Genomic DNA, 144,179 nt, shown 5'->3' on the forward strand with positions numbered 1-144,179 from the left:
CATTAGAGTTGGCTGCCATTTTGCAAAGTATTTTTTTGTGTTACCATAATCATAGTTTCACACAGATGCCAACGGGAGTATAAAATCATCAGTCTAAAAATTTAGCTTTCAAAACTATGCCATAGCTTAAAAAGAACACCACATACCTGCACTCTCATGGGTCAGATCCATGCTCTAGTAGAGTTCTACAGTGGTCTGTAACAGATCAGTGGCCTTCCATGTGTCAGTTGGATGGTGTGTTAGTGTAGGTGTAAAGCTGGAGATGAAAAGAGACAAGTAGACCAAGCAGAACTCCATTGGCCCACATCTGTGGGAAAATGTCAGAGGTCTGTTTTAGAGAATTGCTCAAAAGTTTGAAATTCAAGGGGGAATTGGGAAAAAGTGGCTAAAGTTTTCCTCCCATTATTCCAAAATTCACTCTAAAAAGCACATTAACCTGGCAATAAAACCAGCTAGGCAGTAGTGAGAGGAGACTATGTATTTACTAAACTTTGTTCAATTTGTTACTTCATCCTCCCATCTATCCCCCACCCCATCTGTCTGTTTTGTCCACATGTTGCATCCTCCCTGAGGTGCAGATTGTGAGCTCTCTGGAGCAGAGAACATGTTTGGGTACATCTGCACTGAAAGAAAAAAAAAAACCAAAACCCTCACATGGTGGCAGCAAGTCTCAGAGCCCAGGTCAACTGACTTGGACTCACAGGGTTCATATTATGGGGCTAAAAATAGCAATGTAGATATTCCCACTCAAGTGGAAGCTCAGGCTCTGACACTCGGTGACCAGGGAGGGTCTCAGAGCTGGGTATAAAGCCCAAGGAGAAATGTCTTTTTAGCCCCATAATGTGAGCCTGAATCAACTGACCCGTGCTCTGAGACTCACTGCCACTGGGATTTTTTTGCAGTGTAGACAAACCCTTTCTGATGTGTCTATCCAGGAGGGCCTGTACAGGAGTTCCTAGGCACTCCTCTAAAACTACTACTAATAAAATGATCTGTCAAAATTGTGTTGAGTTAAATGTTTCACAAAGTTCTACTGAATTCAAAGAGGCAATGATAGTTTACACTAGCTGAGGGTCTGGCCTAATGCAGAGTGCCATGAAGTCTACAACTGATAACAAGCCTTCAGCTCAAATTGTTTATTGTGCTCATCAATTAGTAATTCTGGCTCTGACCTGGTAACTTAATTTAAACATGGTCGTAACAAACATCTCCTGGTGTCCAAAGGAAATTTAAGGCCCGCCACCCCTGTTTTAGCTGTGACATAATCTCACCATTTGGATGGAGTGTACTGTTTATTGGACTTGAGCATCTTTCACTCAGTGGAGAAGAGTCTTCAGTACAGCTGGTGGGGAGTGAGGGGAATTGGCCACCAAAACTGTTCTTGAATTCATGTTGAATAGTTTCAGCTGAATAAAACCCGAAAGAAATCTGAAAACAAAAATTTGGAAAATAAAACCGTTTGTTTTGAAAATTTTATTTCAAACTGACATTTCATTGTCATTTCAAACTGAGACTTGAACAATTTTTGTTCAATTTTTTCTTTTGTCATGAAAGAGAGAAAACATTCCATTTTGGTTCAAAACTAATTGAATTTTTCTTGATTTGTTTCAGTTAAGTCACCGAAGCAAAAATCAATGATTGGCTTGGGTCTAGCCTTCAGAAAGGAGGATATAATTTAAAAATGAATATATACTCAAGCAAAAACATATATAGTCTCATCTAGACAGCTGTGATAGAAATCTTCTTATTCATCCTCTTACACGTATCCTGCCATTGCAAATTTTGTTGCTCCAAGGTAACACATCTGCCCCTTATAATATTTTCCTCTGTTTGTTGATGCACATCATAAATGTAAAATTCAGGGGAGGATTTCAGTGATTTATTTGTGTGTCTTTACAAATAATCCATAATGGTGAAAATGACTCCCAAGCAGGACAGAGCAAGGCCTATGCAACACTTGAGTACCACACAGCCTTCTGTTGGCCCCCTTCTGTGCAGAGGAAGGAGGATTGTCCAGTGGTTAGGGTGCTAACCTAGGATTCAAAAGATAAAAGTGTTCCATTCCTTTTGTGACCTTGGGCAAGTCGCTTAGTCTCTCTGTGCTTCAGTTCCCCATCTGCAAAATGGGGATAACATTATAACAGGATGAAAAAAATGAAAGCTTGTGAGGCTCTCAGATTTAACAGTAATGGAGGCCATAGAAGCATCCTTGCTAGATAGGGAGTGAATTTTATCCAAAAGCCTATGCACAGATTTCCATTGACTTCAGTGGGACTCGATCTGTGGTTCTATGCTTTGTGGATGTCTAGGGAAGTTGTCCCCATAGAACAGGACTGGTGTTTGTCCACCTGCAAAAATATCCTCTGTGTCCTCTGTGTGCATGCATTATGTAAACTGAGCTATTCAAGTGACACACACCACACAGCAGCTGATTTGAAAACAATGCTTGGCTATGTCATGCTACTTCTTTAACAATTAATAGGCTTTTGTCTAATATATGGACCAAATACCAGCAATGTGTGTTTGAATGAGTCTTTGTAAACAAAGGTTGTAGATGCTCCTCTACCCACTTGCATTTTAAAGAACTGGCTCTAGTGAAGAGCAGCCAAACTAAGTCTGGATCCTGCTCCCATTGGAGTCAATGGCAAAACTATTACTGATGACTATAATGAGAGGTGGATCAGGCCCTCAGTTTTGTTTGAAAACAATGGTCACAGCTTGTTTTAGTCTGTGCAGTGCTAATATCGACACGAAGGGCCATTTTAACAGCCATATTGTACATCCTCAGCAAGAGAGCTCATAAAGGAAAAACTAATAGACCTTTAACTATAGCATAGTAGTTGGGTGCCACTCTAATATCTTTTTGAGGGGATACTGAATTTAATTTATACATAGGTAGTAGGTAAATTGATCACAAATGCCTCCCTACAGCTCCTTATTGCACCACTTGGTTTTTTAATTTTGGCATTTTAATGTTGCCAGTGTTTCCTGCTCTAATCTCATTCTTGCCTCTGCAAGAACTCCAGCCTTCTGTGCACCCTGATTTGCATCTTGAAATTCCAGTAATCTCCCTTTCTACTTCCTTCTGTGGGTACCCATAAAACCTCCATCTGTGTTAAAAAATTAATATAGATGGGCAGATTGAGTATTAAAAAAAAGTTCTTAGTCCAGCTTCAAATAAATCTCGGTGATTTCATTAAAATCTTTTTAATGGCCACTGTCAAAGAGGACCCTGTGTTCTCAGAAAGAATTAGCTGCTGTATTTCTTCCAAATAAGCATTTGATTTTGTTTGAAAGGAAAACAGCCCGGAGCTAAAACAATAGACAAACTAATTGTCTAAAACCAAATTAGTTAAAACTCATCAGATCATCTTATTTATGGAATATGCCATACATGTGGCATGTTTTACCTCAAAACAAGAAATCTAACTTTGTAGCTTGTTTTACTGATCATCCTACCACAAGAGGCTCATACATTAACTGGTTCAGCCATTGCTTTAGCAGTTTTATCTCAGAGAAAAAAAGGATTATATTGGTCTAGGGACTTTTATGGCTGGTTTTTTTTGGGGGCGGGGGGGATTATAAGCAATATGGATTATAGGCAATACTAACTGAAGTGTGATTACTATAATCACACATTACAAATACAGTAGCTGGGCCAACATAAAATGTAATCTGGAGAACTCTCATGATTTATTCATCACTTTCCCCATGATCTGTGCATCTGATCTGGAGATAAATTCAAATTGCCTTCTCTCCGTTTCAAAGTAGGAAATATTTTTAATAGATTCCGGTAGTGAAGTGAATTAATAATGTGCCAGACTGCAGGTCAGGTAACAAATACACAACCAGAGTTTGTTCAGAAGTTCTTGGACTAACTTCAGCATACAAATGTAGTCGTTTTCTCATCTTTAATGGGCAAGCTCTATCTAAGTCAGCAGTTAGAAACACTAGGTCTGATTCTCCACTCCCTCACATCAGTTTTATGCCAGTGCAACAACTCTAGAGTTACTGGTGAGTTACACCTGAGTAAATGAAAGGACAATCAGGCTCTCTCTTTTTACTTATTAAGACCCTGATGGAGGAAACCACTTAAGCACGTGCTTAACGTTAAGCACATCTTTAAGTCCTATTATGCATGTACTTAAGTGGACAGGGGTGTAAATCAGGAAACTAGTAAAGATGTGTAAAGCATAGGTTTATTGGGTTTTCTTCCCAGGTCTGCCTCCAACTTACTCTTGTACCTTGGAAAGTCATTGACTTTCTTCAATCCCTCAGTTTATCTACCTGCAAAGGGCTAGTTTCTTACTCTATGTACAGCAACTCGTACAGTGGCATCCCAATCTAGTTTGAGGCCTCCAGGCACTATAGCATTGCAAACAATAATAATAAAATATAAAGTGCCCATGATGCTAACCACCACCAAGGGTACTGTGAGGTGTAATTAATTTAGATTGTAAACTACTGTAAGACTATCAGACAGACAATGCTATGTGAAGTGAGCATGTCTTTTGGTTGTGATGTCAAACGCCAGTTTGACTTGGCCCCCTGAAAGAGCAGACCCTATGAAAACTAAGGGATACTCCTTTATCATAAGTGGCAGAACACTGTTTTTATGAAATATATGGATGTTAAAACCAGAAGGGACTATTATGATCATGTAGCCTGACCTCCTGCATAACACAGGCTAGAGAACTGCACCATGTGCTTCCTGCTCAGTGTTCACTCATACAAAGAGAGCCATTGTAATGTTACATTCAGGCTTTGCTGCCACCTAAGCTCTCTCATCATGCCCTTCCTGAAAGTGGAGTTCTCTAAGTTCCTGTTCATAATCACACCATAATGCCCCCTACTGGAAAGCAATTTGTCATAACATTTCCAGCCTTGAGCCCATAACTTCTTGTTGAGCTGCAGCATACATTTTAGAAAACTATGCAATATGCTTTTAAGGACTCCAAGTGATGGAGGAACTGCTATATCCCTAGTAAATGGAGCCAATGGTTAATTACTTTCACGGTAAAAAAAAATGCGTTGCCTATCTTCAGCTTCCAGCCATTGCAACTGGTTATGCTTCTTTCTGCTAGACGCTACACGGCTTCTATCAGAAATCTTCTCCCCCTGCTGGTACTTATAGACCGTGATCGGGTCACTGTGTAACCATCTCTTTGTAAACTATATAGATTGAGCTTCTTTAGTCTCTCATTATAAGGCATGGTTCCCAAACCTTGAATCACTCTTCTACTGTAACTCTTTTCTGAACCCTTCCCAATAATCTCCTCTCTTCTTTCTGGGGTCTATGCTAGATGCAATAGGTGGATGGTATAGGTGATGACGGTTATGGATGGAATGCTGAGTAATTCCTTTGAACGCAATGGAGCGACTATGGATTTACACTCCTGTAAGAGCGCATAATTTGGCCCAGTGTTGATATGTAGGCAGACCACAGAACCATCACATCACATAATTCTGCACTTTCACTTGTGTTAATGAGGAGTAATTGCACTGAAGCTAGACAGATGTAAAATCAGTGTTGGTGAGAGCAAAGATGCCACCATGTGCTAACAATGCCCCTCTGCCATGTACATTGGCCAAACTGGACAGTCTCTATGTAAAAGAATCAATGGACACAAATCAAACGTCAAGAATTATAACATTCAAAAACCAGTCGGAGAACACTTCAATCTCTTTGGTCACTGGATTACAGACCTAAAAGTGGCAATTCTTCAACAAAAAAACTTCAAAAACAGACTCCAATGAGAGACTGCTGAATTGGAATTAATTTGCAAACTGGATACAATTAACTTAGGCTTGAATAAAGACTGGGAATGGATGGGTCATTACACAAAGTAAAACTATTTCCCCATGTTTATTCTCCCCCCCCCCTTATTATTAAGGTGATAATAGCTCACCTTACCTGATCGCTCTCCTTACAGTGTGTATGGTAACACCCATTGTTTCATGTTCTCTGTGTATATAAATCTCCCCACTGTATTTTCCACTGAATGCATCCGATGAAGTGAGCTGTAGCTCACGAAAGCTTATGCTCAAATAAATTTGTTAGTCTCTAAGGTGCCACAAATACTCCTTTTCTTTTTGCGGATACAGACTAACACGGCTGCTACTCTGAATCCTCCTATACTGTATTCCCTCTATCTCAGTATAAGAAATCAAATTTCTGTTACTGGACTAGTTTACACAGAGTTAGTTGGATGATGATAGACTAGAAAAAGCAGAGAGAGAGAGAGAGGGAAGAATGTCTCAGGAATACTAAGCTAAATTCTGTTCTCATATCCACTGGTTTTAATCTGGGGTAACAGTGTTGAAGGTATAGGGGATTACTCTGAATTTGTTATGCACATGAGAGCAGAATCTGGTCCATTAACACCAACAAACAGGAAAGGAACATGAATGAGATGAAGCTAAAAGTGAAATTAGGTTTTTTTAAATGTAATTTGAGGAACCGGTTATTTCAAGTGATTCACTAATGGGATAGTCAGTTGATTCAGGTCAAGTCAAGAGGAATCAAAAGTCATTGTTCTTGGCTAGCTTCTCAGTGGTCCTCATGAAACGAGCTGGTGATCTCAGTCCAGTTCCTTTCCACATGTCAACCCACAATTACCACTGCTTGGCAGTCTCAGCAGAGAGGCCAAGAATCAGTTGAGAATGGGAAATGAAATACCATCTGACCCCTTGAAGTGGTCCATCCAGATCAAGACTGAGGTACATTGCTGGGCCGTAGGAGGATACTGGCACTGCCATTCCTACTGATTAAGCTGACTGAAAGGTTACATATATCACCAAGAGTGTTCATCTACTGTATCATGCTGTGTTGTGTCACTAGAAAAAGTCAGAGCCCTGTAGGTAACAATGACATGCTAGTGGTTAAAATTAGTGGAGCCCCTGTCCAGCCAGGAACTTAAGTGAATGCCTAACTTTAAGTTTAAACACAAGGGTAATCCCAATGACTCATATACTTAAAGTTAGACTTGTGCTTAAATACCTTGCTGACCTGGGTGCTAGGCAATGGGATAGTGAATGGTAATGATAATGGAAACCCATGTTATAAAACCAGGATTCCCTGCCCCCTACGCTTTTTGATTACTTTATCCCATTGACACTTCAGTTCTTTATTACCACCAAGAAATTAATTTATGGGTCTGATCCAAAGCCCATTGAAAATGGAGTCCTGCTATTGGGAACAGACTTTGGATGAGGCCCTGTATGAACTAGGACATTCATAAAAGCATTATGTTCTCATGATAACTTCTGCATTTACTGCAACCTCACAGCTGAGCACTTTCAAATATTTTTGAGTGTCATTTTTTCAGATCAGTGTTCGCAGACAGTGAATCTAGAAGCACGCATAGCATACAAATGGTGTGACAATCTGTTATTGTTTATGAGACCGTCGGCATGAATTGCTAAAGTAATTCAGCATAGTCTGATTAAAAATCTGACACGAGGCTCCAAAGCTAGTCCAAATGGACATCTGGCAGGCTGGTGTTTGAGTATCTGTGCTGGTTTTATTTACTTTTGCAGGAAAAGAAACATTCAAACTCATCTTTGCTAAAACACAGCAGGGAATTTCCCCTTCCATGGGCAATTTTCTTTGCTTAGAGTTAGCTAAGAATGGCCTTTACAGGCTCACATGAAAGACCCAATTGTGAACTGCCTTACACTTGTACCACAGGAGTCCTATGTATGTGGGCAGGGATTGGGCAAACACACAAAAAAAGTCACCTGCACCATTAGCACCCCGAAAACAAGGAAACCAGGAACCAGATTTTGAGACTTGGAATCACATGGTCCATTTCCTGGTCTGGTCCCGGAGCAATGCACCTACGTGTTGCCCCTTGCTCAGGGCTTGTGGCAAAGTCACAAGTGAATCGTTAAGGAGTTGTATTGAAAGGGGTATACGATGGCTGCCTTCTTGGCCCAATGCACTAGGAACTGGATGATATTTTTTGGACAAATAGTTTATTCACCAAAAAAGTACAGTTTCAGTCTACCTGAAGCTATTTGCAATGTTGATCCAACAGTTCAACCTAAAATTTTCAGGGTCAGCTTAGAAAACCATGTGTCTGTCTATTCATCCCCTTCCCCTGCAATCTTTATCCCAGGTATGTGAGAGACCCAGCTATGGAGCCCCACTCTGGAGTAAGGACGCCGGAGGCATCTACTGTCAAAAACAGATGTAGCACTTCAGCAAACTCTGGTTCCAGGTGCTTAGCCAGTCTCTTCCACCAGTTCAGTAATTTGACCATCTTTAAAACTTGGCAGCAAACATGTACTGCTTAATATTACTTTTTGTACTTATGTTAAATGATTAATAGATTATAATACATTTAGACCAAATTATCAAGGTCAAATTTAATATTAAATAGATTTTTAAAAAAACACCTGTACTTAATTTAAATATAAAAAATCCGATTTTTAAATAATTAATTTGTAACCATCCTGCTGCTAATTAAGGTACTTATCTGGGAGGTAGTAGATGTGGATTCTAATCCTTCCTTTGAATCAGAGGCATCTGAGTTCAAGTCCTTGGCCACATCAAAAAAATTAATTTGCCCAGGGACCTGCAGATCTGAAAGCATTAGCTGCTACAGTTTGAGCTAAAGAGGCAGGTTCTGTAGTTGGGGGGGTGCTGTAACAACTCATTTCCTCTGCAGATCTCAACACAGAGGAGGACCTCTGACACACACTCACCAGTGGGTTATAAATGCATGGGAAGGTAAGTGCAAGACACACCTGTTTATTCATAGATTCCGGAGTCATAAGAGATCATTGTGAACATCTAATCTGACCTACTGCATAACATAAGCCATAGAACTTCCCCAAAATAATTCCTGTCGGACCTTGCCTTCTCTAATAAACCTATAAGTATGAATGTATGTGTAAGAGAATAAAAGTGTTAAAAATGTACGTGTTGTTTTTCCATTAGGGAGAGGAAGAAGAAAGGAAAGAAAGAAACACGTGTGACAGATGGTATTCATACTGATGAATTCACCGTCAGAACAGCCTCTAATACCACCATGATAGGAGCAGTATAAGAACGAAACAGAATAAAATGGTAGGAGGAAGTAGGTAGTCACAGTGATAGACTGGATTGGAGGGACTATTCTGAATGGAAAAAAAGAAGAAAAGCAGAAAAATGTTAATTATTAATCCTACAGTCATTGAGAGGTCCCAGCCGAGATTGCAGTCCCACTGCGTGAGGCACTCTCAACATGGTGAGAGAGCCCCGACCAGATCAATTTACGATCTAAATAGATAGAGAAAGGGTGGGAAAGAAAGAGACTTGCCCAAGGTCACACAACAGCAGAGCCAGCAATAGACCGCAGCTCTCCTGGCTCACAAGCCTGTGCTCAGTCCACTAGGCCACACTCTCTCCAAGTTGAATAGCTCTACTCCACGTCCTCAAAAGCTTTTTCTTCATCTAATGAGAGGTTAATTGTTTGACATAAGTGGAGGAAATTTAGAACCAAACTAATGTTATCAGAGGATTTTTAAAAAAAAAGATGCTGACAGTACATGGTCTCCATGTATCAAATCAAGAAAAAAAAAAGTCTTCCAGCTTCCAAACAGGAATCTTAGATGATATTTTTATGTTCGAATTAAGGTGAGGTATAGGAATACTTAACTACAGTCCTCTCCATCCTAATCTCTTCTCTTTGTATATTAGAAAGGTGTTATTGTAACCCCTACGGCTGAATCATGAGCCCTGAGAAAAGTGGAGAGCACAGTAGCACTGGACCAAGAACTTTGCACAAAGGTGCATCTAACCTATGCCAGCTCTATACTTCTTTCAGATTACTTCCATCTTCACAAGCCTCTACCCACGTGCCTGGTTGCAGGGAACAAACCTGGAATCCAAAACAGCTTTAGTAAAAGGATCTGCTACTTATCTTTTTATAGAAGTCTATAGATGAGCCATTTGGGCTGGGAGATTTATCAGAAGGTGGTAAATGAATGGCATTTAGTATTTACCGGATTATCTAACTGGGTCTATATATGAGAGTCTAGTTTAAGTATTTGTCTAAAACTTTTCCTCCCAGTTTTAGTTGCTGAGATCACAAAGGATTTGGGAACAAGTTTCAATCCTAATAGCAACATCTTTGGTATTAGTTTTTTTCCTAGTCCCATACTTGTCTTTTAGGGAATCCCAAGTAATTTGTCTACTTTTCATAACTGGACTTTTTAGCCATCTCATCTACATAATTCTATTTTCCAGAGAGGAAAATATTTAATCACAATTTAATTTCATATAAATCCTTGAGGATCTGGTCCTTTTAAGAATCTTATCTAAAGAAGATATATCTATCAGTACTGAATCTTTAACTAGAATGCAATTTAAAAATAAAAAACACTAACAGTCAGGAAAATTAAATGACCTCTATCATTTTGAGGGCATCCCATCTTTCTCAGTTTGAACTATCATTAGGTTTATTAAATGATTTCTCCAAGCTTTTGACATGAAGAATATCCTTAATTAAGATAGGGGTATAATCCCCTTTCTCAGTGAAAGAAGAGTCGTGCAGACAATAGGATAAAAATGCATATGATCTGACCATGCATAATGAGCAAAACTACTACTAGAAAAAATAACAATGGTTCTTAGAAACTAGTTCTTGCATAACCAGCATGCAATTGAGTCACCATTGCCTCAGTGGAGTTACATCAGCATAAAACTAGAGTAAGGCAACAGTGATTCAGGGCCTATGAAGTATAGAATAAACGGTGTAGGGTACAATTTTAGCCCAGCATATATTTGTCAATAATAAGCACACTCTCTACTCCATTATACAAGTAATTAATGACAATATTGACTAGTACTAGACCCAGGACTGACCCCTGTGGGACCCCACTAGATTTGCCCTCCTAGTTTCACAGTGAACCACTGATAACTGAGTACTCAACCAGTTGTGTAGAAAGAAAATGTTGGTGAGGTAATATCTTTTATTGGACAAACTTCTGTTGAAGACAACAAGCTCTGTGTGGCTCAAAAGCTTGTCTCTCTCACTCACAGAAGTTGGCCCAATAAAAGGTATTACCTCACCCACCTAGTCTCTCTAATTTCCTGGGACCATCATCCAGACCACATTTCCCTAGTTTGCTTATGAGAATAGCACGTGGAACTGTGTCTATAGCCTTACTAAAACCAAGATATATCATGTCTACTGCTTCCCCCCATCCACTTAGGCCAGTAAATCTGTCAAAGAATGAAAATAAATTGGTTTTGCATGATTTGATCTTAACAAATCATGCTGGTTATTCCTTAAACTCCTACTACCCTGTAGGTGCTTACAAATTGATTGTTTAGTCATTTGTTCCAGTATCTTTCCAAGTTAGGCTGACTGGTCTATAATTTCCTGCATCCTCTTTGTTCTTGCCTTTCTCCACTCCTGTGGGACCTCATTTATCCTTCATGATAATTGGGAATGGTTCTGAGATTGTTTCAAATAGTTCCTTAAATACCATAGGATATATTTCATCAGGCCCTGTGTAATTACCCTAACAACAACTCTGCAAGGTAGGCAAGTGCTATTATCATCACCATTTTACTAATGGAGAATTGAGGGACAGAGACACCAAGGACCAGATTTTTAAAAGGGATAATGGATACCTAGTTAGATTTTCAAACGCATGTTGATTGCTACCTCCATGGAAAGTGGGTGCCTAGGTGCTTTTGAAAATCCCATTAGACACCTATCTGCAATTTTAGGCACCTAAGTATTAGCAGCTGAGAAAATAAATAAATTTTCTATGGCTGAACCAGTAAGTATGATGATAAAAACTCATTTAGTTTGGAATGGAAATTTTTTTCCAATATTTCTTCATTAAATGAAAACCCAACCAAAAATTCATTTGGGTCGATCGAAATGTACCCAATGGTAACTGGAAACAACATTTTCAAAACAAAATATCAATCTGAAAAAAAAAGTCAATACTATTCATTTTGAAAATGTCAGAACATTTGTTTCAACATTTCCAATTATTTTTCCGTTTTTTTTCCAGTCCATAATATTTGCCAAATTTAATCTAAATTCACAGATAGATTTGGCATGTTGAAAAATGCATTTTTCAGCAAACTTTTTATGTGCTGAAAAAATTTCACCCAGCTCGACTAAATATCTTTTAAAATCGGCCTTTTATGGACTTGTCTAACATCACAGAAGACTTCAAGTTGTAGGCTAGCACTCTAGCTACTGGACCATCCTTCTTCTCTTGAAAAAATCAGGCTTCTTGAGGCATAATCAGAAACAATTTAGCTTTCTGAGAACTGAACTGATGTCTACAGTTATGTCTCAATAATCCTTCATTTTCCCGCTAGGACAGAGGTGGGCAAACTACGGCCCACTTGCCACATCCGGTGGTGCCATCCTGCCGGGCCCCTGAGCTCCTGGCCCGGAAGGCTAGCCCCCAGCCCCTCCCCTGCTGTCCCCCCGCCCCCGCAGCCATGCTGCAGCATGGGCAGTGCTCTGGGCAGCGGGGCTGTGTGCTCCTGCAGGGCAGCGCAGTGGCGGGGTTGGCTCCAACTGGGCAGTGCAGCTGCCAGACATGCCACTCTAAGTAGCATGTTAAAGGGGCCAGGGGGGTTGGATAAAGGGCAGGGAGTCCCACGGTGCAGTTGGGTGGGGCAGAGGTTTGGGGTGGGGGTGGTCAGGGAGCGGTTGGATAGGTGTGGGAGTCCCGGGGGTCCTGTCAGGGGGCAGAGGTGTGGATAGGGGCCGGGGCAGTCAGGGGACAGGGGGGTTGGATGGGGCTGGGGTCAGGGTCGGGGCGGGGTCTTGAGAGGGGGCGGTCGGGGGACAAGGAGTGGGGGGGTTGGATGGGTCAGGGGTTCTGAGGGGGGCAGTCAGGGGTGCAGGAAGTGGAGGGGCGGATAGAGGTCAGGCTCTTTGCCAGCCTTCCCTACCCAGGCCTCCATACAGTTTTGCAACCCCGATGTGGCCCTTGGGCCAAAAAGTTTGCCCACCCATGCTCTAGGATGTACACATCTGTAGCTTGTCTATTTCTTTTCCTCAGATACTCTTTGGTTTTGTGGCTGTCTGCCATGAGGTGTATATACCTTTAATGTAGCGCACCCACCTTTTGTGAATGCCCCCTGGTCAAATGCATGCATCCCTACAGTTTGTCTCAACTTCTTCCACACCTGTCAGCCTCTGCACTTGTCAGGCAGGTCTTCAGTGGCTCAGCCCTCTGGCCGAGTCACACTCTGTCATGTGTGAAACAAACAAACCCATTCCAGGTTACACAATCCAAAATGTCCTGCAGCCCTTCCTGGGCTCAGTCTGTCAACAGTCCAACAGGGCCTGTCGTGGTACCCTCCGTTGGCATGTCCTTCTCTGCAGCCTTCCCTAGGCTTAGTCTTTAACGTGTCGAACAGGGCACATCACAGTACCCTTGCTTGGTCCAGCTAAGTTGTAAGGCTCCTACTCTGAGATTGAGCACGTCCCAAGGACTTCTTCCCTGGGGACTCCTTGCCTCTACCTGAGTCCTCAGTGACCCACAGCCTTCCTGCTGAGGCACCCCTCTTGGATTTAATTTCTGGGACAGGTTAAGGCAGGACCATGAGGACTCCAGCAGGGGACTTCCAGACCTAGTCCACCCCATCACAATATCCCATGCTGGCCAAGCAACCAAGATGTTAATGCAGGTACTGCTAACCAATGCCAATTGGCAGCCTCACAAAAGCTGGGAGAATAAAAGATCTGTGAAGCGGGGGGTGAGGCAGCTGGAAGAAGGCTGGAGAAGGGAAATCCTGCCAGAAAAAAATGCTGAAAAAACACCCAAAGACTGCACCCTGAGAAGGGATGACTGGACCAACACGCTGAAAGGTCTACAGGAACCAGGGGAGATAGGAAGGAGCTCAGGGCTCTGTTTGGCCAAAGGCAATGCTGTTGCACTGAAACACCAGCCCACACTGCCCAAAAGAATAAACGGGCATATGCTGCCTCCTCTTTAAACATTTGTCCCAGTTCTTCACCTGCATGTTGGCAGTGTATACCTCTGGAAATTATTGGCAGAATCAGACAGAACAGAGTTGACTGGTGGTCCCATTCAGCTTCTAATGGGAGCTGCACCACAGCAGATACTAAGTATTTCTTCAAGAACTGCTTCTACAGTCAGATAAACAGAACATATAATCTCCTCTGTAATTACACCTTCTGTACACGCCCAGTAATGTTACAAAAGGGGATGGAGAACAGCAACAAGCAGAGTGCTAAAACATTGTGATTCATACCTATTAAAATAGGCCTTTGACTTAGCGATACAAAAAGGCCAACACAATAGGAGTTAAGGGTACATACCACCTGGCAGAGGGGGAGCTGCAGCAAGCAGCAACTATTTAATGGCTACAGTTGTTTGACTCTGCCAAAATTAAAGGGCCAGCCCCAAAATTGCATGCTGGGGGGAAAAGTTCTCATAAGGGAGCAGCGCTGCTCTGGGAATAACTGGTGGACATCTCTGCTGCTCTTCATTATTGACACATGTAAGAAACAATTAAACTCCTTTATGGAGACAGATAGCTGAAACAACAACAGCCTCCACCCAAAATACAGGTATGTATCACCACCCAAAACAAACGTACATGAAAGGCATATGTGGAGGAAGAGGTTTCACTGGGTATTTTTTGGTGTCTCTGTGGAAGAAAAGCAGGAAAAACAACAGAACTGCTCAGAGAAAATTATTTATTATTTGTATTACTGTAGCAGCTAGGAGCCCAGTCAAGGACCAGGATTCTGTTCTAAGCAGCACAAAGCTAGAACAAACTCTGGGAGGAAGCTCCTGAGAAAAAAGCATAGAAACAGAGATTTTGGGGCTGAGTGCTGGCTGAAAGAGGCTTGGAACTGTGAGCAAAGAAATTTCTGTTTTATGATTCCTGCTCTGTTCCAGGAAAAAGGATTTTGTACATTCTTTGAAAATAAAAGGATTGCATCAAAGAAATACCTGAGTCCAACATCAGTTTCTCCTCCTAACCAAAACAACCGTCAGGAAACCAAATTTTGGCTAACTGCTTGGGTTTTCGGTTGAATGCTGTCTCCTATAGAATTTGGAATTTTAGGTGTTTTCTTACAAAATACAGAGCTTGCAATTCTACTTCTGGTTGACGGAGTTAGCTTTAGAACAGTTGTACAACAAAGCAAGGCTATAATAAAGCAGCACCTTAAATGAAAGGTTTTGCAATAAGGGTTAACTGATAATGAAAATGAAAAGAGATGCTGTACGTGATTAAGAGCTGAGAGCATTTGGGAAGAAAGCAAATTAAGATTCTCGAATTAACAGACATTATCTTTAGAGCTGAAAATACGATTTCTCCCTTCTCATTCCCTGACTAAAGAGAAAGACAGGACATGATATCTTACTGTACTTTTCATGACTATTTTTGCTTCTCGTTCTCTTGAGCTATGGATGTTGCTGAATTGGATTATGTTGTTGATTTCTCAGGTCTTGTCCAAAGTAAGACCAGTCCATTCCATATGTGTACTCAAACACCTTTGAGATGAATGGAAGTGAAAGTTCATCTGTGTCCATTACAGGGGCTTTGTTCATCCCCTACAGTTAACTGAAAGTCAGCATTGCAGTGATTAATTCCTACAGTCCAGGTTTGTAATTCAACCACATATATTTGAACTAGTTGAAAATTCAACAAAATAATCAGATAGTTATTAGTTTTGAATTGTGGATGCAAGTCCTCCAAAAGTTTGTCTTGAGAAGGCATGTAAAGGAGGAATGAACAATAGATTTGCAGATCCGTTCAGGGAGGTCACTTTGTAGTGAGTGGAACTGAAGAAAAAGGGTCAGGTTTTAGGAGGGACCTAGTTTCTTGTGGCACCAGGGGCTCAGCAGTGCAAGCGGGAACCAGGCTGTTACCAGACAAACACAGGCCTCAAAACAGGTAAGCCTGGCCTCTCAGCATGCTCAGTAAAGATCTCTTTCCTACGAGTCTACCTGCATGCTGCATCACCTATTGCTGACAAATCATATACCAACCATTACCAATGCTTTTTTTTTTTTGTTATTTGGAGCTTAGCAAAACATTTCTGGATTTCAGTATTACAGGCCTTTAACTCATAATGCCATGAGCACTTTGGCTTTTACATATTTGCAAGTAGAGAAGAAATGAATATGAAATCTGTGAAAGGTTCTAAAAAATAAAGACATTACAATCACATATATTCAGTAAAACAGTTATTGAAATCATGTTTCAATCATGCAAAACAGTCTCAGCTAAATATCGTCACTGGATAAATGCACAATATGCCATTGTTATAGCATGACCCCAAGTTTCCACCCTCCCCTTATTCAAGTCTCCTCAATCCACATTTTTTCCATGTTGCCATCAAAATGCAAGTCAATTTACCATTAAAAATGACTTTAGTGGAACCATTAAGATATGCACATACCCTAACCGACTAACTGTGTAAACTTATGGCTGTAAATCTCCTGTGTTCAACTCACTGCCCTTATTGAATGTTTTTTGTCAGTTGTTGCATCCCATTCCTGCTTAACATTGTGAACATGGGTATTCTAAATGATTGAATAGGACTACTCGTGTGCTTAAGAACCAGGGTGTTTGCAAGATCAAGGTCTAAAATGCTTATCCAAACCAACCCTCACCTGGGAGCTGATCCACAGCTGGTGTAAATTGGCAAACCTACAATCTGGCTTTGAATATTTTGAGTGTAAACCATCATTATTTAAAGGCACTTTTTCTTCAAGTTTGCCACTCTGTGAAACTTTCTGTTTACATTCCATTATTCAGATATTAGAAAAGGTCACATGGCAATATCATCAGTTTATATAAAATGGTATATAAGTGATTTCTCTTGAAACCACTTGTTTGAGAATTTATGGAAGAGTGGAGTACTGCTAGATGAATACCAGATAAAACATTTTGATTCTTTATGTAGAAAGTTGTGTGGAATCCAGCCATAAAGACTTGTGTGCTTTTGATTTTTTCCCCCAATATATCACACTGAAGAATCCTCTTTTGTTTCAGATTCCCAGGAGGTCAGAAAAGAGACACACACTCTTTATGAAGAGACAATAAAACATGTCTAAGAAGCTTTAAATTTTACCCTATTTTTGGCAGCTTTTCTTTTCTCTGTCTTCCATTACAACCAACTCAATACATCACTTCTGAAGAGGACATTTTTCTCCCACCACAAAAAGCCCTCCAGAAAAATCCAAACACTCAGGTCATAAATTTATTCTTCTCTTCTTCTCAAAGTACACTTGAAACTTTGTTGTCTGACAGTTGCTTTCCCCTCATTACCAGTGATTCTGAGGTATCACTTTACAGCTGACTTTGTTCTGACATAAGATCAGAAAAGCCGAAGCTTAAACGTCTAAGTCATAAATTTTAACCATTCTTCAGTTCAAATGCTTCCTGAAGACTATTCCCCATTCCATGCTTTGTAGATGTCATTTTTTCCTGCTATTCATTACTTAAGAACATAAGAATGGCCATACTGGGTCAGACCAAAGGTCCATCTAGCCAGTATCCTGTCTTCCAACAATGGCCAATGTCAGGTACCCCAGAGGGAATGACCAGAACAGGTAAACATCAAGTGATCCATCCCCTGTTGCCCATTCCCAGCTTCTGGCAAACAGAGGCTAGGGACACCTTCCCTGCCCATCCTGACTAATAGCCATTGATGGACCCATGCTCCATGAACTTATCTAGTTCTTTTTTTCATCCTGTGACAGTGGTGACCTTCACAACATCCTCTGGCAAGGAGTTTCACAGGTTGACTGTACTTTGTATGAAAAAATACCTCCTTTTGATTGTTTTAAACCTGCTATTACAATGCCCTCTAGAACTGCTGACAATGACTGGCTGAGTTTGGCTTTTTAGATAGCTCCACGTCTGAATTTTTCTATCATCATTACTAAGATTCACCTCATCTTTCTTTTAATTACATATCCTACACGCAGGTATGCTTCCAGCAACCAAATCACCTTATCATGTGATGCTTTCACTTACCCAGCAGGACTGGACTGAGTCAGCATTTTTGTGTGAGATCCCTTTACCAAGAACCAAATATGCACTTCAGGAAGTGTTACTGGTTACTGGTGTTTCAGTAGATGATAGTCCACACTTTAACTCAGTAGAGAATCACATGCATCAGTATGATAGGAGGAACTGTGTTGCTCATCTTTTCAATAAGATCTACAACCAAGGGCCAGAGCATTTGTGGTTATTGAAGATCCATTGTCACATTTTGCAAGAATAGAGTATTGATCCTGGTTTCCTGGCCAAATTCCAGTTTATGTAGTTAATTGATTTACTGAGATTTCAACATCCAATCTTGATTTTAAAATTATCAGTGATGGAGAATCCACCAGGACCCTTGGTAAATAGTTCCAACAGTTAATTACCCTCACTGTAAAAAAATGTACCCCTTATTTCCAGTGTGAACGTTATTTAGCTTCAACTTCCAGCCATTGGAATATATTATCTTTTGACTGCTAGACTGAAGAGCCCATTATCAAATATTTGTTCTCCATGCAGATTCTTATTATTTACTGTAAACAAGTCACCCATTAACCTTCTCTTTGCTAAACTAAATAGATTGAGCTTGAGTTGAGAGGCATGTTTTCTAATCCTTTAATCATTCTCATGGCTCTTTTCTGAGCTCTCTCCAATTTATCAGCATCCTTTTTGAATTGTGGGCACCAGAACGAGGCACAGTATTTCAGCAGTGGTCAGACCAGTGCCAAGTGCAGGGGAAAAACAACTTCTCTGTTCCTGCTCAAAATTCCTCCTGTTAGATATCCTAGGATCGCATTAGCTCTTTTGGTCACAGTGTCACACTGGGAGCTCATGTTCTCCACCATGACCCTCAAGTCTTTTTCAGAGTCACTGCTTCCTAGGATAGAGCCCCCCGATCCTGGAAGTAGGGCCTACATTCTTTTCCCTAGATGTATATATTTACATTTAGCCATTTTAAAATGCATATTGTTTGCTTGCACCCAGCTTACTAAGTGATCCAGATCACTCTGTATCAGTGATCTGTCCTCTTCACTGTTTATGATTCCCCCAATTTTTTGTGTCAGCTGCAACCTTTATCAGTGAGGATTTTATGTGTTTTTTCCAGGTCATTGATAAAAATGTTAAAAGCCAAGAACCAATCCCAGTGGGACCCCACTAGAAGCACACTCTTTTGATGATGAGTCCCCATTAACAATTACATTTTGTTACCTATTAGCCAACTTTCAATCCATTTAATATCTGCTATTTTATATCATTCTAGTTTTTAATCAAAATGTTGTGCAATACTAACTCAATCAAGCACCTCACAGAAGTCTAAATACATTATATCAACATTATTACCGTTATCAACCAACTTGTAATCTCATCAAAAAAGGTATTAAGTTCATTTGACAGAATTTATTTTCCATCAATCCATGCTCATTGGCATTAAATATATTACTCTCCTTTAATTATCTCTTAATTGAGTTCCATATCAGCTGCTCCATTATCTAGCCATAATATTAGTTTTCTTCCAGTCTTCTGGAACTTCCCCAATGCTCAAGACTTATTGAAAATAAACATTACCACTCTTGGAATCTCCTCCCCAGCTCTTTTAAAACTCTTAGATGCAAGTTACCTGGACCTGCTGATTTAAAAATGTCTGCCTTGAGTAGCTGCTGTTTAACATCTTTCAGAGATACTAGTGGAATGAAAAGAGTGTTATCATCAATATATGATATAAGTACATCATCTGTTTTTCCCCAAAACACAGAACAAAGTATTTATTGAACTTATTGAATGCCTTTTCTGCATTATTATTGAGAATTCTACCATTTCCATTGAGTAATGGACCAATACAATTGTTAGGATACTTTTTGTTTCCAATCTACTTTAAAAGCTCCTTCTATTTGTGTGACATTACTCCAGGTACAATCTGGACTGATGAACAGCTGTGTCCCCTCAGTTCTCCAGCCTGGGGTGCCTTTTACACTGCTTTGCTATGAGAGCTACCACTCCTGGTCTGCTTCCAGACAGCTGCCAGCATATAAGTTTCTCCCAGTTATACTGTTTGAGTGCTATAGCCGGCCACTCTTTAATTACTCTGCAGAGTAACACCAGCAAATTCCTAGTCCCAGACTTTCCCCAGAAATGTTCATCTTCTACTGCCCACTCTCTCCTGGACAAGATAAGCTCATATAATGTCTGTCGTTATATTAATAGAAAATGATATACCCAAATCCTGCTATCCCAAATGGAGTTTCCCAAACACTTCAGTCCAAACACACTGGTTTAGATAAAAACAATAAAACAAGTTTATTACCTACAGAAAGATACATGACAAGTAATGCAACATAAAAGTCAGAATTGGTTACAAGAAAATACAAGTAAAAAGCAACTAATGCCTAACTTAACAAGCTAAGTGCATTAAAAGCAGAGGTCTCTCTCACCACATGTTACAGCAGTATTACTAGCTGAATCTCTTTCAGTCAAGATCCCTCACCCAGTCCAATGCTGCTTCGTTGTTCTTCAAGTGTCGTTGATGCCGTGGATAGAGGGAAAGGGAGAGATAATTTGGGGCATCTGTCCTCCTTTCTTATAGCTCTTTCTCTTCTTTAAGAATCATCTCCAGCTGAGGTTCAGGAGACGGAAAGTCTGTGTGGGTGGGAATCCCCAGCTGTTTCCTTGTCAAAATATAGATTTTCGCCCATATCCACTTTCCTACCAAAGAATGGCCACTTAACCAGATGGTGGTCTATTTGATTTTGTTGACACCTGGATGAGGGGTGGGCTAGCCTTTTGCCTCTGGGGAACTGATATGTGACTGCTCTCCAGACTTGGCACATGTCTTAGTAATATCATACAGTAGAATCCTATAACTTTACATACAATGTTGCCACACATATTTTACCAGAACAATAATGATCAGCAAATTATGAGTTTTCAAATTATACCTCACAAGGCATAGTTTGTACAAAATCTATCAGAGACTTGTAAAAGGGGTGAACATAGGGGTACAGACTGTCACAATTTATCCTTCACTTGCTGGTCATATATTTCTCTTGTGTCCCTTTGCTTCACTTACTAATTTTCTACAATTCCTGGCTTTGATTTATATTCACTACTATCAAGTTCCCCTTTCTTCCATTTTGTTATATATATAATATATTTTTTCTAGCTGCCTTCACTTCCTCTCTAAACCAGGTCAGTTTTTTAACCACGACAGATTTCTTCCTTCATTGTGGCTTTCTGGGCATCTAGTAAAGGGTTCTTAAACAATTCCCAATTACTGTTCATATTTTTCTTATTAAATTCTTCCACCCAGCTGATTTTGTTCATATGTGTTTTAAGCTTTGTGACATTGAACTTTTGGAACCACCAAGTATATATCTTACTGGTCTGGACTTTACTTTGCTTGCACATTATACATCTGATCAAGTCATGATCACTTGTACCTAAGCTACCACTAATTTTTAGTTCTGATCAGGTTTCAGAGTAGCAGCCGTGTTAGTCTGTATCCGCAAAAAGAAATGGAGGACTTGTGGCACCTTAGAGACTAACAAATTTATTTGAGCATAAGCTTTCGTGAGCTACAGCTCCTGCTCTCCTGCTGGTAATAGCTCACCTTACCTGATCACTCTCATTACAGTGTGTATGGTAACACCCACTGTTTCATGTTCTCTGTGTATATAAATCTCCCCACTGCATTTTCCACTGAATGCATCCGATGAAGTGAGCTGTAGCTCACAAAAGCTTATGCTCAAATAAATGTGTTAGTGTCTAAGGTGCCACAAGTCCTCCTTTTCTTTTTTCTTTAGTTCTAATCAGTTCCTCTTTATCTGTTAAGGCAAGGTCTAATATAGAACACCCCCATGTTGGATGCAACACTTTTTGAGTTAGCAAATTGTGATCTATAATATTTAGAAATTCTACGAATGTGTTAGTACTGGCACCACAAGATCTCTTAGACATTCTTCTTCTTCAGCGCACTTCCAAATTCCCTGAAGTCATCTATTATCTGTGAGATATCCGCAACAGTGTTGTTAGTGTTGATGTGAATTGTCACCAGTAGATCCTTGCCTGTTGACTTGATAAGCCTAACCAATCTTAGAGTGACATCTTGTGTCTTAGCTAGGGGATGACAGCACTCTGGTCTTTTTTCCATTTGTCCCATATAGAATGTTCTTTTGATTCTTCTGAGAACTGAATCCCTAATAAATATCATTTGTCTCCCTTGGGCAGTTGGAGGATCCCTTTGTGGGCAAGCCTGATTTTCTTACAGGTTGTGCTGGGCTACCACCTGTAGGTATATCCTGCGCACATCTCCATTCCCTTGGACCAGCTGAACCTTGAGAGATATCTTCTACAGTTGCCCCGTTGAGGTTCTGGAATCAACTAGAAACTTTTAACTGTGTGGAAATCCTCCTGGTCCTCTTCTCTCTGGTGGTCATTGCCTACCCATCCTCATCCATCTCCAGCTGTGTAATACAACCCTGACCTCTTGCCTCTGGTTGTTATGAGCTGCCAGGCCTCCTCTCTCACTTTCTCTCTCTCCAGCTCCTTGGTGCCATCTCCTTCCTTTCTTGAACTGATGTTTCCCAAACCGGGCAGCCTAGGAACTCCTCATCTTCTGTGATTCTCCAGAGCATCCCTACTTCCCTCTCCAATCCAAGAATCTTTTCTTCCAGCACAGCCACCAACTTGCACTTCCTACACATTCTGGCTTCAGGAAAGAAAAAAAATGGTATATCCATTGAAATTCACCACCACTGTTCCATCACTGGCCACTGTGGAATTGCACATAGAGGTGGACCTGGAAGGAAAGCCTCTCGTGCTGCCTTCAAAACTCTCCTGTTAGGTGCCTCTGTTTTCATGGCTCTTGAGTTCACCCAGAAAGTGACTTCTTATACCAAGTTTCCCTGCTTACCTCAGCTCAGCTGCATCCCTCAAACAGTGGGACTTACCAAAGTTCCAAGGGTCAGAGCCACGTGGCCCTGACCAGGGCACCAACAAACAGATCTGTCAGCTGCCTCCTCAGGGGCTGACAGCCCAGCTACACAGACCATACACAGAGAATAAATAAATGAACAGTCAAACAACCCACAGGTGGCCAAACATACTGCTCACTAAGTCCCAATACCTCCAACCACAGAGTCCACTTCTACACCCTCTGCAACTCTCCTGTTAGCTACCTCTGTTCACAGCTGTGAATATAGCTAGTGATCTCCCATTCTATAGCCTTGGTGAACATTTTTCACAACGTTAAGGAAATGGATGTAGCAGACTGAGGAAATGGTGTTCCCCTTGACTCTTTAATTATTATTATTATAGTAGTGACTCGGTATCCTGCTCAAAGATGAGAGCTTCATTGTGCTAGGCACCGTGCAGGTAAAGCAACAAAGTCAACATACCCTGCCCCAGAGATCCTACCAGTCAGACCAGATGCAAAAGGTGGGCAACACAAATAGGGCAGGAGGATCAGGTAAAGTTAACAGAATCATAGAATCATAGAATATCAGGGTTGGAAGGGACCCCAGAAGGTCATCTAGTCCAACCCCCTGCTCGAAGCAGGACCAATTCCCAGTTAAATCATCCCAGCCAGGGCTTTGTCAAGCCTGACCTTAAAAACCTCGAAGGAAGGAGATTCTACCACCTCCCTAGGTAACGCATTCCAGTGTTTCACCACGCTCTTAGTGAAAAAGTTTTTCCTAATATCCAATCTAAACCTCCCCCATTGCAACTTGAGACCATTACTCCTCGTTCTGTCATCTGCTACCATTGAGAACAGTCTAGAGCCATCCTCTTTGGAACCCCCTTTCAGGTAGTTGAAAGCAGCTATCAAATCCCCCCTCATTCTTCTCTTCTGCAGACTAAACAATCCCAGCTCCCTCAGCCTCTCCTCATAAGTCATGTGCTCTAGACCCCTAATCATTTTTGTTGCCCTTCGCTGGACTCTCTCCAATTTATCCACATCCTTCTTGTAGTGTGGGGCCCAAAACTGGACACAGTACTCCAGATGAGGCCTCACCAGTGTCGAATAGAGGGGAACGATCACATCCCTCGATCTGCTGGCTATGCCCCTACTTATACATCCCAAAATGCCATTGGCCTTCTTGGCAACAAGGGCACACTGTTGACTCATATCCAGCTTCTCGTCCACTGTCACCCCTAGGTCCTTTTCCGCAGAACTGCTGCCTAGCCATTCGGTCCCTAGTCTGTAGCGGTGCATTGGATTCTTCCATCCTAAGTGCAGGACCCTGCACTTATCCTTATTGAACCTCATCAGATTTCTTTTGGCCCAATCCTCCAATTTGTCTAGGTCCTTCTGTATCCTATCCCTCCCCTCCAGCGTATCTACCACTCCTCCCAGTTTAGTATCATCTGCAAATTTGCTGAGAGTGCAATCCACACCATCCTCCAGATCATTTATGAAGATATTGAACAAAACCGGCCCCAGGACCGACCCCTGGGGCACTCCACTTGACACCGGCTGCCAACTAGACATGGAGCCATTTATCACTACCCGTTGAGCCCGACAATCTAGCCAGCTTTCTACCCACCTTATAGTGCATTCATCCAGCCCATACTTCTTTAACTTGCTGACAAGAATACTGTGGGAGACCGTGTCAAAAGCTTTGCTAAAGTCAAGAAACAATACATCCACTGCTTTCCCTTCATCCACAGAACCAGTAATCTCATCATAAAAGGCGATTAGATTAGTCAGGCATGACCTTCCCTTGGTGAATCCATGCTGACTGTTCCTGATCACTTTCCTCTCATGTAAGTGCTTCAGGATTGATTCTTTGAGGACCTGCTCCATGATTTTTCCAGGGACTGAGGTGAGGCTGACTGGCCTGTAGTTCCCAGGATCCTCCTTCTTCCCTTTTTTAAAGATTGGCACTACATTAGCCATTGAGCAGCAAAGCTGCAGTCACAGTGTAATTAACTGAGTACAATGAATCAAAATGTACTATCCTGTTAACAAGGGTCAAGCTTTCCAGGAGATATGGGTGAACTGACCATAAGGTTCCTTACAACTGTAATAACATGTAGAGTGTCTTCTGCATGGACTCCTGTCTCCTCTTCTTATGAGCTCTACAATCAAGGGAGTTCATGCCAGCAGAGACTTTAGCCCAGCAACTTCATATAACGCATTAATTTCCCACCCACAGCAAAGAACATTTCTAGCACATTCGCCATCTCAAATAGGCCCAAATGACTTTCCAAGCAATTTCTGTCCTGCCATTTTTAAAAGATGGATTTTTCTGCTCATTCAAGCTCTCATTACACTTCTAGCTCCATTTAGCTTAGGGCCCTGTAATGAGTCAGGAAACATGAAAATTTAAACAAAAAAATGTTTCCCAAACCCCAGTGGGGATGTAAGGGCCGGGAACATTAGAAGTTTTCAGCCCCATTATAAAAAGCCCTAGGTCTGCAAAGATCTAAGCTAGTACAATACTTATTTGCATAAGTCTAATTCTTTGAAAAAATAGCAAAAATGGCAATTTTTCATGGCATGCCACTTTTAATTCTGGAAAGGGCCAATTTTGCATTTTATATCCAACAACTGAAACACAGAAAGAAAATGACCTTATCTGGCCACCAGAGTAAAAATAAACCAAAAAACCCCCAGCTCGCCCACCTCCATTTAAGTAGCTATTAAATGCATAAATAAAAACCAACCCTAAAATGAATGCACTACTTTCTAAGGGGAAAACACTGCTTCCTTCACCACCTTGCATGAAGAAAACCTGGGATAATGGCTCACTTTACAACAGATAATCCTGAGTGAGTGCATAACTTCACAACCTACACCACGAACATCAGGTTACCTCTGAGCAGCCCAACCTCATGTATGGAACTACATTCGGGCACATTAGCTTCAGACCTCCCATTACCTCAGAGAAACTCAACCTGGTTCACTACAACTGGAAATGTGGAAACCTGGACTCCTAGTATAAATTTACATCAGAAAGCCTGGCTCATGGGAACTGCTTTTACTAGGGGGCATTTGACTTATTCTTTGGTGTTTGGAAAGCCTACATTTGCATCCTGTAAAACTCATCCAAATCACTGACTTTCCTTCAGGTCAGTACAGTGAGCTAGATCCTCAGCATGTGTTAACAACCATAGTTCTCCTTGATTTGAATGGAACTTGTACCAGTTTATATTAGCTGAAGATTAATGGATTCTCCCATTGCTTCGACAGATAAGAATTTTGACTTGAATTCTGGGTTTATTTGTTTTTATGGCTTCTCACATGGGAAGCGAGTCCAATCCTGGATTTGCAAATGTGGTTGCTTGTTTTGCAAGTGTAGTCACTTCTTTGTTGTGGGGAGGCTTTGAAGTGTTAGCCTTATGATGTGGTCTCTTCTCCTGCAGAGACTTCACACACCATTCCTCAAAAATGGACATGGCCTCAGGGCACAGCTCTCTCCTTCTGGGTGTGCCCAGTGCAATGAGTTCCCAGGTTTTAATGTCCATCTTGCATGATCTGAGGATGGGTCAACCCTTAGAGGGGGTTCCTGTGCCCACCTGGCTGTAGAACACTGCTTTCGGTATACAGAAAACCTCCATGTACACCATGTGTCCAACCCAGGAAAGTTGAGCCCTGATGAGTATGCGTTTGGTGCCAATGATTTGGCATCTCTCAAGGACTGGTAGAGCTCTCCAGCTGATTGGCGTGGCATTGATAGAGCATCCATGTCTTAAAGCTGTAGAGGAGTGGGGTGAGTAACCCAACGTGGTAGATTTTTATCTTTGTTCTGAGGCAGACTTCATGCTCCCTCCAGAGGCTATGGGTGAGCCACCTAAATGCCAAGCTGGCCGTTGCCAGGCACTGAATGATCTCACCCTTTAACATGGCATTGGTGGAAAGTGTTCTATCCAGGTAGCAGAATTTCCTGACCGAGTTGAGGGGTATGTCATCAGTTATAAAGCTGGAATCAAGGTGCTCATGAGGTTGGTGGTCTGGTGTTAGCTGGTACGTGGCCTCCCTCTTTTTCAGGCTGATTGTGAAGCCAAAGCATTTTGAACTGTAGGCAAAGCATTCCACAGTAAGCTGAATGTCCTTGAGTGTTTGTGCAGCGAGGGCATGTTTGGAGCTCTCTTAATAGCTGTCTGATTAAACTGAGCTGTGCTCTGAGCTGCTGTAGATTAATTAGATGCCCGTCCAATCTAAAGTGGACATGTATGCCTCTGTCAAAGTCCTGGAATACGAACAAGAGCATGTCAGAAAAGACAACGGCAAAGGGTACTAGAGCTATTACACATTCTTCTCTGATGCTGTTGGTGACAGGGGAGGCGTCTGATGAGTCACCACATGCCATAACCCTGGCCATCATGCCATTATGAAACGAGTGGATGGCAGCAATCATTTTCTCTGGGCAACCAACTTTATAAAAGTGTTTCCATAGGCCTTTACAATTCATTGTGTTGAAGGCTTTGGTCAGGTCAACAAACACTGTGTACAGGTCTTTGTTCTGTTCAGCAGCCTCCTCTTCTATTTGTCAGACTGCAACAGTCATGTCCATGGTGACACAGCCAGCACGAAAGCCGCACTATGGCTCCGGATACATCAAGTTCACTAGGTGAGAGACAAACCTGTAGAGGACAACCCATGCAAGGAACTTCCCTGCTATAGAGAGCAGTGAGATTCTTTGATGGTTGTCACAGCTAGATATGTTTCCCTTCCTTATGTATAGATGGACTATGTAAGCATCCTTATACTCCTGGGGCATGGCACCCTGTTCCCATATAGTCTTAGAAAGGCTGGTGAGTTTCCTGACCAAGTAGTGCACATTTGTAAACGTTAGCTGAAATGTTGTCAGGTCCTGGAGATTTGCTCATGGACAGCTGCTTGATGGCCTTAGAAACCTCATCTAAAGAAGGGTCCATGGGCATCTCCTCCAGGACAGGATGCTGCGGGAGTGAGTTGATAGCTTCATCAGACATAGTGAATTGAAACTTCCGGAGACTATCAAAGTGCTCTGCCCAGCAAGAGAGAGTATTGCCTTTGTCTGTGAGCAGTCAGTTACCATCTGCTGTGAGGACAGGGGCTGTGACACTGGATTCTGGCTCATCCACAGTACGAAGACCTTTGTAGAAGGCTTCCACGTCATACTGGGCAGCCACTTCCTGCAGTTCTGCAGATTTCTGCCACCACCAGTAGTTCTTCATTAGTCTTAATCAGGTTTGTAGTGTATGTTTGGCCTGATGCTACCTAGTCTTCATTGCTGACTTCTTGTTCAAGATGTAGGACTTGTTTATACTGTGCATGATCTGCAGTGCCTGGTCTATCTCAAGGTCATTCTTATCAAACCAGTCTTCATTACATTTCTGCATTACAAAGTCAAGAACGTTGGATGCTGTATCATATGTGACATCTCTGAGCTTCTACCAGGTTGCCTCAATGCCTGTGGAGTGGTGTGGGACCTCAGCTAATGCAGTCTCCAGTGTCTGTTCCAACTTTGCTTGTTCATGTGAAAGAAGTATTTCAATCAAGAATTGGCAAATCAGCCCTACTTCTCTTTGTTTGCAGTGTTGTAGCTGTGTTGTTCCCAAGATGTTAGAGAGAGACAACCCAGACCTGAAGAAGAGTTCTGTGCAAGCTTGAAAGCTTGTCTCTTTCACCAACAGAAGCCATTCCAATAAAAGATATTACTGCACCCACTTTATGTCTCTATCTTGGCATTTATAATGTGCTCATTGCCATGGCCTCTGGACTCCTTACAGAGGCCTAATGCCCAGTTTCCACATTTGGAAGCATGAGTTTGTTTCCCTGATATAGAATGATTCATGAGACCAAGTTTGCTGCTTTAGACTGGGTATAGTTCATCCTCATTAGGGCTGAGCAAATAACTGACTTTTTGGTGTGGTCGCTGAACTGAAAAATCCAAAAATGAATTTCATTCATTTGAACTGAAATGGATTTTTCCCTCCGTAAAATGAAAAACTAAAAAAAAAAAAAAGTTCAAGTTGAACAAAACATTTTGAAACAAAATGCCATCATGGTTTATTTCAAAAATGTCAAAATGAACTGTTTTGACATTTCTGTTTTTTTTATTGGTTTGTTTTTGGTTTTGGCTGAAACTATTCACCAAATTCGTAAATTATAATTTATAAATTGTTTCCATGATCTGAAACATGCATTGTTTCGTGAATTTACATTTCCCTGAAAGAAATTCATCCAGCTCTGCAAAGCTAAGAATGGGGCAAGTTTTCGTCGATGTCAATCAAAGCAAAATGCTAAGTTTTCATGATACATTGCGAAGCAAGAAGCAAGGGTCAACGATCTCCCACAATGCAGAGCCTGAAGCAGTAACCTGGATCTGTAGGTTGTATATATGAAGCCACGTGATGTAAAGTATCAAGCAATGAACGGAACTGTAATCTCTCTCATGCAAACTTATGTGACACTATTGCAGAATGACACATTTGGATCTCTTCTAGAAAATTATACATAAGCGTACTTTTTGGTGATGAAATGTTATATAACTAGAAGTGGGTTTCTGTCGTCAGTTTAAAGAAGGCTGATTTTGCCCCTTATATAAAGTGATGCAGGAGCCTTTGTTTCCCCAAACGAAAGTAATGAGTGAGTTGGGGCTGCCTTGCACAGGTAGAAAGCTATTCATAATGTTAGTTTTCAAAATATAGAAAGTATCAGTTGGCTCCTTTGTTATGCAGGGTGTGATGCTAGATTCTCCTAGCCTGAAGGGTGAAGTTCCATGCTAGAAAATGAAGGTGGGACCTCAGTTTTCCCAACAAAATGGTGCACAATGCCAGATTTTTTGAAACTGAACATTTTTAAAAATAGTTCATAATCCTCAAACACTTAACTCAAGAGGCAGGGCCTTTTGGAGTGAGAAGATCTGACTTAGGTCCACACTATAATACCATGGCCATGACATATGTCATGGTAACAACCACTAAGTCCTAGGGGGGTGGATTTGTTCTAACCCTTTCACTCCGAACACAAGTAGTGATTTTTGGTTTTGTTTGCAGGTCTAGCTTCTTGATAACTCTCAAAGCATTTCAGGTAAATGGGGTCTGCAATATGTTTCTTTTATCAGTCCCGGAAACCATGCACTTAAGTGTGGAGATTCCCCACACACTTAAAGAAATAAGATGAATCACCATTTAGAAAAGGCTCTAGGGTCAAATCCTGCCATCTTTAATAAGGGAAAATTCCCATGGAATGCAAAGGAAGCTCTGCCAGATTAAGGGCTGAATAAAAAGTGCAAGATCTGAACCCTACAGCTAATCAATCTCAAGTTAAAAAAAAGATTGTTTTCGATTCTTCTTTTCCTTAGGTACGATCCATTCTGCTAACTAGTCACTTATGCTCTATTTTTACCAACTGATGAATTTCATGGATGCTTGCCCTGTTTGATTCAATGCTGTGGGTCATATTATTTCAGTTACTTTAAGAAGTGATCAGCATCAGGAGGACATGATGAACCTAAATTGCAAAAATGCTGGCTGCCTGCCAAGAATTTGAAGTGGGGAGCACTTATATTCTGCTGCACTTGAGAACAGACAGCTTCACCGTATAAAGAACCTGCGAAGGGGCATGTATGCTCTTGCTTAGAGGATGGCACAGAAGGAGCTGAGACAGGGCTGAAGGGAAGATGGAAATTCTCCTGCTAGTCTCAATATAAAGCTGCCCGTACAAAAAGAAATACGGACAAAATTCTCAGACATGCCTGAATGACTTAGGAACCTACATCCGTTTGGTTTTAGGTTCCTAAGCCACTTAGACACATTTGAAAAATGTCTCCTTATATCTCAGCAGCAAAGTGATCTAATTAAAGGTCCATGGCTTCCCCCAAGACCTTGACCAGAGTGAGTCAATCCAGCAGAAACCAAAATAACTTACAATGGTTTGTTTGTACCAAAAGAGGCTGTTAGATTCAGCAGAGGTCTTTTGTTAAGGATTAAGTTGAATGCAGTAAGTTGTGGCTGGAGTAAGCCATTTACTGACCTTTATTGTCTGACCAGGCCTCAGATTTTGCATATTTGGATGACTAGCTTGAGACACCATGGACCTCGTGTGCAAGGTGCCTAACACCCACAGCTCCCACTGGGTGTTATGCTGCCCACAGGAGAATGGTGGCCACTCAGCATTTTTGCAGATCAGGTCAAGATACTTCAAGATAATGATACTTTCCCTGTAGATAGGTTATTCCATATCTGCCTGCTTCCGGTGTTCTTGCACCTTCCTCTGGAGCATCTTGTGCAGGCTGCTGTCAGAGACAGGATACTGACCTAAAGGGACGATGGGTCTGATCCACTGTGGCCATTCCTATGTTCCTAGCTGGAGGCAGACATTTAAAAATGTGCCCCACTTTTGTTCTTCTCTTGTCAAACTGTCCGCCCTTCAAGTGGAACTGAGTTTTACAGGAGTCTCTCTCAGCACAGCAGTGACCAGAGTGGAGGTTGCGGGTTGCTGACACGCAACTTGACGTTTTCACTTTTAAATGAAATATAAAAGTTTAGCTGTCTTCAGCATTCAGCGGGTCTGATTTTTATGAAAGAGGGGAAAAAAGTTTCTATTGCTGCATTAGAACCTAAATGTAAGCGGGGGAATAGTCCCGCTCTTGTGGGGAACTTTCCTGGCTTCTGCACTACCCCGGTGAAGTGGGCTAGCGAAAGGATCTGAGTCCTCGCTCCCACTTCCTGGGCCCAGGATTCCTGGGGGGCTCGACCCCCAACCCTGCTGTGGTCACCTAGGACGGGGCTAGGGTGTCCCCACTCCAGGGTACTGTCTCTGCACTGGGCACTTCTCTGACCCACTGACCATTACATACAAGTTAAAGCAAATGCAAGTTATTTAATCAACAATTAATTTTAAAAAGAATAAGGAATAATGGGAAAGGTTAAAGGAAACTCATCACCCCGTTCTGTGGCAGGGAACATCACAAACAGTGTCTCTGGAATGTCAGGGCAGTTCACAGTCTGTTCCTTGTAAGTCCCAGGCCTTCCTCTCAGGCCCTGGCTTTGCTGCAGGGATGCTGTGGGTTGGACACTTGCTCTGGTGGTGGCCACACGCTCTCAGGCTCTAAGTGGTAGGACCCTTCTTCCCAGTGTCGCCCCCGCCCCCTGTCAGGGTTACGATCCAAGCCTGGCCTGCAGAGCCTCTTGGCTGAGTCATCTCCCTGTGCTGGGCCTGCTGCCCAGGGTCCTCCTCGCTCTCCCCAGCTGCTCACCACACCCAGCTCCGGACTGCTCCAGCCCCAGCTCCACCACTCTGTCTCAGCACTGCTGCTGCTGCTGCTCTGCCTCCAGCTCCCTGGGCTGCTTCTCTGGCCCCTCTGGCTCTGGTTGCTGCAGCTCTGCTCCCAGGACAGGTCTGCTCTCTCTGGGCTGTGCCTCTGGCTTTGGGGCTGCGGCTCTGCTCCCAGGACAGGGTCTGCTCTCTCTGGGCTGCTTTTCTGGTACCTCTGGATCTGGCACAGCTCTGCTCCCCAGCTTAGCTTGGACCTCTGCTTTCTCCTTAGCTCGGCCCCACTCTGTCTGACCCAGGCAATTCCAGCTCACATGGAGGACGGGACCTCCCTGGCCTCCTGACTCCCGATTAGCCTGCCCGCCCTGTCATCAGGCTGACCTGGAGCATTGGCCTCTCCCCATTGTTCCTGGGGACTGTCGGTCTCAGGGTCCTGATTTCCCATAGACCCTTCACCCTTTTAGTACTGGGAGCTAGCCAACCAAAACGCCCCCACTGAATCTTAGTAAGGGAGCAACCGTCCCCTTACATAAAGTTCCACCTTTTGAGAAATTAAGAATGCTAACAATGGAGCTCTCTTGAAAGCCTTGCAAAAAAGACTTCATGAAATAGAATTGTAAGGAATTTATATATAGTACACACACACACATTCATATATCAGGTGATCTATCTGGGCAGAACATTTTTACACTGAGGATGTGGCAAAGGGCATGTTCAGGTTTAATATTTGTGTCAAGAGTGAATCTTATTATTCTAACCCAGCACAGTTATAGATTTAACATCCACATTCCCTTTGCTTATTAAAATCTGGACACTATGTAGAATTATGTAGGACGATCTGAAAATTCAGCTACATACAGTAAGTAATTGTTTTTTACTTTTGTTTTTAAAATAAAGGGCCAGCTCCTCAATGGGTTTAAACTTAATTTAACGATTCCTGTGTTTAAAGCTAAGCATAAGGGGCTTAAATTTCTATCCCATTTATTTTGATAAAATAATTTGATAATTTTGGTAGTAAATTAAATCCTTTTATGTCTCTTTGTTATATAATTTTTCTATTTGATTTATCATTATCTGCATTGCATTAGCTCTTAGGGGCTCCAATCACAGACCAGGGTCCCACTGTGCCAGGTGCCGTACAAAGAACAAAAAGATGGTCCTTACTTCATAGACTTCATATGAAATAGAACTGGTCAATTTTTTGAAAAAAAGATTTCATAAAAAATGGACTCCTGAATTTTTTGTTTGTTTCTCAAAACACAAAATTTATCCAAAAAAACCCCATTAGGGTTACCAAAATATTCTGATTACCAAAGCTAGTTTTTAGTGAACAAAATATGTCACTAACCATTTAGGTTATGGTTTTGATAACATTTTTATCATTTGGAATTAAAAATGTCACAACATCTTTACCAAAACTGAAAATTTGTAAACATCAAAAGTTTTTTTCCCAAAAATGTTTTCACTTTTGAAAAAAGGCCATATTTTGACCAAAAAGCATTTCATTTGAAAAATGTCAATGAGCTATAATATGGAGGAACATTACCTAGATAGAAATAACATCTTTTTTGCACAGGGAGCAGTGAGACCTAGTATGTAAGGTAGTTGACTAGGCTTCAGGAACCCTGGGTTCAATTCTTGACTCTTCCATTGGCCTGTTGGGTGACTTTGGGCAAGTCACTTACAGATAACAATGTTGTCATCCTTTGTAAAGCACTTTGAGATCTATGTATGAAAAGTGCTTTATCAGATCTGTGTTTTTAGGACCAGATTCTCATGACATTTCTTCTGTTGAATAGTATATAACCCCACAAATAGTCCTATTCAAATCAAGTCAACTAGCCCTGTGGATAGTGGAGAAGCGGTAGATGTGGTATATCTTGACTTTAGTAAAGCTTTTGATACTGTCTCGCATGACCTTCTTATAAACAAACTAGGAACTAGATGGAGCTACTATAAGGTGGGTGCAAAACTGGTTGGAAAACTGTTCCCAGAGAATAGTTATCAATGGTTCACAGTCATGCTGGAAGAGCATAATGAGTGGGGTCCCACAGGGATCCATTCTGGGTCTGGTTCTATTCAATATCTTCATCAATGATTTAGATAATGACATAGAGAGTACACTTATAAAGCTTGCAGACGATACCAAGCTAGGTGGGGTTGCAAGTGCTTTGGAGGATAGGATTAAAATTGAAAATGATCTGAACAAACTGGAAAAATGGTCTGATGAAATTCAATAAGGACAAATAGAAAAGGAGTACTTGTGGCACCTTAGAGACTAACAAATTTATTTGAGCATAAGCTTTCGTGAGCTACAGCTGAATGCTTCCGATGAAGTGAGCTGTAGCTCACGAAAGCTTATGATCAAATACATTTGTTAGTCTCTAAGGTGCCACAAGTACGCCTTTTCTTTTTGTGAATATAGACTAACACGGCTGTTACTCTGAAACCTGTCAATAAGGACAAATGTTACTCCATTTAGGAAGGAACAATCAGTTACACATAGACAAAATGGAAATGACTGCCGAGGAAGGAGTTCTGTGGAACAGGATCTGGGGGTCATAGTGGACCATAAGCTAAATATGAGTCAACAGTGTAACACTGTTGCAAAAAAACCAAACATCATTCTGGGATGTATTAGCAGGAGTATTGTAAGCAAGACACGAGAAGTAATTCTTCCACTCTACTCCGCACTGATTAGGCCTCAGCTGGAGTAGTGTGTCCAGTTCTGGGTGCCATATTTCAGGAACGATGTGGACAAATTTGAGAAAGTCCAGAGAAGAGCAACAAAAATGATTAAAGGTCTAGAAAACATGACCTATGAGGGAAGATTGAAAAATTGGGTTTGTTTAGTCTGGAGAAGAGAAGACAGAGGGGACATGATAACTGTATTTAAGTACATAAAAGGTTGTTACAAGAAGGAGGGAGAAGAACTGTTCTGAGGATAGGACAAGAAGCAATGGGCTTAAATTGCAGCAAAGGTGGTTTAGGTTGGACATTAGGAAAAACTTCCTGTCAGGGTGGTTAAGCACTGGAATAAATTGCCTGGGGAGGTTGTGAAATCTCCGTCATTGGAAATTTTTAAGAGTGGTTTAGACAAACACACCTGTCAGGAATGGTCTAGATAATACTTAGTCTTGCCATGCGTGCAGGGGACTGGACTAGATAACCTCTTGAGGTCCCTTCCAGTCCTATGATTCTATGATTCTGTGTGGAATAAGGTACTTCTAAGTGGAAGGATATCAGAATTTGCCTCATAGCAATACGAGGAAACAAATTACATCAATAAAAAACTAACTGCCTATAATGTTATTTCCATGCCACCATATTAAAACCCCTCATCTTTAGAACTCAGCACTGACTAAAAGGAGAGCCCATTAATACTCTTCTCCTTCTACCTCTGTGAGTTTTACCCATCTTTATCTATTATATCTTCATGAGAAGATTTAAAGAAAATGGCTGACTGGAATAATGACTCTCTCTGCAAACATTGACCTTTCATGAGTGTGACCTATGTTAAAATCAAGGCAATGGCCAGAGAACTGAGATGACATTAAAAATTGTTGACGCTGTTCTATAAATAAAGAGATGTAAGATATGTCAAAAACTGCTTTTAATTAAAACCAGGTAAAGATCAACCTTTCTTAAGCCTGTTGACATTAAACAAAGATTTTCGTTTGGTCTTCTTATGTGGCCAAAAGAAAATAGTATTATCTGGCATTATGGAGCATCAATAAGTAACATTCAGTCTAGGGACCCAATCTTGCAAACCCATGTTCATAGGTGTAATCCTTATGTATACAAATTCAATGGAATCCTGCACAGGAGTGTCATTGGCCTGCTTTCACTTCCACTGATGTCAATGGGAGTCTTGACATTGACTTTAGCAGATGCAGGATCAGCCCATATGATTTGTGGGCCATTAGCCTGGTCTTGCAAAATAGAGTTTGTCATGTAGTTTTACTCTTTCCCGTGTTTGATCATTACAACAAAGCTAATATTTAAAATTAACATTATATTTGAGAGCAGAGTTTGTCAAAGGACTAGCTAGGGGTAGGTGAGAGACAGCAGACCTCTCAAACTTCCTTCCAAGTCTCAACTTTCAGGTAAAAATAAAAGTTAAACTCTATCTGTTATGGTTGAAAGGAAAATCTTCAAAATATGACCCAACTGACTGATGTAATGGTGTCTGCTTGAATTTGAAGAGAGCCTGAAACAATAACTTGGAGGCTGTGCACTGTCCATTCTATTCAGTGGGGGCTAACTCAGGTGATACTTTACATGTTAATTATCTCTCTGATCATCAAAGCATGTAAGCAAGGAGAGGACATGTATTATGAAAATCAACATCAGCATTTTTCAGCAATATTGGATTTACTCCTTTGTGGGGTGAGGGAAGAGAGACAAAGGACTAGCCTTTGGGAAGAACATGTAATAATTAAGATCGGCAGGATTTTAACACTTCATGGTAAGACTGAAGAACAACACAACTGGGTTAATTTGCCCAAATCAGGGCTTAGTTCTCAGATTGCTACATTCACGTTGTGAGGGTGTTTATACTGAAACTGACCACAATCAACTATCTGGTAAATTTTCCTTGTAGCTTTCTTTGATGAAATGCAATCACATCTGTGGTGAAGCTACTCAAGTACCACAATACAGCTTAATAGAACTTTTGTTTTAAAAAGGAAAGTGAAGAGTAAGTTTTCTACCTGAAATTATGGGGCACGGTTTAAGTAGGCAGAATGTAACTTCCCAAGTATGAATTTAGTTAAGACACTGCAGTTCATGCATCTGAAAAGCACCTTGCCATTTTAAATGATGCCTGCCATAACAATAACCTCTATCTTCTGTATCTGTATAATTATTTATTATTGGCATTATGTGCGTGCACACACACACACACACATATATATATCCTTTGAGGTGTTCGAAATTAGCTTTTGAATTGAGTGTCTTAATCCCATTTTTACTTCCTGTAGCGCTGTATGTTTCCACTGGAGGTCTATGAAAATACCAATCAGACCAGACTCTAAGGATGACACCTGATGAGAGCACAGGTTGCGGTGATATAGCTGTGTGCTATTGCAATAAACCTATGGTGCTAGCTATGTTTCTCCAAGAGTTTTGCTTGGAAACAGGTCTGTGAAACATTTATTCAGGAGTTATTAATTAGTAGAATATGAGGATGCCTTTGAAACATTTTCTATGCGAACTAAGACCTTGAATAGCCAATGTGTTATGTAATGAAGTCTAAGACTTTTCTTTGAATCATATGACTTGCCTGTAACAACAGAAACTGTGCTATTACCCAGAACCACCGTCATGTATTTTTATCCTACAGTGATATTAAAGAAAATGAACAGAGAACTCCTTTTTAATGCTGGGGACAGAAATAATAAGTGCTGGGAATCATTTAAAAACATTGAATCTTAATAAACAAAACCTTTTATTTTCAGTTTCAGAAAGCTAGATAAATGCAACACAAACAGAAGAGGTACTGTATGTAGATCAGAGCTGACACATCAAAGCAAACATGACAAGTAAAAATCTTTCTGAGGGCTTAGGAAAGCCAACTTGGTGGAGACAAATAGTTTAAATATAAAAGGCTTTCCTTAGATATAAAGCAGCACAGCAGCTGAAGCAGCTGGGAGTGAACTGACATATCAGATGAAATTCAAAGCCACAATTGCGTGTTGAAAGAATAAGCAGCCCAAGTACAAACATTAAAGAGCCCATAGCAAAGCAGAGGAGAAAAAGCAGGTTTAAAAAGAAGGCAGCAAAGCCCAAAATTGCTACAGCTGCCTAGCGAGAGAAAAGACAATGCCCTTGGGGTCATAGGGCCTGATTCTGACATCCTTTACAGTCTGATCCTGAGATATGCTGAGCATCTGCCACTCTCATTACTCTGTTCTTCTCAGGACCACACCTCACTACTAGGACAATTCAGAAGTAAGTCCATTTAGGTTAGTGGATTCCTGTCAGTGTAAACCCAGTTTTAATGTAAGTTGTGTAACTTACGTCGACATAGTTTACATCGACTTAATGTGGTGCCTACACTGCGCTATGTCGGCGGGAGACGCTCTCCCATCAACAGAGCTTCTGCCTCTTGTTGAGATGGAGCACTGAAGTCAATGGCAGAGCCCTCTCCCATCAACTTATCATGTCTTCACTAGACCCTCTAAATTGACACTGCTGCATCAATCGCACCAGTGCCGATTTAGCCCGTAGTAAAGACAAGCCCTAAGACTGAACAGCTACTGATGCTTGTAATCCCCCCTTTTTTTGGGGGGGGGGGCTAGAGTCTGACATCTTCACTCACACTGAACGTCACTTTACTCCACACTCACTCCATCGAGTTCACAGGCACACCTCATGCTCGTCACGGAGAGCAATATTGGAGAAGCTTGGACAAGAATAATTTTCTGTGCTCATCTAAGGCAGAAGTGAATGGCACTTGTTTTATACCTCTGAAGGAGATTACCTTTCTTCCTATATGTACATTCAGATCAAAATTTTCAAACTTGGGTGCCTGAAGCTAGGCACCTACTTCAAAATTTAGTTATCTACCTAAGCACTCTGGTTTTCAGAGGTGCTGAACATCCACAGCACCCATTGAGGTCAATGGTCCTACTCCAAGGAGGAAGCCTTTTGTCTGTACTGGACTTGGCAATAAATTTTCTGTTTTAGACCTCAGTGTCAAGGCCAGGTCGTGGGCAGCCAGGCCTAGTGGTCAGAGCTGGAGTTCAGTCAGGAGTCAAGAGACAGCTGGGTAAGGAGATCAGAAGCAGGAGGGAAACTTGGATCAGAACCACGAGTTGGTATCCAGAATCAGGAAAAGTCAGGATACCAGGGGCTCAGATGCAGAAGACAAACTGGAGATCAGAACCAAAAGTCAGAGGTCAGGATCCAAGCCAGATCAGGATGCTGGCAAGTCTAGCCAGGGGAGCAGGAACCAGAAGGTATGCAGTCTAGAGCAGGGTGGATCCCATTTGTTCAAAGAGCTTCCTGTTCCTATTGTTGGATTAAGTAGGGTCAGTGGGACACCACCAATAGGATGTAAGGGGCGGAGCCTCAAACTGGGGCTGGGCTTCCTGGGTCAGCAGTTGTTAGCAGGATGCCAAGTGGAGGGTTGAAGCATGGCTGCTCCTGTGGACCCGGGTTTGAGGCCGATGGGTCATGACACTCGGCTCTATTTGTTCCAGCTACTGTATATATAATTCTGCTTAGAATTCAGGTTGATATATGGAATGCTTTTCTGAAATTCACTGGCTAGGTGTTTGGCCTGTTGATTAGGCACCAAGAATGTAAGATCTCAACAGCTCTGTCTCACACCAAGTGTTTCTATCCAGATGCTGCATGACTTCCAAAATCCGACAGCAGCAGCCGCCACCTCTAAATGCACAATGGTATCCGTTAGTCACCCCTTCTCTCCACCTTCCGCTAAATGGTCCACTTGGAGTTCAGGTACCAGGCATAAGTTGGATGAAACAAAGGCACCGTTGCCACTTATCTATATAACATAATATATAGATATTTGGAGCAATCCAAAATGTTTTCTTCTGTATTGTACTGTTGAGCATTTACAGGCCCATCAGCAAACTCCATTAAAATACATTGACTCTGGAGCCACCTCTATCTGTAGATAGAGCATATTGGTTGGTTTGGCATATGGAAAGGAGGTGCTAAACAGAAGGGGGCTGGGGCCTCTGTGCGCTACTGTAAAATAATAAGGGTGATATTATCCCACGCTTCTCTGTATATTTCTAAAGGTTGCATGTTTTTCATAGAAGATACTTTATAGCCCCAAAAGTAGATGCTGTATTATTCTGGATAGGAAAGCTGGTTTTGTGGTCAAGTCATAGAACTTGGGAGAGCTGACACAGACTTCCTGTGTGACCTTGTGTCATAACTATAAATGGAAGGGTAAACCCCTTTAAAATCCCTCCTGGCCAGAGGAAAAATCCTCTCACCTGTAAAGGGTTAAGAAGCTAAAGGTAACCTCGCTGGCACCTGACCAAAATGACCAATGAGGAGACAAGATACTTTCAAAAGCTGGGAGGAGGGAGAGAAACAAAGGGTCTGGGTCTGTCTGTATGCTGCTTTTGCTGGGGATAGAACAGGAATGGAGTCTTAGAACTTTTAGTAAGTAATCTAGCTAGGTATGTGTTAGATTATGATTTCTTTAAATGGCTGAGAAAAAAACTGTGCTGAATAGAATGACTATTCCTGTTTGTGTGTCTTTTTTGTAACTTAAGGTTTTGCCTAGAGGGATTCTCTATGTTTTGAATCTAATTACCCTGTAAGGTATCTACCATCCTGATTTTACAGAGGTGATTCCTTTACTTCTATAAAAAGTTTTCTTGTAAGAAAACTGAATGCTTTTTCATTGTTCTCAGATCCAAGGGTTTGGGTCTGTCGTCACCTATGCAAATTGGTGAGGATTTTTACCAAACCTTCCCCAGGAAGTGGGGTGCAAGGGTTGGGAGGATTTTGGGGGGAAAGACGTGTCCAAACTACGTTTCCCAGTAAACCCAGTTAGAGTTTGGTGGTGGCAGTGGAGATCCAGGGTCAAAGGATATAATTAATTTGTACCTTGGGGAAGTTTTAACCTAAGCTGGTGAAAGTAAGCTTAGGAGGTTTTCATGCAGGTCCCCACATCTGTACCCTAGAGTTCAGAGTCGGGGAGGACCTTGACACCTTGGCAAAGCACTTAACTGCCTCTCAGCTTTGCAGCTGTAACACAATAGCGTTTTCTCTGTCCTGGCTACTTAGAGTGTAAATTCTTTGTTTCTTAGTACATTTATGTAAAGTGCTTAGCACAATGGGGCCCCTATATTGATTGGGGCCACTATGTGCTGTCATAATACAAAATGAGAGCTAGTTAAGAAAGGAAGAGCAAGTTTTGCTATAATTTCTAAAAATCAAAATAACTATCATGTTTTTTTCAAACATTTTAATGCCTTCAGTATTTTTTTTTAAACTGTAAAATCAAGACAATTGTTGTGGGGGAATAATTTCAACAGTTTAAGAAAAAGAAAATTTTACAGAGGCTGTATTTCAAAAAACAAACAAAGCAACCAGCCAACCAACCTACCTCTGAAAAAGTTCAATTATCCCCAGTACAAATAATAAGTAAGAATAAAATACTCTTATGGAATTTGCTGGCTCTATGTCATGGAAATGCAAAAGAAAAGCAGTCACCCACCTTTAAGTATTACAAAATATTTGCATGGGTGCACAAGAACTAAGAGGAGAATACTGAACACATCAGAACACAAAGTCTCATTCCCTTAGAGAAAGAGTTGCAATTGCCAATGATGGTCCTTATGTTTGAAGAGTTACGGCAGAACTGCAGAAAGTTGAAGGCTAGCCAGCCTGTCAATAGACATATGCCTTTGTCTTACTTGACTAAGCAGAGATATACTGGGGAGTAAGGTCTCTCCCTAACCCTCTTGCTTAGCCTGGCTGGATCTTGGGGTTGGTTGTGGCATGCAGCCCCTCTTCTGCTGCTAATCCCTCCTGCAACCAAGTGGGCAGGTAGCGGGTGACTGGCCATTATAGCTGTCCAGGCATGAAGAAAGAAGTAAATTTCACTCTTTCAGTGGCTGCAATAACTTAATCTTCCCTAACCCCCTGCAAAAAAAAAAGGAGGAATCAGGACTCTTTTACCTCACTGTCACTTGCTAACCTACACTACTGCACAGTCCAAAAAGACAACAGAGCCTTTGATCTATCTATAACACCCATTATCACCAGAGTCTGTCTGCCGGGTACTAAGGTGCAGATGTTTATAGAATCACAGAAATGTAGGGCTGGAAGGATCTCCAGAAGTCATCAAATCCAGTCACCTGCGCTGAGGCAGGACCAAGTAAACATAGACCATCCCTGACAAGTGTTTGTCTACCCTATTCTTAAAAACCTCCAATGATGATGTCATAAATATAAAGGGAAGGGTAATCACCTTTCTGTATACAGTGCTATAAAATCCCTCCTGGCCAGAGGCAAAGTCCTTTTACTTGTAAAGGGTTAAGAAGCTCAGGTAACCTGGCTGGCACCTGACCCAAAATAACCAATGAGGGAACAAGATACTTTCAAATCTGGAGGGGGGGAAAGGCTTTTGTCTGTCTGTGTGATACCTTTGCCAGGAACAGATCAAGGATGCAAGCCCTCCAACTCCTGAAGAGTTAGTAAGTAATCTATCGAGAAAATGTGTTAGGTTTTCTTTGTTTTGGCTTGTGAAATTTGCTGTGCTGGAGGAAATGTGTATTCCTGTTTTTGTGTTTTTTTGTAACTTAAGGTTTTGCCTAGAGGGATTCTCTACATTTTGAATCTGACTGCCTGTAAGATTATCTTCCATTCTGATCTTACAGAGTTGTTCTCTTATCTTTTTTTGTTCTTCTAATAAAGTTCTGTTTTTTAAGATTCTGATTGGGTTTTTTGGGTGTTAAAAATCCAAGGCTGGTCTGTGCTCATTTTGGTTATTCTCAGGCCTCCCCAGGAAAGGGGGTGTAAGGGCTTGGGAGGATATTTTGGGGAAATGGGAACTCCAAGTGGTCCTTTCCCTGTTCTTTGTCTAAATCACTTGGTGGTGGCAGTATACTGTTCAAAGGCAAGGCGAAGTTTGTGCCTTTGGAAAGTTTTTAACCTAAACTGGTAAAAATAAGCTTAGGGGGTCTTTCATGCGGGTCCCCATATCTGTACCCTAGAGTTCAGAGTGGGGAAGGAACCCTGACAGATGGGGATTCCACAACCTCCTTGGAAAGCCTGTTCCAGTACTTAACTATCCTTTATAATTAGAAAGTTTGACAGCAAACCATTGATAACTACTTCTTGAATATAGTCTTTCAACCAGTTGTGCACCCATCTTACAGCGATATCATCTAGACCACATTTCTATAGTTTGTTTATGAGAATGTCATGTGGGACTACGTCAAAAAACTTATTAAAATCAAGACATAGCACCTCTACTGATTCCCTATATGCATTAGTGCAGTACCTCTGTCAAAGAAGGAAATTAAGTTGTTTTGGCTTGATTTGATCTGGACAAATCCATGCTGGCCATCCCTTATAACCCTGTTGTCCTCTAGGTGCTTGCAAAATGATTGTTTAATAATTTGTTCCAGTATCTTTCCAGGTGTTGAAGTTAGGCTGACTGGTCCATGATTCCCTGGGTCTATTTTGTTCCCCTTTTTAAAGATAGGTACTATATTTGCCCTTCTCCAGTCCTCTGGGACCTAACCTGTCCTCCATTAAAAACTGTACCTGCCCTACCTTACAAATAATGAAAGCATAGGGGTATATTCCACCTTGCGGCTGAGCTCAGCTTTGTACATGGAAGGAGGATGGGGAGGCTTCAGGAAAAGGTTACAGCTCCGTCGTCTTGCACCACTCGCCCCCAGAATATATCAGAACAGCTGAAGAGCTGCTCTCATTTATGCCCCTGGCATAATGCCCATAAATGACTGTCTCCTGATTGGCCTGCAATCACTCCACACCCCAAATATGCAGTGCAAGTTACTGAAGACTGTCTATCCTAACTTGCATTGCTCTCCCTCTGCAGTTTGGAACCCTGGTGAGAGAAGTTCCAGGGAGAACAAATCGAGAGAACCCCTGGCAGTACGTGTCCTTCAGGCGCAATGCTGTCCAGGGGCGGCAGCAAGGCAGGAGATCCAGGAAGCAGTGTGAAGGCAAAGGGCCACCATACAGAAGCTTCTTGCTTCCAGTGCAACAACACAGATTTTCAAGATAGCCTTTTCTATAGGTACTTCCACTAATTACTCTCGCATGAGGCAGAACGAGGCCCTTAGGTATGAAATCCCCAGCCTCCTCTATAAGCCCCTACATATGTTACTGCAGCACAGAGGAGAATGGAGCCTTTAGGATGTGCAGCTTTTTATTTTTCATTGTTGTGAAAGTTGCTCGAAACCAGATGGGATCATAAAGATTAAAGTTGTCCCATTAAGTGCTAGCAGAGATGCCATTAGTATGCTAATGGACAGATGTTTTCTTAAAGAAGAGATAAAATATATAAAAGGTGTCAGGAGAATAAATAGCCCCTTTTTTCATGTGGAATCCAGCACGGAAATGACCAACGGGATAAAACTATTTCAGCAGAGGAAGAAGTTTCTGAAAGTCGTTTGAGAAGTCTTGGCAATGTTGACATATGGATTATAACAAAGTTACTATTTCAGGCCTCTTTAACAGCCCCCACGTATTGGTACCCCTGTGAGAAGAAGAGCTATTAGCCATATCATGTTTTTTTCACAATGTAACTGCACTCAAAATTACACCCAGAAAGGTAGTTTCTAAAAAATTTAAACATCACTGTTCTTAGTGCCTGCTCTTCAGTAGAAAACAAGTCTGACAATGAAACTTAAAGACCTGTAGCTTCTAATCACAATCAAATAGCCCATTTATCAGGGGAGCTATATATATTTTTAAAGTCTAGTCATATATCAAAAAGCCATGATCACACCAATAACACACGCAGGCCTTGAAATGTTGATTCATTTTTTTAAATTAAAAGTATCGAGGTTTGAACAGAATAAAAACAAGTTATGGTCACACAAAGGTGCTTCTGGTCTACGAGGTGCTAACAGTACTAGGGCTGAAGTCATTCCAAGGGTTTACAAGATTTTTAAACTGCAGTGGTTATAACATTATATTAAAAATGGTGGGTGTTTACTTCTCCTGGAGCATAAGGAGAAAAGTGGTATTTGGCCTAGTACAACATAGTCTGTTGTGCAATGTTGTAATGTGCTAATTTTGGGCCCAGCTTAGTAAATACTGGGGCACAAGAGTTGTTTTAATCATCTGAGTAGGCCATAGTTAGAGACTGCTCATGTGAGTAAAATAACCTTGTTGCCTCAGTTATTGTCAAGATCTTCTGCATGCAGGAGTGAGCAATGATGCATTCTATTGACCAGCTGACAGAGCTGGTACATGATCTACCATGACCACACAGGGACCTCCTTTTGATAAAGCAGTGGAGGCTTGTGTTTCGGGAGCTGATGGACAAAGTTTCTTGTCCCCCAGGTATGTGACTTACAAAGCAAATGTGTCCATTGTCTGCAGACATGGCCTTTACAATATGTTATGATAACCGTGATGCGTAATTAATGTGCTATACTTCACCCCTTAAAGCCACCCCTAGTTCTCATGTAACTTCAAAGGCATTTAAATGAAATATGTTTTAATTTTTCATTGGTTTATAGGCACTTGCATTAACTTATGACAATGGCACAGCCATTTAGATAAAGAAAATGTGTGGGTGGTTTTGTTTCAGATGTTCTGAAAGGAACAAGACTAGGGCTGGGAGAACTAGTTATGATAAAATAAAAACAAAACCAGTGTTGCCCAGAACTCAAATTGAATGTGCACAAAAACTGTAAGAAAAACCCAAATATATTTGTTCCTCCTAAATATACATAAGATAAAATATTCATACAAAAGCAGCGATGCAAATAATATCCATGGATGATAAATACAATGATTTAAGAAACAAACAGTCTTCTTCAGATGTCCCTCTCTCTTGTTACAAAAATGAAATAAACAGGTTAATTGAAGATGGGCTGGACAGACTGGAGGTAAAATTTTCAAAAGCATGTAAGTAACTTAAGAGACTAAGTTGCATTTTCAAACAAGATTTAGGCACTTAAGACCCATTTTCTAGTGTCTCTTACCATGGTATCTGGGTGCATTTGACATATACATTTTTTTTTGCAATAAAACTGCTATTTTTTTTGCAATATTATGTATGTAAAATATAGGTGGCAAATTTTTCCATTAAAAGTGTCACAATCAAGCATCCCCTGTTTCTCACAGTGCAACACAAAATGGAAGGGAGGCAGTCTGGGGATGGAGTTTGCATTTGGCAGTGGAGGGGGGAGATTCAGAAAAAATCTATGAAGAAATGTGGGGAAATGCCGTTTCTGCTGAATTTGCTACTTACTGTTTGGGTCTGGCTTTAACTTACAGACTGCAATGGAATCTCTGGTCTGTCGAGTTCACTTTGCACTGAAAAACTTAACTTAACTTTAATGGAGATTCCCCCAGTAGAAATACCTGTGCAGGGGGACTCTTTGCCAGTGTAGAGCCAGCAGGGGTAGAACAGCTAACTCATATGCTAGCTGCCACCAGTCCCGGCATAAGGGCAAGGAAGGGTCCAGCTATGGGCATAGTAGGGACGGAAGGGTGCATGGGAGAGGCTAGCTCCACTACATTTGAAACACTGATAGAGGAAGCTCAGTTATGGAACTTGCTCCAGAGAGGAAGCCTGAGTAGACCTCCTGCAGCTCTAACTTCCACCAGGGCTGGGTGGCTGAGGATCAGGGAGCCACACCCAGCTCCCTGCAGTGTCCACTCTCCCCTCTGTCCAAGTGCAGCTCAGATGCAGTGGAGAAGCAGGGCCTGTGGAATTAGATAATCATGGTAAGATAAAGCAGAACTTGATCGATCCAAGTTGTTATATAGATGGTACGTAACGGACAGGAGAAAGAAATTTCTGGAGGGGAATTGTTCTCACCGCATTCAACTGGGAGAAGGCTCAGGAAACAGTCAAAACTGAGGGGGAAAGGAGGAAAGAAGAGCCTGGGGATCAAAGACAGAAAGGATTAAAATTACAAAAGAGACAAGAGGTATCAGCACAGCCTCAGTGTCTCCCTCTGCACTGGCTCCACTCCTGAGTAGGGATAGGGAAAAGCTAGCTCTGCCCAGAATTAGTAGCAGTAGATGTTGGTACCAAAGTACAATCACTCAAAAGAGCCCCTCCACAAACCACACTTTATGGACTGGGCCAGTACATGCCAGTGACACTCACAATACACCGCAAAGGAGCCACAGGCAGATGCAGGAATGGCACTCAGACACAGCCAAATCCCTCTGCGTTGTGACACCACTCATAAAAGCCAGGTCCTTGGGAAGAGGGGGAGTATATTTTATACTGGCATTAGAAAAGGTTCAGAAAAGGGCAACTAAAATGATTCGGGGTTTGGAACGGGTCCCATATGAGGAGAGATTAAAGAGGCTAGGACTTTTCAGCTTGGAAAAGAGGAGACTAAGGGGGGATATGAGAGAGGTACATAAAATCATGAGTGGTGTGGAGAAAGTGAATAAGGAAAAGTTATTTACTTTTGTTCCCATAATATAAGAACTAGGGGCCACCAAATGAAATTAATGGGCAGCAGGTTTAAAACAAATAAAAGGAAGTTCTTCTTCACACAGCGCACAGTCAACCTCTGGAACTCCTTGCCTGAGGAGGTTGTGAAGGCTAGGACTATAACAGGGCTTAAAAGAGAACTGGATAAATTCATGAAGGTTAAGTCCATTAATGGCTATTAGCCAGGATGGGTAAAGAATGGTGTCCCTAGCCTCCGTTTGTCAGAGGGTGGAGATGGATGGCAGGAGAGAGATCACTAAATCATTACCTGTTAGGTTCACTCCCTCTGGGGTACCTGTCATTGGCCACTGTCAGAAGACAGGATACTGGGCTGGATGGACCTTTGGTCTGACCCAATATGGCCATTCTTATGTCCTTATATTTCCATCACCTTGCCCCATACAAATTCAGAGTCTGTGCCATGTCAGGGTGAGGATGTTTCTGATTTGACTTATTAATGTATTTGGTGGGCTGGGATTAATGACCAGGCTTGGTGTGATGTTAAACATTGTCTCATTCTTTGAGTTGCCGTAGCAAAATCAAATCAAAGCAAGTCCACCCTGCTCCAAGAGCATCTCTGATGACTTCTTTCAGCAACCCACTGGTGAGAGCCTCTTACAGGTCCCGCTCCGTGCCTGATCCACAGGGGATACAAGCCCAAGTCTCTTACAGCCCCAGCCAAAAAGCTTTGGGCACTTGCATAGTGAATTACTGTATCAAATATCATGTCGGCATTAGTTATGGGGCTAAAGTCCGACCAGTATAACTCAAGGAGCAGGCAGAGCGGAGCCATGGGTGGATATGGAACTCTCTCCTCGGCCTGGGTTGGGCAGGGAGGCCCAAGACAGAAGCTGAGCTGCCTGAGCAGATTATTAAAGCTACTGCTCACCGTGTAGGGAGAACCAAAGAAGTAGGGAGAACCAAACTGTTTGGCCCTGTGCTGGTGCAGGCAGCAGCAAGGAGTGCAGAGGCTGTATGTGGTTACAAGGGAGGTGACCCTTTATTAATGACCACCTGAAAGTTATACAAAGGAGTTTGCACTACATCTGGTTGCCAAGACCAACAACATACTTCTTCCCTAGGAGAGAGCCAGCATAAGGCCTGGATGCTGCTTCTGCCCCACTTCAGCGTAGAGAGGGCCAACGTGTGAAGTACACGTGCATTGACCCTGTGCTGTTCTCCTCCACAGGGACACACTGCACCTCACCTGCTTCCAGCACAACTCCCTTCTTTCCCCAGGTCTCTTTCCCCATTCTCCTTTTCTGGGTCCTTTCCACCTTGTATTGCTTCTACCTGAGTTGAGGGTCGGCACCATGCTAGAGTCTCACCTTGCTGAAGTTTATGGTATTCAATTTCTTGGGCTGGGCACATTAACTGGTAATTTGAGGGTATGATGCCACAGGAGCACAGGAAATGACATTCCCCTTAACCCCTAACAGTTAGAGATTGGCTTAGGCCTTGAAGAATCAGGTTCTATCTTCCGTCTCAAACTCTTTTTAGTATGATCATTCTGGAAGTTCTTGCTAATCATACAAACATCCAGTCCCTCTTTAAATCTTGCTAACTTCTGGGCCTAAAACATCCTTTGGTAATGAGTTCCACAGTTTAATTATGTGCAATGTGAAAAAAATGGCCTTTTATCAAGTTTGAATTTGCCTCTTTTCAAGTTCATTGAATGTCCCCTTGTTCTTGTACAACCAGACAGGAAAAACAGAAGCGCCAGGGCTACCTTCTCAATGCACCATTCATTATCTTGTCCCCTCTTATTTGTCTCTACTTGAAGGTAAACAAACCCAGTTGTTTTTTTCTCTCTCTCTCTCTCTCATCCATCCCTTGAATCATTCTCACGACTTACCTCTGAACTCCCTCTAACTCTGCAATATACATTTGGGTATGGGATAACCAAACCTGCACACAGTATTGCAGATTAGGGTAAATCATAGATGTATATAATGGCATTATGCTACTTTTCATATTCTCATTTCATTCTTTATGCATCCTAGCATTTTGTTGACTTTTTTGACCACAGCACCACACTGAGCAGAGGTCTTTCTTGAACTATCCATTTCTTTCTCATAACTTCATACAATTAATTTAGAACCCATGAGTGGTGCAAATGTCTCCCTCCAATGTGTATTACCTTGCTGGAAATCATCAGTAATTTACACCAGTCATTACTGTAACATGCTTACATCTATTAATCATGTATTAACCCTTTATAAAGGAAACCTTAATTAAAAGTGTGACCATTATTTTTGTTACATGAGCACAACTGAGATCAGTGCCTCTTTGTACTGAGCACTGTAGTAAGAAACAGTTGCTGACGCCAAAAGCTTCATAGACCAGCTCGACAAAGAGTAGGAAAAATAAGGTTTTTTTATCCTCAACTTTACCGACGGGGAACTGAGGCACAGAAATTAAGTGCCTCATCTAGCATCACACAGGACATCAGTGGAAGAGCCAGTACTAGAACCCACATCTCCTGTGTCCCAGCTCAGAGCCTTAACCACGAGACAGCCCTTCATTACAATCTGTGCAGCCTTCGGTGACTGCAGTTATTTTACCACTGTATTTATTTGCTAAATACGGCACACTGGGGAAAACCGTTGAGAAATCTGGAAATGTTTGAAAACATGTTAGTTTAGGTTTTGACTTTGAGAAACTCTGATGTGGCTGAACTGATCGTCCAATTCATTCCACTTTCATGGAACATACCTGTTATTTTCTATTACAGCTATTTGTTGCCTCTGTTTTTATACAAACAAGGAAGTATGGTTAAGGGGTGTACAGGTGTGCAGGATCAGGCCCTAAAACTGAGTTCCATGATAAACAGACCATATCTCACCTGGTGTAAATCAGCACAGTCCAATTGACACTAATGAAGCAGCTTTACTCCGGCTGGGAAGTGGCTCTTAACATGTTCAGTTCTGTGTACTAACTCCTCAAAGGCTGTAAAAAGGCCCCATTCAGCACTGACATTTTTTCTTAATATTTTTCAAGGCACAAAGACAACCCTCAGGAAGATCAGAGGAGGTAATATTCATTTATTGCTTATACTCACCCCAATAATATTTTATTTGCTGACAAATTTATTTGCAAGACTGTCTGATGCAAATAATTCCACCTCTTGAGATGGTCATAATTCCATGGCAAAAAAGAATGTAACTTTGTTCCCCATTTTGTCTGATACCAAGATTACATCTTGTCCGCTTGTATTCTAGATTTCACAGGGCTATAAATTGGTACCAGAGAAAAATAAATCAATTTTAGCTGTGCTTTCTTGATGCAATTCAGAAAAGCTTTTGATAGTGTTTGTAGAGTCAGCTGCTGTTTGTTCTTTCTTGAACGGATTGTTCAGATGTTACAAGTTCAGTGATGCCATTGAAATGGCTGTGATTTCTAAGAAGTTTATCGTTCTCTTTCTTTTTCCCATTTTGACCATTTGCAGGGTAGTGCACCACATATTAGCTGTGTTTTGGAGTCCTCAGTAAGCTATATGGCTTTCAGTAGGACATCTGTTCTGGAGAATGTTGGGGGCTTACGTCTACCATTGCATTTGATTAATATGACATGTATTGATTAATTGATTTTTGCTTGTTTTTAGAATGAGATCTTTGTAGCACCAAGAGACTGTGAGCTAGTGTTTGAAAAGGAAAGCTTGGAAAGACTTATTTTTTAAGCACTCAACAATGGTGCAGAAACCAATGTATTCATTAGAGACGTGATAGATGCTCTAGAACTTGCAGTCTTTAAATTCAGATTTCTAAAAGATACGCTATAGCTCAAACAGAAGTTATGGGCTTGATGCAGAAATCATTGTCCTGGAAAATGAAGTTATTGAAGTTCTTTGGCCTGTGTTATACAGGAGGTCAGACTAGCTGATCACAATGGTCCATTTTTGGCCTTAAAAGCTACGAAACTCAGCATTAATTTAAAAATAATTTTCTAGCCCTCACGATTGCAAAGCAAACCTCAAAAAAGGTGAACTGAGTGTAAACTGATGCAGTGTTATCTGCTGAGTTTGTGGACAGCCTAAAACAAGAGGCAGTATTAACTACCTCATTCATCTTAATTGGCTGTTGACACTGAAATGTAAGAGATGACAATCTGCATCATACTGTAATATGAAAATATGGAAGCCACATAAACAAATGCAGTTTCAAAACCACACAAATAAACTGTGGCTATTGTACTTACTGTGAATCATTTCATATGGAACTGAATGAAAACTACATTATCTGAAGTTGCAAGAAAATTTCTACCAGAATCCACAGTCCAGATTGCCAAAGAGCACACAGCACCCGAAATGTGAATGGATTGAATAAATGCATTTAACACTGGACAAGGCACAAATATTGAGAACCTATGTCCTGCATAGCTTACAGTCTACAACATAAAAACAAGAAAACAAGGTGCACTATAAGAGACCCACGCAAATGAATCACTTTAGATTTATTCTATAATCAGACCTTAGTTGACTAATATGGTCAGGAAACTAATTTGACCCCGGGATGTTATATGCGTTTTCATCTATAAGACATTCCGCTCATTAAGGCCCCAGTTCAGCAACACAATTTAACTTATGTCCATCCCTATTAAGCAAAACACTTAAGCATGTGTTTAAGCCTGTGCCTATGTCCCATTGAAGTCAATGGGATTTAGGTATGTGTTGAAGTGCTATGCTAAATAGATTTAAGGGACTAGCAGTTTTATCTAAAGTCCACTGAAGTCAATGGAAAGACTGCTATGGACTTCGAAGGGCTTTGGATCAGGCCCTAAGATCTTGTTTGTTTCTCCAGCCATGCTCTTATTAGACAGTCCAGTACCTTTTCATTTTGCTAAATGCACTTTGCCTTCTTGCATGTTGAAGATGTACTTTAGTTCCAAAACAGCTTGAATCTCAAAGGGCTATGACTTTGAACTGAAAATGTTAATCTCTAGCAAAACCTAAATATTATTGGTATCTTAGACAGATTGGTACACATAAAAGTCTCCTACCATCAAGAAGCCTCCAGGAATTACTGCTCCAATTATTGATTGAAGTTTGTTCTTCTTGAATATTTTATTCCACTGCTTTGATTAATTAACCAGATTAACATCATTTAAAGACATACATAACACTTTGCCATTCTAATAAATATTGGTTTTGTTCTCTTTTTTTTTATATCAAATCTTTGTGGTCTTCTTTCATTTCTGTGAATTGTACTGCTGTTTGCTTGGCTAACCCAGTTTTTAGTGTATTTTTAGACAGATCTTGCTACCATTTAGCTGAATGTTTTTGTTCCCTGAAAGAAACCTCAACTTTCCTATCTGCTAGGTCAGCTGATCATGATGATGTTCTTCTTTACTAGCTTGCTGCATGGATAGAGATAAACTAACTTAATTTCCTTTTGTGACCATCTCCAACAAATCAGTGTCCGATTGCAAGAGTGGATGGAACCAGTAGTCTGTAATATGCTTGCTATTTGAAAAAGACTACAGAAGATTATGAAGTATCCTCTATTGTACTACTGAAATCTATAAAAATATAGGGCAAAATTATTCTCTCTCCTCTACAATCCACAGTACTAAAACATCCTTGGAATTTCTAAGCATTGTAGATAACAATTTCCTAACTCAAAAAGTACTGCAGCTGACATGGGGGAATTCTTTATTAGACCTTATATTAATAAATAAAGAGAAACTGCCCACAGAACTAAAAATTAATGGTAGCTTAAGTACAAGAGATCATGACTTGATCACGTTGCTAATGTGCAATCAGAATAAAGTCCAGATCAGCAATATATATACTTGGTGCTTTAATAGACCCAATTTCACAGAGCTGAAAACAATTGTGAGCCAAAGCAGCTAAGAGAAAAAATTGAATCAGAAATCGTGAATAATTGGGACTCATTTAAGAACATCTTCCTAGATGCTCAAAAAACCCCACAGTCCAGGAATGAGGTTGTACTGGTTAAAAAAACAACCTAGTTTGGAGGACAAGTGAAGGCAGCTATAAAAAAATTAAAAAATAATATATAACAAATGGAATAAAGGAGAAGCTGATAATAATGAATATAAATCAGAAGTTAGGAAATGTAGAAAACTGATAAGGAAAGCAAAGGGACAGAAGGATTCCTTTACTAGATGGAAATTGTAGAATTGGCTATAATAATGCAGAAAAGGCAGAAGTTTTCAATAAATATTTCTGTTCTATATTTGGGGGGGGGGAGAAAACCATAACACTCTTTTCATTCCACTAGTATCTTTGGAGGATGATAAACGGACGCTACTAAAGTTGACATTTTAAATTAGCAGGTCCAGATAACATGCATCCAAGAGTTTGAAAAGAGCTTGCTGGACCATAAATGTTGATTTTTCCAAAGTCTTAGAGCACTGGAGAAGTTCCAGAAGAGTGAAAGAAAGCTAATGTTGTGCTAGTGTTTAAAAAGCGTAAACAGGATGATACAGGTAATTATAGCTTGGCAGCAATACTGGGCAAGATAATGGAGTGGCTGGCACAGGACTTAATTAATAAAGAATTAAATGAGGGCAATGTAATTAATGCAAATCAACATGGATTGTGAAAAATAGATCCTGTCTAACTAACTTGATATCTTTTTTTGATGAGATTACAAGTTTGGTGGATAAAGATAACATAAGTGTTGACATAATATATTTAGACTTCTGTAAGGCATTAGACCTCGTACCACATGAATTTTCTTTAAAATCTACAACAATATCAAATGACCATAGCACTCATTAAATGGATTAAAAACTGACTGATAGGTCTCAAAATGTAATTGTAAATGGGGAATTGTCATCGGGTGGGTGTGTTTCCAGTAGGGTCCCACAGAGATCAGTTCTTGGCCCTATGTTATTAACATTTTTATCAATGACTTGGAACAAAACATAAAATTATCACTGATAAAATTTGCAGATGACACAAAAATTGGAGCTGTGGTAAATATTAAATAGGACAGATATGATATGGATCATTTGGTAAACTTGGCACAAGTAAACAATATGTATTATAAATGTATACATCTAGGAATGAAAAATGTAGGCCATACTTACAGGATGGAGGACTCTATTCTGGGAGGCAGTGACTATAAAACAAGATTTGTGGGAGTGAGGTGAATAATCAGCTGAACATTAGCGCCCAGTGCAACCCTGTGGCCAAAAGAGCTAATTTCAAAACACAAATAAACTAATGAGGACAAAAGAGCTATTGTGATCCTAGGGAATGCAAAAACAGGGGAATCTTGACTAGGACTACAGCAGTGATGTTACCTCTGTATTTGGCACTGGTGTGACTGCTGCTGGTATACTGTGTCCAATTCTGGTGCCCACAAATCAAAAAGAATGTTGATAAATTGGAGAGGGTTCAGAGAAGAGGCACAAGAATGATTAAAGGACTAGAAAACCTGCCTTATGATAAGAGAGCTCAAAGAGCTCAATCTATTTGTTTAACAAAGAGAAGTTAGGGTGTGACTTGATTATAGTCTATAAGTATCTACATGTGGGGAAATTATTTAATAATTGTCTCTTCAAGGTATAGCCTGACCCAATGGCTGGAATTTGAAGCTAGAGAAATTGAGACTGGAAATACATTTTTAACATTGAGGCTAATTAACCACTGGAACCATTTACCAAGGGTCATGGTGGATTCCCCATCTCCGACACATTTTAAAATCAAGATTGGATGTTTTTTTTCTAAAAGATCTGCTCTAGGAATTATTTTGGGGAAGTTCTAAGGCCTGCGTGCGTTACAGAAGGTCAGACTACGTGATCACAATGGTCCCTTCTAGGCTTGGAGTCTACGAATCTATGAAACCTTCCATGTGAAGAACAGCCCGTGTAATCGACAGAAGTTCCATGTGTAGTCAGCCACGTAGCCAGGTGGAGGGAAGAGAGGGAGCGATCCAAACAAAGGCGCCATCCACTGCGGCGCTTTTACTCACCCGGCGGCGCTCCCTCACTTGCTCCGGGTGTCTTCGGCGGTACTGAAGTTCCCGCCGCTGAGGTGCCGCCAAAGACCCGGAGCGAGTGAAGGTCCCGCCGCTGAGGTGCCACCGGGTGAGTAAAAGCGCTGCAGCGGGTGGCACCTTTTTTCTGGATTGTTCCCCCTGTTCCCTCAGTGTAGTGTCAGAGCCCGACCCAAAGGGGTTTTGAAATCGGTGGAAAGGCTCCCCATTGACTTCAGTGGGCTTTACATCTGGCTCTCAGTGCCGAATGTGGACTAGAGCTCTACACTGCAGGTAAGAGATCTGCATCCACAGACAGATTGAAGGAGAATGTTTTGACATTGGTTTCTAATTAGGTCTCCATGAGCCAAATATTCTGTCAGTTACACTTGTCATGAGTTGTGTTATTCTAGAGTTACATGAGTGTAATTGAGGGGACAGTCTGCCCTCCTAATCCCACAATCCATCGTCACATTTTGCAAACCAAGAACCTCTAAGACTATATGCTGTTGATCATAATCATCATCATCTCTCCATGAATTCCTGAGTTTTATTTGCAGGATTTTGCAGGAATATATTTGGTTTCTTTAAATATGAGCCCATAAACTCTCAGATTTGAGGAGGGGGGGAAACCACACTTTAGAAAGCTTTAGTTCTCTGTCTGTCGCATTAACTTCCTGTGGTGATTAGAGATCATATTTTCATTTTAGCTTTGCAGCTCTGCAAATATAGGGCTTGAAAATATAGCACGCTTCCATTGCACCTCTGCAGCACTGGAACTCACAGGGTGATTTAAGAACAGCTTTAATTTCAGGCCTGCAGCTGTAGGGCGCTCAGGATTTGAAAATATGGGAGGCTTAGCTGTATAAGCTGGAGATCTAATTCCCTGGGCGTTTCAGCAGCAGCTTTTCATTTCTAGTCTTTGCAGCGGTTAGGAGCTCCAGTTTAAAGAAAAATGCATCAAGCTCCAGGTGAACCTCAGCATCCCACAGTGATTTAAGCAGAGATTTAATATTGACTCTGGAGATTTGAGACTTGTGAGGTGTAGAAGAGTAAAAACATCTTTGGAAAAATAACATAGTGAATGGAGCAGTAGATTCACAGGGAAAAAGGAAAAGGGAGAGACTGCCATATAGATCAGAACATTTCTTCAACTCCAGAGGAAAGAAATAACTTTAGCCAGAGCTCAACTCTTGGAAGAGCAAAAGAACCTGAAGAAATGAGCATGGTATTGCTAAGGGTTTCTTATGGCTGCCCATCATGGTAACATCTAAGCATGGTATTTCTAGTAGTGGAGGGCAAAAGCTCCATGTGATCATGAAAGGTTTAAACTCCTTCCCTGGGTCGAGACAAAATGCACAGCCCATAAGGTAGAGAAGTGTGGGAAGCTGTGGCTTCTTCCACTCTACTCTGCGCTCAATAGGCCTCAGCTAGAATATTGTGTCCAGTTCTGGGTGCCACATTTCAGGAAAGACGTGGACAAATTGAAGAGAGTCCAGAGGAGAGCAACAAAAATGATTAATGTCTATAAAACATGACCCATGCAGAAACATTGAAAAAATGGGTTTGTTTAGTCTGGAAAAGAGAAGACTGAGGGAGGACATAATAACAGTCTTAAAGTATATTAAAGGTTGTTACAAGTAGGAGGGAGGAAAATTGTTCTCCTTAACCACTGAGGATAGGAGAAGAAGCAATGGGCTTAAATTGCGGCATTAGGTTGGACATTTAGAAAAACTATCTAACTGTCAGGGTGGTTAAGCACTGGAATAAATTGCCTAGGGCGGCTGTGGAATCTCCATCATCGGAGGTTTTTAAGAATAGGTTATAGAAATACCTGTCAGGGATGGTCTAGTTATTATATAGTCCTGCCAGGAGTGCAGGGGACTGGACTAGATGACCTCTCAAGGTCCCTCCCAGTCCTACATTTCTATGATTCTGTGATGATGATAATAATAATACCAGGCTCCTATCTGGCACTTTTGACAAGTAGATCTCAATGCGCTTCAGTCTTTGCAACATGTATATTAAAAAAAAAAACTTACTAAAATAAGACTCTCCACGGCACATGCGTCTTCCCATAGGGAGGAGATGATATCAGACACGTGACAGATGTGTGGTCACACTGTTTAATGTCCTCCTGGAAGGCACTCAGATACTAGGATGGTGAGGATGGTACAAAAACCTATACAGAATAGAGTACTCTCTAAAAACTAGAGATTGGCGAAAACCCTTAATCACCATGTTTAGTATCCCTTCCAAATTTGTCGTTATTACTTAGAAACAACTCTGGATAGTCTTGATGTCCATGTAATTATCCTATCCCTTTTTAAATCTTGTTAAATTCTTGGCCTCAACAACTTCCTGCAGCAGTGAATTCCACAGTTCAATTACACATTGTGTGAAAAAGTATTTCCTTATATTGTTTTTGAATTTCCTACCTTTTCATTTAATTGATAGTCCCCTTTTCTTGTACTGCAAGTCAGAGAAACCAAAAGTTCCCTATCTACCTTCTCTAGATCAGTCATTATGTTATATACTTTTATCATGGCCCCTTTTATTTGACAACTTTCTAAAAGGTAAACAATCCCAAATCTTTCTGATTGAAATAGACAAGACAAAAAGGGTAAGAAAAAAGAGCATTAACCACCAGAAAAAAAGTTCATTTTGATGGGCAGGAAAAGTTTCAGGTCCTTTCTGCTCATAACCCTATCTCTTCATCCAATCTTAATGCAAAATGTGACACTTCTAATATATTTTTATCTTCTCAGTTTCTTCAGAATTTGTTTCCATTATCTGCTTAATATGTATTTGTGAACCAGAATTGGATAGGAACGAAATATGCTCTAGAAATTAGACATGTTAAAATTCCATTCACAATCCCACCTGGCCAGTCTGCCGTTCTATTCGAATGTTTATTCCCATTCGGTTTGCAGTCATGAATTGCTTTTGGAGGAGTTTATTGTGGAAGATAATAAGACCATAAATCTGCAAGCTGTTTGCTTAGGTTCCTGGATAGTGAGAACACAAGCAATTGCCACTGAATTTGCCACTGAAAAATACAAAATCTTTTGGATTATATTTCTTATATATTTAATAGCTGCTTACAAGCCTGACCCTATTTATTAGAAAGTTACCTTTTTGATGGAGATTTTTTAAATGGGAAATTAAATCATTGTAGTCTTTAATTCATTCTCCCTTTAGAGAACATGCCCCAAAATGCCTTTGATGGTACCATTAGCTTCTTGCCGACCCCAGACTGAACATGGTATAGCTTTGCCACCATTTAAAATTTGGCATATACATAGCTTGCTCAAGATTCTTGCAAGATGGAGACTTTCAAGGCCCCGAATGCAAATTCCTCAATGGCTGCTGTCTTTTATTGCTATTTAGAAGGCTTCAGGGCTTTGTTTTTGATATATTAAGCACCAGCAATACTCAAGCTCACACTTTAGGCCTAAAGGAAGAGAGGAGAAATGTAAAGAACCTCTTGGGCATTGCAATTTCATGCATTTTTCCCCCACAGGATGACTATCAGCGGACTCCATTGCATTGTACTCACAACTGTTCCATCAGTTCAACATTTACCTTGGCTCTTTCTTTCTGGTCTTCCATTCTAGCCTTCAGACCAAGCTGCTAGGTAACTCACAGCCATTTGATTTGATAAACTAAGAAGCACACACTGTATAGTGGATGCTGCTGTTTTCTCTCCCCAAATTGGCAGCTTCTATCAACTGCAGAGTTTTATTTCTAGGGAATTGCCTAGACTAGTGGTATATCTGTCGACTGCAATCACGGAGTGTGGCAACAGCTCAAGGAGACAAACCTGAGCTAGCTTTAATCTAGCTAACTTGGGTCCCAGAGCAGTGAAGCCACAGCAGGATTCTGGCCAGGCTTATACAACCTGCACTGAAGCCCATAGTGCCATGACTTCACTGCTCAGGTACCCAAAATAGCCAATTTAAAGCTAGCTCAGGTATGTTTACTGCAGCTGCAATCAGACTCCAGGATTGCAGTCTGAAGACATACCACTCAAGCCCCTAGAAATCAAACCCAGCAGTAGACAGTAGCTGCCAATTTGAGAGAGCAAATAGCAGCATCTGCTATGGGGGGTGGCGAGCTGTCAGCCTCCACCCCAAACCCTGCTTTTCCTCCAGCATTTATAATGGTGTTAATATGTTTTTAATTTATAAGGGGGGGGTCACACTCAGAGGTGTTAGGGGGCTTATTCCTTCACCCACTTACTCACCCACTTACTTCCCTGGTCCTTCTCGCATGAACAGAGAGCAACAATACCCAAAGTCCAAAGGTGCAAACAATTCGATGTTTATTGGGGTGAACTTCCAGGAAGCATGATTCCAGTTTCCTTCCTTAGTGTCCCCCTTCCCAGCTCTGACACCACAGAGCCTTACACCTGTGTCCCTGTTCCCATTCCTGCCCTTAGCCAAACATGATTCCAGTTTCCCCACCCCCATTCCCTGTTCCCATTTCCCCCACACACACCCACTCACTTCCTGATTGACTGCAGACTATATAGTAAAAACTTGAATTCTGCTTAGCTATACCTTAACCAATCATTTTACTGAAATTTAACTAACCAATCCTAACATATTGTAACATGATTATTTAACCAATTATATCCCATTATATAATTATATAATATTAATTAGTTTACACCCAGCAAAATTAATTATACAGCAGACAGAAACAATCACAGAACCAGACAGAGATTATACAGACAAACAATGGCAAAATGGGAACTATAATGACAAAACAATACAGAAGTGAGGATTTCACATCCCAGCTATTGATAAGTGAGTTCTTGCCAGACAGGATGCTATCAAACTAAGTTTTCTTTTACATCTTCTAGGCACTTCCCTTTCTCTGGAGGTGATAGGCACTATCAGGGCAGGATTGTATTCCTAACAGCCCAATAGCACCTTATTTCAGCCAGGCCTGGGGTGGAGGCGGGGGGCCCAGAACATGCCCCTCCAAAAGAGGTCAAATTTGAAATCCTTCTCTTGCCCTGGGGCATCTATGTCCTTTTGTGAATCTGGTCCTAAGTGAGTTGCCCAAGTCACATAGAGACTCTATAGCAAAGCAGGGAATTGAGCCGGAAGGGGTCTGAAACAGCTTCCTGCCGTTCAGACACATTCCTATAAGGTGGGTAAGAGTCAAAGTTCAGCAATGAAATTCAACTTCTGCAAAATTCCAGTATGTGCACACCTGCTGTTTCAATCCAGGACTCTCTCTGGTATACACTAGGGCACCCATATCCCCTGTTTGACTAGTTCCATACCACTGGGACAAGACTGGATGGAATTAAAAGGCAACACATTTAAAGTTGATCAGAGTATTGACGGTGATGTACGTTTGCCCTGTGGAACTCTCAATGACCGGGTATCACTGAAGTCAACTGTGTAGGACTGTAAAGTTCTTTAAAAAGGGAATGGACACCCATATAATAGCATCACATGGCCTGTGTTTGTTGTCTGACTCTCTGACTATTCAACAATAGAGCCAAATATTATAGTATTATGTATAAATAGTGGCTATAGACTTGTGTGTTTCTTCCGTTTACTCAAAATAAACAAAAAGAAAAGGAGGAGTACTTGTGGCACCTTAGAGACTAACAAATTTAATTGAGCATAAGCTTTCATGAGCTACAGCTCACTTCATCCGATGAAGCTCACAAAAGCTTATGCTCAAATAAATTTGTTAGTCTCTAAGGTGCCACAAGTGCTCCTTTTCTTTTTGCAAATACAGACTAACACAGCTGCTACTCTGAAACCTGTCAAAATAAACAGTGCAAAATAATATAAATTGAAGAATATACGGGCAAGATCCCCTCTGCTGGTTAAAATCAGCATAGCTCCCTTTAGGTCAGAGCTATATTATTTACACCAGCTGGGGATCTGACCCCACAGATTGAGAATATAGATGGCTAGCCCCATTATGTGATGATTAATATGGTACTTCTCAGGATCTCAGCATGCCTTACAAACATTCACCAGTTTAATCCTCTCAGCCCCCCGTGAAATAGATAAGTATTAGTATCCCTCTGTACAGAGAAGGAAATAGAGAGTCAAATTTACGGGCCTCTTTTCTGCACGCCCGCCATGAATGGATCTCCCATCAAAGTCAATAGATGTTCTGCCTATAGGGTACTGGCCCTGCATGGAAGCCAGCTCTCCTGGTTTCCTAGTTCTGTGGCCACAAAACCATTCTTCCCCTCCTCAGCACCAATAGGGTAGGATTCATCCGGCACCTGAAATGGTTAATGTTGCCATTTAATAGATTCAGCATTCCCATTTTATAACCAAAGAAACAGATTAAATTGAAGATAATATCAGTTGAATTGTACACGATGCAGTGGCTTGCGGAAATGTAAAGTTTGTTTAAAGCAATTAAACTGATACATATTAATCTATTGATAATGTCCTAAGTCTAAGAAAACTTACGAGATTGGACTTTTGCATTAATTATACAATATATGACTCTTCTAGAGAAATAATATGAAACTGGCACATGACTGCCATTTTTTATTCAGCATCAGGATACTTGGCTGGTACTTGATAGAGAAAATTCAAATCCAAAAACGTGTAAACAGGAAAATGTTTTCAGAAAATAATCCATATATGCAATGATAACAATGGACAAGCATAATATTATACAATAAGGCACCTTTATACTGAGAGTAATGATACTTCATTTCTTACAGTCTTACTGACATCAGCAGAACACCAAGGTTCAGAAATATTCTCTTTGTTAATTTCTTCAAGGCTAAAATGATTTACTTACATCCCCATCAACTTGCAGTTTACTCATTCAGTGTCAGATTTTGAACAGTACTTTACCCCATCAGTGGTCTAAATGAAATCAACGGGAGGATATATGGAGTAGGGTACTCTGTATTATGGGCATAATTATGGCAATATGGCCCTTAATTGTTTACTCTAGAATTATGCTCTTTGAAAGTACTAACCACCCCAGAAAGTACTGTCCTCCCTTTGTATGAAACTCACTCCTGTGCAGTGTAGCAGCACAAGAACTATGAACTACGTAAATCCCTATTTTGAGGACAAGTGTCCACTGGCAGCTGGATTTCAGATGAGGCAACAACAACAATAAAAACAATCACCAGCCATCAGCTGGTAAATACCTCCAGTAGCTTTTGATCTTGTTTGGATTTGGATCAATTACCAAGAAATAGAAGACTCTATATCCCATGTTCAATTTCCACCCCCATCCCCTTTATTAAGGCCTTATTTTTTTCCTTTCACACAAATCTGGCACATATAGAGAATTTGTGTCCTGATACTTACATAGGCAGAGAATATGATTTTTGGAACTGAGTTGTGTAATATAAGATCAGTGCAACTCTGACAATGGAGATGATAGTTTTTCAGGAAAGCTTTAAATGTCCATTTAAAAGCCTATCAAATAGTCTCTCTATACATCAGTTCATTTAGGAGCCAAAGAAAGCCATCTTCACACTACAGTCAGGAACACACTGTATGCAGGGATTGAAATGTATTTGATTGTCTCTTCATTGTGCAATTTCATCGCAAGCAGCAATGCTATATCATGGACAATTGGTGCTCTGTAGCAGTCCCTACTGAAAATCAATTGAATTTCCAAAATATGTCAATAGTCTTGCAATACGAAAGCCACTGGTACTGGTAATCATGCACTTTTAAATCTTTGCACAGCAGAATAAAGGTTTTTAATGCCTTTTGTTTATTCCCCCTAAGTAACCAACAAGAAACACGGGAACATAAGAATGGCCATACTGGGTCAGACCAAAGGTCCATCTAGCCCAGTATCCTGTCTTCCAACAATGGCCAATGCCAGGTGCCCCAGGGGGAATGGACAGGTAATCATCAAGTGATCCATCCTGTCACTCATTCCCACCTTCTGGCAAACAGAGGAGAGGGACACCATCCCTGCCCATCTTGGCTAATAGCCATTGATTGACCTATCCTCCATGTACTTATCTAGTTCTTTTTTGAACCCTGTTATATTCTTGGCCTTCACAACATCCTCTGGCAAAGAGTTCCACAAGTTGACTGTGCATTGTGTGAAGAAATACTTCCTTTTGTTTGTTTTAAACCTGCTACCTATTAATTTCATTTGGTGACCCCTTAGTCTTGTGTTATGAGAAGGAGTAAATAACACGTCCTTATTTACTTTCTCTACACCAGTCACGATTGTATAGGCCTCTGTCATATCGTCACTTAGACATTTCTTTTCCAAGCTGCAAAGTCCCCATTTTAGTAATCTCTCCTCAGATGGCATTTGTTCCATACCCCTAATCATTTTTGTTGCCTTTTTCTGAACCTTTTCCGAGTCCAATATACCTTTTTTGAGATGGGGCGCTCGCATCTGCACACAGTATTCAAGATGTGGGCATACATGGATTTATATAGAGGCAATATGATATTTTCTGTCTTATTAGCTATCCCTTTCTTAATGACTCAAAACATTCTGTTTGCTTTTTTGACTGCCGCTGCACACTGAGTGGATGTTTTCAAAGAACTATCCAAGATTTGTTCTTTGAGTGGTAACTGCTAATTTAGACCCCATCATTTTATATGTATAGTTGGGATTATGTTTTCCAGTGTGCATTACTTTGCATTTATCAACATTGAATTTCATCTGCCATTTTGTTGCCCCGTCACGCAGTTTTGAGAGAACCTTTTGTAGCTCTTTGCAGTCTGCCTGGGACTTAACTATCTTGAGTAGTTTTGTATCATCTGCAAGTTTTGTCACCTCACCATTTACTCCTTTTTCCAGATCATTTATGAATATGTTGAATAGGACTGGACCCAGTACAGACCCCTGGGGGACACCACTATTTACCTCTCTCCATTCTGAAAACTGACCATTTATTCCTACCCTTTGTTTCCTGTCTTTTAACCAGTTACCGATCCATGACAGCACCTTCCCTTTTATCCTATCAACTCAACAATCTACTGTCCACGAAAGTAACTGACTTCCTGAAAGCATAGGGGCCCCCTCCTTGTATATTCTGCTGTCTTTCCCCCATCTCCCTTCCCTGCCCCTTGCCATGATGGTCTGTGGCTATTTTTGTGATGTGGTCATTTAGGGCCCAGTCCTGGAAACATTTTCTACCCAGGGTGATGTTCTCTACCATGACCTTAATGGGACTGCTCACACTATTATTAAGCACGACAACCAGTAGCTACATGTTTGCAGAACTGTGCAGTACATTACATTGTAAGTCCTAAAGGACAAAGACAATAAGCCGTGTAAGAAAAAGCACCATCTCTCAGCTTTCCCATGGCCTACCCCAGTGGTTTTCAAACTGTGGTTTCGGGACGCCAAAGTGGGTCACGAGCCCCTTTTTAATGGGGTTGCCCATTTTCTGGGCCCCCTCTCTGGGGTCATGTAGTAACTTTGTTGTCAGAAGGGGGTCGCAGTGTAATGAAGTTTGAGAACCCCTGGCTTAGCCAAAATCTGTATCTGGACAACCAGCAGCTGGTTAAAGGTGACCCCCAGCAAGCCTAAAGTGATTCTTGCAGGAAGAGGGAAGTGCTTTGAAGAAATCACTTCCTTCATAACCTCCTCCTCTATTGATGGCATCAGCCCTCAGACTGCTATGTCAGTTTGTACACTTGGGGTCCATTTTGATGTCTCATAACTGTCAGGTGCCCAAATAGCGAAAAATGCATATGTTCTTCTTAAGAATGCAGCCCATCCAATCAGACACACATCAGTCATCACCTTCTAGAGCAGTGTTTCTCAACCTTTTTGATACCAGGAACTGGCTTGCTGACTTCCTAAATGGTCTCAGGGACCAGTGCTGGTCCACACACCAGTCATTGAGAAACATTGGTCTAGAGAATGCCAATCTTTGCTCTTATAAGGAAATACTGAGGACTCTTGGCTCCCAATTCCATCTTCAATAGTAATACTGCTGCAGTGAATATATTTTTGAAGGAACATAAGAGATTACTATTGAAGCTATTTTTTGGAGACAGGGACCTTCAGTATTTACTCATAAGGGCAGAGATGGGAGTCATCTTGGAATCTGAGCATGAGGGGGAAGTTTAGGTTCATTAGATGAGTTCAACTAAAACTTATCTTTTTAACAATTGTTTGTTAATACTTTGTTCTACTATTGATATTTGATTGTATAAATGTAAATTATAAAGACAAAACAAGAGAGAGTGTTACCAGGATATCATTTAGAGATCTGATCAGATACACAATGATGGTCACCAGAGAGAGAGAGAGAGAGAGAGAGAGAGAGAGAGCGCTAGAGCTAGCTAGCTCTAGGTGAAGAATACCCATGTGAACTTTCCCAAAATTTGGATATAAGTGTTTAGATCTAAGATTTTTGGCTTTAAACCTTTCTAAAATATTAAGTTACAATGCATACCGTAGATGAAGATATTTATAGGTCTCCTGTCAACATATATAAAGCAAGTATCTATTTATCTACTTTAAAAAAACAGCAAATATCTAACTGAAGAAAAGACTTATGAAGTTTCAGATCTGAAACATCACAGTCTTGTAATCAGAAGTATAAAGAGTTGTATAATGTCTGATCTCAGATGTCACCAAATCTTGATATAGTGATAGTATACACAGATATATAATAAAGGACTTATTAATATATTCCTACATTGAAACTGAAAATCACACAGGCATAATTATTCATCAGCAAAGATATCCTACATTATATGTGACTGCAAAAACTTTGTGGTTATGTCAGGTAACAAGTCCAGTTTCGAATGTGCTTCTTGCCCATAACACTGACAATTTAGATAAAACTGTTACTTCTATATTCTTAAAATATGTACTGATTTCAAAGTTTAACTCCATGCAGGACCAACAACACACTAGTGGATGCAACATTAATATAGTCATAAAAACAACATTACATTAATTAGAACTTTGTAAATGCTGTAATTAAGATACATGGTGACAGCTGCCTTTCCTATCCCCAACCATCCCCAAGAAATCTCTCAACACCACTTTCTTTGGAATCATCAGCTGTGCGGATTCAGGAAAAGCCATCTGTTGGCGTATTTAAAATGTTAACTGACAAAGAGGTTTCAAACAATTGCATCCAGTGCTTAAAAAAAAAAATAATAACCCCAAGCCAAAAGAGCATCCGTTATTTAACAAAAAATTCCGTATTTAACTCTGGCAGAAATTGTTCTCTTAGGGTGGGATTTTAAAAAGTGTTCATTGTTGGCCTAACAGTGCTCTGTTTGATAATGGACTTCATGGGTATCAGAGAAACATCAACTTCTCCCTGTATGTAGTTGGAGCCGCCAAGCATCGTGTCTAGGACTAGATACAGCAAATCTCTGTTCACCAGAATGGAGTCACTGTTCTGGGGAAGACAAGTGGTTCTGTCAAGGGGGGTTATCTCCCTGCCTATGCAACATGATTCTTCATTATATTTTTTCTTCTGTTTCATCAGTCTAGTTTTAAACATCCAAGAGACCAGTCTGCAACCTGTTACAGTGATGCTCAGCAATTTTCATACTGTGACCTCCTCTTCCATACCAGGATCCTTCACCCAAGGAACTCACCTAGCCAAGACCTTCCTCCTCCATTTAGCAATATTGGAATTGCATTGAGAAACTCTGACCCATTATAAATTGCACTGGTCCTGGTCCAACACCCATTGACTTCAATGGGCAGTGGATCACACCATTGTCAAGGCAGTTTTTTTCATATGAAGTTTGATATTTCCCCTCTATTGATTTCATCCCATTACACCAAGTTACACACTGTGTACAACTGTACATAGCCCTTCTGCCTCCTTTGTATTTACACCCTTTAAACAGCTCTTGACTGTTTATTCAATGAATTATGCATTTTTCCATGGGTCAGCAAACAGATGACAAAATTCTCAAATTCATGCATCATTCAAATTATGCTGGAACATCTCCAGTGGATTCATTTTAGTCCGTAGGCCACGTGAATGACAAGTGAAGCCCTTCCTCAACCACACAGGGATTAAGGGAAATGTTCACGGTCCCCTTGTTACTCCTTGCCCGGTAGTCCTCACTGGGAGCAAGTGGTGGGAAGGGGAGTGGGAGGAACTGTGGCTTCTTCCTTCACTCATGAGTGAGGAGGAGGAAGGGTAGGAATTATGCCACAGAACATTGCCTACAAGTCATAGTGCCCCCTGGGCTTGTGCAGTTCATACACTGCACCTTGGTCAGGGCTGTGCCTACAGGCACAATGTAACCATTAGTAATTAAAATAAATAAAAAACTAGCACTAAGGGCCAGACTGTGATTCCCCACTCATGCTAAGTGGCACTTTACTCCACCATTTCATCCTATCAGAATCCAGCTGTGGCTTGGCACACGTAGGAATATCATGAATTGCTCATAAAGTTAATGGTGTTTTGGGGTTACATCTACACAGTGAGCAGCAGCGGGTCTTGGAGCCCAGTCTACAGACTCGGGTTCGTGCAATGGCACTGAAAATAGCAGTAGGCGTTTAGGCTCAGGCTGGAGCTCAGGCTGCCAACCTTAGGGAGGCAGGGGTGGGCTTCAGAGCCCAAACTCCAGTCTGAGACACAACCATTTTTCATGCCATAGCACAAGCCCTAAGCTCTGACACATGCTACTGCAGCCTGCTGATAGCTGTGTAGACTCACCGTTAGAGGCTTCTCAGGGCTTGCTACATTACCCGCTGGATCGACGGGCAGCGATCGATCCAGCGGGGGTCGATTTATTGCGTCTAGTCTAGACACGATAAATCGACTGCTGAGCACTCTCCGGTCGACTGTGGTACTCCATCGGAGCGAGAGGCGCAGGCGGAGTCAATGGGGGAATGTCAGCCGTTCACTTACCGCAGTGAAGACACCACAGTAAGTAGATCTAAGTACATCGACTTCAGCTACATTATTCATGTAGCTGAAGTTGCATAACTTAGATTGATCCCCCCCACCCCCCAGTGTAGACCAAGCCTAACTGCCAACTGGCCTTGCCATTTTGGGGTGAGAATTTTTAAAGAAAGCTAAAAGTGACATAGGAGCACATGTTCCATTGACTGTCAAAGGGGCTTGTGATCCTAAGTCAGGCAGGCACTTTTGAAAATTCCATCCCTGGTCCCTAATGCCAGATCATTGACTTTGAATTCTTCTCATCCCTCTTACTTTCAACTTGGGATACATAAGTAGCACTGGATGAAAAATACCTAATAGCAGCACTGCAACACTGGTAACCACTGCTGAATTATGCTACCCACAGCTTTCAAAATTGAAATTCTTTAATTTGTTCTATAGCCTATATATAAGCATACATTTTTCATTAACTGCACTACATACATCCATACACACACACACACACACACACACAAAGTAGGGATGTGCCTCATCAAATTACAGGACAATGTAGGACCAGAACTACCAAATCAATAACCCACCAAATAAAAAAAAATCTCCAAAGGAAATTACTGTTAAAGGGGGACTATCATTTCCACCAAAACAAACTATTAAATGAAGAAACCACAGCCTTTATTAGCTTCCATTTACAGCTGATTTATTCATGTTTAAGAATGGATTAAAGTAATGCAGCTCCATTATGCTCTGAAAGGCATTAGTAATATGGGTAATCAAACTGATTCAAGGGGAAGAAAAACAAAATCTTTATCCATTTGCAACACAAACTTTTTAGTAAGTTCTCAAATGTTTGCTGAACTTTTATTTTTGAGACTTTCTGCAATTGTGGGTTCTGCCTGAGTCCGACAGCAAAAGAGTAGAAGACGGTAAGAGAGACTTTTTATTGCAGTATCTCCACCCAAACTAGAATCAAAACTGCAAGATAGCAAATGCATCAGATGGAAGTTTGAAATTTAATTAGAACTGGTTCCTGGGCCCACTTACAGGCACAGAGCAAAAAGCAGTACCTAAAAAGATTCCACCAATTCCTACATTGCCAGGATAGAAGCTGGAGTCTCCCATTATCTGCACAATAAAATAACCATTGCTAAAATTATACTGGAAAACATGAGGCTGCAGTCATATTAATTTCCCTCCAACCCTGATATGCTTACCAATGTGCATTATTGCCCCCAGTTAAGCAAGATATTTATGCACTGGTCTAACTTTAAGCACATGAGTAATCCCATCCCTCTTCAGCACAGCATTTAAAAATGTGCATAACTTTAAGGACATTCATATTTCTGTTAATTCAGTGAGACTACTCATATGCTGAAAGTTATGAATATGCTTAACTGCTCTTCTATAAAGGGGTCTGGGACCCGAGCCTGCAAAACTTTAAAACAGCAGTAAATCTAGTAGAAAAAGATTTTAAAAATTAGAAAAAAAATCTTCTCAGCTTTTTTTATTTCAAAAATATTTGTTGGATCAAAAAACTTGAAAACATTTAGTTTCAAATTGACTAAAACCTTTTGGGTCAACTCAAAAGAGTTTTCCCCCAATTTTTTTGTATTTGGGTGGTTTATGGTGTCTTTAACTTTTTGTGTGTTGACTTTGAAAACAAAATGGCATTTCGAAATGAAAAGTTGAAACAACACCTTTTCAAACTAACCGAAAATAACAACTTTTCAACTTTTTTTTTTTAAATCAGGATTTTTTCCAGGCTGAAACTGTTCATCAACTTTGACCTCAATTCACAAACAATTTCAGAGCTTTTTTCACCAACATTTCTATTCATTGAAAAAAATTGCTTCGCTATAGTAGAAGGCATTGGGCTACCCGCATGAGTAAGGAATATTGGCATGAGCGAAGCTTTGCAGGGTTGCATATTTATATTTTTTAAATATATTAGTGGCACTTTTAAAGGACCAAGGAAATTATTTCTCACCAGAAACTGATGAGAAGCTGATTATTTTACAACTAAATCTGAAGAGAATTTTCTCTATAATTCTTCTCCTTTAACTTCTTCCTGAGAGGAATTGCAAGGACACCAGCATTGATGAAAGAGATTAAATGGATTTAAACTGACTTTGCAGAGCAACTGTTAGGGATTCCAGAGATTACTGTTGGTATTAAATATATTCTGCTGAAACAACTAGGTGACAGAACCCTGTCCTTGTGGGATTAATGGATTTTTTTCAGAATAATCATCCTAATTCACAAGGTTGTGGGAAAAGCACACCTTTTAAATCAAACAAGGAAAACTCAGCTCATAGTTTGAAAATGCTTTCGCCTGTTTTAGGACTATCTGGTGCCACATGTATACAGCCCATAACAAAATAGGAATTGCCATCCTGGATCAGACCCAGGATCCGTTTACTCCAGCATCCTGCCTCTGAGAGTGGCCAGAAGCAGATGCTTCAGAGTAGGGTGTGAGAAACTCACAGCCATTGATGTGTGTATCACAGATCAAGCAGAGCCTCCCTGGACACTCCCCAGACTTCTGTGAGGAAATACAACTCACTGGCCTCCTGTGCTTTAAGCCTCCAGAGTCTGAGCTGAGTCCAGGCACTGTCCCTGGCTTGGGGTCTCTAGGCGAATTCTCAAGGTGCAGAAACTCTCTCTAGACTCAGACTTTAAGGCCAGAAGGAACCATGATGATCATATAGTTGGACCTCCTGTACATCACAGGCCACAGAACCTTGCCCAACCACTTCTGTAATAGACTCCTAACCTGTGGCTGAGTTACTGAAGTCCTCAAATCATGGTTTAAAGACTTCAAGTTACAGAGAATCCACCATTTACACTGGTTTAAACCTGCAAATGACCTGTGCCCCATGCTGCAGAGGAAGGCAAAAAAAACACAGGGTCTCTGACAATCTGACCAGGGGGGAAATTCCTTCCTGACCCCATCTATGGTAATCAGTTAGACCCTGAGCATGTTGGCAAGACCCAACAGCCAGACACCTTGGAAAGAATTCTGTGTAGTAACTCAGCGCCCTCCCCTTCATTGGCCTTTGGGGATATTTGCTACTAGCAGCTGCAGATTGGCTACATGCCATTGTAGGCAGCCTCATCATACCATTCCCTCCACAAACTGATCAAGCTCAGTCGTGAAGCCGGTTAGTTTTTTTTTCCCCTCACTGCTCCCCTTGGAAGGCTGTCCCAGAACTTCCCTCTTCTGATGGTTAGAAACCGTCTTCTAATTTCTAGCCTAAACTTGTTGATGGGCAGTTTATATCCATTTGTTCTTGTATCAACATTGGCGCTTAACTTAAATAACTCCTCTCCCTCCTGGATATTTATTCCTCTGATGTATTCATAGAAAGCAATCATATCTCCCCTTGGCCTTCTTTTGGTTAAGCTAAACAAGCTCTTTGAGTCTCCTCTCATAAGGCAGGTTTTCCATTCTCCTGCTCATCCTAGTAGCCCTTCTCTAGCACTGTCTTCTGAGAGCTGAGACCTGGCAATCCAATCGTCTAGTCCCAGGGACCAGAGCTGGCCCCTCTGACTTCCCTGTATGTTAGATACATCTTCTCGCAGACATCCAGCCATGTCGGCACGCTGATTTACAGTCAGGGGCATGAAAGCCAACAGACAATGACAAACTTTGCACAAGTTAATAATACACCATCATTCTTTATCTAACAGCACGAGAGAGACACAGATCTAGACAAAATAATAAACAGACCTATATGTATTTCCCTACCTCAGATTCTCCACCACTCTGGAAAGTTCTTTGGGCTTGAGCTGCATCCTCTGGGGTGCCCATGGTACTTCCCATGCAGCTGCATGACTTCTCTTCCAAATCACAGAGCCTTCTCTGACTAGTATGCAGTTAAACCAAACTCCCCTGCCTGCCCATCTCTTCCCCTCTCTGGCCCAAAGCAGCCTTTATGGTTCAGTGAGCCTTTGTGCTATCCCAGGTCTTCAACCTAGACTTGGGAGTCCACAGACAGTGGCCTCCACCCAATGTCTGCTGAAACCTGCTAGGCTGAGAAGCCAGCTGGACTATAGCCTCAGCCAAGACACCATCCACAGGAGCCCTGATTGGATGACCGCTCAGCTCCACCAATTGGTGCAACTATGCTATTCAAGCCAGGAGGCACAGGAGGAAGTTTGTCTGAGCAACAAGGTGATTTCCTTTGTGTCTGCACTGGACCCCGCTTGTGCCTGTTCCTGATTCCTCCTCTGCTCCTCACTCCTGCCTTTGCTCCTGTTCCCACTGTGCTCCTACTCTGTGCTTGATCCTTGCCTCTCCTCAGGTTCCTGCCCTTACACCTCGCCTCCAATCTTCAGTTACCAGTCCTGGTTCTGACCCCAGCCTCCAGCTTCTGGCCCTGACTATAGCTTGGCCCATGCCATTTGGTATCTGACCTCAGCTCTGACCTTCAGCTTCGATCTCTGGTTCTGACCTGGCTTGATCCCTGGCTCTGGTAACTGTCAGTTGACTCTGATGCCAACCCTTGGCTTCGTTCCCCAACCTGGATGCCTGCTCTGCCCACTAGACCTGACTCCTGCTCTGACTGCTAGGCCAGACCACATACATCCTGGTCCATAACAGCCTTCCTCTGGCCCACACAGCCGCTGTGGTTTTAAGGCATCAACACCTTGGTGTCTTTATTCTGCATTTGTGGATTTTCCACTCTCCAAACACCAGCCCCTGCAAAGACTGTAGGAGAACACTGGTTCTCCTAGGCAGTTAATCAATTTCCCCAAGGTGCTTCCACCTGAATAGATGGCCATTAAGTTCTAACACCCCATCATGGTACCTGGTGTGAGAGGGAGAGGACACAGCTCATCGGCAAGGGGGCATTCCACATCCACACAGAGGTATTCAAAAACACAGCAATTTTATAAGACAACTTTATAGCATCAACCACAATTTATGAATTGCGCAGAGAGATTCCCTAATTGATCACAGTGGGATAATCTGTCCCCATTAGGTCTCATCCTGGTCTCTGGTAGTCAGTGATTGGCTTAAGCCCTGAAGCACAAGTTTTAACGTCCTATCAAACATTTGTTGTCACTGATTATAACAACTCTGGATAATTTTGATATCCATAAAAAAATCAAATTCCTTTTTGAATCTCCGTACATTCTTGGCTTCAACAGGGAGCAAAACAGAGCATCCCTGATAAGGAACTGATGTGGCTCAGAAAATCACAATTTCTTCCCTGCTCCAATCTTGCCCCTGGTAAGCTAAGCATGGCCAGCAAGTGTGTGACTGACCGCAGTGAGCGAGGATACATGGAACAAGGCTCCATCCACCTCCTCTGGGAAAGAAATAAGCATAGACCTTCTTATTCTTGTGTGTCCAGTCTGAGGTCCAGGAAGTCCATGCAAGAAATATCGGGATGGAGGGCGGATGGGGAAGGCAGTGCAAGCATGTAGTCTTAGTCACAAGATCAATTAGACCATAAAATCTTTGGGTAGGGACTGTGTCTACCTTTGTACGGTGCCTAGCACAATATGTTCTTAATGATGGGACCATTGGGATGATAACATAATATAAATATTTAAATAATAATGGTAAGAACCGATTCTGTCCTGGCAGCTAAAAGTGCATAATGCCTTGGAAAATTAGCTGTTGTGCTGGAGGAGCAAGAGAATCCCAATATCTTAATATTAGAGCTGGTCGAAACATGGAATTTCCATTATGGGGAAAATTCTGACCCTTTGAAAAGTTGAAGCTTCAAAACTTCCTCTGGAAGGAAATTTCCAAGAATTTTTGTTGCAGAAAAATATAAGCCTGCCATTCAGACAAGGTTGAACACTTCTAGAAATGTTTCAATTGACTGAAATCGCATTTTCCAACAGAAAACTGTTCCATTGGAACATTTTTGACCAGCTCTCCTTAATATAGAGCTTAAATAATTAATCTGTGTACACTTAAAAAATTTATCATACAGCTCTGTTAAACCCAACTAAGGGCTTAATCCACTCTTGCATTGTTCCAGTGCAATGCAGTGATGAATCGGGTGCTAATAAAATTTTTAGATGACTTATGCTGCACCACAATAGTGAATTCCCTCTGAACTCTGTGTGTGTGGTGAACGCAACTGTACACTTATACAGAGAGAACCTCAAGACAAATTGGATCACTGCATAAACACCAATTCATTCACTGAATTACAAAAATCCAGCTGGAATCCGAGAGGTTGCTAATAAGGCTCTCTTTACTACACAAAGTTAATGGAATTCAGATGTTAGCACAGCATGCTGCTTATTAGCAACTTTTTTGTGGAAGAAACAGGCTACCTGCATAGGGTGACCATATGTCCCGTTTTGGCCAGGACAGTCCCTTTTTTAAGCCCTGTCCCAGCCGTCCTGACCTTTTTGGCAAAACTGGGCATTTGTCCCATTTGCTCTTGCCAACTGAGCATAGTTGTCTTCAATGTTGTCTAGTTGTCTTCAATGTAGAGTGATCCTGCTTAAACTCTTACCAATTTTCCCTTAGGGTAACTAAATGGACTAGATCCTTAGCACCTTAAGAATGCTTTTGTGGCACCACAGCTTCACAGAGCTTTCTTAAAGGACTTGTCTTTACTGGAAAGTTAGCTTGAGTAATAACTCAAGTGTTTCCCCTAGCTGGAGTCCTGTCCACACACAAAAGCCCTTAGCGTGACCGTGGTGGTGCTTTAAACACGAGTTGACTGGCAGCTGATGAGCAGAACAAGCACACCTCATGCCACTCAAGTTCTTCAGTGCCTTCTCACAATTTGTCCCGGGTTCCCAGAAGGGACAGAAAAGTTCTCCCACAATTCACTGGGAAAAAATTCATACAGCAGCTCATCTCCTGCAGTGCAAAGACCCATGTGGTGTCTTCTTCTTCGGCTACCCCTCGGTACGAGGATGATGTCTGGTGAGCGGGTTTATTTGTGGCTTTTTTAGAGGCTGAGGAGCCCAATTCGTGCCCTGCAGATTTTCCCACAGAAGTGACAGGTGTAACCTTGGAGGAGACATAGTGGCTGGCTGGAGTGCTGTGCCCTTTCTTTCCTCCTTTGTCGCTTCTCTGTTTCATGAGCACGTCTGTTCTCCTCAAAGTGAGCTGTGGCTGGGTGTATGGTGTGGCGCCACTGTGTTCTGTTCCACACTGAGTACCCCAGTTTGTTAGGTTGATGCCTCTCTTTTTAAAGTGTACTTTCAGTATGTCTTTGAAGTGCTTCCGCTGCCCTCCGCAAGCCCTTCTTCCCTGACTTAATTGAGAGAAGAGTACTTGGTTCGGGAGGCGAGTGTCAGGCATACGTACACAGTGGCCAGGCCAGCGGAGTAGGTGTTTCATGACCTGCACTTCTACACTGCTGACGTTGGCTGCAGAGAGAACGCTGGTGTTAGTGCATCAGTCTTCCCACCTGATCCTGAGAATCCTTCTGAGGCAGCGCTGTTGGAACACTCCAGCCACTTGAGATGTCGTCTGTAAGTTACCCGGGGTCACACCATGTGGTGTTCCCCCCAAAGTGTTAGTGCCACACAAGTTAGTACGGTGCCAGAGTGGACACAGCAACGTGAGTGGTATTTCACAATGTGGCTGCTCTCACTCAAGCTAGGCTAACTCAAGAACAGTAAGTGGAGTGTATGTGACTCTAGTTAACTTTGCAGTGGACCCAAAGTCATTCAGGCACTTCTGAAAACCCCACCTTGCATGAGTTAGCAAACACTGAACACTTATTTCTAAGAGGTAAGTGAACCAGTCTAGATGAAATGGGAACAGGATTGAATCTTTGTTCAAAGTTCAAAAAAGACAAAACAAAAACAACTAGCGTGAGACTTTCTTGACATTTGAAAAGGTTGGGCAAATTTATTTTTATTTTGAATTAATTTCACATCCCTCTACTTTTCCTTTGGAAAGGGGGCAGGAAGCAAACACATTGAACTGATGTGAGCCAAATTATTCTCAAAGTATTTCAAGAGAGGCTGAAATCAGAGGGTATGGGCTATCTTTTGTGAAAACCAGTTCCTGTGAGATTTCCAGATTAAAGCAGTTTGAATGTGCTTCTGAAATGCATTTGAATTTTTGGATACTTTTTTCTTGTACCACCACTTCTATAAAATTGCAACTAAGGTGAAACACAATCACAGACACAAATCAATGGTGATCAGGAATATAGAAGTGAATAAGAGATTCAACGGAGCATAGAGAACCCTGCAGCAGAGTTATATGCATTCAGGGGATTTTTTTATTTTTATTTTTACTAATTCCACCCTTTCAAAGAAACACTCAAATGTTTGCCTAGTTACCATCAATGCCTGAACAGACTGACTGGAGCAGAAGCCTGTCCGGCAGCTCATTTATGGCCCAGGTTGTCCTTGCCTGTTGCACTGGTGTGCCTGGGAGAGTGAAAATGCAGCACCTCTTGCACAACGCAAGCACGGGACTGGGGGGAGCAGAAAGCTGGAAAGGCAAACTTGGCACAGCTGAGAATTGAGCTCACTGGCTGCAGGTTTTGAAACATGAACACTTCAATATGGATGTACAATTTTAGAATCTCTACTGCCTTCTTTCCAAAGGGGCACATCCTTAGCAATCCGATATTCTTTGAGGAATTGAATGCAGTCAATAAGATGCATTTATAATTCAGGTACCATGAGCACAAATCATATTTGCTCCTGCCTCAACCAATTTCTGCTCAATTTTTAATAACTCGTTGGACTTTGATCTATTTCAAGGTCATTCCCCTTCAATAATCTGGAAAGTGCCACCAGCTTTCGGGATGTCATTACGCTCTGCCTCAGAAAAATAATTTCTTAGTTAGCATGTGAAATGTTAAGTATCTTTCAAATATTCAGTGACTTGTGCACTCAGAATTATCTGTGTCAGTGCAAAGTATTCTCCTGGAGTAAGAACCATGAACAAATGTCACACTGTAGTTTCAGTGACCCAGGTGAGGTGTTTGATTGTATGTTTTCTACCACTCAGAGCCTTTGAGCTATGTTCACCCCCAGTTTCTCCCAGCATTAACCAGGGCAGAGCACCCTCCCCTCCCATATGGACTTTCTAGTATGAGTAGTTGCAGCACTGCAAGATGGCCACAAACACCTGCATGCCCCCACAAACACCTGTATGGGCAGCTCGATGTAAACAATGGATGGTGCTGGCCAACGAGCAGATAAAACCAGGCAGCCATGGGCAGCATCCAGGGATGCTGGAACAATTTGTATAGTGGGGGTGCTGAGAGCTATTGACCCCAGCTGTAAACCCTGTATATGATGGAAACCACTTCAAACCAGGGGGTGCAATAGCACCCCCAACACCCCAAGTTCCAGCACCTATGAATGTGTCAGTTCAGAGTAGCTTCTGCTGGTGTAGGCCCTAGCAGATACTAATATCAGCTTCTTCAAGCTTCTAAGGGAGAGCAGAGTGGACCTTCCTCCGGAGGTGACTCTCCTGCAATACAGGGGAAAAGAGGAGTCAGTGGGTGGCTTGCACCTTGCTGCTAGTGGGTGAATCCAGCCCTTTGTCTTATTAATAAAACACAATCAGTGCTAATGGACACTCGAGAGACTATGACACTATGTAACTCTATGCAGGGACTGTTCAGCCCTCACTCTCAATCCAGCCACCCTATTTATTTTGTCTCCATGTACTTAGTGATTTTAAGGAATGTGTCTAGTGGTTAAAGTAGATAAGGGCTACCAGGAATCAGGATCACACATTGTGATCTTGACTGGCATTAATTGTGTGATCCTGGGAAAGACACACACATCACCTCATATTCAAGCTTTTCAGTGGGATGTTTGCATTTTCTCAGGTTGTGTTGACTTAACATCAGACAGCGAGGTGTTGATGTAAACCAGCATAAACATTGAGCTGCTGGCTCTGCTAAAAGTTGAATAAAACTTTTCTGAAGTTTGAAAAAGTTTGGTTAACTTTTTCTCTTATTATTGAAATGGGTTGCCACTTGAAGTGACAGGCCCTGAATTTCAGCAATCCACTCAGCCTAAGGGGGAACATTATTTTTCATTTTTGCTATCTTCAGCGCTGCTTGGTTTGCAGCCAGGACTGGAAGTGGATTTATCATAGAATCATCATAGAATCATAGAATATCAGGGTTTGAAGGGACCTCAGGAGGTCATCTAGTCCAACCCCCTGCTCAAAGCAGGACCAATCCCCAATTAAATCATCCCAGCCAGGGCTTTGTCAAGCCTGACCTTAAAAAAAATCCTGACCTTTGTCAAGCCTGACCTTAAAAACTTCTAAGGAAGGAGATTCTACCACCTCCCTAGGTAACACATTCCAGTGTTTTACCACCCTCCTAGTGAAAAAGTTTTTCCTAATATCCAATCTAAACCTCCCCCACTGCAACTTGAGACCATTACTCCTTGTCCTGTCCTCTTCTACCACTGAGAATAGTCTAGAACCATCCTCTCCGGAACCACCTCTCAGGTAGTTGAAAGTAGCTATGAAATCCCCCCTATTCTTCTCTTTTGCAGACTAAACAATCCCAGTTCCCTCAGCCTCGCCTCATAAGTCATGTGTTCCAGACCCCTAATCATTTTTGTTGCCCTTCGCTGGACTCTCTCCAATTTATCCACATCCTTCTTGTAGTGTGGGGCCCAAAACTGGACACAGTACTCCAGATGAGGCCTCACCAATGTCGAATAGAGGGGAACGATCACGTCCCTCGATCTGCTCGCTATGCCCCTACTTATACATCCCAAAATGCCATTGGCCTTCTTGGCAACAAGGGCACACTGCTGACTCATATCCAGCTTCTCGTCCACTGTCACCCCTAGGTCCTTTTCCGCAGAACTGCTGCCTAGCCATTCGGTCCCTAGTCTGTAGCATTGGGTTCTTCCATCCTAAGTGCAGGACCCTGCACTTATCCTTATTGAACCTCATCAGATTTCTTTTGGCCCAATCCTCCAATTTGTCTAGGTCCCTCTGTATCCTATCCCTGCCCTCCAGCGTATCTACCACTCCTCCTAGTTTAGTATCATCCGCAAATTTGCTGAGGGTGCAATCCACACCATCCTCCAGATCATTTATGAGGATATTGAACAAAACCGGCCCCAGGACCGACCCCTGGGGCACTCCACTTGACACCGGCTGCCAACTAGACACGGAGCCGTTGATCACTACCCGTTGAGCCTGACAATCTAGCCAACTTTCTACCCACCTTATAGTGCATTCATCCAGCCCATACTTCTTTAACTTGCTGACAAGAATACTGTGGGAGACCGTGTCAAAAGCTTTGCTAAAGTCAAGAAACAATACATCCACTGCTTTCCCTTCATCCACAGAACCAGTAATCTCATCATAGAAGGCGATTAGATTAGTCAGGCATGACCTTCCCTTGGTGAATCCATGCTGACTGTTCCTGATCACTTTCCTCTCATGTAAGTGCTTCAGGATTGATTCCTTGAGGACCTGCTCCATGATTTAATGCAATAATGCAAGAGAATCTATTCTAGCAGGCTTTTCAGGCCAGTTTTGAAGATGGAAAAGGTTAAGTGGTCTCAGATAAGGTTGTATGTACTTCCATTCTGTTGGATGCTTCTCCAACCTGGACTCCCATGGATGGAGACTGAGATTTTCCTAGTGCTCAATAGTGACTCCATCTCTGGAGAGGTGCAAAACTGTCTAGCTGTATGCTGGTCATGTCCACTTTGACTTGTTCAGAGATGTGTTTATCACAACAAAGTTAGAAGAGCTGATGCATTTTTTTTTTTAGCTTAAAAGCTCAGTGCTCTGGTATTTGAATATGAAATGCCCCAGTGAATTGTGTCTACTTCTGTCTCAAGGATATGCCTTATACATCAAAGATGTAGATGTGTTAAATTAATGCACTGCCATGATTTCCAACATCTGCTTTGTCCATTAATTAGGTTTGCTGACAAATTAAATACCTTGGCTGCGAAGCATACCCACCAACTATTTTTTTTAAAAGACTTGCTTTTTCACATGTTGATACATTGCTTTATTGACTAACGTGTTTACCGTCCAAAGCTTAAATGTTTTGTGCAGGATCTAAAGTTCTAGCAAACAGAAAAAGCAAATTAAGTGCACATTTAGGACTTCTCTCACATTTTGTTGCTCATTTAATTTTCAGAATATCCTTCATACTACACATTTTGCCTTCATTTTCCCACATTTAACCGCAGTGAAGTCAAAATGTAGTCCGATGACAACTGACTTGAACCTCCTGAAGTTCTGGATAATTTTAAGGTTTCCATTATAAGAGTAGAGGATTTTATTCTTTATCTTTAAAAAGATCAAAGCTTCCTCAAATGTATAATAACTTCACAGTTTTGTATAATCAGATGTTAGAGCTGAATAGGACTTAGTCCTCAGATAGGACCTGCCTTCTCTCAAGTTAATGAGAGACCTATTGACTTTAATGGTGCTGAAGCGGGCATATCAATATATCAGATATTCAACTGATACCACTTACTATAATCGATAAAATGACTTTTCTATTAATCTTTAGCATGGTCTCTTATACATGGCTGAAAATGTATCTGTTTATTGAGATTATGCAAGTCAATTTAGATCAATGTATTTATCTCAGGTTTTGCATGCTCGAGTAAAATGTTACCAGGGTAACACCATGGGTCTGTGTTTAACCAACCAAAAAAGATTAAGAGGCTTGATTACAATGTCTGCTAAAAAGTTTGTTGTAATCTAGCAGAGAAAGACATAACAAGACACAATAGGTAGAAGCTGAAACCATATATATTCAAATTAGAAAATGGGCACATTTTATATATAACATTTTTTAAAATAAAACAAATATACCAAAATGCCAGAGTCATCATAATACACATAGAAATAGAGGGTTAAGGTAGATGGAGCAGAGGGGAAACCACATATCTATCTTCAGGGTCTTCGTTAATCATAGACCTCTAAAATGTCAGCCTAGATTGCTTTGAATTTTTTAGGCATTCCCTTTCTGTGGAATCCCAATCATTCATTAGCTGCAAGGTGAGACACATCAGTGATCCAGGCATCTATAATTGACTGTTCCATTTCTGCAGGATTAATTTTTTAGAGACCATAGCTGCATGTTGGAACCACTCTGCCTTGTTACCAGGTTATCTCCAGGTATCAGGAATATATCCAAGAATGAAATTTAAGGGGGAGGGCTCTAATTTAGCATCCAATATCAAATTGGTCCTTTGACTCACCTCATACCATAAATTCTTGACACAGGGAACTCTGAAAACAAAAGAGCTAATGTAGCACCAAGAAAGTTACATTTCCAACAGTGGTCAGCATTTACGAGGCCCATTACTGTTAGCCTATGTGGGGACCAGTATATTCAAAAAAAATATCTTTTTGGTGAATAAGCCATAGCCTCAGGTCTATAGTTGCTTTTTAACATTACATACCATTGTATTCTATTGAATTGGAGATATTTGTGTACCCAAATCTCTAACTCAAGCAACTCTCAAATTTGGCAGAGGTTTTTGGGCCAGAAAATCATAAAAAGATACCAGTGACTGAGTAAATCCTGGAAGTTTCTTCCAAAATAATAAAAGTTCAGAAGTTTCTGGAGTCCCCAATGCATTTAGTCCAAATACATTTGTAAATAAATGCTTAAACTGGAGATATGTCCATGCTCCAGAACCAAATTGTTGCTGAAGATCTACGAATAGTTTAAATGTATCATTGTCTCTTAGCTGTGACACAGGTATAATTCCTCTGTCCATCCAATTCCTCCACATCAAGAGGCACAGATTTTTAACAGTGAGTGATTTGCTTCAGGTTGGGGGGGTGTCTGTAAGCGAGGACTGGCCTGCCTCCCAAGCCCTGTGAGAGTGAGGGATCGTTTTCCAGGATAGGTTGTAGATTGTTGATGATGCGCTGGAGAGGTTTTAGCTGGGGGCTGTATGTGATGGCAAGTGGTGTTCTGTTATTTTCCTTGTTGGGCCTGTCCTGTAGTATGTCACTTCTGGGTACCCATCTCTCTCTGTCAGTCTGTTTCCTCACTTCCCCAGGTGGGTATTGTAGTTGTAAGAATGCTTGATAGAGATCTTGTAGGTGTTTTGTCTCTGTCTGAGGGATTGGACCAAATGTGGTTGTATCTTAGGGCTTGGCTGTAGACAATGGATCAAAGTATTACAATGCCTAAACCACTGGCCGGAATATTTTCCATCTCCATTCTCTGAACAGTAGTTATTGTTGTCAGCAACATTCTGAAATATATTACTCATGCTGCGTACAGTACGATTTGATTATATCCTTGCATCGTTTAACGCTAGAAATCAGTCATATCTGCTTGATAAAAATGCACCTGAGTTCATTTAAAATGCCATGGGACAGAAAGCTGGGCATGATACAAAATTGCAAACACAAATGATCTATGTGTTTTCAATAAGAGAGAGACTATGGTCTGCTAGGGAGTATGGTTTAATGATTAGAGTTGGGGATTGGGAATTAGTAAACTAGGTTCAATTCCTGACCGCCACAATACCATTGATTCACTGTGTTAGCTTAGACATTTCTTTTAAACTTGTATTTGTTCAAACATCTCTAAGAAGAGCACAATACCTGCTTGGGAGGCTCATTTCAGAAGAACACTTTGGGGTCCCTTAGACAAAAGGCTCTTCTGTCCCTAAGACGGAAGACGTGTGATGTTTAAAAACATTATTAGACTATAAAAATTGTTCTATATTTCACTGATTTAGGGTTTGATCCTATTCCCACTGAAGTCAATGGCAGTCTTTCCATTGACTTCATTAGGAGTTGGATTGGGCCCACAGAAGATTCAGGGTGGGATTTTCAGTGCTGGCCCAAGCATCTCGCAGGTCCCATAAATGTTGATGGATGTTGTCATGGGAGCTCTTGCAACCAACTTAGATCTTTTGGTGGATAAGTGGTTGGATGGAGCGCTCATTTATAAAGCTTACAAATTGTTGCTGTGTTTTGCTTCTCTCATCAATAAGCATTATCCCCTATCTTTGGGAGTCTTATCATATTGGAAATTGTCAGCTCCAAACAAAATAGCCTAATGCACACAAAAATATGCCGCATTACTCTAAGCCATGATATGATGAGTCAGTACATAGTGGTACACTAATATAATATCTCCATTGATTCTCTAAGCTATTCCAGTGTAATACATTTAGTAAATTAATAACCCTCACCAATATATGCCAAATCAGCTACACTACATCAATATGATCAACTAAAGAAAAATGAGCAATGTAATTAAATGAATAAAATACACAAGAGCAATATGATTAGGCTTTGTTAGAACTAAATTAACTGATGTCGCAGCGGTTTTCAATGACCGTAGCACAGCTCTGAATCACCTCATTCCTTAATAGTGCTTGGTTTGTTGCAAACATTTATTAAAATTTATTTTTATACCACTACAGCTGGAAAGTCAAAGATTACTCATGCTCTGGAGCTGCTTTGTTCAACAAATTTGAGACCAAACTTACACCCTTAGGCAGAGACAGTGGTGGAATAAAAACCGGCTGTAATGTCCTTGAAATCTCTCCTCTCTACTGCTGGGGCCAAGCCTAGTGTACCATTGGCCTCAGGATCAGGGAGTCATGACACAAAAACAAGGAAGTGTCCTATGAAATGAAAATGTGGCAAATTCAAAAGTGATAAGAGGAAATACTTTTTCCCCACAACATGTAATTACATTGTGCAGTCAACAGCTACTGGACTTCAATGAGGCAAAGAACTTGGCAGGAGTCAAAAAGAGATTGGATATTTATATAGACAACAAGAATATCCAGAGTTGTAATACTTAATGGTAACAAAAATGGACTTGAAACCTCCCACATCAGGGGTTAACCCAATCTCTAACTATTAGGGATTACAATGAAAACTTCAAGAGGAGTGCATTATCCTACATGTGCCCATTGCAGGGTTTCTTACCCTCTCCTCTGTGGCATCTGGTGCCGGCCACTGTCAGAGACAGGATACTGGACTAGATCAGTGGTTCTCAAACTTTTGTACTGGTGACTCCTTCCATATAGCAAGCCTCTGAGTGCGACCCCCATTATAAATTAAAAACACTTTTTTTTATATTTAACACCATTATAAATGCTGGAGGCAAAGCGGGGTTTGGAGTGAAGGCTGACAGCTCGCGACCCCCCCCCCCCATGTAATGACCTCATGACCCCCTGAGGGGTCCCGACCCCCAATTTGAGAATCCCTGGACTAGCTGGACCAAGGGTCTGATCCATTATGGCAATTCCTTTGACTTATAGCTGGCTGCAGCTGAGACTCTGGCCCATAGACTCTGAAAAACTATATTATGGTAATGCCTAGAGGTCCCAGTCTGGGATATATACTCCAACTTGCTAAGTGTTGTACATAAACGTAGTAAGATACAGTCTCTGCTCCAAAAATGCTTACAATCTAAAGCCCCAATTCAGCAAGTAGTACTAGCTAAAGGTAGATATATTCACTTCAATGGAACTACTATGCACTAAAAGTTAGGAATGTGATTAAGCACCTTGCTGAATCAGGGCTTGCATATTTGCTTCAATTGTGTAGATGTAGAAAAAGCTGACCACCACTGGATTTAACATCCACTCCATGCATTTCAGATGTGCCAGGGCATATCTGTACCAAGTTGATCTCCGGGTACTGACAAATAGGGACAGGATGTCTTTGATTTCACCTATCAACTCCATTAAAAATAAAAACTTATTTATTTAGTTTTACAGAAAGGCTGCCTCTCCATACACCGTAAGTGCCAGAGACATAACTTGGAAATCCATCCTAAGTGCAGCAGTACAGTTTAAAATAACCCCTCACCATTCATTCACAAAACAAACATGCAAATCCTTCACCCCCTCAAATAACTTCCCACCTGTCAGTTTTTCCCCCACCCCCATGTCAAATGCCTGGGTAAGAGGATTAGCCATGCAGCTTATCACGGAGTTCATCAGATAGGAGCTATTTCAGACCAGGCAAGGAGGTGGATTCCAAAGCTTTCGGATTCTTATAGAAAACATCCAGCCCACAGTCCCCTCTCATCCAGACTAACTAGCTTCTGCTGACCTCAACTATATCTGCGTGGCCAATGCCACAAGGTATTAATCTATCTAACATACTTATATGACGTCTCCATTTCATTAGTATTTGAGTGCCTCGCAATCTTTAAAGTATTTATCCTAACAACATCTTGTGAGGTAGAGAAGATCCAGGTCTACCATGCAGTAGCCATCCCCACTCTTCTTTATGGGTGTGAGACATGGGTGACATACCAAAGCCATCTTAAGCGTCTGGAGTGGTACCAACAGCACTGCCGTAGGAAGATTCTCTGTATCAGATGGGCAGATCATTGCACCAGTGCATTCCCTCTGCAGCTAACATCACCAGCGTTGAGGTGAAGATTATGAAACATTAACTTTGCTGGGCTGACCATTGTGTGTGGACAGCTGATACTATTCAGCTGAAGCAAGTCCTCTTTTCTCAATTTAGTCATGGTAAGAGGGCTCACAGGGACAGAAGAAAGGCTACAAGGATGCCCTGAAAATATATCTTAAGAAGGGAGGCATTAACCCCACAAATTGGGAAGCGCTGGCTGGCAATTGACTGCAATGGTGTCGCATCATACATTAAGCCTCAGCCTGTTTTGAAGAGAATCGCCTTGCTCGAGAGCTGAGAAATGACAGAGGACAGCATCCCGGCCAGCAGTTGTGCTTTCTCCAAACAACCACCTGTCACATATATGCAAAAACCTGTAGAGCATGGATTGGACTCCTCAGCCATCTTAAGTCTCATCAATGACTTTTCCCCCTGCAGACATCATCCTCGTATCAAGGGATAGTTGCCATTGAATCTTTAAAGTATTTATCTTTCCAACACCTCGTGAGGTAGGGAAATGCTATATCCCCTTTTTACAAATGGGGAACTGATGCAACGACTGACTTAGGGTACATCTATGTGGTGGCCAGAGGTGTGATTTGCATCTCGTATAGACATTCTCAGGCTAGCTGTACTCGAGCTACCTTGCTAAAAACAGCAGTGAGGGTGGGGAGGAACAGGCTGCATAAGCCTGTCTGACCCCCCTGAACCGCCACTACAGACTAGCTTGTGCAGGCTTCATTTCTATTTTAATGAGCTAACAACGAGCTAAATGGTCAGATGGGGCGCACCCTTAACAATGTATCCTCAGTGACTTGCCAAGGTCACATAGGAAGTCTGTGTCAGAGCAGGGACTCAAACCCAGGTCCCTAGGCTAGTGCTTTAACTACCAGGCTAACCTGCCCCTTTAGACCATCTTTCCTCCAGACAGGCAATATGGACTTACAAAGGTATGGTTGTTGGAATTATTGTTGTTTCGTTTCTTTTTTTCCTTTTTGCCATTTACTAGTTTTAGTAATTTACAAAGATAAACTCTATAATAAAACTAATTAATTTCCCTAATGTAAGTGATTTCCTCAGATGTGTAGCACCCATAAGTAAGATGGTTTTACTGTGGCCATGAATAAATCAACAATAGAATAGTCTTTATAGGAAATGCTCAAAAAAACCCCACCTGATACAGGAGAGAAAACTAAACCAATAAACAACAAACAGGAAAAAAAACCCTAACAAACTCATAAAAAATACATTTATATTCTGGAAGAAAGAACAGTGTGCAAAATCAATCAGCCTAAGTTTAGCATTGCAGATATGACATGCATTGTATTGATCAAAAACCCTTATTTTGTCAGGGAAATGTTTGATAAATGTTATTTCTACATAACTACAGCAACCAACACAACATAGGAAAATTCTTTGAGCTCTAGAATGCAGCTTTGAACTTTTAATCAAGGAAAGAGGCATGCCCAAGATTTTCATGAGTGACTAGTGTTTTGGGATGCTCAACCTGAGACACTTTAAAGAGGACTGAGATTTAAAGAGTCACCGGGCGATGCCCTGAAACTACTCCATATGAAGCCAGTCAGGACTCTGGGGGAGCCTCCTCTCTGTGAGCATACTATCTCCGGGGCAAGAAGCTTACACAACTTCGGCCTTCCTGGGGATGACCTCGGAGCATTCAGCATCCCCTCTTTACACCGTGCACTTCCCACAGCGAGTCCACACCGGCGGGGCTCCTGGGGAAGCCAGGAGGCCCTGCCCCCCAACTCCACTGTCAGACATGACTCAGCCAGCCAGTAAAACAGAAGGTTTATTAGACAACAGGAACACGGTCTAAAACAGAGCTTGTACGTACAGAGAACAGGACCACTCAGTCAGGTCCGTCTTGAGGGGGAGGGAGCCCAGAGCCCCATCTGGGCCTCCCTCCATTTCCCCAGCCAGCTCCAAACAAACTCTCCAGCCCCGCCTCTCACCTTTGTCTCTTTCCTGGGCCAGGAGGCCACCTGATCTCTTTGTTCTCCAACACCTTCAGTTGGCACCTTTGCAGAGGAGGGGCCCAGGCCATCAGTTGCCAGGAGACAGGGTGTTGGCCATGGCCCTCCTGGGCTCTGCAACAATCACACACCCTTATCCCACTACCTAGATACTTAAGAAATGCCTAGGGGAAACTGAGACACCCACACAGTATTCAGAGAAAACATTATGAACATTCCCATGAACATTTCCTTCGTCACAGTGGGTGTATGGCATTTCTTTTATTGGCACCCTGTAAGCTGTCTCAAGTTGGGCACCAAACACTGAGACACCCAGGATAATTGTTTGCTTTTGAAAATCTTTTCATATATATTTTATGTTCGCACACACGTACATGGATAGATTATTTTGTTACCCTTTTGGCCTGACTGGATGGATGAGAAATCAATGATACAAGTCATAGAATCATAGAATCATAGAATATCAGGGTTGGAAGGGACCCCAGAAGGTCATCTAGTCCAACCCCCTGCTCGAAGCAGGACCAATTCCCAGTTAAATCATCCCAGCCAGGGCTTTGTCAAGCCTGACCTTAAAAACCTCTAAGGAAGGAGATTCTACCACCTCCCTAGGTAACGCATTCCAGTGTTTCACCACCCTCTTAGTGAAAAAGTTTTTCCTAATATCCAATCTAAACCTCCCCCATTGCAACTTGAGACCATTACTCCTCGTTCTGTCATCTGCTACCATTGAGAACAGTCTAGAGCCATCCTCTTTGGAACCCCCTTTCAGGTAGTTGAAAGCAGCTATCAAATCCCCCCTCATTCTTCTCTTCTGCAGACTAAACAATCCCAGCTCCCTCAGCCTCTCTTCATAAGTCATGTGCTCTAGACCCCTAATCATTTTTGTTGCCCTTCGCTGGACTCTCTCCAATTTATCCACATCCTTCTTGTAGTGTGGGGCCCAAAACTGGACACAGTACTCCAGATGAGGCCTCACCAGTGTCGAATAGAGGGGAACGATCACATCCCTCGATCTGCTCGCTATGCCCCTACTTATACATCCCAAAATGCCATTGGCCTTCTTGGCAACAAGGGCACACTGTTGACTCATATCCAGCTTCTCGTCCACTGTCACCCCTAGGTCCTTTTCCGCAGAACTGCTGCCTAGCCATTCGGTCCCTAGTCTGTAGCGGTGCATTGGATTCTTCCATCCTAAGTGCAGGACCCTGCACTTATCCTTATTGAACCTCATCAGATTTCTTTTGGCCCAATCCTCCAATTTGTCTAGGTCCTTCTGTATCCTATCCCTCCCCTCCAGCGTATCTACCACTCCTCCCAGTTTAGTATCATCTGCAAATTTGCTGAGAGTGCAATCCACACCATCCTCCAGATCATTTATGAAGATATTGAACAAAACCGGCCCCAGGACCGACCCCTGGGGCACTCCACTTGACACCGGCTGCCAACTAGACACGGAGCCATTGATCACTACCCGTTGAGCCCGACAATCTAGCCAGCTTTCTACCCACCTTATAGTGCATTCATCCAGCCCATACTTCCTTAACTTGCTGACAAGAATACGGTGGGAGACCGTGTCAAAAGCTTTGCTAAAGTCAAGAAACAATACATCCACTGCTTTCCCTTCATCCACAGAACCAGTAATCTCATCATAAAAGGCGATTAGATTAGTCAGGCATGACCTTCCCTTGGTGAATCCATGCTGACTGTTCCTGATCACTTTCCTCTCATGTAAGTGCTTCAGGATTGATTCTTTGAGTCAAGTATATCATTTGGTATGATCTTGTTTACTTATAGAAAATGTGTCAGAACACAGTAGAAACAGGTAGCAGGCCGTTTCTTTCCTCAGAAATCCCCTAGTCTGGCACTCCAGCAAGCCGTGTTCTTATGACTCTCTGCCTCCTCTCAGGATCATACTAAGGACTGGTCTATGCTACCGTGGTAAATGGATCTAAGTTATGCTACTTCAGTTACATGAGTAACATAACTGAAGTCAACGTAGCTAGATCCACTTACTACGGTGTCTACACCATGATGTGTCGACGGGAGACACTCTCCTGCTGACTTCCCTTTTTCTTCTCTGGGAATTGGAGTACATAAACCTCCCATTGATTTAGTGTGTCTTCACCAGACCCACTAAATCGACACCACTGCATCTATCACAGCAGTGACGATTTAGCCGGTAGTGTAGACATGGCCTTAGAAATGCTTTCTAGGCTTTCTGCTGGCTTTTTCCTTCTAGACACACACAGGCCACAAATTCAATACCCTAGTCTCGGTGTTTACAATCAGGGAGCTTAGTTCGACCTGCCATGTGCCTTGGGCAGTCCCTCTATTCTTGGTAGATGTGTCTATTACATAAAGCAGCTTAACTGCTCCTTCCTTTGTCTGAAGGAGTACTTGGCATAACCATTTACTTTAAGGTCTGTGATTGTCCTTGAATCAAAGACTCACCTGATGATGAAACATTTCAACATAAAATATCAAATAACTATATAGATATACAAAATGGGAAATGACTGCCTAGGAAGGAGTCCTACAGAAAGGGATCTGGGGGTTACAGTGCATCACAAACAAAATATGACTCTGTTGCCAATTCTGATCATTCTGTTCTTTATTATAGATTCATCCAATTTGCCTAGTACTGAAGTTAGGCTTACTAGCCTGTAATTGCCAGGATTGCTTCTGGAGACTTTTTAAAAGATTGGCATCACATTAGCCATCCTCCTGTCATCTCGTACAGAAGCTGATTTAAGCAGTTGTTCACATACCACACTAAGGTTATGTCTAGGGCTCTCCTGCCGGCATAACTAAACCACTCCCAGTGAGTGGCAGTAGCTATGTTGTCGGGAGAATGTCTCCCACCAACACAGGGCTGCCCACACCAGCGCTTTTATCATTGAGGGGGTGTTTCTTCACACCCCTGACTGACAAAATTTTGCCAACAAAAGTGCTAGTGTAGACACAGCCTTAGTAGTTCTGCACTATCATATTTGAGTTTCCTCAGAACTCTTGGGTGAATACCATATGGTCCCGGTGAGTTACTACTGTTTAATTTATCAATTTGTTCTAAACCCTCCTCTACTGACACCTCAATCTGGGACAATTCCTCAGATTTGTCACCTAAAAGGAATGGCTCAGGTGTGGGAATCTGGTCTTCACTGCAGAGGATGTGAGGCAATGTAAAGAATTCATTTAGCTTCTCTGAAATGACTGAATCTTCCTGGGGTGCTCTTTTAGCACCTCGATCATCCAGTGGCCCCACTGACTGTTTGGACGGCTTTCTGCTTCTAATCTACTTAACAAAAATGTTGCTGTTAGTTTTTTAGTCTTTTGCTAGTTGCTCTTCAAATTCTTTTTTGGCCTGCCTAATTATACTTTTACTCTTGCCAGATTTTATGCTCCTTTTGATTTTCCCCAGGATTTAACTTCCAATTTTTAAAGGATGTTGTTTTGCCTCTAACCATCTCTTTTACTCTAACTTTTAGCCATGGTAGCACTTTTTGGTCCTCTTAATATGTTTTTTAATTTAGGATATACATTTAATTTGCACCGCCATTATGGTGTTTTTTTAAAGTTTTCATGCAGCTTGCAGGCATTTCACTTTTGTGACTGTACCTTTTAATTTCTATTTAACTAGCTTCCTCATTTTTATGAAGTTCCCCTTTCTGAAGTTAAATAAGTTAACTGTGGTGGGCTTCTTTGGTTTCACCCCCACCTGCAAGGATGTTAAATGTAATTATATTACGGTTGCTATTACCAAGCAGTTCAGCTATGTTCACCTCTTGGACCAGATCCTGTGCTCCACTTAGGACTAAATGAAGAATTGCCTTTCCTGTTGCAGGTTCCAGGACTAGCTGCTCCAAGAAACTGACATTTATGGTGTCTAGAAACTTTATCTCTGCATCCCATCTGGAGGTGATAGATGAAAGCCTCCATTATTATTGGGTTTTCTATTTTTATAGCCTTTCTAATCTCCTGGAGCTTTTCACAATCAATATCACCATCCTGGTGAGGCGGTCAGTAGTATATTCCTACTGCTATATTCTTTTTATTCAAGCATGGAATTTCTATCTATATAGGTTCTATGGTACAGTTTCATTCAGTTAAGATTTTCACTATATTTAACTCTATGCTTTCTTTTACATACAGAGCCTCTCCGTCACCAGCACAACCTACTCTGTCATTCCTATATATTTTGTACCCTGATATTTCCATGTCCTATTGATTAACATCATTCCACCAATTTTCTGTCACATCTATTGTGTCAATATCCTCATTTAATACCAGGCACTCACGTTCACCAGGACTTTCCCTACAATGGCTGCTCCCAGCTGCTTATGGTCAGGCACCAGAACTGAGACAAGGAGCCCATCACTCCTGTATTGTCAATGACACACAAGCACATCCAGGCAGTGTGGAGGAGAAAGCAATATGAACTGAATCCTTAGGGGACAAAAGCAAGAGCGGGGGGGAAGGGAAGGAACAGTGTGGGACAAGGAGTCTTATGGGAGATGGACTGGGAGAGGGTGAGGAGAGAAACTGGGACTGGGAGTTGGAGGGAGAGACCGGGATGAGAAACTGGAGGACTGGATCCTGGGATTGGGTAGGTAAGGAGAAAGAGACTGTAATGGGGAGCCAGAAGTGGGGAAGACACAGGACTGGGGCAGGGACAGGTTGGAGGGGACAGGGCAGAAGGGCTCACACTTGGGGAGAATAAGCAGAAGAGTCTATGCCCACTAGACAAACCTGGAATGCAAAACAAGATTCCCGAATCCCACCATTCCTCTGCTGTCAGCAAATATCGTAGAAACCCACAGGCAAAGTGTGTGTGTCATCCCCCTAGAGTGCTGGTCCCCAGAGAGGATGACAACCTACTCTTACACATTGTCTCCTTGTCTGTCTGTCTCTTGTCTTATATTTGGATTAGGAACTCATTGGACCAGAGTTCTTTTGTTCTGTGTTTGTACAACACCTAGTTTAGGGGGGGTCCTAGGTACTACAATAATACAAAGAAATAATAACAGCAATAGCTAAAGTGGCATAGGTTTGGGTGTTGGCTGTAAAGGTTCCAACCCTGCTGATGATACATGTGGGTGTCAATATAATACCATTGTGATGCTAGCAGACCAAGTGCCCCCTCATGCCAAGGAACCTAGGCCTCACGGCACACTGACAAATGCATAGCTGGAAACCAGTCTGGCTCACCCGTGTTTTAGTATTGTTATTAGATTGATAAGAATGTGTTTAGACTCTATGAAATGTTTGTAAGCTGCTGCATGTATTAATCTCACCTATAATATCTGTATCCCATGTTATAAAGCAGTATGTAAGTGTTTGCTCTGTAATTGTGAAAGTCATCATACTGGAGAAAAGCATTACCATGTGTGAAATACTAGTTTACCACAAGAGGTGTCATCTCCTCTCTAACAAAAGAAGGCCTATAGACACAAGACGAGCCACTGTGGAACATCACTGGACAAAAGACTTTGCTGATTGCTCCCCCTACAAGCATGAAGAGGAGATGCGCACAAGCACTCATTCCATTATCTTGAACCTTGGGTGAAGGGAACAAAAATCCTTGTCAAGAAAAAAGTATTATCTTTATGCTCTTTGAACTCTGAAGGGCAAAGATTTCTTAGCATAAGCAAGAGGTCCCCAGTGTTTGGCCTGGGCTAGCCCTAACAGACATATATAGCTTGCATATTACAGCAGCTTCTATTACCCTTTTAAAACCTAAGATGATAACTCATTTGTATGTGTATGTGTACCTGCTTTAACCTTGTAAATAACTCTCGTTTCTTTTTCTTAGATAATACATCTTTAGTTAATTCATTATAGCACTGGCTACAAGTGTTTTTGGTATAGAATAATGTAATGTGCAACTGACCTGAGGTAAATGCCTGCTCCTTTGGGCCTAGAAATAACCTAAATATTGTTGTGATATTGATGTAAGTGACCATCTATCACAAAGGCAAGCTTGCCTGTGTAGCAAAATAGACCGGAATACCCAAGGGGACTGTCCCTTTAGTCCATGTTAAGGCTATTATAGCATTTGAGGAATTCACACTCGATACTTGGTTGGTGAAATCTAAATATAGGACTCAAAACCTGTTTGGGCTTTGTGACCCGCTTCTTCACAGTCTGCTCTCAGGCTGGTCCTCATGCTCATGAGCCATTCCAGACAGCTTTACAACTTCTATTTTTATCAGTTTACTTTTTTAAATACCTAGAAAATTATACACAATAAACTAAATTAAAAGAACATTATAAAGGTTGCCAAGTCAAGCAGTGAAATAGTTCTTTTAACTTAGTTTTGTGTGGGTTTACTCACAGACACACACACAGGCCTCATTCACCACTACTTTACATTACTAGTAGAGTGATGCTGTGATCACTCAGACCCGTATTTCATTTGAGGTAAACCACACTTTGACTAATAGTTGAGGTTAAATCCAATGCACAGTTGCATTTTCCCATCATGTATATTTATGCTAAGCATATTTATGTTCTCCTACTACTTGAAGCAAAATGAATATAAGTTGTGAGAAAGTTTTTACATCATGTTTGGCTGAAAAAGGTTCAGTGCATTTATGCTGCATGTTAATTATGGGACAATAAATGGCACATTGCTTTTAATTACCAATAATGTTTCAGTCATTTTGCTTTTCAGTCATGACTCCATTTTCCCAGTAAAAATAGCTGATAAAGAAGTTTTCTGATAAGCATTTATTAGAGAGAGAGTGTGTTGGGGGAGGGAGAGAGAAAAAAATCAATAAAATAAATATTTACAACAGATGAAGCTCTGTAAATGATGTAGCTTCCTGAGAACATAACCTTCCTGTCAAACACTTGTTCTATTGTTCAGGGTATGGTCTTTAGCTCTTCTTCCCTATTTAATGACTACAGTATATACAGATGAGAAATAGCCATATTGAGCTTCAAAGATATTTAATCCCCAGGAATTCAAACTTGTTCCTTCTGCATGAAACTCAATATGAATTTGGGGGGCATAACAAATGCAGGATCCTAAGAGGCAAATCTTAGAGACCCTGAGGGTTTAATTTGCTCAACTCCCATCGTCATCAATAGTAATCATACCACTAAAACTCACCCCACTTCTCCTGAAATGTTAAGAGATTCCCACATGTAGCAGTTTGGTGACCATCTCTTATGGGCTGATCCTTCAGTACATACTCAAGCAAAGCTCCTGTTGACTGAAATAACTGGTAGAGGGTTCCATGAGGTCATGAGCACATCTCAGTAAAGACCATGGTTCTCTCACACAGGAAGGAGTGTTCCATTGGATCAGTTAGACATTTACACTGGTGCCCATTCTTGAGTACCTTGCAATCAGACAAAACAGTTCTTTGTGAGAAATACAAACCTTTCGACAGAAATGGCTCCATTGCGCCAGAGCTAACCCCCAATATGAAATCAAGCCAGCAATGTTTCTAGCTAAGGTAGATAAGGAGAGATCACGTAGTGCCATGAAATTTAGCGAACTCAGGTTCTTCTGGACTTCTGGAGTGAACAGGTGAAAGATGCACTGACTCTGTACTGAGAATACCCCACCACTAACCATGGAGACAGTGACTCCAGGAGCTGAATGTGCCAGCAACCCAGAAGATAAGTATTCCCATCAAGGGACACAATGAGGGAAGGGATCCCCTAGATTACTGAATCTCAGCTCATTTAGAGCTTTACAGAACATAGCCAATACACTGAATAATACGCCCAAATCACCAGGGAGCCCGTGCAGAGCAAAGAAAGAAACTCAACCTTTTTATGTGGGCACATTCATTTTGTGATGTGCACGGATACCTCCATGGTTGCTGTACAAGAATATAGATAAAGGGTGCTAAAATAGGAGCCAATACCTGAAGAGACGAGCCACTCCATTCTGCACTAGTGAAGCTTCAGAGTCCTTTCCCAGGCTAACATCAGTTTGAGAAGCATTGCAGTAAACTAGCACTGACACTGAAAAGAGCACATTGGTCACTATAGCCAGCTCCATGTTAGAGAGGAATTGCTATCGCCTCTGTGCAAACTGTGTCACAGCTCCCATCTGCAAATCCAGGAATTGCAATAGATCCTATAGTCATAGCAGTACAAACCGTATTAACTAGACATACATCCACAACTGAAGGAGCCCTTCTGACTGTCACTCATTTATCCAGATGTTTCCCCCTTTCTACCAGCATCACTCCCATCTGACGCTGAGTGAGTTTAAATTGGTTTGTTTCCACCCACCAATCCATCTCTATCAAGCACACTGGGAAAGCCAGGTCCAAGAAATAAGATTCACCAATACTAGATCAACAGATATTCTGTGACAGAATAGATCTCTGTATTTACACCCTACATGCTATTGTAATAATCTTTGTACAAGATAAGGTATCATTTGGAAACTCATCATGTGCTGGTCAGTATAGTCCTGACAAAATATGTGTGGCAACACTGTATATGAAGTTATAAGATTCCCCTGTATGATGATGTTTACACATGTTCCAAACCCCACAGTCCTGTCCAGGCCGAAGCCACGTCTGCCCTAAACAAAAGATGGAATGTGTTTGCATTAACTCACATTTAAGCAGTAAACAGAGTCATCAAGCGGGAAAGGAAAACAAAGGAAGTTCAAACAGGTAGAAAAACCCGGTCGGAAATATCCTTCCACACAGACTCTTTCTTTGTCTCCTAGTGCCCAGCTGGGAATGTTTTTCAAGAGGAGGATTGAAACTGTAGAAAGAAGGGGCAAACATCCCAAAACACCCCTCTCCCTACCCGTTGCATTCACTGCACCTGAGGAGACAAAAGGAAATAGCCACTGAATTTTGCAGGAGGGGTCCTGACCTGATAATTTTGGTCAGTAACCTTGCTGGAAGCATGTGATGAGAAATTTTGCTTGAATCTAATATAGTTTGTTAAGTTAGGCACTAGTAAGCATTTTATCTTTATTTTTCTTTTATATGTGCACTCATTTAAAATCTCTTTGAGCAGTTAATAAACTTGTTTTATTGTTTTATCTAATCCAGTATCTTTCAGTCAAGTGTCTGGGTAACTCCTTTGAAGGTAACAAACTGGTATGTTATTCCCTTAAAGAAATAATGGACTTAAAATATTTGAACTGTCCAGAAGAGGGCTAAGCAGTACAAGGCATACATTTTGGGGGGGGGAAATCCAAGACTGGGGGTGTGTTAGGGTCACCCTGAGGTGTAACCAACGCTGTTGAGAGCCAGAGTGTAACTGATAGGCTGAAGTTATACACAGACACTCAGGGTGTGGCTAGAAGGCTGTTTATGAGTGGCCCAGGTGGGAGCTACTACAAGGCCCTGTAAGGATTCAGAGTAGCAGCCGTGTTAGTCTGTATCCGCAAAAAGAAAAGGAGTACTTGTGGCACCTTAGAGACTAACAAATTTATTAGAGCATAAGCTTTCGTGAGCTACAGCTCACTTCATCGGATGCATACAGTGGAAAATATAGTGGGGAGATTTTACATACACAGAGAACATGAAACAATGGATGTTACCATATACACTGTAACCAGGGTGATCAGGAAAGGTGAGCTATTACCAGCAGGAGAGTGGGGGGGGGGGCTTTTTGTAGTGATAATCACGAACACCTACAAGATCTCTATCAAGCGTTCTTACAACTACAGTACCCACCTGCTGAAGTGAAGAAACAGATTGACAGAGCCAGAAGAGTACCCAGACATTATCTACTACAGGACAGGCCCAACAAAGAAAATAACAGAACGCCACTAGCCATCACCTTCAGCCCCCAACTAAAACCTCTCCAATGCATCATCAAGGATCTACAACCTATCCTGAAGGATGACCCATCACTCTCACAGATCTTGGGAGACGGGCCAGTCCTTGCTTACAGACAGCCCCCCAGCCTGAAGCAAATACTTACCAGCAACCACACACCACACAACAAAAACACTGACCCAGGAACCTATCCTTGCAACAAAGCCCGTTGCCAACTGTGTCCACATATCTATTCAGGGGACACCATCACAGGGCCTAATAACATCAGCCACACTATCAGAGGCTCGTTCACCTGCACATCCACCAATGTGATATATCCCATCATGTGCCAGCAATGCCCCTCTGCCATGTACATTGGCCAAACTGGACAGTCTCTACGTAAAAGAATAAATGGACACAAATCAGACGTCAAGAATTATAACATTCAAAAACCAGTCGGAGAACACTTCAATCTCTTTGGTCACTCAATTACAGATCTAAAAGTGGCAATTCTTCAACAAAAAACCTTCAAAAACAGACTCCAAGGAGAGACTGCTGAATTGGAATTAATTTGAAAATTGGATACAATTAACTTAGGCTTGAATAAAGACTGGGAGTGGATGGGTCATTACACAAAGTAAAACTATTTCCCCATGTTTATTTCCCCCCCTTCTGTTCTTGTCAAACTACTGGAAATGGTCCACCTTGATTATCACTACAAAAAGTCTCCCCCTCCCCCACTCTCCTGCTGGTAATAGCTCACCTTTCCAGATCAGTCTTGTTACAGTCTGTATGGTAACACCCATTCTCTGTGTACATAAAATCTCCCCACTGTATTTTCCACTGTATGCATCCGATGAAGTGAGCTGTAGCTCACAAAAGTTTATGCTCTAATAAATTTGTTAATCTCTAAGGTGCCACAAGTACTCCTTTTCTTTTTAAGGCCCTGTAAAGCACCCACGGTCGCAGGCCAGGGGTGACACAGCCCCCCACTGGTCCGAATTGTAGCCCAATCTGTCACAGTTTCACATATTCATTTTTGACACTGAAGACCCAATCTCTCACTTAAGCAGCCACACATACATGGTAAGAGGAGGAACCCCACAGATTCCCACACATGAACCCCCTATGTACACATTATCCCCTCTTATACCTCTCCAAGAGGAAGACAGAATCCCATTAAAAGATACCCATCCCCTGCCACAAGACTCCAGAGGTAAACCAATAAAGCCTATGGTCAATACTATCAAAAACTGTTGATGGATGTCTGCTGATTTTGTTAGATCTTTTATTCATATCTGTCATGAGTAGAAGGATCATCTATATCTATAGCTAGCTATCCACGTGCATTTTCCTATATGAAACCCTGACCAAAAGTGATTAAGGACAGCTGCGAGATGTGTGTGGAGCTGCTCTAACACCACTTTCTCAGGAACCTTTTGTGCAAAGTGATATTTGGGGAGTTACATTTTGCCTTCCTCACTGAAACTCGTCCAGTTGAATATGGTATTCTTCTCTTCCTGTTCTAAGTCGTTGTACTGCGTTGCTGTGTTATGTTTAAACCATGGCTGATACGCACTCCAAAGATGGCTGCACTTCACTGGGGAATGAAATAACTCTTGAGTAATTTGATTAAGAACATAAGAACGGCTATACTGAGTCAGACCAAAGGTCCATCCAGCCCAGTATCCTGTCTTCCAACAGTGGCCAACGCCAGGTGCCCCAGAGAGAATGAACAGAACAGGTAATCATTAAATGATCCATCCCATGTTGCCCATTCCCAGCTTCTGGCAAACAGAGACTAGGGACACCGTCCCTGCCAGACCTGTGACCCTCAGAGCCCCTTTATGCCAGCTGGCAAAGGACATACCCAACACACTGTTGTCAGAATATTTAGCCAAACAGTATCCTGTAAGGTATCACATAAAAAGTGATACACTAGTCATTAATATTATTGTGTGATGTACATACGGTTAGTGTGTAAAGAATCGTGTATATGTGTGCTGGAAATATGTTCCAAACCATGTTCAGGCCAAGCAATCTGACTGGAGAGGATAAACATATTTGTTGTAGACACAGGAATGTTGTTTGGCCTGTTGGCCTGGGTCTCCAATGTAAACTGATCAAGATCAGGCCAGAGACACTGGACATATATTTGCATTTATGGTAAACAAAAAAAGTCATCAAGAAAGCAGATTCACCCAAGGATATAAAGCGGGATTGGTGCCCAAACAACAAGCAGCCAGGAAGAGGAACTTTATCTGAGTTTACTTTTCACAGAATGCATTTCAAAGGTTTGCTGAACTATAAAAGGGGAAAAAAGGGAACTTTTTGGTATGCATCTGATAAGGGGCAAAAGAGGTCAGTGCTCTTGGAACCTGTGAAACATGGATCCTTCAGCAATGTGGGTTGAACTCACTGAGAATTGACTGTAGGTGAGAAATTGCCTGAGACCAGGATTGCAAGCTGTTAAGTTTTAGACGCTAGAAAGTGTGGTTTTACTTTTGTTTTATTTGTGACTAGATCTGTGGTTTTTTCTCTTGCTTAATATCACTTAACTCAATGTTCTTTATTAATAAGCTCATTCTTGTTTTATTATAAAGCTATTTCAGTGCTGCGTATTAAGGTAAAGAATGTGTCCTCAGTGGACCAACAGGCTGGTGTGTATTCTGTCTCTTTGGAGACAGCGGACTTAACAAATTGTGTGAGTGTCCAGTAAGAGGGACTGGACACTGCAGTGACACATCTCTGTGAACTCGGGTTCACTGAATGTTACCTGCAAGGTTAAGACTGGCAGAGTCTGAGGGAGTTTGCTGGTGAGGCCGACAACTAGTGGGGCAGGGAGCTGAGACAGAGTTTAAGCTCCCACAAAGCTCTCCCTTGCTGAGGCAGAGAAGTTACACAGTGCTTCATGGTTCTGGACACCCTGAGGAGAGTGTCACAGTACCCACTTCTGAAAAATTCTGCTTCCAGCAAGTGAGTTTGCTCTTGTGCTGGAGCTATAGAAACTTGCACAGGTTAACACAGTTCCCAAGTGTGAGACACTGGAATCTTAACTCCTCTACCCAGCAAGGTCAGCATCTCTCAGCTGCGAGATTGTAGGCATTTCTGACTTTAAAGTTTCTGCAAGAGGCCTACATTTCTTCTTTGGCTGTGCAAGACTCAGAAAGGTGTGGCTATTTTCTGTTGGGTAGCACCCTAATGGAGTTTGGCGCATGTCCTGAAGAGAGAATATAATCTTATTCCCTTTTAGTATCACTGCGAGAACGTGATCCTTCTCAGGGCTTATTTATAGGAATGTAGCTAATGAATAACAGAGCATGCTTAAATAGGTTACTTTGTTGTACATGCTTTGGAATTCAATGGAACAGAAAAAAAACCCTAATAAGCAAAATCAGGCTCTTTTATATAAACTAACCACTTACAGTTAAGCTCTTTTTGTACCAACTTCACTGCATTAATCCACAGACACTAAATTGCTCCTTTCAGTGCAGACAATATTTCTCACATCTCACATGCACTGTAAATCACATTCTCTTGTCAATCTGCCAGTTTTATTTTAAATAATCACAATGAAGTGTGCACTGCAATTCACATACCATCTTTTACCTTCTGTCAATTGCTAGCATTACTGCTCTACACACCATAATGCTTATTTCCCAGTTTAAGTTTCATATCTATGTATCTTGACAGTGGAGGGAAAACAGAAATACCTTGAAATGTCTCGCACGCAGAACTGTCTACAGAAGTACTATTACATTGGATAAGGCAGTGAGTTACTCTCTGGGATTTTCAAAACAATTTCTATTGACTGGCACTGGCACAGTTGTTAATGGTTTTGATAACTGATCATTGATAATGTTTCTGATGGCTCTGGAAAAGAAATGGCTTTACATATTATTACAGTGTTTACTCCTGAAGCAAGGCAATTGCCACTGAAAACCATCTGTTAGATATTGAATTGTTTTTATTGTATTGTGAAAGAATGCACTTGTTTATGCACTGGCATTTCTCAGGTTACTGAGATTCTGTTTCAATTTGATGCAGATCATGGCAAAAGCCAGATAAATAACTATAGCTAAGGAAAAGGTTTATACCATAGAAAACTCTGGCTTGGGGATTGGTTTGTAGTGACCAGAAGTTCTTATCAGTGATGTATTTGAAATGTCTTTGAAGGTCTCAATCCAATTCCTAATGGACATATATGCCCATAAAAAAAACTTTGCTACCCCAGCTGGCACTAATTAGCAACCATCTTGATAGTGCAGTTTTAGAAGAGAGGTCAAGGACTCAATGGGGATGAAGAGCTGGGGGAAAAGCCGACAGGTGCAGAGGAGCACATGGTTCAGGTGGAGACATCCCTTAGGGATGAATTTATTAAAAAAGGAACTCTATATCCTAGTAAAGAGGATAGGAAAGAAGTTGGTAAAGTACAGGTAAGAGCTGGTGAGGAACAGTCAAATGTAAGAGTCCCATTTAAATAAACACATGAAGGCAAGCAACAGAATATTGATAAAATGTACAAGTGCTTATATACAAATTCTGGAAGTCTAAATACTAAGATGGGTGAACTAGAGTGCCTGGCATTAAATAAGTATATTGATATAATAGGGATAAACTTGATGGAATGGGGATAATCAATGGGACAGAGTAATACCAGGATGCAAAATATATAACAAAAAGTAGGTCATGCTGGTGAGGGTGGGAGTGGCACTATATGTGTAAGAAAGCATAGAGTCAAAGAAAGTAAAAATCTTAAATATTCCACTATTTGCCTTCCACCAATTCTTGTTAATGAGAGTGGGGGCTTGGATATACATGGCCCACAGCTAACACAGCTGTCATTTCCCTTACAGATTGTCAAGGTTCCTTCCCTACTCTGAACTCTAGGGTACAGACGTGGGGACCTGCATGAAAAAACCCCTAAGCTTATTTTTACCAGCTTAGGTTAAAACTTCCCCAAGGTACAAACTATTTTACTTTTTTCCCTTGGACTTTATTGCTGCCACCACCAAGCGTCTAACAAATATATAACAGGGAAAGAGCCTGCTTGGAAACATCTTTTCCCCCCAAATCCTCCCAAACCCTACACTCCCTTTCCTGGGGAAGGCTTGATAAAAATCCTCACCAATTTGCATATGTGAACACAGACCCAAACCCTTGGATCTTAAGAACAATGAAAAAACAATCAGGTTCTTAAAAGAAGAATTTTAATTGAAGAGAAAATAAAAGAATCACCTCTGTAAAATCAGGATGGTAAATACCTTACAGGGTAATCAGATTCAAAACATAGAGAATCCCTCTAGGCAAAACCTTAAAGTTACAAAAAGACACAAAACCAGGAATATACATTCCATTCAGCACAACTTATTTTATCAGCCATTTAAACAAAACAGAATCTAACGCATATCTAACTAGATTGCTTATTAGGCCTTTACAGGAGTTCTGACCTGCATTCCTGCTCTGGTCCCGGCAAAAGCAACACACAGACAGAGAGAACCCTTTATTTCCCCCCCACCCCCCACCAGCTTTAAAAGTATCTTGTCTCCTCATTGGTCCTTTTGGTCAGGTGCCAGCAAGGTTGTCTTAGCTTCTTAACCCTTTACAGGTGAAAGGTTTTTCCTCTGGCCAGGAGGCATATATATGACACAGATATAAAAGAAAATAACTCTACACTAGCTTTTACTTAATACAGTATTAGTGTCCAAAGTACATCCCTATTTTATACTATAACAGAAGATACTTTTGTCTAGTTGGGGATCAGTTTTGTGACAAACTGATTTCAGTGGTAGGAAGTTGAGGATGATCAGTACCTGCTAGACCAGACCCTTTGTACGTTTTTACCTTTAAACTAGGAAGATAGAATCAAGAGTGGTTTAATACTCATACACCCTCTCTCTGAGGTCTATAGCATGCCCCAGCAAATGGAGAGAGTCAATGGTCTAACATAACTTTAACATCTCTATCTACTTTGGAGCAGAGGTCAGAAACCACTCTAATCAGTGTCAGCTTATGAACACAACCTCAAGTGTCTCTTTTAAAAGATTGGTGCTGCTTCTAAAAGTAACGCTGCATTTGATTTATCTTGCTTTGACGGTAAATCTACTAGTTTGTCTTAATAGTTTGCTTTTAAACCTGTGTATTCACAATAGTGAAAATTGTAAACAATAAATCATTGTTACTACTCTTCTGAAAGAGAATCCTTATTATAATTCTACATAATTAATCATGGGATTCCCTTCATTTGGGACATCCCTTTTTTTTAAAAAAAACACAACACTCCACTCAAGTAGCAATTCATTGTACAACCCAGTAAAAGACAATGATGGGCCATTAAAGTTAATGGAAAGACATTGAGACAACTGGGGATTTCCACACTTTGAATATCTATGGTGACAGAAGAGAACACAAACTGCAAACCCTTTTTAAATGGAAGGGGTTTGAAGTGAAAGGCATCCAGAAACTGAGGCCGGTCTACATTACAGAGTTAGCTACATAGATGTGTTTCAGAGTAGCAGCCGTGTTAGTCTGTATTCGCAAAAAGAAAAGCAGTACTTGTGGCACCTTTGAGACTAACCAATGTATTTGAGCATAAGCTTTCGTGAGCTACAGCTCACTTCATGGGATGCATTCAGTGGAAAATACAGTGAGGAGATTTATACACACACGGAACATGAAAAAATGGGTGTTTACACTAAAATATAGCTCCCACCAATGTAAATCACCCACTATACTGACTTAATAACTCCACCTCTGCAAGAGGCGTAGCCCTTAGGTCAATGCAGTGTCCACGTAGACACTGCGTTGCTTATGTAGCCTGTTGCTGCCTGATAGCCAGAGCCCTGCTGCCCGGGGCTCCGGCTGTCAGCCCTGGATGGTGGGGTTTCTGCTATCAGGGCTGCACAATGCCCCACACTGACAGTTAAATCAGTGGAAGCGATCCGGGTGAGGATGCGCACTGTCGACAGAAGGGGCATAGTGTGGATATGAAAATCTGATTTAATTGCTGCAATGGCTACATGTCAATGTAACTTAAGTCGACCAAATTTTGTAATGTAGACTTGCCATGAGGGACAGCCTCTAGGTGGGAAGCTCTCTGTGAAACTCTGGAGTCCCCCACATCCCTATAACTGGGGGATATGCTGGGAAACTGTTCAGAGGCAGTGGGTACAGTACCGGGTTTACAGTGGCACCAAGCCCAACACTCAAAAGGGGCCCCTGCCCGGTCCACTCCACTTGCGCTGTGCCCCGAGCTGCTGGCTCCTCTCCCTCACCGCTCGCTCCTCTCGGCCGTCCAGCTGGCCCAGGGTTTCTCCTCACCCCTGTCCCCACCCGCTGGCTCCTCCTCACCCCCTGCCCCTGCCCCCCACCCACTGCTCACTCCTCTTGGCCAAGGTGGCTGAGTGCTTCTCTCCGCCCCCATCACTGGCAGAGAGGAGCCCTCAGGCTCTGCCGCTCCGGGCCAGTGCCTGTCTGCTTCGGGCTCCCCAGGGGCAGAGCCCACCTCACCCTCCCACTCTGCAAAAGCAGTAGGCTGGGGAAGTCGCCTCCTCCACCGCGGGCACCAGCGCCAGGTGGGCCAGGCTTGGTGGGGCCCCGGGGCCGTTCTGTGCTCCAGAGCTTTAGCTGTCCCTCTCCCTAGCACTGTGCTGGGAGGGGGATCCCTGCTCTGCACTGGCTCAGCAGGGCCAGTGAGTGCACCCAGGGGGCAGGGCATGGGGGAGTGCGTCTGCGGAGAGGTGCTGGGCTGTGAGGGGGCGGGGGCGCTGGGCAGTGCAGGAGGTTTGTATGTTTCGGAGTGCTAGGCAGTGGGGAGGTCTGTTGGGGGGGCTCTGGGCAATGGAGGAGTCTGTGTGTTTGGGTGCTGGGCAGTGGGGGGTCTGTATGGGGCACTATGTAGTTGTGGTGGTGGGGCTGTGAGGAAGGACACTGGTCAGTGGTGGGTGGGGGAGATCTATGTTTTGGGGTGCTAGAGAGTGGGGGTACTGTGTGGGGTACTGCGCAGTTGTAGTGGGGCTGTGGGTTGGGGGGGCGCTGGGCGGGGTGTGTGTGTGCAGGGCACTGCATTTTTGGCAGGGGGTCTGGGGGTGGCACTGGGCATAGCGGGTCTGAGTAGCGCTGGGCATAGGGAGTCAGGGGGTGTTGGGCGGTGGGAGCTGTGTGGCACAGCATGGGCCCGCCCCCGAGGGACAGGGGCATGCTGACACACAGGGCCAGGGAGGCCAGTGTCTGCCGGTTTGTAAACAGTGCCCTCGCACTGGGCTGGGCCGAGCGGGGCCGCCCCCACCATGCCATGTCCCATTCGTTGGGCGCCAGGCCCACAAAAGGTTAATTGGGTCATGAGTAGGTAACTTGTATTAGAAAAGAGATTTTATCTAATGTGGAAACGTGAAGCCTGATGATGTGTCTTTACATTTATTTACTCTGTAACTTGTATCTGTTTGCTTCCCTTACTATTTCATCTTTGAATTTGTGCAAAATGTGTGGAGTGTGTGCACCAAAGTGAACTGATAACTGGGGTTGGGGGGCTGGTTTAACACCTTCCAGGGTGATGCACCAGAGGGGAATGGTCCAAATGTCTGATAGTTAAGAACTTGGGGAGGACAAATTTGGGGAGACTTGGGACTGGAAGGGCTGTTGGTGTCACCCTGCAAGGAGTAACTAGGCAGGTAGAAGCCAGGGTGAGTGCCTGCAGGAGAGTGCAGTGCGTGGAGCCTCCTGGCCCACCCACCCGTGTAGGACCTGGACCTGCTGGCTGCTTCCAGGGCACAGCCTGTCTTAGCCCCCTCATTGCGCCACTGACTGGGAGCCGCCCAAGGTATACCCCCACCCCAAGCCCCCCCTCCCCCAACCTGGAGCACCCTCCTTTACTCCAAACCCCTCATCCTTAGGCCAATCCCAGAGCCCTCACCCCCTTCTGCACCCCAACCCTCTGCCTCAACTCGCAGCCCCCTCCAGCACCCCAAATCCCTCGACCTCACTCCCCAGCCTGGAGCCCCCTCCTGCACCCCAAGCCTCTCATCCCCAGCCCCACCCAGAGGCCACACCCCCAGCCGGAGCCCTCACCCCCTCCAACACCCCAATTCTCTACCCCAGCTATCCCTTCTCACCAAAAAAAAGCTTCTGGTTTCCCAGAGATAAATTCATCCTTCTGCAGAGGCCCAGCACAAGACTGATACATGTTTAAGTCTCACTTAGGCCCTGCGCCGCCCGCCTGCAGGCACATATACACAGGCAGAAACATAGTAGCTGAGCACCAGTTTGTGACTGAACACAACAGTGCACCCTGCTGTAATATTACTTCACACTTATACAGATTTCTACAGGAGCTCAATAGCCCTTGACAAACTGATGCACAAAGTATCGTAGCCTATTTTTCAGGTGGCTAATGGCAGTGAAAAGGGGTGGGTTTGATATATCTAGGGCCTGGTTTGCAAATCACTAAACTGGCTTTTGCCCTCACCCTAAAATGTGGGAATACTAAATGCACCCTCGCTGGATTCCCTTAACAGGCAGAACTTCCCCACTCGCCTGCACTCCAGAACTGTGTACAAACCAGGAAATCAGCAATACAACATATACACAAATGGAAAGTAAAATATCCCTCCCACCCACCCACTGCTAGTAACTTTAGCAAACGTCTGTCCAACTCCCTGCCCACCCACAGGTGAGGACGTTCCACAGGCAACAGTCCCTTGACCACATCACCTCACCCGTCCCTTCCATACCCCACATCACCTCACCCGTCCCTTCCATACCCCACTTACATGTTGGATCAAGGAGTAGCACTGCCCAAGTGTCTCTGTGCAGGTCTGTCTCCACTCCCAAAGGAGCTGCTTGCCTGGTCTCGCTAGGAGGTGCCATTGCCCGACCCACATTAATGATTCAGCTTTATTAAGGTGTTGCATAGGTGGGACCTCAGAATCTGCTCAGTTTGCATCACCCCTTACTCTCCTGACAGGAGGGAAGCCAAGAGCACTTAAGACCATTGAGCAGAATCCTGGATGCTTGGAAATGACAAAGTAAGCACTTTCCCCCCCATCTCTGAGCTCACTTCCCCCCACAGTCCATGTTCATGTATAGTTATGGTGACTCCCCAAGCATCACTACCGGAATTGTGGGCAGGTAGAGCCTATCCAAATGAAGCTTTCTATGGCATCGGTTTTTGATCTTCACCAACAGCATAGCACAGGCCATAGGACTTTCTTGAATTAATTTATGCTTGAACTAGACCACATCTTTTGGAGCTCCTGGTTTTACACTATTGTAAGGGATCAGTGAAATGCAGGAACTTCTTGGGCTGCACATGGTAACTGTTTAATGGCATACACCAGGCACTACACAATAGTTTAGGAGAGGCAATTAACATAACTATGATATTCAATTTAAACTGTTTTACAGGCAAAATTCTTTCCACTGATACATGTGCATCCACTGTAGGCAACAGAAGTTATGCAGAACTGACCTGAGTAATTTTGATGGTGAAAACATTGCTGGAACTTGACCAGGACATCAGAGTTAACACCTATGTAAATTGAATTTAAAAATGGGATCTCTAACACCAAACACTCAACTGTGTCACCCAAAAGATGGCACATCTATAATACAGTGCCTCTAGCATCACCCTGGAGTATTGGTTCAGTACTGACTCTTCTGAGAAAAGAGCACCACCTACTGTACCACCAAGACAGGGTATTTCCTGTCATACCTAGATGTTCCTGCTAGATTTATTCTCAAACTACTGCCTTATGTCAACCATGATAAACTTGCAAGATTTGTCAGGATCCTATCACCAGGTGCTATGACCGCACAACACAGCTCATGTAGAATTGGTTCTTCTTAGTCAGGAGGCATTTTTACCCTATTAGAAATTAAGTCTTGGGGAAAAAAGATCTTCTGAAGTTGGGAAGCTTTTCCAGAACATTGTTCATTATTTAGTTTCCAAAAGTGCTCATTTGGGACTGGTAATTTCAGTGGTACCTTTTAAAACTGAATAATATACACATTGCCTAACCTCTTCAGGTCATGGTTAATTTATTAACGTGGTGAATGCAGACAGAATTGCCCTCCTTTTACATACTCCTGAGATTTACCACATGAGGTATTTTTAAGTATAAGTCCCTTAACATCTGCCTTAATTTAGTAGTTAAGATTATTAGCAGCCATTATATCTAATCAACATCTAATCCTTGTAGAAGCGATTCATTAACAGGATGAAAAGGAAGCCAAAGCCCACTAATGATAAATGTTTAGTTTCTTTGAATAAATTTCCACTGGAGAAGAACTGGCAGCAACTGTAAACTATTCCCAAAGAAAAGTTGGATTATTGGTTTCAGGGCCACTCTACATTTGATTCATACAAATCTACCAATTCAGCTTTCACATTAATAGCAGTGTAACCGTGCAAATATGGCCATGTGTACATGTACTCTACACAGTGGAGCAAAGGGTTGAGTCTAACAAACATAAAATAAGACAATTGTTGTTTGTGGTATCATCTGGAATGGCAGTGTTGTTCCCTCGCACGGCATTCTTATCAGAGTCTTAACGATAGTGATATGCTCTCAGGGCTTTTCCACTGTGTGTGGAAATAGGGGACCCTTAGCTACATCAATGTGTTGATTCGCTGAGAACAATGTTTGAGGTCTGTATAAAATGTATAGATTATAAGGCCAAAAGGGACCATTGTAATCATCTAGTCTGACCTCTTGCATAGCACAGGGCATAGGATTTTCTTGAATTAATTTATGCTTGAACTAGACCACTTCTTTTAGAAAAACCATAAGAGAACCAAAGCCTATGGCTACAGAACTAGCTGCACCTCTGTCCCATCTGTGGTCTCTCTGAGTGCACCTGCACATGCCTTTACCTCTCGCACACTCAGACCAGGACCTGTGCTACTGTATTTTTTGTATCAATTATTTCTGCCCTGCACATGCAACTGAATTCGTTCACTAGCGGTTCTTCCCTTTGGAAGTCTCTGACAAGTGGAAAGACAGCCTTCTTAAAAAGCATTGTGTATTTTAGCAGTAGGAATAAAGTTTTTAGGGAAAAAAGGATTTTAAATAATAAAGAGTCTACCCACATTTCTATCATACCTAAACCCCTTGCATTGTTTGATGGTGACCTAGGCAGGCCTAGCTTCTCCAGACAGAGTGCCAATGCCTAGTCTGGTTCCTCTGAAAAACTATCCACCTCTCAGAGAGTGTTCCTCTTTAAACTGAGAGCAGCCTTTCAATTTCCTGCATTCCTGGGTCTTTTCCAAACCACTTTTGCCGGTGAACTTAGAGGAGGCAAAATCAAAGCTAACAGTCCTGGCAAGGTCCCTTAACAACTCTCAAATGTTTGCCAAGAAGTGGCTTATCTTGAGCCATTCTTCTGCCTGTTTTCCAGATAGATTCTTGTTGTGTTAGTTACACTCATACAGAAAACACCCCAATATTAAAGACGAAGCAAACATATAGTATTCATATATTACAGAATAGCTCCAAATCTGTCACAGAAATTATAATATGCAGAATGCAGCCAAGTCACTTGGAAAATAAGAGTTAAACTACAGTGATTTATCTTGAGTACTCATCTGACCCCTATAGTGTCTGAGCACCTCACAACCTTACATATTTACCAGGATGACACCCCTATGAGGTAGAATGTGCTCTTATCTCCATTTTACAGATGGGCAAACAAAACCTGTGGGATAAAGCAGCGAGTTGAACCCAGGTTGCTCAAGTCTTTGTCTAGCACCATAGCCACCAGACAATTCTGGTCTAGTGATCTGTTACTACGCTAATCGAGTGATTAGCTACTAAAACACTCCAAACTGATTTTCTTCAAATTTGCGTAAACCTTGTGCGTTAATAAAGCAGGAGCATTTATCTCATTCCCTTAAAAAAGCATTCAAAATCCTTATCACTATAACTGGCTCTAAGTTCACAACACCCTGCAGCTCTGCACTTGGAGACCCACAGTGTAGCACTGTTTGGTTCCAAATTTGTTGGCCACTCAATATACTGAAGTGGCAATTTGAGTTTGGCCTGATTTTCTTTTCTGATTTTAACAGAGCTTCTAGGCTGAACTTTAATTAAGCTCAACCCCTCACCATTCTGTAATCAAAAGCAAAGTAGAGACCTGTTTAAATTTGCCCTTTATATTTGTCCTTCCGCATCATCTTTATCTTCCAGCCCTATTTTCCATACGTATCTCTGATTCAATATTTTTTAAGGTTGAAAATTCATACAGCAGTGTCACTAATGTGTGGCTTGAGAAACTCTAAGAAGTGCTGTCAAATATGGGGGTTATTCATTATTTTATTATTACAGATAACAATAATACACAAGAAATAAGATGAGCATCACCAGAGATCATTTTTACAGAGATATCTGCAGTAACCAATAGTATTGAACACTAAGGTTTGGCAAATTCACACATTCCCTCTGAAAACATAATATTGCAAAATTGAGCTCATAAAGAGATGTTTTGAGAATAAATTCATGTGGGTGGCTTTAGATAGACTTTCACACTTGTCTGGCATAAGACATCTACATGCCCTTGTCCTCGATACAGGAAATTCCTATTTTGGGGCAGCAAATGCCATGACTTTCAGTTCACAAAGTTTCCTCCAATTGTCCAATTTGAGAGGCAATGTTTGCTCCTCCTCCTCAAGAAACAGGCAGGTCTCTTCCCCCAAACACACAGGTATCCCAGTATCCATATGGATCTCTGGTCACACAGACAGTCTCAAGGCTGACCATGAAGAAGCCCAATCCCTCCACACTTCTTGCTGGCATGGTTCCATAGAAATCCATACACTGATGCAGTCGCTACTGCCATTACCCTCGTTGGTACTCAGGAGTGGTCTCTCAGGTAGAAGACTCTGAGTAAGAGAAAGCCAATAGGATCTGTAAAAAGAATAGGAGTATTAGTGGCACCTTAGAGACTAACCAATTTATTTGAGCATAAGCTTTCGTGAGCTACAGCTCACTTCATCGGATCACAGGCATCCGATGAAGTGAGCTGTAGCTCACGAAAGCTTATGCTCAAATAAATTGGTTAGTCTCTAAGATGCCACTAGTACTTCTTTTCTTTTTGCGAATACAGACTAACATGGCTGCTACTCTGAAATAAGATCCGTATAATCCTCAGGGGCCATCACATGCTAGGCAATACCAACCACCACATAGCAAATTCGTTACATGGAATGGAATTCCCAGCCTTAGCAGCGGCTTGTGTCAGCAGATGTGTGCATTCCCCCAACAGCCATACACACATGCTCCACTGATGTAATTCCCCACTGGGCCACTAGAAAACTTGCTCGGTTGTACTCCTCCTGAATCAGCCAGCTAGTGGCTAGCAGAATTTGCAAATGCAAATCAGGCTGAACACTAAAAAGTATGAAATATCTGATGGGGCCATTTTGCCTTCTACAGAAGGTAAGGAAAGTTGGAAATATGGCCTGTGCCTGATTCTGCAGCCCTTATTGAGGCCAACCTTTGAAATAAATAGGAGTTTTGCAGGAATAAGGTATGAGGACTAGGGCTGATGTGTTTCTATTCACAATTGCGTTCTTATATTACCACCAGCATAATTATGTAAAGATTAAAAGATCAGCAGATCACTCAGAACATATTTACTGTCATGAAAACGTCAGTGCTCAAGACAGAATTTATTCACCCGCCCTTTAGCTTGTTAACTGGATAATGAAACAGCTAACTATACTTTACTCATCCATCGGAAAGACTTACTCTCCATAGCAGAGCTGGTGAGTAGAGATTTGCAATGTGAACATCATTTACTCAGCCTATCAAATTAGCTAAAATACTTTGAAGTCGCAAACCTCAGGGATAGCAAGGGCCAGTTTTTCAATGAGATACAATACAATTGTATCTCACAATGCCACAAGTACTCCTTTTCTTTTTGCGAATACAGACTAACACGGCTGCTACTCTGAATACAATTACTTGTGCCTAACTTTTGCTGGGCTGATGATCATTCACATGTTGCAGTTGAGCACTAAGTGATGGTTTGCAAACGCAAATACCGAGCGTGCACATACACAGTGGGCATTTCTGGGCTTGCATCAGGTGCTGACAATTGTGCACACACGCACATGCCTTTGAAATCCTGTCCCCCAAGGACTTACTATGATACTGTAAATACCAAATTCCATGCTAGCAAAGCATGGTAAACCTGAAGAAAATGGGCCAGGTAGCTGGCTGTGACTGAGGAGTGTTTGGCATAGCTAAGGAGAGGGGTGCAAAGGTGCCCTTGTGTGCCACTGATTCTGATCTGACTGAGTAGTAAATCAGGGTGCTGGATGCCAATGGATCCAGCGGTCATTCTAGCAACTTAGGCAAAACTCTAACTTATCTAGCTCAGTATGAATTTAGCGTTGAGTGAGGATAACTGAATCCAAGGAACTCCAGAGATTTATACACCAGCTGGAATTCAACTATTCCAAGCCCATTGCATCCCGGGGTGAAAGTAAGCCGAGTGACTTACCGGTACTCTGGGGCCAGCTCTGGCCCCCAGAAGGGGCGGGGCATAGGGCAGAAGGGGTGGGGCTGAGGGGGTCAGAGCCAGCCCCAGCCCACCCTGTAAGGTAAGTGCCCCCCCACCAGGGTAGCAGCAGCAGCCCGGGGTTCTGGGGGCTATTTAAAGGGCCCGGGGCTCCCCTCTTCTACCGCCCTGGCCCTTTAAATAGCCGCCGGAGCCCTGGGGAAGTGGCGGGGCTCCAGCGGCTATTTAAAGGACTGGGGCGGCAGAGGCAGCTGGAGCCCCGGCCCTTTAAATAGCCCCTGGAGCCCCCGCTACCCCAGGGCTCCGGGGGCTATTTAAAGGGCCCGTGGCTCCCCTGCTTCTACCGCCCCGGTCCTTTAAATAGCCGCTGGAGCCCTGGAGTAGAGGCAGCGGGGCTCCAGTGGCTATTTAAAGGGCCCGGGCGGTAGAAGCAGGGGAGCCCCAGGCCCTTTAAATAGCTGCCGGAGCCCTGCAGCCGCTACCCCAGGGCTCCAGCGGCGGGGCTCTGGAGACAATTTAAAGGGCCTGGGGCTCCAGCCACTGCTGGGAGCCCCAGACCCTTTAAATTGCCCCTCTGGGGAAGCCGGGCTGCTCCAGTAAGGTGCACCGGCTCTTGCCGGTACGCCGTACCGGGGCATACCGGCTTACTTTCACCTCTGATTGCATCTCCTAGTGGACACCACAATTTCTCTGTTCAAAACAGCAGTTCCTAATGCACAAGGACCCAGTAGGAATCGGTCATGAAACAAGCAAACAAAACCAAAGGCTGCATTATGACAGATCTGGAAAGATGCCTCCAAAGTTCACTGCAGGTGGCTGTTCTAGTGAAGGGTCAAACACAAAAACATTCATTCAACATTTACAAGATAAAATGTTCTGATTTTTCCAGCTAGATTCACTGCATGCATCCGATGAAGTGAGCTATAGCTCACGAAAGCTTATGCTCAAATAAATTGGTTAGTCTCTAAGGTGCCACAAGTCCTCCTTTTCTTTTTGCGGATACAGACTAACACAGCTGCTACTCTGAAAGCACACTTAGGTGTCATTCACAAAAAGATGGTGGTGGCAGTCCCCTTCTACCCAATAGCCAAATGGTTCAGACACTCAGATGGGATATGGGAGACCCAGGGTTAAGTCCCCACTCCAGAGCAGAGTCCTGCACTCTGGTCTCCCTTCTCCCAGGTGAGTGCCCTGACCATTGGGCTATTCTGGGGTGTAAAATATGTAAAATATTTACATAGTCATTGAAGCAGGGACTGGATATGGAATCACAATGTCCCCCCAACTCTCAGGTGAGTGTCCTAACTGCCAGGCGATAGTCAGTCTGTCTGTGACCTACCTGCAAACAGGAATTAATTTCTGGAATTCCAATGGCCTAAGTTATGCGGGAGGTCAGGCAAAATGAGCAGACTGGTCATTTCTGGCCTTAGGATCCACTCACAAAACCATAGATTCATAGATTCTAAGTCCCCTTAAGAATCTCGCCCTCTGTTTCCAAAATTTCTTTTGCTTTTATTTTAAAAATGGTTTAAAATGTTTGAAATGAAAATGAAACATTTTGTTTTGGGTCAAAGAAAATGTTTTGTTTGACCCCAAATGAATTCAGAAGTTTTGATTTCCTGAAAACTCTGATAAATTTTGTTTTGAGTTGACCCTAAATGATTTTTTTTTCAGAGCAGCAGGTGAACTGAACACATCTGTTATTTGCATAGCTGCATTCCTAAGTGCTTAAGGAGCTTTTGTAAATGGAAAAGCAGTGCCGAAGTCACTTGGGTGCTTTTAAAAATGTTACCTATATGTAACAATAAAGTTAGTATTCCCTTGTCTCTCACTCCACATCATCCCCATTTGTCTATTTATCCACCTAGCACAGGGGTGGCCAACCTGTGGCTCCGGAGCCACATGCAGCTCTTCAGAAGTTAATATGTGGCTCCTTGTATAGGCACCGACTCCAGGGCTGGAGCTACAGGTGCCAACTTTCCAATGTGCCGGGGGGTGCTCACTGCTCAACCCCTGGCTCTGCCACAGGCCCTGCCCCTACTCCACCCCTTCCCGCCTCCTCCCCTGAGCCTGCAGTGCCCTCGCTTCCCACCCCTGAGCCTCCTGCACGCCATGAAACAGCTGATCAGGAGGTGCAGGGAGGGAGAGGGAAGCGCTGATCGGTGGGGCTGCCAGTGAGTGGGAGACGCTGGGAGGGGGGGATGGGCAGTGAAGCTGATGGGGCACTGCTGGCGTATTACTGTGGCTCTTTGGCAATGTACATTGGTAAATTCTGGCTCCTTCTCAGGCTCAGGTTGGCCACCCCTGACCTAGCATCTTTGTCATACTTCTAGACTGTAAGAACCAGTCTGGAGCAGAAGTGTTTGTTTTACTCATTTGCACACGCCTAGCAGCCCTGACTTACATTCTTAAGATAAGATGCAAAAACAGAGCTGGATGAAAAATGTCAAAAGTTTTTGACTGAAAAAAAATTTCTCTTATAGTTCAAAATGTTTAATTTTTTTTTACAAAATAATTAAAATATTTTTTTTGTTTAGCTTCATATAAAATGGAATTGAAATGAAACTGTTTCTTTGAAATTCTTCCTCTTTTCCCTTCATTTTTACCTTGGAAAGGAAAGGGAAAGGAAAAAAAGGGGGTAAAACAAAACAAACAAACAGAAATTCCCCTGCCCTTTAATTCCTTTTTCTTTTCAGAAAACACCCAAAGCCAATAATAAATAATAATGATTTTGGGTTGGTTTTGTTTTATAAAACTGGAATCTCCCACCAAACTTTTTACAAAAACTTTATAAATGTTTTCAGGTTTTTGCCAAAACACAAACTGGAAGAGTTCTAATTTTTCAGCTTTTAGCAACTGAAAATAGAAAAAATTCAAGCAAACATTTTTTAATTTTACTGAAAATGTTTGCCCAACTGGCTAGAATATTTCAGTTTTTGCTTTCTCAAAACAAAAAAATTGGAGTTTCAGTATTTTGATATAACTCCCCTCAAACAAAAAAAAAGAAAAAAAGAAAAATCATCCAATGGACACAGAACTTCCATTTTGACAAATAAGCCTTTTAATGACCCCCCCCCCCGACATTTTGAATTAAACTTTTTGCTGAGCACTGTTTATCACCTAGCATGATCATGCCCTTTATCACTCACACAGGTATTTCACAATGCAAAACAATTGCAACCAAACAAAAGTGGTCATTTTTCTTTCACTACATTTTGCACAGATATTTCCAATATTTCATGACAAGCAAATTAACAACCTTCAATTTATGACATTTGCTATTTTAATTTCAAAATGTGCAAAATTTTGAGGAAAAAAAAAAGTCTCTCAAAACTTCTTGCAGACAATATTAGAGCAGAAGCAACAGAAGGACTGATCCCACATCCATTAAAGTCAGTGGGTGAGATCCTAAGCATGTTTGAAATTAATAGCAAAACTCTATTGTCTTCAATTTTATCCAAATGGGCATCCATCTGTTGATTTAAATAAGCATTGGATACGGTGCTGGCTGTATCTCTGTTGTGCATTGTAGGTAGATCTAATTAAATTGTTTGTTGTGGTTAAATCATCTAGTGTATGTAGCCCTGCTTCTGTGTCAAGGCATTTGAAAACCAATGCTGGAAAACTATGTGTTATTTGAACTGTTTGAATGAAGCAGTTTCAGTCTATAGGTGGTTTGGCAACTGTTCACTTGGACTATCTGATTTTTGTGGCATGTGATTGGTTACCTGAGTGACATAATTTTGTTTGGTTTCGGAGTAGCAGCCATGTTAGTCTGTATTCGCAAAAAGAAAAGGAGTACTTGTGGCACCTTAGAGACTCCTTTTCTTTTTATAATTTTGTTTCTGCTACCTGATTGAATAACTGAAACTTTAAGATCTAGAATAAAAAAATCCCAAGAAACGAAGCAGAGTGAATAATGTCAGATGTCAAGAGCATAAAGTGGCTTTTGAGATCACGTTGTGAAATAATAGGACCAAGAAAAGGGAGCCTAGAATAAATCTTTGAGGGAAGCCTAGAGACTGGTCTAGTCAATGATGCATATACACATCACCTAGGGTCTCACCCTCCATCCAGTTAAGTCAGTGGAAGAGCTCTCATTAACTTCAGTGGTGCAGGATCAGTGAGCAACATTACTTGTATTACAGGTTAATACCTAGAGGCCCCAATCAGGTTTGTGACTTTCCTTTGTACTGCACACCTGCAGAGCTAAGCATAGGAGCAAACAGTAGAAAGTTTTATTCAATAAAATACATAAAGACTTTGAAAACAATGTGTGACTTTGAAAACAATACAGTACTGGAACATCTGAGCTACTATTCCTAGTCAGTAGTTCACACTGGTCAGAATGAAAGCGTGTGAGCAACATCTGTATTTATGGCAAGACACAACCACAGTGATGTGTGAGAGAGTATAAAACCAGCGAGGAAACCATCTGCAAAGATGATTTCCATAAACAGCCACAGGAAATGAGTAACTTAATAAAACCTGCTTCCAGGATGTGTTAAAATAGATCATGACGCTGATCCACTGCTTATTATTGTGGTTTAATTTCGTTTTCAAGGGTACTGCTTTTAACAGAAGATTCAGTCCTCACATTACAAAAACTTCCGGACGCTGACCTGCTTTATTTCATTCATGTTACATGGATGACAGGATAATCCACCCTATTGCTTTTCTACCTAATTTTGCTGTTATTGCCAAATCAATTTCTGTCAGCGAGGTTTGTTCGACTCGCATACCTCCAGGTATGTACTTATACTTGGGACTCGTGCTTTTTCCTGAGCTGGCTTCTACAGGTTTTTGTTTTCTGAAGGAATGTGCTGAGGTGCAAAGAATTCTAAAGCCCAGAACATATATATGGGAGCCCTAGGGGTGTCTGTTGGTGCCTCTGAAGTTCAGGCTCTGTCACAAATTCCACTATATATCACTGTTTTCCAGGGATTTTAAACCAGGCAAAAATGTCCTTGTCTGGATGTACACTTGACACAAGGCCAAATTCTGCCTCCCTTGGTCACATTGAGTAATGCCTTTTTCAAGTGAGTAGAGCCCTTTGGTTGCAATGGGTTAGACTGTGCCTTTAGGCACAGCTCTGAGCAAAGCATGCAGGTAGTAAAACCCACAGCCTGAGTTACACTGTGTGAAGATTAGTTCTACCTACAACTTCCATTAATCCCTTTACTTCCCCACCTGGCTCCTGCCTTACAGTTGACTTTGGAACTGGAAAAAGACATGTTACTTCAAGAAGAAAAGCAGCTGGATCTCAACAACATGTGGACTTTCGGCTCCAGATACCTGGAACAGCAAGTCATAAAAATCTGAAATGGCTCCACAGATCACAGGGAAGGAAGGGCTGGTTTGGGGCAGCAATACTGAGAACTTTGAGGGTTCCATGATGTGTAGTTCTTATAGCAAATGCCAAACTTTACGCCATCAATGCCCATCTGTCACTGCACTCTTCAGGCAGTGCTGGATCAGACCTAAGCTCAAATTCCCATTTGCACCTCCCCCATTTGCACTCATGGAGAAGGGCAGTTTAATTCTGGGACCACTGTTACTCTTCCCACAGGCAGATGGTGAGCAGGTCTCATTGTAGTCCTAATATGGGACTACAATTTTAAATTCCGGATTGTCTCCCACTGGGGTCCTTACTGAGAATGCCTAGAGGAGGTGCTGAATTAACATATCTCCCAGCTCTCCTGCACACCACCCAAACACACCAACTATGGAATGAGGCTGCCAATTTCAAGCCCCCCAGCAGTGAGGCTTGTGGGCAGTTTGCACTACTGGGTCCAATTTAAGGCCTGGCTTGACAAAGCCCTGGCTGAGAAGATTTAGTTGAGGCTGGTCCTGCTTTGAGCAGGGGATTGGAATAGATGAATTCGTGATCTCTCTTCCAACCCTAATCTTCCATTATTCTACTGCCACCAGGGGCCTGCAACCTAGCTTTTGCCCATGGAGTGAATCAAGCCCCTAATGTTTTCTGGAGTCCTGGATTTACCATATTTTCCTGTCCCTTGCTAAGCACATGCTCAGAAGGTCATAGGTTGGGAAGGTCATAATGGAAATGGGTACCATCATGCTAAATATCATCAAAACTCTTATTTAGGGCAGTTAACTCAAGCGATTAATGAAAAACAAATTAACTAGATTAAAAAATAGGCATGATTAATCGCCGTTTTAATTGCACTGTTAAACAATAATAGAATACCAATTTAAATTACTATTTAATACTATTTCTTTTATCAGTGCAAACATTTGTAATCAAAGCTAATAATATAAAGTAAGCACTTACACTTTGTATTCTGTGTTGTAATTGAAATCAATATATTTGAAAATGTAAAAAACATCCAAAAATAAATAAATAAATGGTATTCTATTATTGTTTAACAGAGCGATTAAAACCGCAACTAATCACAACTATTTTTTTTAGTCTCACAATTAATTGCTTTATCCTGATCTATAGATTATGTATTAATTATATTGATTACTTAAGAATTCCCATTTATCATTTTGAGGGTTGACAGGTTCTTGTCCCAAGATCAGGCCCAGTATTGTTCATAATATTATATAGTTGGGAATCCTGATGTGCACAAATGCAACACTCACACTATAGGTTTCAGAGTAACAGCCGTGTTAGTCTGTATTCGCAAAAAGAAAAGGAGTACTTGTGGCTCCTGAGTACTCACATCCGATGAAGTGAGCTGTAGCTCATGAAAGCTCATGCTCAGATAAATTGGTTAGTCTCTAAGGTGCCACAAGTCCTCCTTTTCTTTTTACTCACACTATAGGAACTCTTCTGTATTTACAAATAGTTTATTAATACATTTAGCACAGTCACAAACACTGTAACCCAGCAAGGTGGATAGAGAGAATACAGAATGTGCATCTGCACATCCATATACTCACACCATCCCTTGCAGAACAACTTGAAATGTTACCCATCATCTTCCTCATAACCATCATCTTCCCCCTCATCACCAGTGGCCATCGCTCTGGCACCTCCCCAGAGCTACATCTCTCTCTCCTATTGCCCATAGTCTGGGATGCCACTTTTATAATATGTTACGCTGATGCATATTCAGTAGGGGTTTCAAACCTCTTCCTTATTTGTATTTTCCCATCATACTAATGTTGGAGTGTCCTTCTCCCATAGGTTAGTATAGCAATGATCTCAACTTATTATCATATATGTCAATTCATTGCCATGACAATCTTGTGGTTGGACTCATGTTCCTGTGGTTGGAAATTCCTCTTAAGCCCTCTATTTTCAGCTCCCCGATACTTGGGGGTTTGCATTGGCTCGTTTATCTGTGCCAAAGTTCATAGGCCTCAAGCCTTATGCTAACTTGCTGAAGCGAATGTCTTACAGGATACAGAGCTGTAGGTCCTTGCATTACCGATGAATATAATAAAGGCAGAATATAATGCAAAGCAGTGAATATAATAAAGGCAAGCTAGCCCTGTGGGCCACATCAGGATTAATTTTTTAAATTGTTTGACAGCTCTACTATTATTACAACAGTACTCTCCTCGAAGACCCAGCTGAGATCAGGGCCTCATTATGCTGGGCATTATACAAACACAGAGTATGAAGCAGTCTCTGCCTCAAAGAATTTACAATCTCAGTAGACAAGATGGACACAGAGAGGAAGGGGAAATAGAAGCACGAGAGGTGAAGTGACCTGCTCAAGCAGGTCAGAGGTCAGAGCTGGGAATAGAATCCAGTTGTCCTGGGTATTAGTCCAGCGGTCTACCAACTGCACCCCACTGCCTCATAGTACACTGAATGGAAAATATCTGGCAATAATCAATTTTCAGGACAATCTTACAAAACGTTCTACTCTTATGGTTTATAGATAATCAAGTTGCCCCTTTTCTGGCCAGGAAATCGAGCTTCATTTTTAAATGACTTTTTAAATTAAATTTTTTAAACCTATTTTTCTCCCCAGGAACATAAGACCTCTAAATTGCACGTTTCATTTCTCTGATTACAGCCTTCTAAAATCCCATTTTCTCAATATACTTAAATATCCTTAATGCTAATCAGACCCTCAATCTATCTCTAGAAATGTGCTCGGGCTTTCTAAATCAGAAAGAGTGTCTAATTTTTACTGAGACAGGAGATTATACTTGCAAGTACATTTAAGTAAAGCATTACCTTCCCCAGTTCCACTTCTCTGCTCTTTGTTTAAATCTAGACAGGAAAGCAAATAAAAGCTACAGAGATCTAATTAAAGAAATTTGTCTCATAACCTGGTCATTCGCTGTTCTAATTTTTTTAAAAAAGGTTTTATTAACTAACAATAAATGATTTAAGAATAAGACCCCTTTTTATCACAGTACAAGGCTGCAATTGCTTAGATAACTCTCAACTGCTTTACAAAAGCATACGGCTGGCAAAAGATGCGAGAATTGAAGGCTGACATTTTTAAACCCAAATTATTAGATGCTTTCTTCACTCGGATTTGAATGCATTTTACCTGACTGCATCTAATCCCACAAAGTTGATATATGATAGCAAAGTCTAGCACACAATAAATTTCACCCTGAGTGGACAGAGGTGCTGTCAAGTCTTATCATCTTTAGAATGAAAGTAGGAGACCTTGGCAAGATTCACTTCTAATTAAATTTTACTCTCCATTGAGCACTCTGCTGAGGTTCACAGTTTCTGGCAGAAGAGGATAGCCTCAGGCTGTCTTCCCACTCCTGATAGATCCGGTGGTCTTCCATATTTCCATAAACATTCTCACATCTTTTCATAGCACCAAAGTATCACAGTACCTTCCCAACACCTTCCGGGTAAAATGGGCCTTTTGTATGTAGCTAAATGTTGAATGTTGGGTGAACCTTTCTAAATCCATGAGTACCGTGCTTTAAATTATAGATGATGACAGAAACCTCAAGCACAAGTATATTATATGAAAGATTTACACATCTCTCCCAGTTACTATAAATAGCCTAATGTAAAAAAAAAAAAAAAAAACACACATTTTCTTCTACTTTTCAGTACCAAAAAAAGATCCCTTTGTTGAAGGAAGAAAAAGAGTAAATATGTTGAAAGTACATTGTTTTAAATATAATGAAAACATGTGTCACTTCATTGTTGTATTTATTAAAACAGTGTGATCCCGGTGCATGGAATGTGCACCCAGTAAACATCTGCTAAGTCTTGTCATTGTCCTCCTTCAAATCCCTCCTTAAAACTCTCCTCTACTGTGATGTCTACAATGGCTGTGTAGTTGTGTGCCATGGCCGTTGCCCATTATGCTATTCATAGTCATTGTTACCTTGTGCTTCCACCATCTGTTGTGGTAAACTGTTGTCTGTCACCTTATACTTAGAATCTTCCGGGCGTGGACTGTCCTTTTGTTACATGCCTGTACAGCACCTAGTGCAACGGGGCATTGATCTCTGATGGGGGCTCCCAGCTGCTACAAAAATACAGAGAGTAATAATTCACTGAGAACAATATTCACCCCTGAGCAGAAGGCCAGTGCAAGCTTTATGTACCAGAGTTAGGAACAATTAAGTGATGCATATATAATGGCCATGCCATTGGCCAACGTGCTGGGATTGAACGGAAAAACTCATGGCCTAAAAGCATGAAGTACTAGAGCTTGAGCTAAAGCTCCTAGGTAGGGTTGTAACCAGCGTTCCCTCTAATTTTTCCCACCCATATGTGGAATGAATTTTGTTATGTGCACCAATGTGGAGGTGATGTGTGACATCACCTTCATATTGGTACACATAACAAAATTAATGTGGTGGAGGTGGGGCCGAGTGGTTTGGAGTGTGGGAGCAGGCTCCTGGCTGGGTTAGAGGGTCGGGGTGCAGGGGTGTGAAGGCTCTGGCTGGGGGTGTGGGCTTTGGGGTACGGCCGGGGATGAGGGGCTCAGGGCTGGGGCAGAGGGTTGGGTGCAGTGGATGAGGGCTCCAGCTGAGGGTGTAGGCTCTTTGGTGGGGCAGAGGATGAGAGGTTTGGGGTTCAGGACAGTGCTCCAGGGTTACAGCGGGGAGAGAGGACTCCCCTCAGCTCTCTCTCCCCGCAGCAGCACTGGGCTGTGGGGAGAGGCTCCTGTCCCCACCGCGGCAGCTCTGGGGCTGGGGCTGCAGGATAGGTGCCCCTTCCCCAGCCCCAGTGGGTCCTGGGTCCGGGCCGGGCCGCTCTGTCCGTGCCTGGGTCCTTACCACCCCGGCCATGGCTGGGACTGGGCAGGGCCGCTCCAGACACACCTGGGTCTGCGCCGCTCCGGCCGTGGCTGTCCCCAGACCACGCTGCTCCAGACGCACCTGGGGCTGGGCTGGGGGCTGGGCCAGGCCAGTGTGGCCAGGCCTGGATCTGAGCTGCCCTGGCCATGTCTGGGGCTGAGCCACCCTGGCCACACGTGGGGCTGGGCTGGGCCGCCCTGGCCACAGCAGGTCCAGGCTGCAGTAGAGTTGGGGCCAGCAGAGGGGCATCCCAGCCACGGCAGGTTGGAGGTAGATTTTTAAGTGAGTATAAGTATAAGGTATTAGAGTCAGAAATGGCTACAAGAGAAATAAAGATAAAATGCTTTTTAGTAGTTAAAACTTAAACTAGTCTTGAATCAAGGTAAAATCCTTACCACATGTTCTATTGCTAATCAAATTTTCATGTCAGGATCCCTCCAGAAGTCAAAAGGCTGGTTCCTTTGTCTTCGTGTGTGTGTGTGTGTGTGTGTGTACGTACGTACGTACCAAGGGTGTTTTGCCCCTCACTTTTATAGTCCAGTAACCCTTTGAAATATGTTTTCCTGAAGATTACCCCTAGGGAAAGTTCCTTCATGCTGTGAGGACAGTGCCATGGAGTCTTGTGGTGAAAGAGGTTCCATGCTGTTGTTTGCTAAAATGCAAATCAATTTCTTCCTGCCCCACTTCATTGCCAAAGAATGGCCATTTGACATGGGAAGGCCAATCAACTTGGATGACACCTGGCCAGAGGTGTGAGCTTGTTCTTTGTCTTTGAGGAACCAGTTTAAATCCTCTCTTGCTGTCCCAAGGACCCTGTTTACTACTTACATGTAAATTGAGCTAAACACACATTTCTTTGTTTAGGAGAGACCAGTTTAACAACTTATGCTTCATCAGGGCTACATAGGTTTGCACATATGCTAACTTCATCATACAGAGGGAATTCATAACTTTAGATGGAATGATATTATTGACCAGTGAGTTAATAGTTTTCAAAGGATACCTCACGTGACATATTTTGTACACAAATTAGGCCAATAGTGTGTAGAGCGCATTGGGTCACAGTGAATTTTTATTTACAACAGAGATCGATAAATAGTGTCCTACAATATCATTATATGTGGCACTCTGAGAATGCCTGACATTTCCTCAGAACAACACTGTAATGTTGATAAAGTAAATATCACAACAAGCTCCAGTTGGAAAATGGGGAGGGGAGGAGGAGCAGTTAATTCTAATTCCCCCTCCTTTTTTTCCTATGAAAATTTGGATGCACAATTTTGGTAGATATTTTGAAATATTTCAGCCAGGTCCAATAATTACCTCCATTTACAGATGGGGAAATGGGATGATGAGAGATTCATTCAATGCTAACATACAGAGAATTTCTCCAACTACCTTCTTCAAGACCACCACAAAGCAAGCAAATGGAGAAGCCTGAACTAGAACATCAGAATTTCATGTCCATGCTCAGTCCACCAGACCAATGCTTCAAACTGATGGTCCATGGGACCCTCTGGGGACCAGATTCAGCCTTTGGATAAATGAAAGCAATTTTAAATGAAGTTAGTGGAATTTATATTTGTGCCGAGAATGAACTGGGCCTTTAGTGCAGAAATCTTCTTGAAACACTATCTAACTCAAAACACCATTCTTGATAAGGCAAAGTTTGTTTGCTAGAACATCACTTTAAGACAATTAAAATTAACTTTCCCTCTGTCGTTTTCTTTCACAAAGACTCATGGCTTTGTCAGGTTTTCCTTATGGAAGGGTCTGGAATGGTTCTCTCTTTGCAAAAAGGTATTTGCACTAAGTAAAAGGAAATGTTTCCTATAGATCAAAGCAAAAGTGTCTTTAAGTGAGAAATATTACACTGGTGGTTCTGAAAAGAAAGTGATCATTTTTGCTTAAGCAAAAAAACAGATCTACATTAGCACTCTCCTAGCTTCCCAAGGTCATGGTTACTGACTGGTTCTATAAAAGAGTGAGAGATATTGGTCTTGCTTTCTTGACATCTCCTTCATGTTGATGATGGATGGTGTATATTGTTACAAATGAAGATTCCCCACAGAATGGCAGTCAGGGTAAAAGACTGGCACTTTCAAGTGGAGAAAGCAAACCTGCAAACTTACAGTGTGTCAATAAAAGATCAGCTTTGCCTCTCGACACAGCTAATATATCAAACTAAAGAGCAAATTGGTAAAAGCAACACTATCAAGGTTACACGGCCCACCTACCACTTTTCTCCTTACAGCTTTTTGCCTAGTCTCTGCCACTCTTCAGGTGTTTTACCACAAACGCTTCATTATGGGCTAGATTGTGACTTGGGCCACACAAGTGACTAAGGAGAAGTAGGAAGCTCCTGCACAGGCTGTCTGGATCTTGGGTCTCGGCATTTAGGAGTAGGAAGGTGCTGTGTGCTAGCTCACTCTCACCCGAGAGCAGTTGACTGGGTGTCTTGGGGAGGAGGGAGAAGGGGCAGAGCCTTGGCTCCACCTCCACTCCTCTTTGCCCAGAACAGCAGATGTGGTGTGGGAGATGGTCATAATCTGCTGCTGGTATAAGCCACCAACAAATTATTATCCCCAGTGCAAGGGGGAAGTGAGGAGGGATGGTGCCTCAGAGATACCCTAATCACTGGACTATTGGCTATTTTGGGTTGGGTGGGTGTCTTTCTCGTGGTTTTTTTTTGCAAAAATAAAATAAATAAATAAATAAATAAATAAAAATATAAAAGGGTCTCTGTTTTGTTCTACTGAGGAACAAGAACAAATTTTACAAAACCTGGAAATGCTTTGTGAAATAGAATTATTGTTTTTCATCCAGCCAATGCCTGACATTACCCAGCTATTAAATGGGGATCCTAATATTTACCTGCCCCAATGTGCTTACAGTCTAAAAAAAAGAAAAGAAATGGATGAGAAACAAGCGAGCCAAGATATGGGGTAGGAGAGACAGGGTAACAATATTTGGATGTGTGCAATCCTTAGTCAGGAGCAGCGATCACAACTTTCCACCTGTCTAACCATTATTAGATTATAATTGCCCGTAAGTCTCAGGGCAGAGGTGAGTTTTGAGCCGTGACTTGAAGGAGGATAAAATGGCAGCCTTATGAATTTTCAATTGTAATACAGTTTTCAGCAGCTCATCAACAGATTGTACAGCCCTAGCAGTGTGCTGTATCCAACTGTTTTCTGTTGTCTTATACATGGATTGTAAACTCCACAGGGCAGGGACCGTCTCTGTGATATGTTTGTACAGTGACTCGCCCAATAGGACTGGGGTCTCTAGGCATTACTGCGGTGCAGATAACTTCTGTGTCAGGCTGAAATATTCCAGGCTGCATGTCTACTTGAAGGTGATATTTCTGGAGAGTTTGAACAAAACTTGTTCATTGTGCACTGTTTTTGAGAATACCAGGAAGGCAAAGAATGTGGTTCACACCTTTAAAAACAAAAAAAAAACCCAATTTTTTTTAAGTCTGGTAATATACAGTGTGTTAAATACTACTTTGGGTTATTCGGCCTTCATGGTGAACAGTTCACTTTGGATCTTGTCACTTTTGTAGGTGGCTGGTTTAATAAAATAATTGCAATCTCTTAATTTTTAAAAACTTATTAGCTGTATTGCAGTGTCTCAGAACCCAGGGCATGGACCCTGTGTGCACCCGTCGCCATAGCCAAATTTAACTCCATCCCTGGAGAGATTAAATACAGACTCGTTAGGCTGCTGCACAGATTTACCCATTCCCTTGTTCCTAAAAGATTTCTCATTTATTAAAAAGAAAACTTGGCTAATTGTTAATTAGAAAGTGTACACAAATGTGATAAGATTTAATTAACTTAATCAAATACGACCTAAACTTTTAATAAAAAGGTTTACTTGTTCTCCCCTTGATTTCTTGAGAAGAAAGTTGCAAAACCTCTGTTTGATGCTCCAGTTACTTTGGGGGCTACGACCTTCATAGGATATTCAGATACAATCACCCAAAACAAGCAAAGACGAAGCAGGAAAATCACAGCCAGGAACTACAAAGGCTGTATTTGTACATAAAGGGCCCTATTCGCCACTGCCTTGCACTGACTTTGCCCAGGTGAAGTTGACCATTCAAGGTGAAAGGCAATGGGGAATCAGGCTCACAGGGTCCAATGCTGAAAGGTGCTGAACACCTGTCATGAAGGGTTAAGAGGTCCCAACCCCATTGACTTTGGGGCCAAGCCTGATTCCTCTGATGTAAATAGTGAAATTCCCAAAGACTTTAATGGGACCAGGACCCGGCCTTTGGTGGCACCTTGCAGGACGAGCCTCTCAGAGCTTCTCTTCATCCCACATGATTTTCCTTTGTCGGAAACGTGTTCACACTAGGAATGAGAACACTTAGTTTGGATAGGACAAGACAAATTCACGCAACTGAGCCTTTGTCCAAAACTCAGGCTGAAGGTTTAAGACAGTCAAGGGTCCCATGCTGCTCTAGACCACAGCACAAATGGGAGCCCGAAACCATGGAAAGAGAAATGCCGCCTCTATGCTATACCTCTCACATCCGGAAACATATCCACAGGGGCTCACAAGCTCACAGCTCAATGCGGCCAGAGGGAACAGGGCAGAGACCTCCTTGTGCCTCAGATTTTGTCTGCAACAAAGCCTGTGGCAGCAACGTGAGCTCTGCTCCCAGTATCCAACAGAGGCCAGTTTGAATTGAACTGTAGAGTGGCCTCTAGCAAGATTATTATTATTGTTATTCCTCAGGCGCCCTGTCACATCAGAATGGACAAGTCCCCCAAAAGTGACTGTCTCAAGGCCACGCAGTGAGGGGACAGTCCTGAAAAAGGCGGAGTGCTGTCAACTCCCATTGGCTTCTTTGGTTGTAGAGGATATTCAGCAATTTACAGGATCAGGCCACAAAACAATAGTAGAGTTTTGATTAGAGTGTTTGACTGAAAGCCTCATGTTTACTGCACTCGTGTATTCACCTTGTGGTGGGCAGTTAAGGCCTAATTAACGGATGCAGGAGTTATCGTTCGAGGGGGAAGGGGTTCCTTTAGCAAAGTTAAGAGGCTCAGCAAAGCCCACAATAAAAAATGAGGTGTAGGATTTTAGTTTAGCGTCTATAAAACCTGAAAAATGGCAGCAAAAAATATATGAATTGCCCATAAAAAAAATGCCTGTTTGAAAGGCTCCAGACTGATGAATGCCATAAAACAAAGCTTTTATTTATCCTACACTGTTTAACTAAAAGTTATCCATTGCTCCTGGCAGGCCTCAGATGATACTCTTGGAGGAAACTGTAATGGGGCTCCTGAAATAGAACGACATATAAAATATATAATGGAAAGACTCCTGGACTCTTCAGAAATGTCTGTGTTTCAGGGATGATAAAACTGGAATGCAATGAATCCTTCAATGCAAGTTTATCTGTGTGGCTACTGGTGGCTAATTTTGAAAGGCCTCCAAGCTCAATGCTTTCAGGTAAAGACCACTTCAGTATTGCACCAGTAGCAGGAGGCCCCGTTCAATTGCCCTCGCTCAGTGCCCCCGGGAGCAGCAGCAAATGTTATGCAAACAAACAAAAGGCAATCAAAAAACCTTCACACTCAAAAGTCCCTGCACCCAATCAGAGATGCCTGGGAGGAAATCTTCTTCCACCATTTGAAGGCCAGGTGGACTAGGAAAGGCTTAGACTGGGAGGGCCCAGCATTCCCTTCCTGATAACGTCTCTGCTATGCTAAGGGAAGAGGCAGATTATAGGCTGCCCTCTTTCCCAGACTGTGTCCTGGTTGGCTGAGAGAGAGGAGCCTTGTCCTACCCTAAACTACAAGGCTCCTGAGCCTCGATCTTTAAAGAAACAGTAGCTTGTGTTTTTATTTTCCCAGAGACTATTAGCCCAGGATCACTTCCTCTCCCCCAGTCTGTCGCTGCTATTTCTTAGTCCCTCATCTGCTCCAGAATTCTTTGAATGAGATAGTCTGGTCTCTCAGACTTCCCCTCTGGCCTTAAAAGGCCGATATACCCAACACACCCCCACTGAATGGGTGTTGTGGTAGCTACTGACATACGTATTTTATACTGACGTCTATAGATCCTTTTTTACAAAGGGATACTTAAAGTCAAGTGTACAACTACAGGAAGAAATGGAAAATTAAATGAAGCATCTAAATAGATCTCAAGGCTGATGGTAGTCTGTCAGGAAAACCTCAGATTAAAAGGTTCAGACTGACTGGGTATGTCTACACTGCAATAAAACACAGGCAGCTGGCCCATTTCAGCTGACTCTGGCTGAGGGACTATAACATTGCAGTGTAGACGTTTGGGCTCGGGCTCCTAGAGTCCAGGCTGCTGCCGAACGCCAACCTCTACACTGCAATTTTATAGCCCAGCAGCCCGAGCCCCATGAACTCAAGTAGCTGACATGGGCCAGCCACAGGTGTATCACTGCAGTGAACCATACGCACTAAGAATCCAGACTTTTAGATGTTTATTCCGGTAGCTGTGCTCCTTGCAGTGATCACCTCAAAAGTCCTGAGTGTTTCAGCCCAACACTCTGTAATGCTTTGGGGTTCAGCCAGACCAGTAAGGGGTTGTATCATCACCTGCCCTTTAACTCAGGGACTTCCCTGCTATGGAGCTTTGGCTCAGAGCCCTGACATCTGCAGCCTGCTCACAGTACAATGGCCTCACCCTGGCCTCCACCAGCCTGATTACTCCTTGCAAGGTGACCAGTTCTTCCAATCCCAAACCTCCCTGCAGTATCCAGAACCTAGATTTAAGTGATACCAAGTAGAAGGAATAAGGATACAAATGGTTACAAACAAACAAAAGTAAAAATACGCTTCTAAGATTAAAATTTAACTTAGCAAACTAGAGTCTGTTGTTCAAAGTAACTTTTTCACCAAATGACAGGTTTCAGAGTAACAGCCGTGTTAGTCTGTATTTGCAAAAAGAAAAGGAGTACTTGTGGCACCTTAGAGACTAACCAATTTATTTGAGCATGAGCTTTCGTGAGCTTGCATCCGATGAAGTGAGCTGTAGCTCACGAAAGCTCATGCTCAAATAAATTGGTTAGTCTCTAAGGTGCCACAAGTACTCCTTTTCTTTTTTCACCAAAGTCATTCTTCCAGCATGGCTGGCCAGTCCGTAGCCAGGATCCAACACAGAGCCTGAAGTGCTCGGTTTCCTCAGGTGAAGGATGACAAAGTGGCTAATTGCCTCCACTTATATGTCTCAAAGTTCATTGACTGTCCCAAAAGGCAGGAAGGCTTCCTGGGGGTGCAGGCTCCCTCTCCCACTGACATTGTGAAGTGGTCATCTTCCCCTACTTGCTGGCCTGATTGCTTTGTTTATCTTGCATGTAAATGTGCTTTTCATTATTTTAGGTCACACCTTGCTTAATTTACACGAGACACAGTCAAGCCTGGAAAACACCTTTGTCTAGGACAGTGGTTTTCAACCTGTGGTCTGCAGACTTCTGGGGGTCCACAGACTATGTCTAAGATTTCCAAAGGGGTCCACACCTCCATTTGAAATTTCTTAGGGGTCCACACATGAAAAAAGGTTGAAAACCACGGGCTTGGCTAGGGCAGGCTGGGCTTATGTACCATATGGAAACAATTGAGGAACATATTCCTACCACATATCTATAGTTCTTTATGCACCGTCTATACATACATCATGCAACAGTATTAATGCCTAGTGTGCTACCAGTGTGCATATCAACCTTACATGCCAGCTTTTAGTTACAGATTCTGACAACAGTGAGTTGGGGCAATGAGTGTGTCTGGCTTGATGGCAGAAGCACGCTGTACCAGAACTCCCAGTTGCCATTCAAGAGTTCCCTGGGTCACAAGCATACATTACATTTAATGGCTGCCCAGGGAAGAAGCCAGGGGCTCTCCTCCCCACCTCTGAGTGGCACATCTCTCTCTCTGGGTTCTTATGGAGCCCATCCTCATCACCATGAGGTCTGAGCATGTCAGTGAAGTCCCGAGTGCCTTCTGCTGCTGGTATGCAAGAGGAGCACAAAATTTGTTGGTCAGTCCCACATTTAAAGTGGGACTGTGTGTTCTGCTAACCATATTTAATTTTAGGCAGAAAACAAGGCACAGGAGAATTTGAGATGTAGGTGGGGTCGGTAGACTACCCCAAAATTTGCTGGGAGGTTGACATTCCTAGGGCTGATCCTGCAACTTCTGCCTGGAAGCCAGTCCTCTTGGAAGAAAAGCCAGGTGCTATTTCTGTGCAAATTACAGAGGTGGAGCTCATCACCTCCAACAGACACTGGTACCATACATAGCCTGGTCACTTAGCTACCACTACCTAGATTCCTCCACCTGGCCCATCACCATAGCACCGGTTTTACCCCTCACAACATTTACCCCTCACAACATGTATTCTCTGAGGTTGACCATCATTACAATCCTCATTTTTCAGGTGGACAAACCAAGGCCTGGAGTTCAAGTTTACACAGACCTAGGAACATAACTCAGGTTTTCTGAGTGCCCGTCTAGTGCGTCAACTACAAGGCCATCCTTTCTGCTTAGCTAGAACAACAGCTGTATTGCAAGTACCAGAGGGGTAGCTGTGTCAGTCTGGATCCGTAAAAATGGCTCCACCCCCACAAACATGATACTGTTCTGCTGGGATCTGGAAGCCTACTTCCGCCATCTCTGACTCAAAGAATACTTTCAAGATAACACTGAACAGCGCACTGATACAGACACCCTCCCACCAACAGCACAAAAAGAAGAACGCCACATGGACTGCTCCTGAGGGTCAAAATGACAGTCTGGACCTATACATAGAATGCTTCCGCCGATGCACACAGGCAGAAATTGTGGAAAAACAACATCGCTTGCCTCATAACCTAAGTTGTGCAGAACGCAATGCTATCCACAGCCTCAGGAACAACCCTGACATTATAATCAAAGAGGCTGATAAAGGAGGCGCTGTTGTCATCGTGAAGAGGTCTGACTTCCAAAAGGAGGCTGCCAGACAACTCTCCAGTACCAAATTCTACAGGCCACTCTCCTCAGATCCCGCTGAGGAATACACTAAGAAACTGCACCATCTACTCAGGACACTCTCTACACTAACACAGGAACAAATCAACATACCCTTAGAGCCTCGACTGGGGTTATTCTATCTACTACCCAAGATCCACAAACCGGAAATCCTGGATGCCCCATCATCTCAGGCATTGGCACTCTCACTGAAGGACTGTCCGGATATGTGGACTCTCTACTCAGACCCTACACCACCAGCACTCCCAGCTGTCTCCGTGACACCACTGATTTCCTGAGAAAACTACAATACATTGGTGATCTTCCAGAAAACACCATCCTAGCCACCATGGATGTAGAGGCTCTGTACACAAACATGCCACACACAAATACAAGCTGTCAGGAACAGTATCCCTGATGATGCCACAACACAACTGGTTGCTGAGGTCTGAGACTTTATCCTCATGCACAATTATTTCAAATTTGGTGACCATATATACCTCCAGACCAGTGACACCGCGATGGGCACCCGCATGGCCCCACTATATGCCAACATTTTTATGGCTGACCTGGAAAAACGCTTCCTCAGCTCTCATCCACTCACGCCCCTTCTCTACCTATGCTACATTGATGACATCTTCATCATCTGGACCCATGGGAAGGAAACCCTGGAAAAATTCCACCATGATTTCAACAGATTCCACCCCACCATCAACCTCAGCCTGGACCAATCTACACGGGAGGTCCACTTCCTAGACACCACAGTGCAAATAGTGACGTTAACACCACCCTATCCTGAAAACCCACCAACCGCTATGCCTACCTTCATGCCTCCAGCTTCCATCCCGGACACACCACATGATCCATTGTCTACAGCCAAGCGCTGAGGTACAACTGCATTTGCTGCAACCACTCAAACAGAGACCAACACCTACAAGATCTTCACCAAGCATTCTTAAAACTATGATACCTGCACGAGGAAATAACAGATCAACAGAGCCAGACTTGTACCCAGAAGCCTCCTGCTGCAAGACAAGCCCAAGAATGAAACCAACAGAACTCCACTGGCCATCACATACAGTCCTCAGCGAAAACCTCTCCAACGCATCATCAGTGATCTACAACCCATCCTGGACAACAATCCCTCACTTTCACAGGCCTTGGGAGGCAGGCCAGTCCTTGCCCACAGACAACCCGCCAACCTGAAGCATATTCTCACCAGCAACTACACACCACACCATAACAACTCTAACTCAGGAACCAATCCATGCAACAAACCTCTATGCCAACTCTGCCCACATATCTACACCAGCGACACCATCACAGGACCTAACCAGATCAGCCACACCATACCGGTTCATTCACCTGCACGTCACCAATGTAATATACGCCATCATGTGCCAGCAATGCCCCTCTGCTATGTACATCGGCCAAACTGAACAGTCCCTACATAAAATGGACAGAAATCAGATATTAGGAATGGTAATATACAAAAACCTGTAGGAAAACACTTCAATCTCCCTGGGCACACAATAGCAGATTTAAAGGTAGCCATCCTGCAGCAAAAAAACTTCAGGACCAGACTTCAAAGAGAAACTGCTGAGCTTCAGTTCATTTGCAAATTTGACACCATCAGCTCAGGATTAAGCAAAGACTGTGAATGGCTCACCAACTACAAAAGCAGTTGCTAGAAGAGGGCCTCTGCTAGAAGAGGGCCTCTTCCTCCCTGATTGATCTAACCTCGTTATCCCTAGCCTGATACTTGCTTGCATATTTATACCTGCCTCTGGAAATTTCCACTACATGCAGCTGATGAAGTGGGTATTCACCCACAAAAGCTTATGCTCCAATATGTCTGTTAGTCTATAAGGTGCCACAGGACTCTTTGCAGCTGTATTGCAGTTACCGCTATACTGTGATTAATAGTGTATCAACATAGGGCAGTTAGGATATCAGTTGCAAAATTAGAAGGGCTGGTAAGCTCTCCAATGAAGCTCTCACTCTCTCTCTCAGACGCTCTGAAAATCTTGTGACTCTCAATAAATTAGGGCACAATAAAATGTCAGAACCTGAATGCACGAAGGAGCATGTTACCTATTTGCAGTTTCTCCTGTATCCGGGAAAGCCATGCTGCATTCCTATCCTAATAACTGGTATGACTTTGAGCACTATAATACAAAACATCTGTGTCCACTCCCATAGTGACCAGTGAGAGCTAATTTTCTCCAACCAGGACAAATCATCATCTTTAAGGATGACAGCATGTGTCTCTGTGATGTATAAATGTGTCTTCACCTTTAGCCTGAGAGAAGATTCATTTAAGCAAGGGAGCAGAAACAGTGGCATTACAGCAAGGGTGCCCCTTGTGGAAAACCAGCTGTTAGCTATTTATCTTTGTAACGCCAATGAGCCTTTATCCAACATACAGCTGTTCCTTCCTATCCTGCTTATTAGTTACACCTGCCTCATGCATACAAGAATGATCAGTAAATGCTTTTCTCAGTATTTAAAGTTTAACACCTGTTCTTAGTACTCTCTGGTTCTTGCATGCATTAGTTTAACTACACTGGCAATTTATCTCCAGGCAGAAAAGGCAGGGTTGTTTCTATTTTCATGGAGATGAATGAATAAAATATTCTTTATTATTTAAGGTATTACAAATTTGAGAGGCAGTTATTCTCTCTCCATCCATACAAGACTTTCTAATGCATCTGTGACATTTTGTGACCTCAAACTTCTATTTGGAATGAAAAGTTCCCTGAACTGGTGGTTTGTCCAATGAAACATGCTCCTAAGCATGTGTCACATCATTCTTCGTCTTTATGCTCATTCAGCTATGAATTTCAGTATCCTTCTAAGCCAACTACAGTGTCTTTTCTCCTTCAGACCACAGCACTGATTTTAGAAGCACGCAGGTCAACCAGGTATATTTTCTACCCACAACTAGGTAGCACCATATTGGATACAACTAGTCTTCGCACTTGTGCCTCTAAAATGTTGTTCAATTCACACCATTGAGACTCCAACAATTATTACTATGACATCCGGAGCGAAGCACTGGTAAATATTTTCAACCCCCCTGGAGCTTTTATAGCATGTTGCGGGGGGAGGCATAGCAGGCTCCGGGAAATACTCTGTAAGAATTTAAGCCCTGTACTGCGAGTTATGTGTATTACAGTAGTGCTTAGAGACTCCAACAAAATTTGGGGCTCCATTGTGCTAGATGCTGTACAAACATCTAATGAGAGACAGTTCGCTCCCCCCTTAGAGCTTACAACATAGGTAAACAAGACACACAACAAACTGGAGGGGAAAACAAGCCCAGAGAGGTGAACTGAGTTGCCTAAGGTCACCCAGAGGAGTCCCAGTCCCTTTCCACTGCACCACATCATCTCTCTGACATGGATGTCGGACTCTGTGGAAGCATTTCTGGACCTTTCACCTCCAAGAGATGATATCATGATATGCGGAATCACGAGCTGTCAGGCTTCTGCACTGCCTGAGTTCCAAGGTCATTTTCTTTGTTACCCAGGAACCACGCACTGCCTGAAACTCTATCCAGTTCACAGACATCGAGGGCCCCAATAATACACTACAAGTACGCAGATCAATATATCCAGAAGGGACGTAAAACAACAACTGCTCCCACCAGCTTGGAAAACCCCGCAGACAAGCTAAAGTGTCCAGGGGATGGATAGTGTTTCACACTGTTGAGGGTAGGGTAAAACATCATTGCAGCTGGTGTATATAACCACCACTTTTCATTAAAGATGGTTGATGATAGAAACAGTTCTTTATGAAACAACAGCGGCCTCCCCCTAAAATACAGGCATATGTCCTCACCCAGAATATGGGCCCCTATGGGTGAAGGGAGTTTGCTGGGTATTGTTTGAGTAAAGGGGTGTGTGTGTGAGAGAGAGAGAGAAAGAGTGAGAGAGAGAGAGAGAGAGAGAGAGAGAGAAGCAGAAGAAATACCTCAGAAACAGACAGAGAAGGCAGTAAGAAGCACCAGGGACAGCCTGAACAATTACTGAGAACCTGGCCCTTAGCAAAGCCCAGAAAGAGAGTTTTGGGGCCAAGTGCTGGCTGAAAGGAGCAAGTTTCTTGGCTGGCGAGCAAAGAAACTCTCGCCTGTTGTTCAATTCCTCCTGTGTTCAGGGAAACAGGACTTTGTACATTCTTTTAAAATAAGCAGGACTGCATCAAAAGATACCCGATTCCATTATCAAATTCTCTTCCTAATGGAGGCAACCTGCAGGGTTCCAAATTTTGGCTAATTGCTGGGGTAAAAAGGGATAACAAAACATACCTTGCATATTTCCTAGTTGGGCTGGCCATAGCCAGGGCCAGCTCCAGGCACCAGCGAAGGAAGCAGGTGCCTGGGGTGGCCAATAGAAGGGAGCGGTACTCTGTCCGTCATCGGGCCGGCACGTCTGGGTCTTCAGCGGCAAGCCCCGCAGTCCCTCTCGCCCTCTTCGGCAGCACTTCGGCGGCAGCTCAACCAGATTTGTTTGTTTTTTTCCTTCGCCACTTGGGGAGGCAAAAAAGCTGGAGCCAGCCCTGGCCATAGCACTGAGCTGTGTAAGAGACTGCCTGGGACTCCATGCCTTGGGGCTTGACACAGACTTGTCTCTCTCAGACTGGCCCAGTCTCCCCCTCTGTTAGCAGGGCAGAAGTGAGAGCCATCTCTTCATTAGTTTGCCTCTGCCCTGATAATACCAAGAGCAACACCAGAGAATGCCAGCAACTTATTTCCTGATTCCCCTGGAGCCTTTTTATAAGGTCGGGACTCCACTCCTGCTCAAGATCCCAAAAGCCACAAGGCCATCTCTCTTACTAAGTTCATTCTTTAAGGCAATGAGGTTTGTGGTACGAGGAAAGAGATGATAATTGCAAATCATCCCCATACATAAGCAGGCCAAATACAGCAGTGTCTAGTAATTCATCCACCCCACTTCTTGGAATTAAAAAGGGCTTTCTTATAGATTCATGATTAATTTATTCTCAATCTATAAACCAGAGAACTCTAGTAAACTCAGAGAGTAACGAGTACATGACAGGAAGCCCAGCATATCATATACAAGGATATATTTGCTCATTAAGCGCTACACATAAATATACAGCCTTCTATTCTGAAGGACATGAAGAATGGGGCTGTAGGTGGAAAACACTAAAGAGGCACAAACAAACATTTGCTCTCACTCATCCACCCACATTCGTTCTTGTCAAAACAGACAGACATGGAAAAAGAAAAGGAGAACAGAGGGGACACACTCTATTCACTAAAAGAAAAGGAGAACTTGTGGCACCTTAGAGCCTAACACATTTATTTGAGCATAAGCTTTCGTGAGCTTCAGCTCACCTCATCGGATGCATTCATTTTAAACTGGGGATCATTGCATTTCATGGAGTTTGAGCTTTTCTGAACCTCTGGACTTAATTTTTGGGGATTGCAAAAGCAGTTCAAGTATTTCTGGAATTTAAACTTATTTTTTCCCAAGTGTAATTGCTTTTGTAAAATAAAATAATAAAATAAAATAATAATGTTTTCCTTACCAAAGAGGAACCTCTGATATATAGTAGTGTCACTCATAGTATCATTAGGGGATACATTTCCTTTTGGGAAAGGGACCCTCCCCAGCGAAAAGCTATCATGGAACAAACGGATGTCTCCCAACCCCTCTATAGATTTATTTACTCTGTTCCTTTTTTTTTTTTTTTTTTTTTTACTATCTCCATTTGTTTTCACTCCATCCACACTCTGCTTCTTTGCTTGCCCTGTTTCTCAGTTGATTTTCTCTCTGCCATCTTGTTCATCCTCTCCAATGCACCCAATAATAGTCACATTCAAGTTGAGATTTTGAATCCAGTGTTCAAATAGGTTAGTAACCTCTGCTCCTTGAAGTCTTTAAACCACAATTTGAGGACTTCAATAGCTCAGACATAGGTGAGAGGTTTTTTGCAGGAATGGGTGGGTGAAATTCTGTGGCCTGCGTTGTGCAGGTCAGACTAGATGATCATAATGGTCCCTTCTGACCTTAGTATCTATAAATCTATGAATCTATGAAAGCTGGGGACTCCATGAATCCACTAGGGACTTTGCGATTGCTCTTGTATGGATGGTGCTCAGACACTATGGTCATGGGTGTCAGAATAAAACTTTAACACCATTAGAGCCAAATGAGCCTTCTCCTCCCTAGTGAAAACTGTCCTTTCCTTTCCCTAGCCCTCTCCCAAGAGAAAGGTGGATGTCCAGTAGCATAGCATACTGCTGTAATCCAGAAGCCAATACAATGTGACAAAGTTTCTCCCCTACCTTGGTGGGTCTTGCACTTATTGGTAGATTTGCTCACCTTGGAGCTTCATGGCAGCCCTTAGTTTGGCAGTTTTCGTGGACCCACAGTCCAGGTCAACTCCTCCTGTGTCTGACCAGGAGTTGGGAGGAACCCGGGCCCGCCCTCTACTCCAGGTTCCAGCCCAGGGCCCTGTGGAATGCAGCTGTCTAGAGTGCCTCCTGGAACAGCTGTGCGACAGCTACAACTCCCTGGGCTACTTCCCTATGGCCTCCTCCCAACACCTTCTTTATCCTCACCATAGGACCTTCCTCCTGGTGTCTGATAATGCTTGTACTCATCAGTCCTCCAACAGTTCGCGTTCTCACTCTCAGCTCCTAGCGCCTCTTGCTCCCAGCTCCTTACACGCACACCACAAACTGAAGTGAACTCCTTTTTAAACCCAGGTGCCCTGATTAGCCTGCCTTAATTGATTCTAGCAGCTTCTTGATTGGTTGCAAGTGTTCTAATCAGTCTGTCTGTCTTAATTGTCTCCAGAAGGTTCCTGATTGTTCTGGAATCTTCCCTGTTACCTTACCCAGGGAAAAGGGACCTACTTAACCTGGGGCTAATATATCTGCCTTCTATTACTCTCCTGTAGCCATCTGGCCCGACCCTGTCACAATAAGTACTTTATATTCCATAGGTTCCCTATGTCCTAGTGCACCTGGGGTCCTGAATATTAGTTGATCTGATTAGCAAAGGAGACTTTGCATAGCCACCTTTCTAATGGTTCTTCCTGTACTAATTAGCATGGTTAATGCTGCCTGCTGATGCATAAATAGATTCTCGAGCCCTGAGAAAGTGCGACAGAAGAGGGCAAAGGGGAAATCTGGCCATTTCTGTAGGAGCCATACCTGGGGTGCCTGGGAAACTTTGTAGTGTTGCAAGGGGCTGCAGTGATGTTCCAGAAAAGTAGCCATCCAGCTTGTGTGGCTCAGAAGCAGCTGCAGTGCCATTGATGCCTTTGTGCCTGTCAGGTCAAGAACTCCAGCCTCCAAGTCAGAGAACAGACCCACCAGCACAAATACATATGAATCAAATATTTATCTGCCATTTTTCCATACACAACTTTGGTATTTCCAATATGTTACTGTTGGCGGAGCTAAAAGGCGAACGGCTTGTGGGGGGAACACTTGGTTAAGTCTCAAAACCACAAAATATTCAAAAATATTAAGAGGATCTGACTCAGGGTGTCACATTTTCAAAAGCACCTTAATAACTTCAGAGATGAAGTCCTATTTTCAAAGGTGACAAATTGAGACTTACGTGCCTGAGAGCCAACAGGACTTAGGACTCGTCTATATGATCAGTTAGTGTGCAGCAAGCTGAGGTGTAAATCTATCTTATACTAGCCTGATGTGCACTAACTGACTGCATGGATCCTACTGCCACGCATTGGAAGTTCCCTAGTGCACTTTGGTGTACTCCTGTTTCAAAGTGGAGTAGATCGAAGTGCAGTAGGGAAACTTTCAGTGCGCAGCAGCAGCAGGGTCCACAGGGCTAGGTAATGTGCGGCAGGCTAGAGCAAGGTAAATTTCACTGCAGCTTGCTGCACACTCACTAATCATACAGACAAGCCCTAACTCATTTAGATGCTTTTGAAAATATCACCCCAAGACTAGAGTTGGTCAGAACCCTTTTGACTAAATGTTTTTCCTTCGGCAAATGTTGTTTCATTGAGACCAGTGTTTTGCAAAGATATTGATTGTGACGGCATTTTCAACAGAAAGGAGTCATGCTTCCCCACATGTGTGGAATGAGCTCTCAGTCCTAAGTCTGTCAGATCCTTCTCATACTACTCCTCTAGGACCTGCTCCAACTGCAAGTGAGGTCAATGGGCACTGGACTAGGCCTAGGAAGACTTATTTCTTCCCAAGGCCCACAAAACCAACCCATGTTAGTCAAATGCCTCCTCAGGCCCAATGCTGTATAAGAAGAGAAATAGAGAGGAGAGCGATACCACCTACCATGCTATCCAAGCACCTTCAACACACATGCGGAAGATTGGGCCAGTAGGCATAAAATTGGACTGTACTAAAAAATGTGCAATTCTGATACAGTGAGAAAACAGCATAATCATTATTGCCTCAGACTGAGTGCTTAAGAGTTTGCCTTCAATTTTGCAAATACAAACATTGCCTGAAAGCCTCTAGGAATTGTTTTTAAGGTGTGGAAGTTACTGTTTTGTGTTTAATTATGTTTAAATTGGCATTTTATCATTTTTAAAAGCACATTTGGTACTTCATTTCTGTGGTGTGCTGGGTACATTACACTACAGGGAAACTGAACATTTAAGAGGATGGCTGTGCAATCTTTCTCCATAACTTTACTTTTATTGTTGTGAATCAGTAAATACAACCATTTAACTCATCTCAGGTGAGAAATACTGTTCCAATGATCACAGATATAAGGCAGAATTTGCAGTACTCTCTCCTGTTGCTCATAGATCCATAGTGTAACACCAACAGACCCCAGTCGATGGCAGCAGGGATTGAACCTGGGACTTCTGGAACTAAATGCATGAGCCTCTACTGAGCTAAAAGCCACGTGGATATAGGAGACTCATTAATCTCTCTCAAACTAGTCTCAGTCCCACTAGATGGGACAGAGCACCACACCCAGGAGCTGTGTGGGTTACAATAGCCCCCTAAAATATAGGTTTCAGAGTAGCAGCCGTGTTAGTCTGTATTCGCAAAAAGAAAAGGAGGACTTGTGGCACCTTAGAGACTAACCAATTTATTTGAGCATAAGCTTTCGTGAGCTACAGCTCACTTCATTGGATGCATTCAGTGGAAAATACAGTGGGGAGATTTATATACACACAGAACATGAAAAAATGGGTGTCACTCTCCTTACAGTGTGTATGATAACACCCATTTTTTCCATGTTCTGTGTGTATATAAATCTCTTCACTGTATTTTCCACTTTATGCATCCAATGAAGTGAGCTGTAGCTCACAAAAGCTTATGCTCAAATAAGTTGGTTAGTCTCTAAGGTGCCACAAGTCCTCCTTTTCTTTTTTCTAAAATATAGGGTCAGTCCCAGGGCCAAAAGTCTTAGGGTACTGAACTTTGCTCCATCTATAGAGGAGAAGGGAAAATGGTGCTGGCCAGTTTCATTTACATCAAATATAACATTTCTGACCCATAATTCCACCTACTGTATTTTGTTGCTTTAGTTGGAATTTGTTTGTTTTGATTGTATAAACAATCTGTTATTACTACTGTAGTTGTGAAAGGAGATAGGATTGTGTAGGATATGCCCTGGAGTGAATGGGTTGCCCTGACATTACAGGTAGTGGACTTTGTTTTGGTAACAAAATCCAAGCACAACAGAGAAAATAAGAGGAAGTCCTGAAGACCAGGAGCAATCCCCATCTGGGGGTCCTGCGCCTTGTGTGGAGTGAATTCACAGGACTGGAGCAGCAGCAGAGCAGAGCTGACTTTGCAGTGAGGCTAGGCTGGACCAGGCGATGTGGTGGAGCAAAGCTGACTTGGTTGCACCACGGCCTCCTAGACCCGTGGGAGCAGAGCTGGTATTGCAGAATTAGACCATATTGGAAGAGGACCTGGCAGAGGAATCCTCTCTTGACTGGAGCAAGCTATCATCGGAGAGCCACCCCTTGACTACTGTTGAGTCCAGCTGGAACTGTAAGTGGGTTTTAAGTGGGTAGGGTTGTGGTGGACTATGAGTTCTAGACTTCCACATAATAATTGTCCAGTTTATGGAACTGTGGGGATGACCAAACTCCTGCACACTGATCTAGGCGACTCCTTTTCCTGAATATAAATACAGAGAGAGTTATGCTTCTTGTGCTTCTTGTCCCTTTGCACCAAATGAAAAGGTACTTGAGATTCCATGTTCCCGGGGGACTTTGAGTGCTGGCGAGTAGCACCTGCAAAGGTCACAGGGAAGCTTTAATTTAGTTTCCCAGGGCCTGAAGTAGGAATCTGGCTCTGGTTGAGGGCTCATGCTACAGTTTTATATAAAAATAAAAGGAATCCTAGACAGATTGAACCCAGCCATTATTACTGTCTCTGGCAGCTCACAGAAGGGCTACCACAGAGGGAAGAAATATCAGTCATAACCACCCAGCCAGTTATGCACGCTCTGAATCATTCCCAAACATTCCCATCGCTGTCCTGGCCTCTCCTGAGCCGCTCTTTGTGGTTGTGGTGATGACACATCACTCGTTCCAAGTGTTGGTCTTTTGCTCTTTACACTACCACACAAGTAACAAAACCACTGGGGCACAGCGGGGCCCCAGCTACCGTGTTTACTAGCTATACTCAAACATCTGAGGTCTGGCTATATACTGCTGCTTTGAAATATTAACCAGAGCGAGCGTCACGGGAGGGCTCACAGCTATTCAAAGGGATAATACCCCATTCCTAGACCCTACAGCAACGTTCTCTCACGCCAGCAGAGCATGCTGTAAATTTCTACCGCCAGGAGCAGCACTGATTCCCTCTGCAACACTTATACCAGCTGCACAGGGGTGTGACAGAGGCCAGGCTACGGCATGGTACCTGTGTGAGCTGTGCTGGCGAGAGTGTCCTGAGCAGATGCGGATTCGGGGTTTGTGGGGCCCTGGGCCAGAGCAAGTGGAAACCCCTCCCCACCCCTTCCACCTGCAGTCCCGCTGCCTCCCCACTTTCCCTTGGCGCTCCTGCCAAGGAAATAGGGACAGGGCATGGGGCTTGCCCCGGCTGGTGCTCCTGCCGGGGAGAGGGCCCTGGGTGCAGGGGCTTCCCCTACCCACCTGGCACTCCTGCCGAGGAGCAGGGTCGGGGCATGGGCGCGCCGGTCAGGTAGAGCAGGACAAGCCCCCACGGCTCAACCCCGCTCCCCGACAGGCGCGCCAGTGGGGTTGCCGGGTATCCAGTTTTCAACCAGAACACCCAGTCGATAAAGGGCCCTGACGGCGCTGGTCTGCACCACTGACCGGGCCATTAAAAGTTGGCACTTGGTGGGGTTAGCAGGCTTCCTATCTGGCTACATGTGGCTCCAGGAAGGGGCTGGCACCCCTCAGACTCCTTGGTGCAGAGGTAGCCAGGGGGGCTGCAGGCACTGCCCCTGCTCTGAGCACTGGCTCCACAGCTCCTATTGGCCGGGAACCACAGTCAATAGGAGCTGCAGGGGCAACACCTGCCGACAGAGGCAGCATGCAGAGCCACCTGGCCATGCCTCCACCTAGGAGCCAGAGGGACATGTCACCGTTTCCAGGAGCTGACTGAGGTAAGCGCCGCCTGGAGCCCACACCCCAAATCCCCTCCCACATGCCAACCCCCTGCCCCAGCCTTGAGCCCCCTCCCACACCCAAACACCCTCCAAGAGCCCACATCCCAACCCCCAGCCCTGAGCCCCCTCCTACACCCAAACTCCCTCTCAGAGCCCGCGCCCACACCCCCTCCTATACTCTAAACCCCTTAGCCCCAGAGCCCCCTCCTGCACCCTAAACCCCTCATCCCTGGCCCCACCCTAGAACATGCACCCCCAGCCAGAGTCCTCACCCCCCTTTCACCCCAACATCCTGCCCCAGCGCAGAGTGCCCTCCCACACCCCACACCAGAGCCTGCACCCCCTGCTGGAGCCCTGACCCCTTCCTGCTCCCCAATCCCTTGCCCCAGCCTGGTGAAAATGAGCAAGTGAGTGACGGTGGGGGTAAGCAAGCAACAGACGGAGGAGGGATGGAGTGAATGGGGGTGGGGCCTTGGAAAAGGGGCTGGGCAGGGTGAGGCAAGAGTGTTTGGTTTTGTGCAATTAGAAAGTTGACAACCCTAAGCGCTGGGTGGGTGGAGCAGGGCAAGCCAGCACACCACGCCCCGACCCGCTCCCCGGCAGGAGCGTCAGGCAGGCACAGGGGTGCCCATTTTTCCAGGGGCCCCCAATTGGGCCTGAGGCCCCCCACT

Source organism: Natator depressus, chromosome 1, assembly GCF_965152275.1.
Source record: "Natator depressus isolate rNatDep1 chromosome 1, rNatDep2.hap1, whole genome shotgun sequence".
NCBI lineage: Eukaryota > Metazoa > Chordata > Testudines > Cheloniidae > Natator > Natator depressus.